The sequence below is a fragment of the Parus major genome, chromosome 1, assembly GCF_001522545.3.
Source record: "Parus major isolate Abel chromosome 1, Parus_major1.1, whole genome shotgun sequence".
Lineage (NCBI taxonomy): Eukaryota > Metazoa > Chordata > Aves > Passeriformes > Paridae > Parus > Parus major.
The window spans coordinates 30,984,769-31,128,947 of NC_031768.1; the positions used below are offsets into that span (position 1 = coordinate 30,984,769).

The window sequence follows — 144,179 nt, forward strand, 5'->3', positions numbered from 1 at the left end:
AGAGGACCTCATTAGTGCATGTAATTATCTAAAGGGGGGACGCCAAGAGGAGGGAGCCAGGCTCTTCTCAGTGGTGCCAATCACCAGGACACAGGCAAGGGGTAGAAACTGATGCCCAGGAAGTTCCACCTGAGAATGAGGAAGAACTTCTTTTTCACTGTGGGGATGACCGAGCACTGGAACAGATTGCACAGAGAGTGTGTGGAGTCTCCCTCACTGGAGATACTCAAGAACTTTCTGGACACAATCCTGTGCCATGTGCTGACTCTGCTTTGAGGCTGGACCAGTGACCCACTGTGGTCCCTTCCAACTTGACTGATTCTGTGATTGTGTGAGCACAGCAACTCCCCAGCCAGTGTATACTGTTCCTCCGACTTAAGGACATGCGTGGCTGCTCTTGTTATAAATATTGTCAACGGCTTGGCCTAAATTAAGAATTAACGAGACTAGAAGGCTCGAATCCTCTAAATATAGATTTCTGTAACTCTCCAAGTTGGCCTGTGTATTTCTGGCTCCCCAAGGAATGAATGCACGGCGTTGTGCAGGCGCCTGTTGAGGATGGCTATATTCCGCATCAGTCTCCCCGCGGCAGCAGTGGCCGGGGAAGGGGCAGGGTGAGGGCGGTGGCAGGGGCAGTAGCAGGGGCAAAGACAGCGGCAGGGGTAGCGGCAGGATCAGGTCCAGCTGCCTCGGAGCCGCCGGTGTCCGTGCCCGTGCCCGTCCCGCCGGCCTCCGGGCAGCCCAGCCCTCGAGCCGTCCCTCCTGCCGCTCGGTGGTTGGGGCGCGGGGTGAGGCCGGGCCGTGCCGTAGCAACCGGGCGGTCTCCAGGCTCACAGCGGTACCGAGGGCGGCCGGGCAGGCGGCGGTGAGGCCGCGGCTGGAGGCAGGTGAGGGCGGCCCGGCGGCCGCCGCCGTGCTGGGGGAGGCGAGGAGGCGGCGCTGGCGGCGGCCCCGGCCCTGCCAGCGGGGCAGCGGCAGCCGGGCCCCGGCGCTGGCGCAGGGCTGTGCCGCCGAGCCGTGGTCATTCACCCCGGTGGGCCCGGCTTCCCTCCCCCGCCCGTTGCCATGCGGTGTGTACAGGGACGCGGGCGGTTGCCTCAGGTGGCCGCTGCGAGGGCGCAGCGCCGGTGAGCGAGATGGCCGGGGCTCTCTCTCTGGCCCTTGTCCCGCTCTTCCCCTCTTCCTCGGGCCCCGCTGTGGTTTTGCTATGACAACTGTGCCCTCTTGAGAAGGGACCCCATCAGTGTATAAATATCTAAAGGGGGGCGGGCGGGGGGGATGTGAGCCAAGAGGAGGGGGCTAGGCTCTTCTCGGTAATACCAATCACTAGGACAGAAGGCAAGGGCAGAAACTGATGCCCGGGAAGTTCCACCTGAATATGAGGAAGAACTTCTTTACTGTGGGGGTGGCCGAGCACTGGAACAGATTGTCCAGAGAGGTTGTGGAGTATTCCTCACTGGAGATCTTCAAGAAAATCCTGGACACAATCCTGCGCTATGTGCTCTAGGGTAACACTACTTGAGTGGAGATTGGACCAGATGAGCCACTGTGGTCTTTTTTGACCTGACTCATTCTGTTATTCCATGATTCCATTTCTGCAGTGGGCAGACACCAGCTTCAGCTCTCTGCACTCCCTTTATCTGGGGTTCAGCGCTTAAGGTGGTGTGGGGTGTGGCAGCGGCCTCAGGGGAGACAAAGAGTTACATTGTCCCACCCCAAACCCCTTGTGAAGGGCGGCCCAGGTGCTCTGATTGGGTTTCAGTCCCTGGGGGTTCTCCCTTGCTGTGTTTCTGATGGTTCCTGACCCTAAACTCCACCCTCGGGGGTGGGGACCCTCGGGGGTTCTGTCCCTCAAAAACCCCTGCTGTGCCTCTGTCCGGGGCTCTCTGTTCTGGACCTGACTTTGTTCCTATGCTGAATAAATGGTTTCATGAACGAGAGCCCGTCTCGTTGGTGTTTGATGCTGGTCCCCAAAATCCGGCTGCTTCCCTGGACAAGATCCTGAAGTTGCTGGCTGCAACAGTGGGGCAGCTTCTTGGACAGTAAGGAGCCAATTTCCCAAGGCATTCCTGCCTGTCAGGAGCAGCCCAGTGGAATGGCCTCAGCAAACATTGCCACCTGCACATGTTACATGCTTGTAGCCAGTGGTGAGTTACAGCTTCAGCATTTTGTTTGTGCTTGACAGAGTGGAAATGGTAGAGGTGCCCAGATGAACTCTGGTTCACCTTTTGAAAATAACCTGTTTGGATTCAGATCTTGGGCTGAAGGTTATCCCAGCTAACATTGGTTTTGAGCTCACTATTTCTAAGACTTGAGGTAAAAACTCAGTGTTTCCATTGGAAGTTGCTTCACCTGCTTTCGAATGCTCCTTTCCATACAGAGCTTGCATTTCATGTCCAGTTGTTCAAGCAACTTGGGGTGGTGCTGGAGGCTAAGGCAAGGGAAAATCTGTTGCCATACCTCTGGGCATCTGGAAAATGAGACAACACCTGGGATTTATTCTCTGATGCATGCTGCTGCCTGAAATCTGTCTTAGCTATTGCTGTGAGAGTAGTCTCCTACTTTTTCTGTGTTCTGAGAGAAAAATGGAACAAGCCTTGTGGCTTGCTGTAGCCTTTTACTATAGGCATTGTCTGCCACAGCTCCCCTGTGGCAAGGGCTACCCTTTAATTCCCTGATGCCCAAGGCTAGTCAGGGGTTGTGCTGCACAACACCTGGGGTGCTAGGGTGCAGAACAGAGTCCTGCTTTTTTTAAGTCCTCCCTGCCCTTCACACTGTTCATCCCTTCCTTCGTGAGCAGGACAAAGACTGGAATGGTTTATATGTTTCCATATGGGTTTTAAAACCCATACAAGAGGAATAAATAGCATGTTCCATTCTGCAATGAAGAAAGAGGTAGAAAGCTAAGTCTTTGGGTTAAATATTTTATCCTGTTTTTGCTTTTACCGTGGGAAAAGCTGCTTGATGACAACAGCTAACAGCTGTCCTGCTAGTGATTCATAAATATCCCTCATTCATTCATCTTACTTATTTAAGGAAAAAACAAAGCATTGATGTCTCAAAGCAATACACTCAGCCACTGTATGGTACCTTGCTTTGTCTGGTGTTTTGTCTTCTCTTCATCTGCTGTGTCTTATTCACACTGCGGCCTTATACCACATTCACACACATAATTAATTTTCTTTGTGACTCATCTTGTAGTCTTATAGGCAAAGTTATGAATCTTTTCACAAAATTGCATCTCAGATACTCACAGGTTTAGTCATAAATCGGATTATAGCAAAGGTAAGATATACCGCAAAGCAATAATAGAATATAATACAGCTGGCAGACAGCATGCAAAAGCACCACACTCATTTTTCTAGCATACTGGCTCTTTTTAATGATAATTTAGGGTGAAGGAAGGGAAACAATATTACCGATTTCCTGATTTTCCACTTTGGAGCTTGTGGATCCCTGTCAAATCCAACTTCAGCCTTTCTTGAGTTGGGGAGTTGCTATCATTTTTACTTTTTGTTTACTGTTTGTGTAAAATCCTGATCTCATCCTTCTGCAGTTTATTATTGGCTGGGAATGTAGAGCTGGTCTGCAGTTCATATTGACCTGTGCATGACAATATTTTATTTTTTTTTAAACCATGATTCCTCAGGGTTTCAGAATAAAGGAAAGAGGAGCTGCCAGTCAAGAGATCTATCATGACTGCTAATCCATCTAAGAGAATTGCCTGGAGTGATTGTGAGTATTTCATCACTATTTTTGCATAGGTTCCATGTTTTCCTAGATAACTTCCATTTTCCTTTGGAGCACTGTTGTGTGCATGCTGGATGTGTACAATCCATTTTGAAGCTGTGCCACTCTCACCTGGGCTGTGTATTGGGTGCCGAGCTGGCCTTTATGTATTTTTGGAGAAGAAAACTGGGAATGACTGTTCAAGTGACTATAAACAATGCCTGGCTGTATTCAAAGATCGAGCAGCTGCAAACCTTCACCTGCCTCTCTCTGGAGTTAACATCTGGCACTGCTGCTTCAACTCAGAGCAAAGGAGGGCTGGTAAAATGCCAATCTCTACAGGCATGCCAGCCCAGTGTCCTGTTTGTAGGACTGATGACTGTGAAAGAACTCATGCCAGTCTACATGAGATACTGTATACTACACTGTATAGAAACCCTCTGTCACTGAAAGATGATTTCTGAAGATGTCTCATTTCCTTTTTGTAGTGTTAACTGCAGAACTGTCTAATGAACCTTTGGAATCAGGTTGGTTGTTATAATACTTAAATTTAGCAGGGAGTTCTGATCATATTCCATACTAGACTGAAGGTTATTTTGGAGGCATTTGAGACAGAAGTACCTTTCTTTGTATTTTGGGCCAGTTTGATACATGCAGTACATTTATGGGCAGTTTACAGTATATGGGAAATGGAGGACTGGAACACACCAGATGATGTTGGTACTGGGGAAAATGTACAGAAATTTCCAAAGTCCACAGAAAGTAAACTTAGATACAGCACGGGTATTTAATCAACTAGAGCCAGCTTAGCTCATGCAGAGTATTTTGGGAACGAACAGGAAATACCAAAGTCCTCCTAGAACCTCTGTGCTGAGAAACAGAGGCATTATTGTCATTGCTTCCATTTCTGCCTCAGGACTCTGGGGTCTGAGCTGTTGCTGCTGCCAAATGGAAGTAGAGCTAGCCTAGCAAAAAATACTGCCATGCTTAGGTGTGTTCCATGTCCTGTAGAACTTAAAAGGAACCTGGACCTTCATGTCCATGATTTCTTATGCATGCACATGATCCATTACAGCGCAGAGCAGAAACTGACAGAATCATCAGAATCATTTAAACTTGAGGCAAGTGATGTGACTGGAGGGAATTTCACCAACCTTGCAATAAAGTCAGATTCTTTTGGGGACAATGCTATTGCTTAGGGTAGGAGTTCAACATACAGTTTTTAGGAAATACTTGTTTATTGCATAATGCTTCTAATGAGTATGTGGTGTCAGCCTGACAATCTTTGAGTACCTATTACGTGTTCTGATTTCCAAGACTTAGGAGAGGTGTCTTAGGAGTTGGAAGAAGTGCCATTTGGCAAACTGGACTTATATTTCAGGGCTTGAATTTCAGCATAGAAGAGAAATTTTCTTTAATAAATTTAAGGTGAATGTATATGGATGAACAAAAGGATGTAACAGCACGTGGATGTGTAGGACTGAGAGCAGCTTTCCAGATTAAGGACATTATTCAGCATAAAAAAAAGAAAACAAGAGTTGAGCTATATATAGATACAGGACCATGGAATACAGGTAAAGAAAGGAGGGAATGCAGGTAAAGAAAGGAGAAATTAATTTTGTTTGGTTTTGAAATTGTTTGGTTAAATTAGAAATGTAGTGTTCCCCTCCTTTCTCTTTGCAGCAGATGCCTTTGATTCAAAGCACAGACAAGATCCTGAAGATTCCCACAAGAAGAAATCAAAAGAGGAGAAAAGGAGACAGGTGGTCAGTCAGTGGAGAACAGATGTACAGTCGCTTGTTTCATCTTCTAAATGGCTTCAACGTTATGGTCTCAAAAGAAACAAATTGTCCCTCTCCCAGATTTTGTCCCAGATTGGATTCCAGCACAGGAAAGGTATAAGACAAATCAATAATAGGATAATAAACCCCCCAACTTTGAATAGTCTAGAGAGTCACACTCATTCTGCACCCCAGTGTATACAGTGGAGATTTTCATATTGTCTCTTAGGATAATGGAAGAAATGGAAGCTGTATCCACAGTTGCTGACATTGCTAGTTCAGAGAACTGAGAAACTCCTTCTCCTTTTGATGTGAGAAGGACTTAGGGCCTGAGAATGGCTTTCCTTACTCAACTGTACTGTTTCTTTACCCTAGGCTGCAGTATAGCTGTAGCTTGGAAATAGCTGGTGCTGCTGAGACTGTTAATCTTTTTCTTGCAAATAACACATGACAAGATCTCTGTCTCCTTTCAGATGGCAAACATAATGTATGCCGTGCCATAATCTGTGATCTACTATTGATCATCAGGGTTAGTATATGTGCTTGGGAATGGGATATTATTTCTGGGTATCCAGCTTTAAGGAAAAAGTTAAATTTAATTAGAATTCAGTCTGCTTTTCATGCAAAGTCAGACTATAGAAAAATGTTCCTTTGCAGTTATCTGACAGCTGGAGGGGAAGAGTTTGCTAATAATTATTAACCACAGTCATAATGGTGCTTTGCAGAGCATGGTAATATATTCTTTTCTTTGAACAGCTTGCTGCTTGAGAAGTAGGAATTGTAATGTATTGCAATAGTTCTAGGTTGCATAATTTAAGGTTTTGGCTGGCTTATGTCTATGGGGCATTCAAAGATCACCAGTGCAATTCCTGATCTGTTGTATGCTGCAGATGAAAAAGAAGCTGTTAAGGAGGGTTAAAGTTGTTACAGTGTTAGGAGCAGAATGTGCTAGCTTGGCAGGGCAGCATGGTGTACAGATAGCTGCTTTATGACGTTAACTATTCCCACCCCTAATGTTTTCCTATCAGTGAAGATCCTGGAGAAGATTTCTAGCTACTGAAAGTGCAGAGTGTGGCCTTTTCCTTAGATGCACTCACTTCTGCACCCATTGAGTTGTGTAAGAGAAAGCATTATCTGTACCAGATTTTGTATTTGGTTTGACAGACAAATATTTGCAAGTTCTGTTGAGAGGTTGCCCAAACCTCACAATAATTAAAGTCTCATGTAGCTTTTTGACCTTTAAGTAATTAGATGTTGGTTTTTTCCTCACTTATGACTAAACTGGGAGGAAGCACCAAAAGCAGGGCTGCTCTGTGGTAGGAAATTGAACCAGAAGCCAAAAGGGACTGCAGCCCAGGCAATGCCCTCACTGAACAGAATACAGTCCTGCAGCAGGGTGAGGTAATTAACCATGCCTAGGGTCCATCCAGGGAATGCAGCCAAAGACAACAAGAGGTGCAGCCAGAGGTTGAGGGCCTCAGGGCCCCATCATAGATATAACCAGAAAATGAAACAACAACAGAATTTCTCTCAAGTTTCTTAATGTCAAGAGCTCAATACTGATGCGTGTGCCTCACACTTGGATGATATACACATCAGCCTGAAAAATACCTCTTTGAAGTAGTCCCAAAGATTAGCAACTTGATCTTTTGTAAATTTTACTGTAGATTATGTGACCACCTTGGGGAAACCTGTGGCTTCTCGATATGCAGATGGTCTGTTTCCTCAATACAAGACAGCACAAGATGGCAGCGTGTATAATGTAAGTGTGGCTGTCGTGGTAACTTCCCTATGCACTTAGAAGTCAATGCCTTCCTAGGGCATAAAATACTTATATTCTTTGTGAGAAATTTATCTTTTGATAATTTTTCTTCTGTTTTGTCAAACTGTTAGTGATAACTATCGATGGTAGAAAAACTAGGTATCTTTTTTTCCTTTTTAAGTCTTAGTCTCTTGCCTTGGTGCAGCATTGCAGTAAATCTTTTCCAGACAAGATTACAGTTTCTAAGCAACATCTACCCTGTCTTGAAAGAGGGAACCCTTAAAGAGAAGATGCTCAGAACCAGTTAAAAAAAAAATAAAATTGTAATCAATAAAACAAATGAGGACGCTGAAATAAGAAGACATAATGCGCTGTCATTGCCAATGCAAAGCAGTGCTTTGCTTAGTGCCAGCAGGTCACAAAAGGCTCAGCCTATTCTACAGAGACAGCTAGCTGGATCTCTGCCCAGGCTCATGTTCTAAGGAATGTCTTAGCAACAGCTGCTGGCAGCCCCATTGTTGAGAGGATGTATTCTGATTGAAGAGATGTGCATGTGAGTGTGGAGGGGAGAGAGTTAATTTATAAAGGATTTTACGAAAGGAAAATGGCTTGTAATTTTTTTCTGATGACTAGAGTCACATCTGATGGCAGAAAGCTTAAAAATGAGTAAAGAACCATTTCAGGAAGTCTTTCCCCCTCATTTTATTCCCATTATTCCATGTGAAATACCTACAAAATGTCTTTTAATCTTAGAACATGTTGTGAGCAGAAGGAAAGGCATTTTTGCTACTATATAAAATCTGGTCAGATCTCCTTTAGGATATTGAGTACAATATTGTATACAGTTACTACAGGCTTAGAAGAAGCCATTCAAACCAGAGCAGGTACTGAGAAGAGCTGGTAGGATGAACTGCAGTGCTGTGATCTTATTATAAGAAGGCTTGGTTGATGTTGAAATGTAAGCCTGAAAGAAGACAGAAGAAGGGTAGTATTACAGCCCTTGAATGCTCCAAAAAGGCAAATTGCAGGGATAGGGAGAAGCTGTAGTTTTCTCTGCTAAAAGGCATGCTAGTCCAAAAATAAACAGGTATGAACTGAATGAATAAAATTAGGCTGGACAGTCAGAAGTTTCCTGGCCCTCAGGGAAATGGAAATCTGCACTTGCTTACTACACGTGAGGGAGTATTCTAAGAAAACTGCTTTATTTTAAGATGGGGTTTGGTTGGTGTAGTGCAGTAAACTTCTTTGTATGAATCTGACTGTCATAGCCCAGGAAACTGGATTTCTGAGTGCTCCTTCCCAGGCCGACATTCCTTTGGCAGACTGCCTGAGACTCTGTATGTGGGAGGCACATTACAGGGCCCAAACTGATATTAAAGAACACAGAAAAATACAAATGAGAGGGAGAAGTGTGCAGACTGACACACAAGATATCTTCTCCCTGAGAAATAATCCTTAAAAACATTTTTATTTCCAAGGTTTTGTACTTAGTACTGGAAGGGAAGTTAGAAGTAGAAGGCAACCAGTAAATCAGCTTACATGGGCCAGAGATACTGGGGGAATCTGTGGTGCATTTTTAGACCCACAGGTCATGGTTAATGTGTTTTTCTTAAACTTATTCATAGGGAGGATGTGCAGGTTTTAATTTTAATACTGGATCTAGAATTTACTTTACTGGAAAGATATGGGAAGTTTAGATGTTGATTGCACTTATCTGAACTAAATTTGCTTAAGCACATACCCACAAATAGTTAATCTGTAATGCTGGGCATTGTTAGTGAAATAACAGTACAAACGAGAAACATTTTACGTTTTCCTTTCAAATGCTAAAGACAAGGTGGAGATTGAAGTGCCCTAGAACCAAACCGTATGCTGCCTTGTATTGCTGTAAAAATTTTTTTTAAAAGCCAGTCAAAGTTCTAGTCTGAGGAGGTACAAAGTTTCTGTGTCCTTGTTTGTTCACCCATCTGCTCTGCAGCCCTTTCTACAACCTAGCCTGTGTTCAGCTCATTCTAATTGCTCCAGTTTTGAGACAGACAAGTCAGACAACCCACTGGCACTGTCCCATGCTCACATAAAAAGTTTATGGAAAGCAATTAGGACAAAATGCAGTGCCTTTTCTTTATAGCTTAGATGCATTTGTCAAGTATTTGCTCTTGAAACAGTGGAGGGAAAATGGGTTGTTTTCACTGCTACCTTAGCTGGCATATCTGACACTTACAAACTAGCTATGCAGCTGTGCTAAGCTTGGGGCTGCATTTGTATTATTTGTTTTGATGTTCAATTTCCTTCTCTCTCTTATTTGAATAAAGCTGACAGCCAAAAAAGAACTAATTCTTCATTTTGTGGATTGCCTAATTGGAGCCATTGAGCTATATAAGCAGCGAATGGAATGGTTAACCAGTGAGAGCCGGCAGATATTTGGAGTGATTCAAGAACAGTGCATTGTCATTGTGTTGGATTTTGGCACTGCAGCTCCAAATGAATTTGATCTATGTCGGGATGCACTTTCTATGGTACTTGTGGAACAGGTGATACAAATTTCCAGATTCAATCTCATTCGGTAAGCAAAAAGAATCAGAATCATAAAAGGGTTTGGGTTGGAAGGCACTTGTAAAGGTGATCTGGTCCATGACTCCTGCAAATGGCCAGGGACACCTTCCAGTACACCAAGTTGCTCAAAGCCACATCCTGTCTGACCTTGAATGTTTCCAAGGATGAGGCATCTCCCACCTCTCTGGGCAACCTGCTCATTTGTTTAAGCACCCTCATTGTGAAAATGTTCTTCCTTTTGTCTAGTCTGAATATAGGTTGTTTTAGTTTAAAACCATCACCCATTGTCATATTGCTACAGGCCCTATTAAAAAGACTTTCCCCATTTTTCTTCTAAGTCCCTTTGTACTGAAAGGCCACAATTAGACCTCTCTAGGCTGGTCAAAGAAGTCCGTGTTGGCACATTGCTGGAGAATAAAAGGGCTTTGCATGTTATATGTGTTTGGATAAGGCATTTTCTGTACTGGAAATAGTTGTGAATGGTATCATGCTAATACCTGTAGATGTCCCACCAATTTTCACCTATAGTCGTGCTGAACTTGCCACTTCTGTTTAACAGAAGGCCACTGTTACCCTGATGAACAAATAAAGGGTAGCAGAACCCAAATACCAATCACGTCTTCTACAAAATCAGAAGAATTTGCAACAGCAGTAATGCCCTTCAGATGTTACAATATTAGTGAAACAGTGAGGTTCTATCTGACCACTTTTTGCACTCTAGTGCTTTTAGATATTACAGGTTTCTGCCTTGCAGTTAAATGTGCACTCCCCCAAGTGCCATAGGCACAGGCATAGCCATTTGTATTTCTATAGATTTCCATGGTCACAGAAATCAGCAGCACTAGGAAACAATAGTAGATTTCCATAACAAAAGAAGATTTCCAAGCGCCTGTTTAATTTGCATTTAGTTAGAAGAATAGAAGCAGCTATTCAAATTTTACCTATCTGCAAAATTCATACAGGCATTAGAATTTGAATGCATAAGCTTGGGTTTAGATAGATGAGTGGAAAAAACCTGTACAAATTAGGTCATATAATTTTAAAACTGGTTCCACAATGTTAACTTGCAATTACATGGTGATTCTTAATGTTGTTTTACCCAGGCATTGTCTTACAGATTCGATTCAGGTACCCTATCTTAATTTTCTAGATTGCGATACTACTGAGATTTGGAAAGGAGAGTAATAAAATCATAGAATGGTTTGGGTTGGAAGGGACATTATAGACCATCTAGTTCAAAGCCCCCTGCCATTGGTAGGAACATTTTCCTCTAGACCAGGTTGCTCAAAGCCCCATCCAGCTCGGCCTTGAACACTTCCAAGGATGGGGAATCCACAGCTTCTCAGGGCAACATGTTGCAAAAGTAGATACTTTCCAAAGAAGATATTTTCCAAAGCAGATAATTTAGAGAACTTTTTCTTTAAAAATGAACTGCAAAGCCAAATCAAAATTGAAACAATAATTATGTTCATCAATTTGTTTGTTTTTGCAGGAGGGAAACACAAGACAATATAACATATAAATTACTACTTTAAAAGAACCTTGGGAAATACATTTGTCTTTTAGATTTGCAGGAAGGTCTTCAAAATAGTTCTTGATGGAATCTCACAGATACTGGAACCATTTGGTTTTATAGTTCCTTTCTGTCTTTTTATGTACAAGTACACAGGAAAAAGTGCTCATTGGCTTTGTACTTCTTCCATTAGGACTACAGTCTTTTGTCAATTAAAATACCAAAAAGTTTAGCATCATGAATTTTATTTTTGATGGCTAGCTAAAGAACAGCTGTACTACCGAAAAACAGTGTCAGTTAAACTGCTCTGACACGAAGGTTGTAGAGCAAGTTGTGGAATGAGACCTGCGGAAGACACTTTTCTTTCTCGTGCACACATTTTAAAAACCTGATTGAGTTTTTATGATAAGGAGGGTTATGAATCAGGAACTCTTTTTAAAAATGCTTTATCTCTCCTGATTCACCTACTTTGGAAACAGTTGTCTCAAAAAAAAAAAACCTTATAAAATTGCAGTAGTTTTTCTAATGGTTTCATTCTTTTTCTACTTCCTTTATTGCAAGTCTAGATTTAGTATCTGTGGTATATTGTAATTCTTATTTAAGAATATGAAAGAACAAGAGAGCTCCACTCTCTTGTTCTGCCAGCATGATTCTCACTGCTTCTGATTTATAGTTAATCTCATTTTCAGGGCTGCTCCGGATCTTATGAAGTGGCAAGAGAAATGCACTCCTGTGTCTGAGCATACTGTAAAGTCTGCAGTTACATGGCTCTGGAAACTGGACCATATGACAGCTGTCAGCCATACCAGCTCTGCTGAAGCTCTGCTGGAAGCCATGGGTGATGAAGCGGTAAGCTCATACATCTTTTCAGAAGCCCAAGTAAATCCAAGAGTATTCAGTGCTAGGCTGGCTGCTGTGATTTGCCCTGATCAATGTTGCAAAGATAAATATTAATGACAGCATTTGGAAAGGATTTTTTCCCCCTCAACTGTAGCTGCATACTATGCTGAATTATTGTCCTTTTATGTAAATGTACTGTATTTTGAATGCAGAAACTTGTTTATTTTCTTTCCTAGATTACCCAGAATAAATAACATTCAGTCATTAAAGGAAAGAGAAAACATCTTCCCTTCCCCTTTCTTTACCATATAAGTTTTTCAGAGCTTCAAGTTTTTAGAAAATTTATAGTATTAACATTATTGAAGGCAGGGAAACCATTTTTATTTTGTTATGTATCCAGCTTGCTCATGAAAAGTTATATTTAAAATTCAAAATAGTGAGTACAGAGATTTATGGAAGTATTAGCTTATGATAGGGCTACACAAATCTTTTTTTATCAGCCAGGTGATAGCTAGACTTTATTCCAGGACAGAGACAAAGCATGTACAGTTATTCCTGCAATTAAATGATGTTCATTTCTAAAAGTACCCTATTACTTTGTTCATTAAAGTAGACTCACAAGAAATGAAGCATAGATATCATCATTTGAGCAGGCACTTAAAACTTGTGTTATTAAAGAGATATTTTATGACATTTCCTTACAATGTGTATTCTCTCTGTCCTCTAACACCTGAACTTACTGAAAATTTGGCCTACTGTCTGTGGAGTAGAGCCATTGATTTTCAGTGCTGTTAACATCCATCCCTGTTCACAGAAACAGTCCTAACTCATTTGTAAATCTCTTTCTGAGATGCTGTTTGAAGGAGAAGGTAAATTTTGCTTGAGTTACCTTCTGGTTCCCTACCTGCTGGATTTTCATCCAGATGAGCCTTGATGTTTGGAAACTAATATTAAAAAGGAACTGAGTAAGGAACAAATTATTCACCAGTGAGATTTTTTTAATTAATCCTTTTTTAAATTCTCCCTCTATAAATGTTATTAGTATTTTCAATTTGCAGTATAATACTGATTTCCTGATGAGTAACTAAAATATTGTACTTAGATTTCAGCATTGTCTGGATGAAGAAAGTATTTTTGGACCTGGTGGGTCTTTGAATAAACAGAAATTAAAATCTGTCAGGCAACTATTATTATTTTTCCAGATATTGGTGGGCCAATAGGCAGGGGAGTCAGTTGTGGCAGGTACTCAAAATAAAACAAACTTCAGTTGCTTCTAAACAGGGTAATTATCATTCGTAACTGACAGTAGTGCAACGTTCATTGTAGTGCAGAAAGGGGATACCCCATTCAGTCCTAGGCAAAACTTACCTACTTACTGAGCAGTCATTAATAACTCATTCCTAAGAACTGGCTTTGTCCACAGAACTTGCTCCAAAACAGTTCTTTTTTCCTGCCCTTGACATGGCTCTTCTTGTCATTCCTTCAGCTGGTCCTTTTTTCCCATATGTGGTGATTCCTCAGACTTCCTTTCCTTATGACCTATAAATCCCAAGCTCAAGTTCAGTCTGCTGTAATGTTGCAGTCCTTTGAGCTCTGCCTACCACAAATGCATCCACAGTGTCTAGCCTTCAGTTCTGTGCAGGTGCCACTCCATGAAGTGTGGATCACTCATCCAAAACACCTTCCCACCATGATCAAGACTGTGAAGAACTGTTCATGTTGTTGTTCTTTCTGTTCTTATATGAAGTTTGTTTGCTTGTTTAAATGTATAAATTACAATTTTTAAAATATGAAGGACTCACTAGAATGGTTTTAACCTTTCCCCATTAGCCTGTGAAGAATATTTCCTTTGTGGTATGTCATTACTAGGTTTGTAGTTAAGTAGAGTGAATTATCTGTGGTTCATAATTTTTTAAAATTTTCTTGTGAGGGGTTTGTTCTGTATCAGCTGTGCCCAATAAATGTCAGTATTTTAAAAGTTGCAGAGGCAGGCAGTAAATCCCTTGAAGAAAGTGTGAAAAATTCTATTCTTGCTGAATTTCAAGTTTATGAATTAATGGCAGTCTTAGAGGGAAGGGGGAGAAGATGTGGATCTGAAGGAACACAGGGAAAATGGTTGTGCAATATGCATGAATTCCTCTGGGCCAGGAGACTCTTCAACAAAAGCAGTAGGAACGTTGTGTTGTCCAAGGACTGGGTCTCACCTGGGAGATCTGTCTGCAGGCTCAGATAGCTTTTTTAGCTGGAGGAGGCAAACAGGGAACTTTGTAAAATTGAACTAAAACACAGATAAGTTCAAGAGCTCATTCTTTTGGTTTCTGTGTACCTTTTCCTAAAGCTAGTATTTTGTTAATCTTGCACTTTAATAAAACACATTCATTTTTCTCTTTACCTTTAGTATTTGTTTAGAATTAACAGTGATGCTAGGGTACCTGGTCCTGGTTCTGCTTTCTCCCAAATAAGTGGAGTCTGTAACTATGGTCCCTGCCTTCCACATAGAGCATCTTGCTCTTCTGCAAGATCCAAGAGAAGTTCAAGATGGCAAGGTGCTGCTTCGTTAGCTTGCCTGATCCAGCCCGAAATTGGGTTGCTGCTTGGGAGAGACATCTCCCTGTGTTGAGAAAGGTGCCAAAAGATACATGAGGGAGGAAGCTTGAAATGCAGAAATTATTCAGGGAGCTGGAATACAAATCAGTACCCAAGATAGTAGTGGAAATGTATGAGCACACTTGTAGATGATGCTGAATTTGCTTTACTACTGCATGAAATTATGTGAGTGCAGAAACATTTTCTCAGTGCCATCCCAGACTCAAATAATTGTCTTTTGTGGTGCACATCTTGGGATTCCTAGTCATATTCAAAGAATCACAGAATGGTTTGGTTTGGAAAGGACCTTAAAGACCGTTTAATTCCAACATTCCTGCCATGGGCATGGGCACCTTTCACTAGACCAGGTAGCTCAAAGCCCCATTTAACTCGGCCTTGAACACTTGTGATGGAGCGTTCCTAACTTTTCTGGACAATTGTTCCTGGTGCCTCACACCCTCATAGCAAAGAATTTCTTCCTTACATCTATTCTAAATCTACCTGCCTTCAGTTTAAGGCCATTCTCCCTTGTCATTGTGAAAAGTCCCTCTCAGGTTTTCATGCAGGCCCCTTTAGGTCCTGGAAGGTGCTATAAGGTCACCCCAGAGCCTTCTCTTCTCTGCATAATTTCCAGGATGATTTGCTCCATACTGGGCACAGAGGTGAGTTTATTCAAATTTATTTTTTCAGTTAAACAATGACATATCAGGTATTGTTATGTACCAGGATATAGGATTGATATACTGCACATATTGTGTTGAAAGTCATCATGGGATAGTTGTTTATTACATTTGTTTTTAATGATAGTGAAAATTCAAGAAACATACTTACCATGAGGATCGTTACATGGATAAGTGCAGATAACATAAAATCCTTCATAATGTAATATTTAAGCAATAACTAAAGAACATTTTTTCAACTTCTCTCTCTTCCTGTAATAACATTTTCAGGATATAAATGTGTGTGGTTATAGTAAACCTGCCAAGCTCCCTCTGCCTTGGGAACTATAAAAAACACAAATCATCTGCAAATACCAGCAATAGCATTCAAAAAGAAATCACAGAATCACAGAATATGCTTGGTTGGAAAGGACCCAAAGGATCATTGAACCCAACTCTTGGCCCTGCACAGGACCATCCCAAGGCATCCCACCGTGTGCCTGAAAGTGTTGTCCAAATGCTTCCTGAACTCCATCAGTCTTGGTGCTATCACCACTTCCCTGGGGAGCTGTTCCAGTGCCCAACCACATTCTGTGTAAAACATTTTTCTAATATCCAGCCTAAACCATCCCTCACACAGCTTCATGACACTCCCACACTGGTCAGCACAGAGATCAGTGCCTACTCCTCCTCTTCCCCTCATGAGGAAGTTGAATACTGCCATGCAGTCTCCCCTTAGTTTCCTCTTCTCCAGGCTGAATAGACCAAGTGACCTCAGACACTCCTCATACAGCTTCCCCTCAAGGTCCATCTTTATTGCTGTCTCTTGGATGCTCTCCAGTAATTTAGTGTCTTTTTTATATTGCAGTGACCAAAACTGCACACACTATTCAAGGTGAGGTTGCACTAGTGCAGAGAGAATGGGAAAATCACCTCCCTTGACTGCCATCTTTCCTAACCTCAGAGTACATGCTGTTAATAAAACTATGTCTTGTATAAAAATTCCTACTTTTCAGCTCTGGCAAGGCACCAACATAGCATGTCTCTTGATAAAAGTGGCATATGGCACAGAGCCTTTTTCTGACTAATGATGCAGTTGTCCTTCCTTACAGCTCTCTTTGGCTTCAGTTAACTTCTGTGGAAAGAGGCTTGCATTGGGCAGAATCACACCCAGGAACTGTGGGATAAGTTCTTGCCTCACTTGAGGAAATTCTGTGTATCCTTCCTTTGAATTACTAGCATAAATGAGAGGAAGAACCAAAGGTCTGAAAATCTTACAGCCCAAGTAATGCATCAGTGTTACCAAATTTTCCTACCAACACTGAGCATAGGACAGTGCTTGACTAAGTATCAGACATTTATGTAAAACAATGTCTTCCAATTACCTTTTTTTTGTTTCTTTTCTATTTTATGACAGGTTGAAGCTATTTATTACTTTGTTGTGGGTGATGTTCCAGCGGACACAAAGCAGTTACTCCTTGAGAAGGTTTCAGATGGCTCCTGTCCAGTCAACATGGTGTCTTTCAATGCTAGGGAAGATGCAACTATTATTTTTCTGAAGGAGTTGAGCCACTTGGCCTCTGGAAGGTATGAAAAAGAAGGACAGTAAAGATTTCAGTACTTAGGAAATTCTTTGCTGATAGGAATGGTATTGGGACATACCTGAATTTTCCATGAGGAAAATAAGACAAAGCAGTTCAGTAAGTGATCTGGGGATGGGGAAATAGTCTAAAGAGATATGACTAGAATGCAGGCCCTACTTAAACAGTCCAGCCTTTTTCTGCATATATTCTCACTGGCCTGCAGAAAGGCTATTCCCTTTTTATGTCCAAAATCATCTGCCATCTACCTTTCTCTTGAAGTCTGGAAAACTGTTGGGAGGAAATGGTCACAACATAAACTGAAATAAGTTTTGATTATGTTGCTTTGTACATTAGTAGTACCCACAAGCACCAGAAAAAGATCTAGAGTTTTGTTGGGTCAAGTGCCACAGAGACATGTACTGAAAGGGAAATGCTAATCCTAATGAGCAGCTCATGGAATAACAGAAAATTGATAGGATGTTATTCTTCAGGCCTGGCTGTGTGGAAAAGCAGTTCTGTAACATGCTCTCTAGCATCCTTTTGGTATGGTTGGTGGAAATTAATATATTCAACATGCCTTCTTAAATGCTTTATCCTGGGAATCAGCCATGTGGTGAGAATCAGCCTTCAGTAGAAATGGATAAGACGACTTAAATCTTGATTCTGTTATTGAAATAAAGAAAATAAATGAACAAATACAAAACACATACGATCAAACTCATGCTCCACAGCAGGAAGGTAGTAGGAGTTAGTAGGTGTTTTCTGCTTAACAGAAGTCACCATACATTTACAGACTTGTGAAATGGCTGCTAGCTTTTTCTGTTTCACTGTTGTTTGTGCAAGAGTGGGAAGCTCTCCAACAGTAGAAATCTCCCAAATGACAGCAGAGCAATTGGTAAGATGGCAGCTGCTTAGCTCTTTTATAGCCATCTGTGTTTAGAAATAGCTTTTAGGAGATGGGAGAGTCTGCCAAAAACAAGACTGTGGGAAAGTGTCATGTTTGCTCTGGTCTGATGTGCGTTTAAAATGATTGTGGTCATTTAGAAGCATGGTACCTCTGTGGTACCAGGTACATTGTCAATAACTATCCCTCATTTTATTTTGGCAGTTTTTATACCTTCTTTATCAAAGGAAAGTGAATGTATCTTGTATAGTAGAGACAGAGGCAAAAAAGGTTGTGGCAGGGGGCTGAGAGGAATTGTTTTGTTTGATTCTCACTGTCACCTTTTTGCATGAGTCTAGCTTTTGTGCAGAGACTTACAGGGCCAGTTAATAACTTGCTGGTGGATATCTGCCCAGTAACTGCATATAAGTTTAAGTCAGCTTTCTCACAGGAATGGCCAAGTTTGTGGGCTTTTCATGCACTGAGCCTCTTTCTAGTGTAGTTCTGTTACAGAAATCCATCTTTTTCCTGCTCTGAGATCTTCTCTGTTTTGGAAATGAGGATAAATGAAGGCTGGTTGTCATCCTGATTTGTATGTCCATAATGAAATAAATGTTCCTGTTAGGCTTTCAACTAGGAGGATAATCTGATAAAAGGTGTTAGTGTCATCTCAGACATCTCAAATTACATGCCTGCTCAGCCTCTTAAAAGCGTTAATTAAAAATAGATTTCCAGGAAATTGAAGAGTAAGGTGCCTTGCAGTAAGTAATATCAAAAAGAAAGAAAATTGTACATGAGAAGACTTCAGAAAGTACATAAATGTATGTATAAAGTTAATTAATAACCTTACTGTAGTTGAAGCTTTAGATATAATTCTGTAGTTGTATGTGTGAAAAACATCCCTTTAAAATAAGAGAAGTATTTATGTATTTTGTATACTGGTGGAAACTCATTTTGTCTTACAGATTCCATGCTTTTGCTGAGAAGAATGACTGTAGAGATGCTAATGGATCTGCACTAAAATATGAAGAGGATGGAAAAAGATTAATTGCCCTGAACTCTGGAAAAGTGAAAGGGCGTATGCCACTAGGTAGACAATATAAACCCGAAGATTATACTGATACAGCAAGATGTCAGAACAGAAATGTAGTTTAGGAACTTGATGAGTGTAAAATCAAAAGAAGCTTATAGGTGTGGGTGGGGTGAGGACAGGACTGGTCTGGAAATGGAAATTCTCTGGGTGGGAAGGAGAGGGCAAGGAAAAGAGAAAAATGAAGAGAGTAGAGGATCTGCATGTGGGAATGAAAGAAAAGTGAAAAAGAAGAAGAAGAAGATAATTTATTTAGGAACGTGAAGAATAGTAGTTGTGTGCTTATGCCAGTGACCTTGTGGAAATGTATGGAGAAATGGTAAAAAGGAAGAGGAGGAATAGTGTGGCAGACCATATGATAAAACAGCCAACATAAATATAGGTCAAGTTCATAGGTAATATAAGGGGATTAAATCAACATGAGGTTTACTTGCTTGTCCCAAGAATTTGTCACAAAGACAGGCAAAAAGCACAGTAAAGTGACAGTAGAGAAGGCAGTGCAAAGTGGTGGTGGGAGGATTGATAGAAAAAATACCAGGAGGAAATAACCAAAATAAACAGTTTCACTGGTGGGTGGAGCTGGGCAGAAAGCTCACTGTGTTTCGTATTAGTCACAGCGCTACTTCCTCTGGGTATGTGTTCAGTGGGATTGGACTGTGCTTTCAGCCAGGGTGAGAGGAGAGGGGCTTGTGATGTGGAACAAGGCTTTGTCAAGCCTCGTTCCACATCAAATTTTTGTGTCAAATTTTGATATCTTTCTCAGCAGGAGAGTAAAAAAAAATAAAATAATTATTTTAGACATCAGGAATCATAAGATATTTTTAGTCTCGTGGCTCAACACACCTACCTACACACTCTCCCTTTGTGCTGGGGGCATTAGTGTTGCCCCAAAGGTAGAACAGTGTTATCAGCTTCTCACTGTTAGGGAATGTATGGCATAAGGTTGTTTTGGTGTCTCATGTAAGGCTGTTTGTCAGTCTTGGACTGACTGGCCCATATTTGGGTTGTAATGAAGTTTCTTGCATACTAACCTATCCTTCACTAGGGCCTTGATTATAACAGCACAAGAGAAAGAACCATTGTGAGGGCCCAGAAATAAAGGAGTGAGGTATCACCTGCTTTTTTGAGTTGTCAAAGGACACTCAAGCTGCACCCATACAGAGTTTAGAAACCAGTAGAGTCTGCTTCAAAACACTATCGTTTCATACTAATGCAGAGCAGTATAATGATTGCCTTCAGTCTGCTGCGAGTGCTTTCTTGCTGTACCACATTTGGGGGTGTGCATGGGGGGAGCTGCCTCCCTCTTCCCCTGGGGCAGTCAGCCTGTTTCAATAGATGAGCCTATATGACTGAAATTACTTCCTCACCACTGTTTCTAAAGCTGAAAGCTGAATAGCTTTAATCGCTCAAAAGGGCAGTAATCCCCTTGAAGTGCATTGTCTGTTGCTATTATGGAGTAGAATTTACACATTAAAAAGGAACACAATTAGCTTTCTGCATTTACTGGGTATTACAAGCACAGTCGTGAAATCACTGACAGCCAATTGGAGTGTTTCAGTCATATGCAGAATCTTAAGTCTTTTCAGAAAAGAAAACACACTGAAGATATTATTCTGGTCTGTGTCTGATTTCTCTTGTTTCAGGGACTCCTTCAAGGGTGTAGTAATAAGGCAATAAAAATAAAAGTGTTGATTACTCACTAATGGGCTCTGAAACTGGTTCTTGGAATTGTGGCATAAATTACACAAGAAAATAGAGAATGAACCAGAGATTTAATCTTCCAAATACGATGTTTCTAAAAACTAAAGGGAGGAACAGGAATATTTTGGTTATGTCCTTTTTGCACCACAAATGCAACAGCTAGGAGCTGAAACTCATAACCATGTTACATGGACTGGAAAAGCTGTTTTAACAACATCTGATAGTTTCTGGGAATCCACTGAATATCAGCATTTTGCAAATACCGGATATATTTTATGTTAATTCCTTTTCATCTGCTTAACCAAAAAAAGTCAGAAGTGAACTATTTAAAATTTTAGATAAGAGCTCAATTCTCCCCTATTTTACATCTTGAGCAGACATTTAGAAAGCAAGTGTTGGAAATGGACAATTTTGAATTTTTTACACTCATTTTGAGTGTGTGCTCAAGATCAAAATGGGTGTACCTCATTAACAAATTAGGGTCCTTATGCTGGCAGCCTCAGATTTACTTATGTCAGAGAAATGCTTTTGCATGAAGCTTAGTTTTACCAATGTGATAATATCTCCTCATCCAGAACTAATTTTCCTGTTATCACTTCTGCCTACATTCTTTGTGCAGTTTATTCATCTGCAAAAAGCTGTAGAATTAAGCAATCTTGTTACGTAGTTAAAATTATAAGTGAAAAGGAGGTGACATTTAGGTTGGAACTTGAAGACATAGAGGGCAAGGAATGACAGAAGCTGTGGAGGGATATCTTTCTGAAGAAGGTCACATTTGTGTCATCTGCTTGGAGTAACAGGTTGATAAGTGCCACATAGGGCTTGAAAAGTGATGGTGCTCTGAACTAGATCCTGAAATTAATACAGGGTCCTTGGTGGCTTACATAGAAGCAATATATTTCTGTGTACTGGTTTCTGTGTGGTGGAATAGATGAGCTGGCATGTGTAGAGAAAATGCAAATGGACTGAAACCAGGATTTTACTGATGTGATAAATCCAAACAGGGACGTGTCTGACCTCCTTGTGAGCAGTATAAGGCTCTGTTCTTAGGTGTGCTTGATTTTTCACATGTAGGGAAATTTGATAGGGAATATTTCAGGTTGTTGTGTAAAAAAAGTGCAGTGTAAGAGTGTTATTCTCCTGTATGACATAGAAGTCAATGAACTCTTCACTGTTTATGTACACTGACATGGGAAAGATTGAATCCTCCTTTGGAGAGCCAGGATAATGACTGAGGAGTACCTGCTTTGCCTAGAAGCTGTAGCAAAGATCATTGCCTCTGCTGTTTTTTTGCGTGTGCTTCTGTCTAGTCTCAGCAGCCTAACCTTGGCCTGGCAAATCTCTTTGCTAATGTGTAGAGTGTGATGCAGATAGCTGTTCTGTGATACCACATGGGATACAAAGTTCATTTGCTTTGTCCATTTGCCCAGTGGAAAAGGGGCAGGATTGGGCTGCAGTGAGTTTCAGTGCTGTTTGACCTGGCAGGTATGCAGGTAAAAGCTGTGGACTACCCTCTTATGCTTCTTTGTGCCTTCATTCATCCCCCTCTAAGTGGAGATTTTAAAAATCACAGCTTAAGAGTATATTGCTGTGTTCTGCTGCCACATGGAGGCTGAGAAAGGGACTGGCAGTGAAGAAAATCGATTTTCCCATCCTCCCTTGCCAGAAAATTCATTTTCAAATCGATTGTATTTCATTATATTTTAATTTGCTTGTTTCTACGGTTTACATCAGATAATCAGACAAGTAAGAAATGCTTCTGTTTTCCGTCATTTGCTTTTGTATTGGTATTTGCTTTCTGTTTCAAAGATATTGTAGATATTTTGGATATTTTGTAGGCTTTTTTTTATACAGGATTTTTTCATTAGCAATATGGAAATCGAATAGGTTACAGAGACTTGTCAAACTGGATGAGTTTGTTTGTAGGGAGGTACATGTGGAAAAACTGCTTCTCTTGAGATTATCTGCCAGTTAAATAACTGGGAAATGGAAATGAGGGCAGTTATGAGTTTCCGTGTACATGTGCAAGTGTGGTTGAGTTTTTGCTTAGGTCTACCTTCTTCTCCGTTTGCGGGTGTCAGCAAAATGCTTCTGCCCCCCTGCCTCAGGCTCTCCCTGCAACCTTCCTCGTCCTCTTCCTCTCTTCTAGGGCCTCCCTTTTACAGAACAGAAACGCCTTTACCTGCAGGCAGGGCACTCCCGGCACATTTTGCAGGGTGAGGTGCTCTGCAGGGTCAGGATGGTGATGGGGAGAGCAAGGGAAGCTGACTGTGCTTGACACAGGCTGGACACGTGCAGCAGGGTTTTTAGACTGGTCCCCTCGTGTGTGACTGGTGGCCACTCTTCTGCCATTGCAGTGGGGTGGGTTTTGAATCGGAACCAGGGGTTCCCCAGGGATCTGGTTGTTGCACTGACACCCAGAGTGGCTGGGAAGGTGCTTCATGGTGGTGGGGAACCAGGACAGCTCTTTTTCTCCCTGGATAAAGTAATTTTTTAAGACAAGATTATTCCTGGCACATGGGTGCCTGAATGTATACAAGAGATAGTGGCTTGGAGTGGTTGTAAACTGCACCCATCAAAGGGGTGACTTTCTCTGGTTGGTGGTCCCCAAAAAATGGCACATCTGAGGTGTGAACAGAGGGAATTTAAACAAAGTGAGGTTCATGCTTTCTTGGTCATTTACCAGAGATATGCTTTGAGGGATGGGCCACAGCTGAGACCCACATCCAGAAGATACTATGCCTTGCATGTGTATGTAGGTTTTGATTTTAGGGGTTCAATTTTGAAAGACACAGGGGTTTTTTGCCACTCCTTCTTAGCTGTGGAGGAAAAGAGGCCAAGGTAGAGGCGCAGATGAGCTTCCTGTATAGAGAGAGAAAGCTGCTGTGGATGTCACTGCTTCCAAGCTTCTCTCCCAGTTGAATACAGGAAAATGTTGGAAAAAAGGTTTTAAGCAACTGTAATTTCACAATGTGCAGTTCTTGGTGCCTGCATTTGTCCTGGGTACCAAGTGACATCAAGCACGCTTGCTTTGAAAGGGCATGCAGTTTTACTTTGCAGTGCTACAAGCATAAATGAAGAAAAAATACCTTCTCATGTGGTACCAATTCAATCCATCTATCTTAACAATAACAGTAACAATAATCCCGTAAAGCTGATGAGTCCATAGCATCAATTTAAAGGGAAATGAAGCAACACAATGATATAATGGTTATTGTTTTAGAGGTAGCTGAAGTGTGCATATTTCTTTCAAAATTTTCAAACATTACATTAAAAATATTAATAAAATTAAATTTGGATGACAGTAATTGACAGCTTGTGGAAGATATCCAGATTTAGTTGGAGACAGCACCATTGGAATTGCATTCTTAACAGCCTTAAACTTAGAACCACATTCATGTGTGGTGTGAAGGCATGTGTTTGCATTTGTGGGGTGAGATTGCTTATAAAATAAAAGTTGAATTCTTTCCAAAGTATTTGGAGAATACTTTTCTTAAGTTTAACAGGTTTTTCTCTCCCTTTTGTGTTTCATGTTGTGGAATGATCTGCCTTACTGATGCTTTTTGTGATTTAGGAAATGTTGATCTTTGTCCTAATGGATGCAATGGATGTTTTGAAATGCAGGAAGATCCCAGGAGATGGCAGTGTACAATAACACAATTCAAAATATTTCTTGGAAACTGAAAGCATTTCATAATTAAATTTGAGTTCTTCTTCTTATTATTATTTGTAGTAGTAGTAGTAGTAGTATTTCCAGAAAGTTTATCAAATAACAAAATAATAAGGTTTGTTTGCTTACTGGTAGCCTACTTTAGTAGACAAGGTTGCGTATCTTATCTTTTAAACGGTGAACCATCACTGTGTAGTAGCTGAACCAGTGGATGATAAGATACAGTTTGCCTCGTTCAACATTTTTATATGCAAGTCATTAATAGGTTGTGATCTGCAATAGTTTGTAACCTGTATTTTTGCTTAGGATAGCTGATGATTTAGTTTTATATTTTTACTGTAACACTGTGCACAGTTTCTCTTCATTGTCCTATACTGTAATTAAAACTCTGAGAGTGACCTAATTTAACATATTTTTAATACTGATCCTACTGCTTAGGTATACAAAGTATCTCAATTTTAGTAGTTTCTTTTATGAAATAAATAAATATTTTTATTATTTTCATCAAGAAAAATATACCTGTTGAAATCAGGAAAACCTCATTTCAATTCCAGCTTTGGATTTTTCCATTTTTTTTTTTGAAAATATAGCCTAGTAGTAAAATTTTTTGTGGCATTTATTTATAACTGTTGAGAATTGTTGGGATAAAAATAAATTTATCTTTAGCAAGTTTTATCAGATAGTCATCAGGGAAAGAAGATTTAAATAAAATTAATTATGTACTTTAGGAAATGGAAAGAGTTAAAAATGTCTTCTCTTTAAAATGTCAAAACTGGATTTAGTATTTGAAGCCAAGTTTTGCAATGAAGTCCAGGGGACAGCAAGTGAATTTCATTGTGGAGTTTCCTTATTGTTTTCCAAGAGTGTTAAAATGTATTTGCTTCCTCTGTGGGAACAATTTGTGGCCAACTTTGGAGGTTAGTTCTAACATACTAAACACCTCTTATATCCTGGAGCCAGATTTGAGCCCTTTTTTGAATTCTGTCAGCACTTGTCATTGCAATAGGACCTCAAGAAAACAAAGTTATTTAGCAAGATCTGGGTATACCAATGACTTTGTTTTGATTGAAGAGTTACAAAAAAAAAAAAAAAAGTGGCAATCATATAAAAACATGAAGTTCTATTTATTATTTCTCTTGCAGTAGCTGGTGTCTGTGAAGATGTCTTTTTGATCTGGAAGGAGCTGGAGGAAGCCAGGAGTACAGTGAGACAAGTTCAGAAAATGTTATCACAATCTGACCAGTCCACTTCTCTAGACGGTATAATTTCTGTTTCTTTCAAGACAGCTACCAGTATATTAATGATCAGCATCTTTTTGAGAACAGTTTTGATTGCACATTTATTTGGGGATGATTTTCTCAAAAATGTCTGTATACAGGGTATAGCAGCTATATGTGTATATAGCACCTGTAATTGTTATGTAAACTTAGGATTGCTTAAAACTTCCCAATACAAATCTCTGTTTACTATGGCTTAAACTTGCTAAACTTTAACAGCACAGGCTGAAGCACACCATTTTTAGTTTACCGCTTACTAGCTTTAGAAGTTACCTGGATTTTAAGGTATGGAAAATGTTTGGGTGATCTCTTCCTGTCTTCCTGAACCAGTAAATCTTCTGTTATCTGTATTATCTGTATTCTATACTGGCGTCCAGAGTTGTGCAATGCCTTACCTTAAGACAGTTCTTACAATATAGCACTGTAGTTTGCCTTTTACTTTAAACAGCCATCTCTAAAAAGATTATTGTTAACCAGTGGTTTTGATTGTATTTTCAATTATATCTTCCGTAGATTCATTTTCTCAAATGATTCTCCTTGAAGTTAGACATCTTATTCAGGAATACTTTCTGGCATTTTGTAATTCAACTACTAAGAAAATTCCTTTTTTATGTTGATCTTCGCACTATTTATTGTCTTTGCTCCCTGTCTTCTGGTGGGTTCTTTGCCATTTACAAAGGAATTTGTTGCAGTGAATGGTCTGATAAGAAAAAGCCCTACAGCTGAAGTATAGACTGTTAAAAATCACTCAGGAATATCTGTTCACTCCAATGCTGTCAGAGCATGCAGAACAAGTTTGAAAATTTTGATTCCAGTGACAGAGTCTGTTTTCGCAAATAGCTTATCCAAAATGAACTGTGCTATACAGGAAATTTTGTTTATTTTCTTTAGTAGCAAACCAAGGTGATCATCCATTACCAAGACGTAGAATTGATAAATATTTGACTGCTGAGAAGTGGTTGCAGAAGTATGGCTTGAAAGCTCAGAATCTCACACTGTATGATGCACTTGCTGATTGTGTTTTTCGCCACATAGATGGGCTTATTGACATAAAAGCTAAACCAGAGGATGAATATTCACAAACTGATGCTGTGAGTATTGTTAATTTTTCCTCACATCCTGTGAGTTGTTTGTTTTTCCTCTTAAAGCTTGAAAGCTTGGTTGATGGATAAATTGATGATACAGTATATGGCATTGTTGTTTTGTAGTTTTTGTTAAAATCAGATTATTAATTATTGAGACATAGAATAAGAATGTTTCAAAGAGCTTTTTGAGAATGACTGCTTTAAGGACTCCTTGCTAGTTCACATAAAATCTAAAAGGAAGAATCAGGACTGGCTTAAGCAATGCCTTGGTTTTCTTTGTATTTCTGTGGTGTGGGGTGAAGATTTTTTGTTATCTTTAGGGGATGTGTTAGTCTCAGCTGCTACAGTGTCCTTAAGAAAATTTGGATTAATTTGTCTTCTATTTCTTTTTCTCAAGCTTTACCATTTCACTGTTTGGTAAACTTCTGGTTTTTTCTAGTTGCAAGAAAAAAGCCAATTTTCATTGAACCTTTCTAGGAGCAAATTCTGTGACCACCATATCCCACATTTATTTCTACTCCTGTCATGTGCAACAAGCATGTACCTTTGAAGTTTGTTCCCCAAATATTAAAGGCACTGCAAGATAATGTTTTCCACATGAAATGTGTTTTTCTTTGTTGTAGGAGACAAAGAGGAAGGTGATTCATGCAAGATACTGTGACAAGTTTGTACATACCCTCTGGAAAGATGGGTCTGTAGTTCATGTATATGTTACTACAGAAAAGTATAAGCAGTATGAAGAGAAAATGAGGAAAGCTCTCAGACAAGTGGAAGGAAGGTTTGTGTTCTTTCACATTAAATTAGTTTGATCACTTTACATGAGCATTGAAAAGTTTGACATTTACTGTCATAATAAATTGAAGTGGTTGGTAAACTGACAGCAGCAGTACTAAGCCAGAAGTCTATTTTAAATCAGAAGTTGTATGTTGGATTTCTTAGTAGTCATAGAAGAAAACTCATGAAGATTTCAGACTTTTGTTCTTCTGAAACACAGGTGTGAAAGTCAGTCTGCACATTTTTGAATTACTGCTAAAAGTGCCAAAAAGTATTGGGACTATAAGGTGGCAGACAACTTCAAGACTCATCAATAAAACTTAGTAAACATTCATCCTTTGTACCTAGGATCCCCTTGTGATGCCAAGAAGCACAGCTTGGCTTGTGCCTGTGCTGATCATGGTTATCTGCCCTTTTTGCAATTTTGTGTTGAAGTCAAGTTTGAACAGTCTAGATCAGAGTCAGGGCATGAGCTATTAAGTAATGCACATGATCAGAAGTTCATTGCTGAAACTAGCTGCCTAATTTACATTTCTGCAGCCATGTGGACACTTAGGTTTTGTATGACATCTACAAAATAAGAGGCAGTCTAAGGAAAACCTATTGTAGAACAAAAATAAATGTTGCCCTCTGGTTTGTGTTTAAGGATAACAGGAGTCCTCACTGAAAAAAAAAACAGGATGTGAACTTTCATTTTTTTGATGAATTTTTCATTTTATTGCTCCTTCCCTACCAAAAATATAACAGCCTGATTGTATTTAGCAAGGTCAAGCAGTGTTTTGTTATTCCTTCTAGTTTATCTTCATCTTACTGTGTTTAGGATAAAATTTACATACTGTCAAAGGAAAATTTCAGATAAGCAGTTTTGGTGAGTATGTATTTTTAAAATCCAAGTCAAGATAAGAACTTGCTGTTTTGAATGTTTAATCTGAATGTTAAAAAGTCTTGGTAGATCTCATCAAACACTTTGGGTGAAATAACTAATGACAAAATAGCTATCAGTAGCTACTGTGGCAGTATCTCTACGTTTCCATGATAATTTTTTTTCTGAAACCTTTTGTGGAGATGAATATTTTTCCCAGGGCCCTGATGTTCCGTGTGTTAAATGTCTCTGTTTCAGTGTAGATGAGTATTTTATGACTCTCAAGGGAAATCAGATTTGGACTTGCTGCAGCCATTACCGAGGAAATTTTCTTGTGCAGAGCAGTATGTATGAATGTATTTAGCTGGCAGGCACACTCCAGTCCTATTTAAAATGTAAATCTGACTCTCTATTTAAGGCTCAAAGTCCTCAAACCATTGAAGCATCTGTGTATATTAAGGCTCTTTGGAGTGCTTAAGTTCCTTGGAGAAGAGGTTCTCAAGTGGTTTCCTGAAAAGGGAGGCATAGTAGTATAGGCTTAAATGATTTGCTGAGATGAGTCTGGAAAACAGATACAGGGACCATAGGTATGTTTGCTTCCATGTTGTATTTCCCAGCCCAAACTACCTGATAACTGACTTTATAAAGGTGCTGCATTGTTTCATTTTTTTTTTTTTTTGTCTGTCTCCAGATTTCTATTGAAATAAAAAACTAAAACTATCTTGTGATGTTATATAAGGATGGGGACTGATTCATCAAGGGCTTCTGACAGTGACTGCTAACAGGTGCTTAGGGAAAGAGAATTAGAAGTGCAGCAGTGACAAAAAGATCCTACCTTTCACACTCTGATGCAGAGGTCCAAAGATATTACAGAACAGGTTTTGATATTTTTTTTCATCCCCCAGGATTAAGTGGCTTCAACAAGGAAGCAGAGGGCTTTTTGGAAATGTGTTTGAAGATGACATCTACATTCTTATTGATACATCCCAGTCTATGAACAATAAGCTGCCACTAGTGAAGGAAAAAATATTTCAGCTAATGCAGGTATGATTAAAGGAATGACTCTGAAGGTTGAGGAGCATTTTAAGGTAAACTGATCATTTCTGGATGGTTGTTCCTCTACTTTTTGTTTCTTTTAAAGTTTTTTTAAAACAGAAGCTTTATAAAAATATTTAGATTTTTCTTCGTGTGCTAATTTTTTAGTTAAGAATTTATATTTTCCCCATTATACAGCTATTTGAAAAGAGCTAGAGGAAATATTAGAAATTTATAAGGCTTAAGTAGCTCTTTCCCTCAAGCCACCATCCTTGTAAAAAAAAAAAAAAAAGCAAACAAAAACCCCAAAAAAGGCAACAAAAAAACCCCAAACCAAAAACAAGCTATGCAATGAAACACTTTTTGGCATTTTCATTTTTACTTTTAAGCAGTGTCATCCAATTCCATTGGCTTGTTGTGATTTGTAATGTGTGTTCTAGATTCACTTCCATACTTCTACAATATAGGATGTAGAATGTTTTGAACTTCCTTGCATCTTACAGTGACTGAGAACTTTGCAAAGGGACTGGCAAAGTGCAGGAATACTTCAAAAGCTGTTAGTACTTGGAGAGACCTAAGAAAGGATTTGTCTTGCTTAGTTTTACAAGTCTACAATGATGTCACCTAAGCTTACATTAATATTTCAGAGACATGATTAGTCTTAAATTTCTTTAGTCCTAAGAGAAGTAACTGAGATGAAAATTCAGTCTGGAATTGATAGCAATCATTGGTCAGACTAAATAAATGAAAACTATGACAGAGACTTTTTCAGCTAAGTGCTCGAGTCATAGGACAGTATCTTGTGGTCCTCTAAGCAGATCAGCACCAGAAATATATTAGATACTGTGCCAGAAGGTTTCACAGGAAGCTGCACAAAAATTGTGATGAAAGGGATGCAAAGACTTCAGACTCAGGCTCTACTCGCTTGCACGAATCTTCCCTGACTTGTAACTTCTGTCTGAAAGCAGCTTCAGCAAATTCTTGATTTTGTCCTGCTGTCCTAGTTCCCCTTGGCAGTGGTCTTTATATGATTCTTGTTCTCCTCCTTTAAATGATATCCTACTTTCTTCCTGATTTCAATTTCTTCTGGTAAGCAGTGATAATCTCTTTCTTATACCACTGATCATATCCAGTTTCATCTCTCTTTCATGCCCTCCTACACATTCGCTGTTTAAATTGTTTGAGAAACAGGAATATATGGGGACTTACTTTGGGAATTTCAAGCAATCTTAGTAGTTGCAAGCAATAATTTTCCCTGGTTTTGTATGTCTGTGCACCATAACTTTTATTATATTTGTTATAATAGTTTATTGTACTCATATAATAAACTATATAATAATTAAAATGATTGCTATTACTCAGTATTTCAGGATACAAGTATTCTTTCTTTTAATAGTAGGTAAAATTCAGATTCTGTCTCTTGCAGGAACAGCTGAGACACAAGAAGAGATTTAACTTTGTGAAATTTAGTGCTCAAGCAGTGGCATGGCAAGAGAAACTTGTTGAAGTTAATGAAGAAAATTTGCAAGATGCTTGGCTTTGGATAAAAGGGCTTGAGGTAATATGATAGCTAATTACTGCAAAGAGTGTTTGTTCAAAGTTGTGTATGTTTCTCCACTTTCTGTATGGCTGTGGTGATTTTGCATAGACTTAAGATGCAAGTATTTGACTTGAGTAAACTGACAATATAGATAATGGATAAAATAAAGTAGATCTGAATACAATGTGTTTATCAGGTATAATAATCCTTTACCAATGGACGTGTTTATACAATCATATTAATTCAACTTGCAGCCTGCTATGTTACTAGCTGCAATGTGAGCATTGGCCAATTTGAATTCCGTAGGAATCATCTCATTGCTCAGACGCTGTGTTTAAATTTGTCATTCTTGCTGCAGGGCTGCTGCATTGATGAGAGGTGCTGCTGGCTAACTTACAGTTCAGAGGTGGTACAGGAGGCCAAAGCCAGCAAACTGGAGAAGCATTTCTAGTCCCTTTTGATGGGTAGAGAGCTAACTTTAGGTGCCATAGAAACAGGAGAAAAAAACATACTCAGACCAAACATTTATCTCCCCAGTATTCTCTCTCTGACAGTGGCCAAAATCTGAGTTTTTCCCTGAAACAAAGCAGAACTGCTTGTAGTCAGTCACAGTCATCCACCAGATTGCAAATATCAGCAGCTTTAGGACCATATAGTGTGTAAAATGTGGACAGCAATGTTACGAATACAGGACTAAAAATCAGTCATGCAAAGGTATAGATACATCCCGCATTATGTTTTGTAGCACAAAACCCCATGTTCATGAAATAAAACTCTTCAACATTATGACAGATCTTCCTCAGAATTAATATGAAATTCCTGGGGATGAGGGAGTTGGGTAAGCTACATAATACCTCTGAGACTACAAAGCAAGATCAATACCTTGGTATTCTCATAAAACACTAACAGACCAACACACAGAGAAAAGGAAGTACTAGTATGGCCTCCCTTGAGCATCTGAACATTTGTAATTGAGCCTATTTAGCCTTATTTTGCTGCCCTACTTGAGGCTTGAAAACTTGGCTCTGTTTAATTCACATATGTTGTACAGCATCATGCAAGTTCAATAATACTTTGAACTACCACATTTTGATACCATCCTGTATATGCATTAGTGAATGTCCTTTTTTGTCATTATTCATGAAAGTCTGAATTTTTGATTATAATTTTCATTCTTAGTTCAGATCTAGATATCTGAAATAGAATAGGAAATGGCACAAGAACAGTCTACTTTATTTCAGGGATGACATCTACTGCTGACCTTTTAGCCACTTTTAAGCATTGCAGGCATATGTCTGAGATCAAAAAGCTGGCTTTACAGTGAAGCTGAAATTAACAGAGGGTTGTTCTGGAATATTATTCAGAGTAGATCCTTTGATCCCATTTCATGCTCTTTTGTCCCAAGACTAAGAATAAAGAAGCTGAGCTATAAACAGTAGCTAACTGCTCCTTAAAAATCCTTTAGATGTGATAACATTTAAAATTTTGGTGGGTCTACTGTCATATAGTTGAAATATGTTAATTTTGTTTAAACACTGATAATATTAGTGTTTATTTGTAACAGTAGCAATTGAGAAATCTAAAATGAACAGCTTTTACCATAAGGTAAAGGGTTATTTTCTGGACATCATCAGCATCCACCCTGTGTTCCCATGATGTGAAAAGAAGTGAAAGAAGCTGTTTTGTTTTAAATCATTTTGGCCAATTTGCACATGATAATGAGTGATGTGTCTAAAACTTTGTAATTACTAAAACATCAGGAGTATTAGATAAGTTTAACAGCTTAGGCTGGTTATTTCTTATAAGTAGGTACTGGTAGGGATTGCTTGTGAGTTAGAAGATAAGGTAATTAGGTAGATGAGCTATCACATTGCCTGTCCCATACACGCTTATATATCCATACAGAGTAACTCTCAGAATGTACCTTCTATTCAATTTCACCTGATTTCCTTTGCCCTTTTTAATAGAATAGATTTCTGGTGGGAAGGACTGGTTGAAATTTTAACATAGCTCATAGGACTGAAGAAATAATGCTATGTCTTAGCATATTTTTACATGTATGGTTCAATGTTAGATAGTTACATTTATCTTTTGTAATGCATTATCTATATGGATCCTGAATCTCTTCTTACATGGCTACAATACTCACTGCCCTCCAGAGCAGTACTCAGGTGTTATATAAGCATAAAACAGACTCTTTTTAGAGGTTTTGCTTTGCTTCCATTAAACGACTAAGACTTGAAATGAAATAGTTTTTAATACTGGTAAATCTTACATGTACCTTTAGTTTGGAAGCTTTGTGCACAGTGTCTGAAAGGTGGACAGTTAAGAAGATATAAAGAAGATATAAAATGCAGGGCTTAGGTTCCTAAGCCATGAGATGCATTACATTGAATTTAGTGTAAAAAGAAGAAAGACCACTAAGTGTGTGAATGATATAGCAAAAGTGCTAGTATTACTCCAGTGGAAATTTTTAGTGAGCACAGCATTAGTTTGCTGGGCATGCTTTGTTGCTATAGCTAACTCTTCTGTGCTAAAATATAAATACTTACATTAATGTGTGATGGGGGTAGATGTGAGACGGTCTGGAAAAATATGTTTGGAAAACCAAGAAATCCTTTACCAGTTTTAGAGAAATAAAATCGTGCAATTGCTCTTTTGAGCAACTTTTGAACTGTTTGGTTAAGTAAAATATGTGTTTCAAGGGAGTGTGATGCGATGAGTTGGGAAGCAGGATCATCAGTGGTAAAAATGAAGAGAATGCCTCTTTTATCTTACATCATCCTATCTGTTTAAAGTCTTTTAGTGATTGCTTTTGCTTGTACAGCTCAGATTGCTGCTGCCAGCATTTTGCTTCTGTGTGTTTGCATAAGCACTGAATACCAATCTGGTACCAATTTATGTTACTTTGATGCTTGCTTAGCTTTTGTTAGCTACATGACATTAATGTTTTCACCATTGTATTAGTCATTTTGGTTCTGTATTATCCCTTAAATTAGTACACCGTCATTATGAATTTAAGAACAGAGGCAAAGAACTGTTAGTATTTATAGCTGCTTCTTTGTCTTTTTATCTTTGGTTTCTTAGGTTGGAAGTTCCACAAATACTCTCAAAGCTCTCCAGATTGCTCTTGCTGATACTAACACTCAGGCCATTTATCTCTTGACTGATGGGAGACCTGACCAGGTATTTCAAAATGAGAAAACAGAAGATGCAGAAAAGTGGTGTTTGCAGTTGGAACTATGAGATGAATGTCATGTCTGCAGTGCTGGGTCTCGTGGAGTCTCTTGGATGTTGTCATTGTTTTACAGTTTTTCTAGCTAAAAGCATAAATTAATATTTTACCAAAGAATTATTTGGCTTCATGCTTACTTATTAGATTCTTATTTTTAATGTTTTTATTAAGTTCAAAATTAGTGAAGAAATATTTTTTTTACCTTGTTAATAATGTCTTCTATACTTTTTTAACACTTAAAGAAAGAAAATGGCCAATATTGCTTTTAACTATTAAAGTTCAACCAACACAACAATTATGTTGCAAACATTGCATAATATATCAATATTTTTGAGTATTTAGAACAACTGAAATGTTATCAGAATTTAGAGAACTGAATCAATAATTATTTTCTACCAGATACTTCAGTATTTTTGGAGATGATAGATCTACTTTTTCACCTAATTTTTATTTCTTTATGGGAGGAGGAAACTAACTTCCCTATTTTCTCAGCCTCTATTTTTTTACTGGTATTGAATCAACTTTTCTTTGAACTTTCTTAAATTTTCAAAAGTTTCTTTGAAACTTTTTGGTTTCTTAAAAAGACCCACACTCGTATACTTCCAAAATATTTATATATATATACAGTCATACTAAACATTAATGTAGTAGTTTAATTTCCTAAATTTTAGTAATTTCTTTTAAAACTTCAGAAACAGAGTACTGATTATATTACAATTTACATCATTTTCCTTAATGCATTTATCAGTCTTTCAAAATCAGTTTTAAATTAGATAATTTAGTTAATTTCTGATTAAAATAGCAATCTGTATAAAGTGGATATTTTTAACTGCACTATATCCATCTTTGAGCAACAGAAGAACTGATTAAATTCTTACAAAGTCTCTGTTTTGATAAGTATGTTTCAAGATGCCACATTTTTAACATAAGGGTTTTTTGATTTTCAGCCCCCCCAGATAATTTTGGCTGAAGTCGAGCTTCACTGTAAAATTCCCATCCATACTGTATCCTTCAACTGTGATGATATAGAAGCCAATAAATTTTTGTATGAACTATCTACTAAAACAGAGGGACGGTTTCATTATTACAACATTTATTTGAGTGATCCTGATACTACAGAGTTTATTGTTGTGAGTATCTGTACATAAATATATTTGCTTGTTAATGCTACTTTGAAGAGCCACCTGACTTGCATTAATGTGATTTCATATTACAGTAGATTACTAAAAAAGAGAGGCCCAATCCTAGTCAGATTTGACATGATAGGAAAGCAATAATATGATTATTTTGCTTGTGAAATTTTTCTAGACCGCAACAAAAAAGGCTAAATGTAATGCAAAGTACATTTATAGTGCTACTGTTGCAAATTCATTCTCCCTCTCCTGATGCTCCAGCCTTGAAAACTAAAACCTAAAAGTACGTGTAGACCAAATCAGCTCTGGAAGAAACATGTGATTTCTGCTGTTTCAGAAATAAGTTACTGTTTCAAATGAAAATATGGTTTCTATCCTCTTAATAAATAAGAGAATGCAGTGCTGAATTGGAATAATAATGATTCAATGGATTTTGTTATAAGTTTGTTCTTCAGTAGCTGCTTGTGAGAGATCTATGAGGAGGAAGATGACTAGAATAGCAGTCATCTATCAACTGTGATGAAGCAGCTCAACAATCCCCAATAGGAAATTTCTGAATAAACTAACAGAAACACCCATTTGAAATGTATTCTTGCGTTTAATTAAAATTAACACTCAGTGAATCAATTGTATAGATTTCAGAAATGGTGGTAGTTGAACCATGAGAACAAGCAGTAACAAGACAGTACTGGGAAATTTGAACTTCACAGACCAATTAGAAAAATGCCAGTGTACTGGGTAATTTCAATGATTCTGCTGTTGTGGACTGTGTGACACTGCTCATGTTGGAAAAATGAGGGCCAGAGTCTGTCTTGTACATCTCCAGACTTGGAGAGGGGAGCCTGTGGCCCTGTGGGAGCTGTAAAAGGATCATCATTGGAATTGGCTTTGTTTCCTCCTCTAGCCTAAGTGATTCCTAGTCAATTCCAATGTTCACTTGAAGAGTATGCTTTTTAATTCCCTGGGCCTGGGACAGTATGTGATACAGCTGAGATTTGTAGGCTACCCCTTGAAATGTACGTAACTTGTATTTTATTTATTTGCATACTTATTTTCTTGCTTGCTTGAAATGAGTGGAGCTAGTGACCTCATTACCTTATGCAGAAATACAGCTGCTCATATCTCAAGGGGTAACTGGCTAATTAGGGAATGCTTGCCATTTTCCTAGAAAGGAGGAATAATTTGAAAGGCTATAATGCCAAGCACAAGAGCCTACCTGAAAAAGTATACAAAATTTGGAAGCTGTCCTGAATCATTATTCAGAAATATTATCAGAACTTGCATCATTTCACTTCAGAAATGAAACACATTTTGGAGTAATTGTACTAAATAGTTTGATTTTCCTTTTGTTAGAATAAAGACATACAGCTTTTGAAAAGAGAAATTGCTCAAGGAGAGAAGGATCTAGAGAAAGTGAAGACCTTTCATGAGAAAAGTCTGATGATGAATTCTTGTAATGAAGAAAATTATCCAGAGAACAAGTATGTCCTCATTCTGTTATTATATTGTTAATAGGTGGGAACTATTTCTTACATTTCTTCTTTTTAAAGAAATGGTTGCTTTCATACTCTCTCATTGTTTTTTTAACAGCCAAGGTAATGGAAAAGAGAAATCTGGAAAAATTTACTAATACTGTGATGCCTGAAACAAAATTCTCAAATATACCAATGGTCTCAACATATTATGAATAATTAAAGGAAAGAGGGGAAATTATTTTTTTGTCTCCAAGACATGGAAAAATTGATCCCTCTGACCTAGAGAATTCATGAAAAATCATTGTCACATAAGTAGAGCTGGCTTCATACCTCATGACTAAATGGCTGCCCATTGCGATATGCTGATTGAAACATAAATTATGTACAGATATACTTGTGTATTTATTGGTGCAGTGATAGTAAAAGCCATAAAAAAATGCATTAAAATAAATCAGATTTTTAAGACAGAAATCTACTTAAAACCGTAAAGGAATGAAAATAAATTAAAAATTATTAAAAGTGGACAGAGATGTGTTTCATCTGTGGAAAGGCAGGTAGATGTCCAGTATGAAAATATTTTCAAGTCTTTATTTCAGAATTTGCATATTTTATTTTTTATTAATGCTGGGACATAGAATATATATATGTGCACATGTATGTATGTGGCAGATATTTTCATTGATGATGATAGTTACTTAGCTCTGGGATTCAAAGTAGCTATTACAGAGCATTCTGTTTTTATTAAAAATATATGAGGTCATTACCTTAAAAGTAATGAACATCTTTTAAATAAACTAAAAAATTGCATTTAAATAATTAAAAAACCTAAGAATATTTTATCTTACTTTGAACTCTCCTTTGAAATGCCTATTAGTATAACAGAAAAATATTTTGCACTGTTCGAAGCATTTGAAATCGGTGTTTAAATTGCCAGAAAACTTCAGTTTATTGGTTTTTAAACTGGTGTTATATTTTTGCAGTAATTTCTCTTTGTCACTTAGAAGCAGTAATCACAAGCATATACACAGTGTCCCTGTATCTAAACACATTCTTCTCTTAGGAGTAGGCCATGCTGTGCTTCAGAAGAACCATCAGTGCCACCACATGAGCAAACCAGGCAAAGCACTGCTGCCAATCCAGCCCGAAGAAAGAAAGCATTATACGCAGGTAAGACTCAAATGAGCTGTAATTGTCAGCAGAATTCATTTAGTAACTTGAAGAGATTCTGATGCAAATAGCAAAAATCATCCCTTGTTTTGGGAACAAATTAAGTGTTTGCTGACTTAAGTAATGACAATTTTGAAAATCTGAACTTCCCTTCATGTCTACTTTTCAGCCATCCTACTCATTTGGCCGAAACAGACAAATGTCTGCTCATTTGTGCTTTGTTGCAGGCCCTTGCATGAAAAAGTAGCTATTTTAGCAGAACATTTTGAAAGCTCTGTAAACAGTTTTTTAACAGTAGATATTAAACCCTAATCTCTTTTTATTCTAAGTAAGTACATAATTTGCAAGAATGAAGAGGTGCTCTATATTGTACCAATTACAGCATTACTTACAATAGTATTTCCCCTTACTACACCCAAAATACTACATTTCTCCTGGAAGTGTTCTTTATATGCAGTCTGATACTAAATTTACCCAGCTGAAGTAAAATAAAGCCTCATCTTTGGGGAAAATACATAGTACAACTTAGTGTTGAAGTAGTTTTCTGTTTGAGGTATTGTGCAGGGAGTCCCTTAAAAACTGAATGCCACAGAGGAACTCGGAAATCCGAGTTCAAAAATCCGAGCTCAAATACATACCTAAAGGTATGTATTTGAGCTGTAAGTTAGCTCTTCCTTTCTTTCCCTTTCAGCAACTACAGATCAAACAAAGACAAGTCTGCTGCAAATCCTGAACTGTGGTGTGAAATCCAGGGAAGAAAGCCCAGAGGAAGGAGTGTCTCCAGAGGAAAAGAGTTGTTCTGTCAAGAAGGGTGTGAAATGTACAACTATTTTCAAAGGCAAGTTGACAGAACATGAACCTCTGACTGGGGCAGATAATAACATTTCTCATGTTACATTTGTAACTAATGGTACCTCTTTTAAGCAAAACTCTGCAGATCTGTAGTACAAAGTACTGAAACTCAACAGAGATGCAGAGTTGGACATGAAGTTGGATGTTGCAACAGTGTCCTTACAGCTGTGGCCAGACTCCTGCCAGTTCCCAAACTAGCTGTTTACAACTGGGTTTTCACTGGGGCTCACAAATGTGTCCAGATATTATTAATTTCTTTCAGTAATTAGTCCAAGTCTGAACTTTATAATAAATCCTCTAAGTCATTCTAAAACCTTACCTGTGACACTTGAAGATTTGTGACTTTTTTACATTTCAGCACCTTATGTTTATTTTTTTTATATATCTTTTATAGAGATTTTTATAGTGGTGTACCTTAAATTAGCTGCTACTGGCCATCTCATTAGTGGTACTACTTGGTATCATATTTTGACTTGGGAAATAAGCTAATTAATCTTTGGTCTTCATCAAAAATAAATAAACTGAAACAAATTTTCCTATTTTATAAATTTCCTCACAGGCTGATTAGTGCTCACTAGGTATTTGGTAACACTGTTAGTATTGATCAAGTGTCACAAAGGTGAGGAAAACTAATTCTCACTGATTAATTTAGCAACTGAAATGTTGTACAGTCACTGTGCAAAAATGGTGCTAATATATGGCAATTAATTTATGCATACTTCTGTGCGCACAAAACCTCTAACAACAAAATGCAAATGTTTTCTCTTAGATCTGAAAATGCAGAATGTGAAAAGAGCATCTAAAAGGTATGTGTATGTATATATAAATGCATAACAGAAAGTATAGTTTACATATTTTCTTCAGTCATTTCAGACCTTTCAAATGTATTTCTACCTTGTGCTACATATCACAGTCTCTCTTTTCTAGCTCTCTAGGTATCTCTTCAGCTCTTTGGTTAAAGACCCATGGCTTGGCTGCTAGGCGACTCACCATCATGGATGCCTTAGCTCCTGCAACTGTCCCTCAGAGTACAAAATACATCCCAGTTCTGGACAAGCATGTAGGTTCTAAAGTATTTGATAAGGTAAAACTCCTATGCTGTTTGAAAGCTAGAACAAAACTTGATAGTGTTTTCAAAAGGATTTTAAAAACTAATTTCTATAAATGTCACAATAACATTTTCTGGTACTGTAGATTGTTGATGTGCACTAAATTATCATGCATATCTGAATGTTCATTCATGCATCAGTAAGAAGATAAAACTGATAGTTAATAGTATGTCTTGCATTCTTTACTCTGAAGTTCTTTCACAGTTGCCACCTGGTGTCAGTGTGCAGCCATTGGGTGTTTGGCAATTTCTTGAGCACCGCAGCCTCCATTGATACTTACTAATTCACTGGAGGATGTATTTAATTTCATAAAATCATCTGGAAAAAGATGCTGGTGCACATTTTGTGGATTTGTGCATTCTTAACTTTTACATGTGACTGCTAACTAAGATCTTTTGAAAATGATTGTCATTCAGTAATTAAAATTAAATTTTGCAAGGTGCAAGTAAGACAGTTGTAAGATTATGTAAAATTTATGGGGAGTTTTGTATCATAAAGTTCAAATTGCCATTCCACTTATAGGAAATCCATTTCATGGCAAGTTGCTCTAATTTTTCTTGTGTGATGCATCCTACAAAAGTCCGATGAATATGCTGCTGCTCATTTCAATTAATAAAACTGTTTATTTAAACAATACTCAAAGAAAAAGCTAAACAACTCTTTTTTAATAATATAGAAAGAACAAGGGATTTGTAATAGAATGTGGTATAAGCTAAGTAAAAGATTTATAGCAAATGTACACAATTTTACATTCTAAAATATTCATGCTTGTTTTTTAAATTTAAGAATGGGAATTTTTCCTAAAGCATGTAGACTGTAGAAGAAAAACTAGTTCCTCTCTTTGGTAAAACCAAGATCTGTAAGGATTTTTTTTTTAAGTATGATTTTTTAAAAATGTAATTAAAAGATGTCTTTTTATATGAGAATATTTTAAAAGGTACATTTTAACATTTCAGATGTAAAATAGCCATTTTTCAAAAAAATTCAGACATCCAATAGCTACAAAACTCTGCAAAACAATCTACTGTAAATGTCAAACAAAAGATATTGTGAATTTCACAAAACTCTTATATCTCATTTGTGAGCAGTCACTCCTTTTTCCATCTTCTTCTGAATATATATGAGGTCCTCTTTCTTCCATGTTTCTCAGTGAACAGCCCTCTGAGTCCTTTACAGAAAACCTTTGCAAAAAACAAAGCAGTCTGTAAAACAGACTGTCTGTCTTTGAAAACAGTCTAAACTATGATTCAGCAAGTAATGAGTACAAGTAGTTTTTAACAGCAATTCACAGGAACTCCTGGTAGTCTAGTTCAGGCAGGACTGAATTAAGTTCAGTGTTATTTGAATGAACAGGTGCTGTAAGAATCAAAGAGTGATCCATGGGCTTTCTTTAGACTCAGGGATGTAAAGGCAAAATAAGAATTTTTGTAATTTCTTCATACCTATTAGTCTTCATTAGTTGTAATCAGACACTGAGTTTCTCAGGCAGTAGAGAATTATTGTTCTATATGTAGGGGAATGGATTTTTCTGTATCTGAAGCTGAGTATAGAACACAAAAAGACGGTTGAGGCTTGCACACAAGGTGAAAGCAGAATTTCTGAGCGACAAAACCACTTCACCTCAAGCTTCATGCCTTCAGATTGAGTAAATAGGGTGAGACTAGATAGTGAGTTTGAGTAGACTTTAAGGATCTAGATTGTTCCAGCACTTCATAAGATTTCATTGAAGATAATAAATGTACAAATCATTTTTCACTGTTCCTTCTGAGATCTTAGTTTTCCTGGCGTGGAATGCAGACATCCTTGTTTGCTTTTCAGGGGATAGTATAATTTTTATTTTTGGCCTTTGCCAGCAGTGATGATGGAATAAATATGAACGGAGATGCAGCAAGAAGAAGGTTTCCATGACAACTGTTCATTAACAAAAGGCTGACCTGTTGTTTTCAGTTCTATGTGATCTGTCAGTTTCACCTGAGTTATTTCAAAGACGTTAATTTAATAAACTACCCATCCAGGTTCATATTCAGAAAAGAAATAATGGCTTGGGAGCTTGTCTTGATTATGCTATGGTAATTCTGGGAGAAACCTTCCCTGTAGAATCATGTAAATATATGTTACAGTTTGGGGCATCTAAGTACAGGTTTGCAAGTCATGGAGTTTTGACTCAGTGCTTTGCTCAAAGGAATCAGATTCAGTGAACAAAACCATCTTTCTTTGGTCTAAAATAAGAAAAAATTTACCAGGTTATTGTGCTTTGGTTTTGTCTTTAAGTTTTTGAAATTTGGGGTTTGAAATAAAAGTTTTGAAACAATTTAATTATTTTAGTGTGAAAGTCAAAGTATTTAATTTAGAAAATTAAAAGACATTTTGGCAGTAAAAGAATTTATCTGTGATTTCTGTCAGCTGAATCTGTCATATTTCACTTGACTTCGTGAGCAGTTTTCATTGTTCTCAAAGTATGCATACTATTTCAAGTTTAGTATTTGCTGAGAATACATTCCATTCTGCTTTTTGTCTTCAAAAGTATAATAATGTGTTTATGTTTGTCTACCCCTTCTATTCTATACAAAGTATTTTATAAACTGTATTAAATATTCATGTTGCAAATTATGCTGTTTGTACTTGAAATTACTCTTAGGATTTGTAAGGCAGTGTAGCTGTGAGTTCCTGCATGGTGAAGCCCTGCTGAACTTCTGTTATCTTGGTTTGAATAACACCATAGACAATAATCATGGCATTACAGAACTTGAGGAGGGGTCATCACTTCCCTGCCTGTCAGCTTTCAAACTTCACCTGGAAATGACAAGTAGCCAGATATCACTTCTTAGAATTATGGGCAGAGATTAACCTCATCTGTCTCCAGCAAGATACTTTCACTGACATGTTCCCATTGTCTTTAGCTTTTAAGTGATTTTAAGATTAATTTCATATCAAGAGTTTTGATGTGGTCTGGCACTGATGTGACACATATTTATTAATCAGAGAGATGATGTCCTTGGAAAGAGAGGGTGATACAAAGTCACACCACTACTCCTAAAAAAAATGTTGCAATTTGCTATCCAGCTATGCTGAGTTGATTCAAACACAAATAAAGCATCACTGAAAATTTTCTCAATTAAATAATACTCTTTATTGCTCTTTTTTCTGATTGTTTGTCTAATTCCCCCAACAGGGGTTTTAGTTTAATGTAAACTGAAACTCATCCATGTTTTTCTCATTTATATCCTGATCTCAGACAGACACTTGGAGAAGATTTCCACTCAATCATATGAGCTGAAGACAGTTTTGGGGATAGTAACATTCTCTTTCTTCTCCAGTTCTTATTTGGATTTTTTTTGTTTTGTTTGTTTGTTTACATTCAGCATCAGGACATTGATAAGTGAAACAGCTTTTCTTCTATGAACTGCTGGTAATTTAAGAGGCTAAAAGATGGTGGGACTTTGGACTGAGAGTTTGGAAGGCATCTTTCCTCATCTTTTGCCATCCATTTCTGCCCTTCTCTCTGCCTTTTGAAGATCTACTCGCAGTTGTATTTGTTTTTATTTTGCAATGAAAAAAAAAAAGTTGTCTTTTGTAGGTATTGTATTGGGAGATTTGAAAAATATTGAAGCTCCTGATTCTATGAACCTGATTAAGTTCCTAAGAAATCAAGACAAGTTTTGGGGACCAATGTCCGCCTTGCTAGCTCTTTGGTGATCAGTGTGATGGTGAGAACTATCTCTCTACAGCTTTACTGCTCTAATTCCTTACAAAATAAAGTCATCCAGAGTAAGAGCATTAAATACATTTAAATATCTGCTCTCACACCTGTATGCTAGAATTAGATACGAGAAAGTATGAGAGTGTTTTAAGGCAATAAAACCTGGAATATGGTCATGCACTAGACACGTTTCCTTCTAACTTACATTATTAGAGTGAGTTGTTTGACAGTACTGATTCAGTTAGGATTACATAGTAGTTAGAAATCTTAATTTGTAACTTCAGCATAATGTTGTATAATTGTAGAAGAGCTGGCTGGAAACTGTCTTAATTCTGACCTTTGTGGTGCTTAGATTTTTCTTTCTTCAGCTTCCAGTGTTCCTTCTGGCTGTTCTGAGCCTTGGCATTCAGTCATTCAAAAATTTGTGACATAAATGATATTCGTGTCTTTTATTGTATAATAGATGTTACCATTGGCCCATGTTAGCAGTGACAAGAAGGGGATTGCACTAATTAATCCTTGGGCAATGAATCTTGATGCCTATAAAGAGAAGCTGGAACAAGCAATTAAATCCTATGAGAGGCAAGTCTACTCACCAGAAATTTATCATGGTTGCAATCATATTTTGGTTTTTTTTGTCAGGTCCTTGGTATTTCCTCACACTTACTTTGCTCAATACTGATAATTTTTCATGTTGATACACTTTAATCCACCATCAACATATAGGAGAAATTTTATTTTCTTAAAAAACAAAGAAAAAAAGCTGGATGTAAAAACAGACAATAGGCAAGGAGATAAATAACATGTTGCTCATATTATGTTTGTTCAGTGAAAAAAGCAAAGTTCTTTTACTTTTTGGGAGCAAACCTAAAACCCTGATGAAAATTCATCCCTCAGGAAGAATTGTCCATAATCATACAATGCTAGCCAGAATTTTAACTTAAAATTAAGCTCCAATATCCATAGACTGACACTTAAATTAAGGATCTGCTTTTTGCTGCCAGCTCTTTATCACCCAACTATGCATGCAAGAATATAACTGAGGCACCAATAAGAAACTGAAAATTTAAATTTGCTGGTTTGTTGTTTTTTTTTGAGAGGCATATGTGTTGTACTTTTTAATTAAACATTAGTAAAAGCACATCAGAAGAGGAAAAAATCATTAGATCTCTAAGATACTTCTTTTCATGATCCAACTTTGTGCAATTTTTTGAAAAAATGCAATTACTTGACTATGGTGTAATTTAGTAATAATATGAGAGCTTTGACAGATATATTTTAATGAATATTTTTATATTTATATAAATGTATTCTAATAACATTTACAAATGTAATTATTTTATATGACCAAAATCCCCTTGATGACAAGTGCTTAGTCCTTGTTTTTTGATTAATTCCACAGGGGTCTTTAAGGTTTGAGATTATTTTCCTTAGTAGCTATATGATTATACCAGTTCTTTCTAAAGCATGTTATAGCTTTCTTTTTCAATCCTATTGTCCTATATAGATATTTTGTGATAAAATTAAGAATTCTGATTTGAAAATGCTGCTTGCTATGTCTAGTGTTAATGGAGTTCAGTGAATAAAAGTCTCATTTTTTTTTGTTCTGTCACTGAGACAACGCTTGTTATCAGGCTGATGAAAAATTCATAGAAATTGATTTGTCACTCATTTTAATAGAAAGTTCAGGTGATGTATTTGTGATGGTGAATTCTGAAAAAAATTCAAGTTTTTCAGTGCTGTGCCGTGCCACTGAATATTTTACATTTACTGACTTTGATTTTAAGGGAAAATAAATTTTCTGGTTTAGCTCTGATAGCATTTCCACAATCTCCCTAAAACTTTGGTGATCAGGATTACCATTTACTTCTATTTACCAGCAGAGATCAATGAATCAGTGTATTTACATTAATAGGATTGAGTTCCTACTTCCATAAAAAAGAGGTATAAAAGACAAATCTGCCTGGAGAGCCTTATAATAGACAGTGTAAGAGAGATCTCTTTGCTTTTCCTCTACATGTGAAACACCAAGCCAGTCAAATAGTTTTTGCTCTAGATGTCACAGCCCTTTTCTAGTAACTAAATTTCCAAAAGTTTCAGTTCTGCTTTGTAAGTAGTGTAAATTTATTCTGACATATGTAGATGAAACAATACTTCAGGGCATCCAGATTTCAAGCACAGAAGCAAAGTATTCTCTCCATATGCAGATTGAGTTTAGCATCAGATTTAGAGGGAGAAAAGAGATGATGGCAGAATTTTTGTGGTCTGACAAAAAGAATATACAGTATAAAAGGAGAAAAACATTGAAAGCTTCATAATATGTATGATTTTGTATAGCCAGAAGCTTTTATAACCAACTTAGTCATGAGTGTGCAGATTTAGGATGAAATAGGTATTGGAGCATATATGTATATTGGGAATGAACTATGTAGTTTGTATTCTAAAAATGCTGGGATTTAGTTTCTGGTAGACAAAATTAATCATCAAGGATTTAGTATTCAGAATCTGTTGTTAATGTGCTTTTTTTGTACATGCACCAGTAAATCTGGCAAGTCTGCTTATAGTCAATCAGGTTACAATCTGAATTTTTCCTAGCAATGAATTTGTTCTCATATCCAAAGGAAAATTGTAATCTGTAATTCTAGAATTACAGTAATTAGGATCATCAGTAAAGGTTTATTTCTGTAGCTGAAATGAAGTAATTGAGTGATGGCTTGTATGGGATGCTAACAGAGAAAACCATAAGCTAGATGATCTTATAAGAGTTTAAAATTTATGTCTTAAAAAGCAAAAGCAGAAATTTTAGTTGTGCTTTTAAAAGATCTCAGAACTGCATTGCTTTGGGATAATCACTTCTGTTTTCCTGTCAGTGATTTTTCTTCATAGCCAGAGTTTAATTAATTAGAAACCTGAATTGCACAGCAGAGGGATAATCTTAGCAGAAAAAAATAGAAATTAGCATTACTATATTCAAACTACATTTTCTGAAAAGGTTTAATTGGAGGAACTGTGCAGCTTAACAGGCATTTAATCAGTTTTGTTATTTGATTTAACTTGCTGGTGCTGAAGACAACCATCCATAGAAAATTCTGGCAGGAAGCAGAAGTGATTGCCATTAAACCTTCTATGACCCTGAAAGAGTCATGCTGTTATTTGATGGAAGATACTGTTTTCCCATCTTCTTTTGCAGTTGATAATTTCATAGCTGAACGATAAGGATACAGTTTGATGATGCAGTGTGCTTGGAATACAAATCAGTATAGATATCTTAAGAAACTGTGTTTATTTGCTAGTTTTGAGATGATCAGCTGCACAAGGAACTGCATTCCCTCAAAAACTGCTTTGCTTTCTTTAATAGGCGCCTGAACCTAGTTATTTGGAGAGCGCTATCTCAGGAGGAAAGAGACAAGTAAGCTATCACTTTTAAAAAGCTAACACTTTTCTAATGTACCTGTGAAGGGCTGGTTGTAAATATTTGGTAGTCTTTTATCACTACTTCTATAACCAACTGGTTTAATTTTCAAACATTTCATAAATATACCTTGCTTTCAAAAATGTATATATGATATGGAGTAATATCAAATTCTGGACCTCCTTTTTGTGGTGCATATAATTTTCAAAGGAAAGGACTTGTATTCCATTTGAATATTGCTTCTCTATCCTTAATCAGCGTCAAGTGCAGGGCCTTGGGAGGGCAGCATGTCATTGCTTTTGACATCGAAGTAAATCTCTCATCCTGTAAAGAGTTCTCTAGTGGCTGATCTGTTAAGGTGTAGTAAGCACCTTAAAAGCATGTGTTGGAACTGTATATCACTCTGGAAGTTTGTACTGTGTTAACTAGCCTATATTTGTATATTGATTTAGAAAATTAATTGCTGTATAAACATCAGTGAAGTTAACATCTGTTTGTGCCAGAGAATAAAGCAAGGAACAATTAATGAAAACTTAATGGGCCTGAAATAGTTCACAGAAAATGGGGGATGAAAACTAGAATGCTTTTATGAATACATAAGCTAATGAGAAAAAACTCTACAGTTCTGTCATTAATAAGGAGAACTAAAACCTCATTCTGGTGCAGAGAGGAAATGAAGACTCTTAAACAAAACAGCATGTAATAAAAAAAAAGGAAATAGGTGTCTTTTGATAGACAGTGAGTTGTGGAATATAGAAATTTGACAGGTTGTCATCCAAAATGTTTAATTATTGATAACATATGGCCAGTTATGCATGTAATGAAAAAGATGTCATAGCAGTTACACAGTCTATTGCTTGAGGAGCATATTAATCATTAATATTGGTGCCTAGATATTAAAATATTTGATAGATTTTTCAGAAATTATGGCTCAACGACTTGAATTTCTCTGTAGCTGTCTTTCCATAAGATATAGTTATACCAAACGTGATTGTTCGACCGAACACAGCAGTATCTGGATGTAATGCAAGAACTTGTAGCATACAGAAGTTAAACTGGGCAAATCTGATTCTTTATTCTACCTCCACAATTTATGACTCTATCTGTAAAGCACCGATGTAACTAAATTTTTTTTCCTACTTGTGGTTATTTCTTTAAATATATATATATTTTTAAGATTCAAAGAGGATGGGCCAATACAGTATAAACAGCATAAAGAAGCTTTGCTGGAGGCTTTAGAGAATTTGGGATGGCCAGTTTCCTATGAAGATGTAAAATTGTTAGAAGATGAGATATTGACAGCATTAACATATATACAACAAGCCTCTGATCTTCAGGAAGCTGTCAAAAAGGAAACTGAGAAAAGCTCAGAATCACGCATAAGCAACAATAAAAAGGTAATACATGGGAAGGGATTTTTTTCCCCCTAGATAATCCTCTTCACTGTGTACCTCTGGAATATTTTTTTTCCGTGAACATAGATGATAAAGTAGACATGTAGCATCATGCTAAATAAAATGGGTGGAGGAAAGAAGGAAGTTAAAAACAGAGCAAGCTTTCAAATACTTTTTTAAAATATTGGGGAAGTAGAAATTCTGAAGCTTCAGAGAGAGCCACAGAAATTGAGCCTCTTAGAAATAAATCACAACCAAGGATCTTTATCTCCACTGCAATGATAGCAGGAAAGAGAAAGAACAGATATATTAAAGACATATTTAGATACAAAATTTGTGGTTGGGTTTAAATCTGATAAACAGGACTAAAAAGATCTTGTAATATTGGAGTAATTCACTGTAATCTTCCATGGTACATTTCTTGTAAAAGAAAATATAGAGAGAAGAGGAGGGATTCAACTTCATTTTTGTACACTAAAATTTAAATGTCCCTAAAATGTGGGTAGACATGAACTGGTGGGCAATATCACAGCATTCTGAACTGAGTCAGTGGTATCTGCAGCTCATTCTGAAGTGGACACGTATTTTTGGCTAGGCAGAGAGGCTTTTTTCTCTCTCCATTTCTTTAATATATTAGTCTAGCATTAATACATTAGTCTCAATACTCTGAAAGTACGACTGAAGTTAGTGTTTCTGTATATATGTGTGTGTGTGTTTTCTGTAGGTTTGAGTTTTTCAATTCCTTTAAGACTGCACATTTGAAAACATTTTAATGTCTTCAAAATACAGATGATCTTGATTCCTTTCACATAGTTTGAAAATACTACATTGCTGTTACAGCTATTTTGATTACTGATTTACCTATGCCATATAATGAATGTCCCAATACAAGAGCAGAAGAAACATGTTTATGTTTCATTTGTTGAGTTTAATTTTACTGTTGCCTTGAAACAACCAGTGTGTGCTCTCAGACATGATGTGATTAACATTGTGCAATCACTTATCCTGAGTCAACCTGCTTTAGGAGTCTAATCAGAGTAGCATCTTCAGTAATTGCTAATCTGCAACTGAAAGGCTTCAAGAGTGAGAGGCAGAAATGCAGATGTAATTAGAATTCTGTTTATGTGGTAGAAAAACAGTGGGAAAAAATGAAGAAAAATGAGGAGCCTTTTAAAAGTGTTGTTGAAGGTTTTGCCAACTGTGATGTCTGCCCACAAAATGGGTATAGAGGAATAAGCTGCCAACTGAAATACATACAGGAAGGAAATAGCGCTGATATGGCACTGACTGAAAATTGTCATTGTGACATCATAGAAAAATCACAATTATCCCGAAACTCTACTCAAAAAAGCAGGCTTTTAAGTTTCCTGATGATTTTTTCACTAAATTAAAAAAAAAAAAACCCAAAAACAACGCTTAGTTTTTTAGGTCTTTCTCTTTAGGCTCTTTCATAAAAATGGGCTACGTCCACACAGAACGGGCTTGTTCCCATTGGCACCCAGAGAAGTGGTGGTTGCTTGACTCTAGAGGTGTCAGGATTATAAAAACCCAAAGTTTGAACCAAGGTACATGGAGATCTTGGGTATTCTTTGTGTCTGTTCTCACTTATAGTAGGAAAGTGCAAAGACTGTTCTTTTTGAAAGGGAATTAAAAATGTTGCAGCTATTGGAAGGAGTAAACAAAGTCTCCTTCACCGATTGTGGTTTAATGCATTGTCTTCAACAGAAGCAGAGTGAAACATGGTAAAAATCCCTGAGAATCAGATGGGGCTCTTTTGTAATAAAAATACTGAATGCCAGAAATGGCCACTCTAACAGTGTCTTGGTCAATCTTGCTGAACACCTAAAAGCTGTGTGAGAAAAAAGAAAGATGGATTTGAATTTAGACAGTGTTTCTGAGCCACCTGGATTCTGCACGACTCAGAATGCTCATTGTGGATGCTTGTGTTGTCTTTAGTATTTGGATTAATGTGGAGTGCTGGAAGTTGCCCAAGTTATTAGTCAAGCATTACAAATCAGTTGATAATAAATATTCAGTAGCAGCTGTCCTTTTGGAGCCTGAGGAATTAAGTAAATGCATTACCCAAATACTTTTTTTTTGTTTGTAGAACTGTAGGTCTGCTCTCAAATCAGCCTTTGTTGAGTTATACTTTAAGCAGTCAGTTAAGCAGTGTGGAGGGCCTTTGGTTTAGTCTGAGTTTGAAAATCCAAACTGTTGATATAATTAATATTCTGTTGGAATAAAGAATAAGCTAGAAAAATCCCATGTATCTCCAGTTTAAAATATCTCCTTGCCTTTTTTGTGTGTTTTGCTTATTTTTAGGACTCTTTTTCTAGGGTCATTTGTGATTTTTGAGAGGGAGTTTGAAAAAAAGAGATTGTGATAATTTTTGTGAAACTGAGAACAAACAATTTAGCCAAGTTTATTAATATATTTTCCATCATTATTCACTATTAGGGGAAATCAAGTATCAAATCAAATAAGTTTTTTAGGGAAAAAAATGTCATCAGAAAAAGAAGCAAGCCATACACATCCTAACAAGCAGGGGTTTTATTAAGAGTCTGTGAGTTATGGTAGTTTTTCAGAACAATGGTAGATCTGTGGAAAAGTTTGAGATTTCAAGTGGCATATTTTTATGATTCTGAAAAACCATATATGAGATGGATGCCTGCAAATTGTTCATGAGGTAGACTAGTAAATATTTTAAAAATTAATGGTCAAACTGATTTATTTAATTGTGAAAATAAATTCCACAATTTTCATTTAGTGGTGAAACTGATTTATTCTAAGAATGTTTTGCATTTGCTTGTAATTTATATTTAGGAACACTATTGTGAAAAGAATGGCAAAAATAATTTGTGTATGAAAAACCCAAAGTAGTGGGGCAGAATAATGCACAGTGGCAGGTCTGGAAGATGTGGTGTAATATTTTGCTAAACTGGAATGTTTTAAAATGGTTGAAAGTGTCAATTCAATTTTGAATTTATAGTTTGGAAATAAACTTTTTTTCCCAGACACTTGAAGATTTGTTTGAACATTTTTTGATTTCTTTTTTTTTTTTAATGATTCATCCCATACAATGAGGTACCTCTAATGCAAATCAGATTACTTTGAAAATTCTCCATCTAGACAAAAGAAATGTGTAGAGGAAATTTTCTTATTGTGAAAAAAGAAGTGATTTTTCTTTACTTCATACTTTAATATGAGTTGTGCAACTTCGTAAATTTTTTTGTAGGAAAATGGTAGCCAGATCTAATAATTCATCAAGGTAAATTTCTGCATGAACACATGAAAATATAGGTATTGTTATGAACTTACACAACAGAATTTTATAGAAAATTCTTACATGAGTACTTCCTGTACTTAAAACAATTCTGAAGGTTTAAAGTATTTCCAGTTTACTGTGGATTCTGTATGGATCTCATAGCATTACATTGCCTCAATTTTTAAATAATTTCAAATAACAGATTAAGGCTGACTGCATTAGCTGTTGTAGACAAATAACTGTGTCAAATTACAGGGACTTGAAGAAGAAAGTGAGAAGCTGAAATCTAAGACAAGTAAAAAATGTCAGATATTTGTGACTCACAAAAACCAAAAAGTAATTGCAAGATCAGATGTCACAGGATTTTATTATCCAGGTATATATTTTTGTCCACATTTTCAATATTATGTAGGTTTTCTTTAATACTGATAAAATATAAGTTATGGTCATAATTTACTTCTTTCTTAATGGCATTTAATATTACATGTGTATATTCATGGAAAATTAATATCTATTTTGTATGTGCATATATATACATTTGTAAGAAGACATTAATTTTGTGCAGTTGGAGAGCAATATGTTTGTCTATGAAAAGTATGGAAGGAAATAGTAAGCCAAGCTTTTGAATGTGTCCAAAAAGATCACTAAATGCTACTGACTTTTTGTTGAATTTTAAGCTAGAATGATTAGTAGGTAAAACTGATTTCTGTTATTTCTTAAGGAAAATATTCCCTGTGTATATGTGTCTATCTTTGTGTTACCTTTAGTTGTTTGGTTTGGATTTTTTTCAATTACATATTTTTATCTGTGGTAGTAGTTTTATTATATTAACCGTCAGTTTTATTATGTTACCCTGATCAGCTTACAAATTTCAAACCTGTGCTTGAAAAAGACTTCATTTTCTTTTTATAGCATTATTAAGAATGGTTAGTAAGGCAGGATTTTTTAGGTACAAATATCTCCATTGCCCTAGCACAGCTTATGGTAGCTAAATGAAAATGAAGAATTTATGGTGCAGACATGTTTGACCTCAGATGTGTGACAGCCTATAGGATTTTTTTACAAAATAAATTTCACAAGGGGTGAAAGAAAAATAATTTGAATATTTTATTCTGTTGTTTTTCAGGTACTGTGATAAAGAATATCAGTTCTACCTGTGCACTTGTTGTCTTCAGCAATGGGGAGAGCTGTGATGTCCCTGTCAAGTTCATTATACCTGTGGGAGGTGCTATGCCATGCCCACATCTGCAGGTGAAAAACTGTAATTTTTCATGATTGCAAATATGAATTTTATATTTTGTTTATTTGCTCAGACATAGAATAAATTACAGATTTTAAAAAAATATTTTAAATACATTTATTTATTTTAAAGAAGTTCTTCATTATAGTAATATTGTGCTATTTCAGCATGAAGTGTTTCATTTGTTTGAAGCTTGTTTTCATTGTAATTCTATTCCTTTGTCTATTAAAATTGTGTTCTAAATTAATCTATATTGTTTTCTTTATAAAACATTAATATTTCCTTAGCCATAGAAGAAAGGTGAGCTATTTTTTAGTAGAGTTATTGTTTCCTAGCACATAGATTATAAATGTAAGAGAGCCTTTTATACTTGGTGTGATTTACAGCATGTTTTAACCATTTGGTTTCCACAAAATGTTTTAAATCCAGCAAATAACCATATACTGAGGCAAATAACAATAATAAAAAGATATAATCCCCGTTCCATTTCTGTTTTTCTTTAAAATTAATCAGCTAACTATCTGTAATCACAGCTCGGTTTTTTTGGTGATTATTTTACACACCAGAAAGGTGATGGTTGCATAGAGAATACAGTATGGATCCATCTGTTTTGAATAGAAGAAACATGTTTATAATTGCATTGCTACATATAAAACTAAAGACATGCTTTTTTTTCAGTTTGAGTTTAAGGCAAATTCTGATATGGTAGCTCCTAATAATTCTGTAAATTCTGTATCCAACTCTAGAGACCTTCAAAATTTGATATAAAATTGTGACTTCTGCATTAATTTTAAAAACGGTTTTGGATAAATCAGTTACATCTGGAATTATCAAAAATTCCTGAGGTTAGTTTAAAAGGTTGCTGAAAGCCTTTAAGTTTGCACAGAATCCAAGGGAATGAAGTTTGTAAGAGTTTCCTCATTCAGTTCAGCTTGCTAGCTATGCCCAGGTACATTTAATAGAGCTTGGACCTTTATTTTTGTGTTTTCTCCCCAATTCAGTGGAAATTGCATGATCAGAACACACAAGGACCAAGTTCTTCTTTTCTTTCAATGGTCCATATTAAATCATGGGAACATGATAGAATGATGATTCATGTAAAAATACCTTAGTAGTTACACTTTATATCTTGTAAATCTCACAAATCACATGGTTCTTGCATTGGTGCTTTCCTGTTGTGCAGGTTGGAGACTATGTGTTTGCCAGAACTGGAACACAGGCAGAAAATGAATATTATGTACCTGCCATTGTCATAGCAACACCAGATAGGATGAAACCAGGTGACAAACTCTACACAATACTGATGTTCAACAACAGGAAGGTAAGTAAACCTAGAAGTTGATACCAGTCTGGTGATTTTACCATTATTCTGATTTTGAAGAGGCAGATAGAATTTACCAGGCTAATGAGCTCCCTGTCCCAATCTGAGTCTCCAGATAACCAGAGTAAATCAGATTTCAGAGTGCAATGAACAGCTCATGTAATAAACCTGAGCAAAGAAATTCTGTAGGATAATTTATTCTTAAATCATACTCTGTTCTTTCTTCTTGAATACATTTGGTGGCTTTCACAAGTTCCATGCTTCTAAAATAAGAAACATAGGAAGTTTTAACACTTTAAGTATAGTCTGAAGTTAATTCCATTATGTTTGTTTGGTTTGTTTTTTGTTTGTAAGCCATTGTGATAATTTTACTGCATTTTTCATAGTGTGCATTAAAGAAAATTTACTTTGTACTTGACACTTTTATATTAATTATCTTCATTAGAGGCTGATTACAGTTACACTTAAACAGTTGAGTTTTTATGAATATGTATCTTCATTGCTTTTGGGATTTCAGTTTAAATTGATTGTGTTATTGCATGTTGATTGTGTTATTGCAGGAACACTGTATAAGAAGCCAGCTCATTAAAATCAGCCAAACCAAGTATGCCTATTCATGTCAGTACATAAGAGCAGTACAGACAGTGGATTATGAGATGTGAGTATGTTTGAACCTAAAAATACAAAATTTTTAAAATTTGAATCCTAAATATTGCACTTGGAGTTCAGCTATGCTCTCAGGTTTCCATACATAGTACTCTAACTGCAGCTATTGTGAACCGGCTTACTCTACATATGCAACTAAATTAATGTGAGAATTTATTGCCCTATTTTCATTCTGGAAGCATTGGTGGGATGTGATGGTTTGAAGCTTAGTCCCAGGAAGTTTTTAAGGGGATTGCTGAAAGGGGAGATGGAGTTTCTGTTTGTTGTAGACCTTATTTTCCTTTTAAGATACTTACTGTTTTGTAAAGCTGCACATTAAATTGCAAATTTTTTCTAAGATACTTGCTCATCTTCTGGGCTTAAATCTGGAGAATGATGGAGAGAGAGTGTGTAAGATGAGTATGAGCCCCCACTTAAGTTCTGCAGAATTAATGTGCATCAAGATATGAAGTGTGCACTGAAAATGCAGTAGTTCCAAGTATTTATGGACTGCATTTTCATCTTGTATTAAATTCTAGTTTAATCCAGTTGAAATTGTGACACCCTTCAGACCACTATCAAGCTCAGACAACCTTAGGATGGACAATAAGATCAAAATAATCATCTAGGGATATTTCTCCAGAATACATTCCCAACCTACAATAATTTTGGATTTAAAAATTCTGTGAAGCAGAATTGGAGTCCCTGTATTGAACAGCCTTGATAAAATTTTCTTCCATGAATTTATGCAGTTACTTTTTTTGAAACCATGTAAAACTTCTTCCCAGGGAGAGTTGCACAGTTTCACATTTTGTGTGAGAAAACATAATTTTGTTTTGAATCTTCCATTTGCTTTGACATCCACAGAAGTAAGGATTTCCTGTTCTGTGTAGTATGAGCACTGCTGCAAAAGAATAGTACAATCTCCATCATGGGAAGTCTATTTCCAAGTGGAAACATGAACAGGACAAATTACAGAATCACAGAACTAGCTTGGTTGGAAAAGACTTTTGAGATCATCAAGTCCAACCTATCACCCAACACCGCCTTGTCAACCAAACCATGGCACTGAGTTCCACCTCCAGTCTTTTCTTAAATGCTTCCAGCAATGGTGACTCCACCACCTCCCTGGACAGCCCATTCTAATGCCCAATCCCTCTTTCTGTGAAGAACTTCTTCCTAATGTCCTACCTAAACCTTTTCCCGCTGCAGCTTGAGGCTGTGTGCTCTTGTCTTGTTGCTGGTTACCTCTGAGAAGAGACCAATCCCCACCTGGCTACACTTTCCTTTCTGGCAGCTGTAGAGAAAAAATAATTCCACCATTAAGAGCAATTTTAGATCACAGAATCATGGGATGGGTCAAATTGGAAGGAGCCACAGTGGTCATCTGGTCTGACCTCCCTGCTCAAGCAGGGTCATCCCAGAGCACATGGCACAGGATTGTATCCAAATGGTTGGGTATCTCCAGTGAGGAGACTGCACACTCTGGGAAACCTGCTCCAGTGCTTGGTCACTCACAGATGTTCTTAAATTTCATTGAAATGTTCTAATATGATTATCAACATTAAAGATTTTATCTAAAAATTATGGGTGAGGGCACCAGTTGTGGGCTGATCTGTGGACTTACTGAGAATGATGGAGTCAAAAGCAACTGAGATTCAAGTCCTGTGATTCCCACATATTTTGTTGTAGTGATCCCAGTACAGTTTGAAACTCAGCCTTATGCCAGCTTGCAGCCACAGCACACAAACAAATGAATACCCTCTCTTTACTGAGCAGAATTCTCAATCTGGTAATACATCCATGCTTTTTCCCAGGCCACATCACTGATATGACAGTAGCCTCTTCTCACCAAAAAGCAATACCATGGTGTCCTTAATACATACAACCAGCTGAAAAGAGGCAGGTATATTACTGGTCTCACTTCCAGCAAAATCAGCAGAAGTCTTTCCCTTCCACTGAGTTGGATTGTATTCTAAATGAGGTGCCATATTAAGAAAAGATGTGATTAATTGCATAAGCAGTAAGAATAGTGTCCATTCTACATGCTTTGTTTCATGAGTGAGTGCTTTTGTACAAATATTAATTCTCCAAAGAGAAATTATTAGCAAGCTGACTAGCCATTTTTATATACAAATGAGGAGAAAATTGAGTTATGCACTGGCAAACAGAGGAATTCTTTGGAGAATTAACTGAAATGAATGCACTAAATGGAGTTTCCATTAGAACCCCTACTTTTATGAGGGCATGGAAATGTGCTTTCCAATGAAACTTGTTATTTTTTATATTTCTAAAATAATTCCCTACCACTTGTGTCCTACTTAGAGGGGGACACTGCAGCATATTGCTCATGGGTATTCACAAATCTAATGAGAAAGTGCTGACATTGTCAATATGAACAATGCAAAAGCATAATTTAATTGGAAAATAATCAAAAAGTCTGAATGCAAAATGATATAAGAACCTCAAAAAGAGACAAACCCTTTGTGCTAAGTGCTGGAATAGTAAGGGAAAAAAAATTAAAAAGCATGTCACAGATTCCTGTGTTAACAGGAAGTCCTCAGTGCCCATAGATGTATTACAATGGCTTGGCTAACTCCAGCTCTGAGTTCTTTGGGATTGTCTTTAAATGTTTTTGTAGTGTGTGTTAGGGGTTATGCTTAATTGACTATTGCTTATGATTTTAGTATGAAACATTAGCATCTGTTTGGGGCATTTTCCTGCCATCACAGTGGAAAGAAATAATTATGGCAGAACAAGCACTCTGCAAATGTAGCTAACAAATTCCATATGCAAAGTAAAAACACTGTGTGATCTGGACCCACACAGAAAAAGGATCCTTTTTGCCCACATCCTTCCTGGAGTCATAAGAGGCGGATAAGATTAAGGGCCAGAGCCCTGTTTTAGTTGATCCTTCACTTATTCTATAAGTGAAAGGGAAACTGAATTGTAGGACATTTATAGCTCTGTCAAATGGTCAAGAGTTCGGTAAGTCCTTCTCTTGTCAGTACTGTGAGATGTGGAAGAAGGTGAAATCTGTCTTGTAAAAGAGGCTTCATGAGATATGTGCTTGTATCTTTGTGGATTTCCTTTTCTGTTTTTCCAGCATGGATGGTGACACTACAAAGCCCTGCCCTTGCCCACCTGTGGAAGTTGAAGGAGGAGAAAAAGCAAAGAAAAGTATTTTGAAAGAAAAGAGAGGAAAAAAGAAAAATAAGAGGACAACAGTAGACAAAAGGCCTCCCAGGGAGACAATGTCAGACTTTGATAATCTTTTGACTCCAGAAGTGAAGTTAAACAGAGAGGAAGAAATTCATTGTCTAGCAACAAGGAAGAAGTTAGAGGTAAAGATGTAGCTCTGGAAAGGTATAAGTATTAGGAATTAAGCATTTGTGACGGGCCTTTAGCTATTTCCCACACAAAGAACAGGTTTCTGCATTTCTGAGTGTTAGCCAAGTTAGCTTTCCCATGTCCTGTATGATGAAATTCTTTCACCTCCTTTAGAAACTGTTCTTGACACTTTCCCAGCATGTGTTTTCACAGTAACAGCAAAAAATGAATAAAGCGTGTTCCAGCATATGCCACCTTAATTTCCCTAACGGCTGTGGTAGCAGTGAGGATGCAGTAACACCAAATATAATACCTGCTTGTAAGCAGAGTATATATTCCAGTCCCTCTACTGTTTTTCCTTTGTTAGATTAAAGTTATGTCTGTATTGCAGGTATTAAATTATTGCACCTGTAGCTCAGTGCTTAAGAGGTTAAATTGCTTCTGGTGTATGAGGTGGCTCAGTTAAAGCTGACAGCAGTACCTATACTCCCTGTCACTCTGGAGCAGAGACTGGACTAGTGTGGGCCTGCCATTACATGTCAGTCAGCTCTTCATTTTCAAGGTCCTACTGTGAGTGGAAAGATAACAGGGATTTTAGCCACACTTGCTAGGTGTACCTCCTTGTACCATTTAAAATATGTTTTCAACATCCTCATTATTTATTTGCTTCCAGAAGTGATGTGTTATAAATTCACTCAATCATCATGTTTTCAATCAATTTGATTTGGCTCATCTGAATGTTCCTTCAGTGTTCTCAGTCATCCTTTAAAGATGGACTGCGAATTCCATTTACATTGCTTATAGTGGGTATTATAGAGCCCATTATATAATGGGCATTTTAAGAGTGGCCTGATCAGAATTATAAGAGAGCAGAGGTGTTGGGCTTGTCCAGTAAGAAACCATGATTTCCAAAGGTGAGGCTACATCACTGGAAATGCTCAGTTATCCCAGATGCCTTCCTCTTGGACATTTTGAGATGCAGATGCTGAGGAAATGTGAAATAATCCTAATGTGATCAGCAGGTCCTGTAAATTATTCCCTGCAGCTTGGAGGAAAGATTACACGAGAGCAGTGGTTATCTATGCATTTTAATCCTGCCTAGACTTAGCAAATAATCTCACAGTGTTCTAATAATGTTTCAATGTTGTAAGCAGGTCAAACATGCTGAAGAAAGTACCTTGTCTTCTTCTTGTGACACTATAAATGTTGAATATGGGCTTTTTTCCCCTAAAATTTATTTAAATTTATATTTCCTTCTGTGTTTTGTCAGAAAGGGAAAAGTCAGAGCTGATAAAGATGTTAAGTAACACTATTTGGTCATCCTCACATGGTTTCATTAGATACCTCTTTATCCAACCTCTCTAAGTGACTGTGTATTTATCCTCTTTGGGTTTAGATAGTTGTCCCATTTTCATACCATGCAAATGTTTCACAGCACTCTGTGTATATCATTTTCTAAGTTATATCAAATGTGCTACCTGCCCTCTGATATACACATCTCTTTGAACTGTGTTAATGCTGGATTTCATTTTAAAGATGAAGAGAATAAAGAAAACAAATTTGCCTGGCATTTTGTTTTTTCCTTCTGCTCAACTTCCAGTCAAGTATGAACTATTAGTTTACACATACTTCTTGGCAGTTCAATATGTGTTGAGCACCAGATCTGTGAGATTCCCCTATGCAGGTTAACACTTTTCCTTAGAAGTTGTCATATTTGATTACATTCATGTGGGTAGGTGTTAAATAACATGGATGAGAAGTTGGAAAGCCCTGCCATTCTAATGAATTATTCAGTTAGTCTCTGTGGACAGGTATTAAAAATATCAGGTATATAACAATGGACTTTCCCTTCATGGAGTTTTTGTAGCGCTGAAATAAGGCTGGATATTCAAGTCAAGAGCCTAAACTGCACAAGTGAGGTGCAACAGCCTGTTGTCCTCTTCAGACCCCTGTATCACTCTGAAGTCTCAAATATTGCCTTTCATATGCCAGACACACCAATGTTCATCAAAATGATCCTTTTCCAGGTTTTCCTAGTAGTTGCTTTCATTAGTTTGTTATTTCTGGATTGTTTGTAACAAAGGCAGATTTTTTAAAACATTCAGCATCTCAGAGAAATGTTTTGAATAGCTGTAATAATAACAAGTTTTGTAGTTAAATATCTTTTACAGGGACAAGGTTAAGCTTTTTTTTTAGATTTCTAAAAGCAGTCTGTTCAACTGGGTTTATCTGACAGATGTATATTCCTCCTACATATTCTTTTCCTTCTAATATCAAATACCTAAATAATTTGAATATCATTTCACTTCTGAAAAAGCTCAATAGTCCTGCTCTGTTTGACTGAAGTAAAGGAATTTTCTTCATATTTATATAAATGTTTTTGCTATGTATGTATGTATGTTTCTAATGCATTAAAGCATTTAATGCCAACAGTGTTTCTTGCATTTCTTTTACAAGGGTTTTTGTCACTTCTTATGTCCAGATACATATGTATATGCACACACATACACATGTACATACATACATACATACATACATACATATTATGTTTAGTAATCTGACTGGGCTAATGTTTTCTAACTATTTCATGTGTTAATCAACACTTCTGCGTATGTTTCTGCTGCCTTCATGTGTACATTCATAGGTTATATGAGGAATAAGTTCTCCTAAACTTGAATGAGCATTGCCATATTCCAAGATGGAATTCTGTGCTTCCCAAGTTAATGTGGATTCAGCTGCATGGCTCTTATATAGGTGGTTTATGAAGCCTTGTTTCCCATAAAGCCTTATATTTCCACAGAGCTGTGGGCCCTATATGAATTAAGGGAATTTGGACTGTCTGTGGCTTGGTTTATGCTCAGCTAAAATATTTCTGATTGTTAAGAATAATCAACTGCCCATTCCTGTTGGTCCCACTTGCGGAAACAGCATAAACAGAAGTGAATAAAGATTAAATAATTGTGTTAGTTGTTTAGCATATATTAGCTTAATTATTGTGTTGAAGTGAATTCTGCTTTATTGCTTCCAGAACTTCTGTATTTGAAACATTATTATTTTGATGTGTATGCTAGCCGCTCTTACTGTGTTAGTTAGCTCTGTGTGTTTATAAGAGAGCGAATGAAAGCCTGGCAAATTCCTGCTGACTGTTGGCTGATGATTCTTTGTCTTGGTAACTCAAATAATACTATTTGATGTAGCAAGGCCATTGATACTTAACTCTGTCCTTGGTTATTGCAATAATTGTTTCTATAGGTGCAATAAAAGAATGTATCTCTTTCTGAGAAGAAAAATTCTTCTGCCTGTCTTTCTAGTTTTCTCTCTGTTCTGTAATGCCTAAAATCAGTGTTCATTCCACATAACCTCCTTGTCAATTTTCTAAAATGTGTATCTAGTACAAGAAAAAAAAAAATTCTGAAAAAATTGGAGTGAAGTTCAGGTATGATACACAGTAATACACTGCATTGCCTGAAGCATTAGCAAATAATAGCTATCAGAGCCAAAATCTCCTTTTTCATTTATAATGAGATGTGACTTGAAGCAATTGGGCTGATAATTACTGTAACTGCCAATATGGGGTAGTTGGGAGACCTTTGAAAATTAACATTTTCTATCCTTTTCTGTGGCAAATGTTTGTCTGAATTGGGTTCAAGAGTGGAGCAGCTGTGGCACCTGGCATTCTAGTGGATTGGCTGGATTTCCTGCAGTAGGATTTTCCATTTTTAGCACCCACTCGTTTTCCAGTCTCATTTTCCATCTAGTCCATTCAGCATTTGGAGAAGGCTATCATAATAAAGCAGTGTTCCCATCTGTTGGTCATGGCTTGTTTAATGAGCAGTTGATGTCAATTCAGCTATTCCTGCATCTGTTCCTTTCTGCAGCTGTGTGTGGCTAAAGGCTCCCCAACATCGGCCAGATTTAGCTTTTTTTTTGTCTCTAGATACCATGTTACAGCTTGGCCAGAAATGTTCTGTCTTCTCTCAGGGTTGTCTGCTCATGGAAAGTGTACTAAACTCTCCTTTTCTTTCCCCATAAAAAATGAAATATGGAGACAGGCAAGGGGAAAAAAAAGTATAATTCCACTGGTTTAGGAGGCGTGTTTGGGGGTATCTCAGGGCAGAGATGGAGGACAGGACAGTCCAGATCCTAAGAGCAAGACCAGAATGGGTTCTTTCAGCATCTTAGGAAGCAACATAGCCTGTGCACTGGCTGAAGACAATTAACAGGTTGTGAACTGTGTGTGATGGGGAACATTCATTTCACAGTGCAGCTTTCACTTTACTCATGGAAGCAGTATGGCCACAATACCTTTCAGCATTTTAGTCTGGAAATGCTTTTGTACTGTAGACAGGACACAGACAAGAAACTTCCTGACCCTTACAAATGTGAACTCTAGATTTCTGTCTCTTAGAGTGCTGAAGAAGAATAAGAATGTTCCTTTTGTGTATATAAGTGTTGATGGTGCACATTTTTATTTTCAAAGGCACACTTACGGTTTTTAAACTGCAGCTTCAGACTTTCAGTGGAAGCTACTGATGACAAGGACTCCTAAAACTAATCATACTCAAATCTCATGCTCTATTATGTAATCAATCTGCTGTTGCTTCCCCAACCTGTACATCATATACTCATCCTTCTTTATTCTTCTGATTCCTTCCACAGTTTTGTTTTCTACTACACAAGTGTTTTTTATATGATCATTGAAAACCAAAGTTTGAAGCAAAATACAGTATATGCTTTTGTTTACTTTCTTCCTATTTTATTCTGTTTAGTTTTTCCTCCAGCTTCTAGTCTTATGTCATTCATTGATTGTCATCATTTTGTACCAGGAGGGTGCCTAGTTGTTGGTGGTCTCATTTGATATGACTAAAAAGTGATTTTTCAGTGATCCTTCAAAGAAGGGTCAGACAAAGGTCCATGTATCCTATCCCCTATACCCAGAAGTTCCTGGAATATGATTCTTGAGAAAGAGTAAGATCAAAATTGGTCTGTGAATACTACAGCTACAAGCTACAGACTTAGAAAATGAGGTTATTTTAAAATACCTGAAAAACAGACTGGTTTGAACTTGTGAGGAAGAAAGCAAAAAATCTTTATGCAGAACTACTGCTCTGTTAACATACTCATTGAGTTATTTATTGACAAATTTCAGGGGGTATTTGAACTGTGACATCCAAGTTCATGGTCGGTCAGTGTGTTCTCTTGCTAAAGTGTCCTGGCTCTCTCCTAGCATCTTCCCTCTGCATTTCATGATCCTGATGTTCATCAAGGTGCCAAACTCTGCAGTTGTCGAGAGCTTCACCTTCCAGCCCACTGAAGTCTCCCTGACGCATGCACAGTTCAGCTGTAGGAAATTCTCCAGAGCCTGGTAAAAGCAGCATCCCCAGGGTTGTTGGAGTCAGCATGGAGCATGGGGGATTGGCACGACAGCCTCAGCACCACTGCACAGAGCAAAGGAATCTGCAGGAAGGGTGCAGCATGAAAGTGTGTGGGAGGAATGGATGAAGCTGTATATAAGAAAGATTTTAACACCTGCAATGGTGAAATTTTAGTTCTTGAATCAAAAATAAGCTTATGAATGAATATTAAATTATGAGTTTTCAGGCTTACTTTAGAGGGATAAAAGAGAAACAGCAGCAGAGGGTCAGCTGTGCTATTGAAGACTATCAATATCAGAAGAGAAGTGAATGGACATAAAAAAATTCTCAAGCTTGATTGCAATTTCCGGGTAGATGTGTGTATTTATTCTTATGACTGAAGTAAAGTGGTGTTGAAAGGATACATTTAACCAAATAGAAGTAGGTGGAAAATTAAAATATACACATGTGTACATTATAACCCAGTGGTACATTTATATTGGGTGAATTCCAGCTTTTGTGGTAGCCAATTTGATCACAGATCACAGATCTTTTAGTGTTCCAGAGGCATGACACATTTATAACTGGGTCTGACTACTAAGATATAAAGCAGACTACTCTGCTTTGATGTAGCAAGAATATCTTAGGTCTTGTCTTCTCCTTTACTACCTCCTCTACTCTTTAATTCTTCTATTTTAAATGCCTTTATCAGATGAAGAATATTCTTCAATTAATATTGTATTCCACATTATGTTCTGTGCGAATTAGCAAATACTAAATATTGCTGCATGATTAAACAAAGAATAATAGAGACAAAAATGAGAATATCCTTGTGCCAGCATTTAAGAGACACTATATTAAAAAACAATCTATAGTCAATGGAGGCAGAGTCTTTGAGGATATATTTACATATCTCTTGAGTGCTTCCTTTGGGCATCTTTCAATTGCCTGCTCTAGGTAGCTAGTTCAGGTGTATACTTTGCCAGGAAAATCCTACACAAGTGGCTGTGCAGGTATTTCCCAGGAGAACACTGGTTTCACTAGAGATCAGTTTTGGCAAAATCTTAAGGGTCTGATACCTGTTTTTGTCTCAGTGTGGAGAAAAAAAAAAAAAAAAAGAAGAAGAAAAAGAAAAAGACATTTTTATTTAATAAAGGAGAAGTATAGAGTTTGTGCAGCCAAAATGACCATGAAGCCAGGATAGTTCAGTGGGGATATGAGAGTATGGAAATTTTTGCCTGGCCTGATTTAGGGAAGACTCAAACCGAGGAGAAACTAAAATGGTCTGTCCTGGAAGTTGCAATCTGCATAGCTCGTATTACCTTCTGTTCTTTCCTTCATCGTGTCCCGGAGTTTTCTCTTGGAGAATGGAGCTGGCACACACATGGAGTCCCTGGTTGCAGGAAGTCACTGAGGGTCTTTTCTATACAGTGAAAAGATATTACTATACCACAGCACTCATGAAATTTTAGGACAGGGCGTCTGGAAAGAAACACTTTACTGTGGATATGAGCATTTCATTTGGTGAAGGAAATGGCCCTACCAATGGATGGAAAAGCCCCATACCTGAGGGTAGAGAAGATATCTAAATGAAAAGTTTAGGTCTCTGTTTTATCCCCAAGAATGGCTTTCAGTCACACAGACTTTGGAATCTGCCTGCTCACATTTTTTGAGGAAGATTTGTCTCAATAAAACTAACCTAGCATTGACATAATCATCTCACCTATGTCTCTTGTGATTACTGTGAGCTTGAGGCTGAGCAGGTGCAATTCCAATGACATGAAGAAAATGGAGTGTGGGCCAATTTTGTATGTAGATACTGTTAAGTATGTGCAGATGGATTATGTGCCGTCCCACAGCAACAAAAACTTGGATCCTGTTTCCAAAAAATGGCTGAAGAAACTTACCTTAATATTACACTGGGTGCACTACAAACTTGTGAGAAATACAAACAGGAATGTTAACCAAGCACAGGATCAAAACTTCCAGCACAGGTAGTCTGAATGGATAATTCTTCTGCATAAAGGGTGGCCATCAATCACTGTTGTTATTTAAACTAGTTAAGTTTAAAAACTGATATATTATAGAAATGATTACGGACAATGATGGATGAGTTTCCTTTTCATTTGTAATTAAGGATCCATTGTACTGTTCCATTCTGGATGTGCAGTCTGACCTCAAGAAGCACCCATCATGGGATAACATTCATTAATTTTCCCTACCGTTGCCACAGGACTTTTTCCTGCCTAAGTTTGGTTAAATGTTTTGTTGCATTACTCTGCAGTAAGCTTGGGAATTGTTAAGATCATTTATTCTTCTCATTCAAACATTCCTGTTGCTTCACTTGCACAAAGTGAGCTCTGTCCTGAGTTCCACACCCTGGTGCAGATGTATGGGAGGTTATGTTTTTATATGCTTGTGTCTTTTCCTCCATCTCTTTTAAAAAGACAAGTAGTAGTATGATGGTCTGCTAACAAGATGAATTTTCCATTTGGATTTACCAAATAGCTGAGCCTGACCAGGAAGACGTAATTTCAGATTCTGTCAAGAGAGCATAATCAGACCATCAAAAATCCAGGTTGCTGCTTCATCACACCACCTCACACAAATTTGGCAGAGTTGGGGTTTGGGTTGCCAAGATTATGCTCAGACAACTTCTTTCTGATTCTTTTCCAGCTATTAAAATGGCACTTCTACTTGCCAAAGAAACATAACCTACATAGCAAAACCAACTAAACAAAAGCCCTCAAACAAACAAATAGAAAATAATATTCACCTGCATACATATTCATCATACTGGATCAACCCTTGGACACAGGGGTTGGGATTCAGCCCCTGGCATTCAGCTCTGCAGGAAAGGTATAGAGAGAGAACACCTGTTAGCTGTCCTGTTGGTACCAGCTGTTAGAACAGCAGGAAGCAGAAATGTGTTTGAACCTGAATTCCTGTAGAAAGTCATCAGTAACCTCCTACTCAGTTGAGAAAATGGGAAATCGGATCAATGTCCTATCTTCTGAGAAAAAGGAAGCTTCATGGAAGTTTGTGTAACAAACTTTGACTCAATCTGCACAGGTATGCAATGGACCATTTCTTCCAGGGCTGTTTCTTTGCTTGCCTAGGTCTTGGCTGCTTCATAAATACAGCAACACTGTGAGAGAGCACACAGCTCCTCTTAATCACACATCCCATAGCTCTGAGTGCTCCAGGGTCAACTGTTACCCTCTCCTATTGATAAAATGAGAGTGTTGGCATCAAAGCTTAGGTTTTCCTCCAGCTGGGAGGTCCTTCTCCTGGGAGGGGGGAGCGCTCAGCAGAAAAGGATGCAGGTTTATGCTGAGTGCCCTTGAAAACCAAGCAGTTAGTGATCCAAGTCCTCCCCACAGTGGCTCTGGAGCCAGGCTAACAGCATTAAGCAAGTGCTGTCCCTGCCCAAGCTATGAGACAAGGTTTGCTGATGCAGCCTTGCTGCTTCTGCACAGACACACCTCAGCCCAGCTCAGTGGTGCCCAGGTTCCAATTTGACAGTAAACATGCTGAGGGCAAATCTGTGTGAGGGATGATTTTAACACATTGTAAGCTCAGTCTTCTAATTACGGGGCTGTAAGAAAGGGTCAGAAGCAAACAAATACAAACACATCAGTGGCCTAAACTGAACACCAGCTCTTTTTTCACAGTTCTTCCACTCCAAAAGCTGTTAAGGTTGGGGTCTCAGTACTGGCAGTGTCATCCCTTCCTGTGAAAGTTGTCCCATGTCTCAGTCCTTAGCAGGTTTAGAAGAGGTAATTGTCCACCTTGAGTGCCATTCCCTGCTCCAGACTGTTTCTCTCTCAGGTAACTCAGAGCTGAGCATTACAGCACCTAAGCAGCTGTCTCTGCCTCTTTTCCACTTGATCTTTAGTTGTTCGTGGGTTTTGAGGAGAGGATGCTGGGAATCTGTGACACAGGCTTTGACATGTAATGACAAGTACATGCATGCATTGATCTTGAGCTCAGATTTGTGACTGTAAGCTGAGTTTTTACTACATCATCAGACAGTGATGAGGAGAATGGAGATCCCTGCACACCTCACCTTTGATTTATGTTGTAGGTATGCAGATGTTTTTAGCCAACACCTCTGTCAGTCCCCTGAGCCAGAAGCACGGGACAGTGGCTGTTGCAGCGCTGATGCTGCATTGATCAGCCCAGACAAGAAGCAGCCTGCACTGGTTTAAGATCCACTCTACAATACTGATGCTACACAGTCACTTGTAGGCTCAGAGTTAATGCAGAGCTTGGTTGCTTGTGCTTTGAAAACAGAATCTGGGACAGCAGTAAGTAATAAATATTTGGGGATGATGACTTTTCAAGCCCAACATTCTCCTCAGATAGATCACTGACATGACACCTTCCTTGGAGTGTCCTGTTAGCCCCTGCCCGAAGGCACAGCCGGTGCAGTGCGCGGTGCCGCTGCCGCTCCTGCGCTCCGGGTGCTGCTGGGGCTGCTGCAGGCTCTGGCTCTTCAGGCCTTGGAGCACTGCTCTCCCTGCTGCCTGGGGTGTGTGGGACTGGGCTGGGAACATCACAGGGGGTCCTGGGGGGACATGGTCTCCTTACATGCCAGAAATTCAGAGAATCACCATCTCCCCGTGCTCTTTCTAGTACAACATGCCATGAATCTACTCACTTTTCACAGATGAAATGAAAACCAAAATCTTTAACCAAGAAATGTGTAAGGGGAGTAAATTCAGGCAACGCAGTGAATATGATGGCAAATATAGCAGAACTGTTTTTTGTTTTCCTTCTACTATTCTTCATGTTTTCAAACTCTGCCTGCCTGCAGAGCCTGGTTTTGTTCTGAAAGTCTTTTCACGCATACCACATTCGTTTACCACCCACAGATGCTGCCTGTTTATTCTCTTCTGTTGTTTCCATTGATTTAACATGAAAGTCACCTTGAACTGAAAGAGGTTTGCCCTTGTTAGGTGTGCAAAGTATTAAAAAATGTAAATACAAGCATACAAAATACAAGGACTAAGCAAGTCTTTGTAGGGATTACTGTTACAAGAAGTCATGGATACTGAATCTGAATTGTCCATAAAAAGGCAAGATGCTCTTGGATTTAATAGTTCATAGAATGGTGGCAGACTGCACACCAAGGCAGGATGGCTATATGTGTTATACCTTTCATTATTTATCTTGGTCCTTTTCTTCCTGAACAGAAGCATATTTTGGTATTTACTGACCATTTTTTTTACTTACATCTTAATGGGTGACATGGAGTAATTCTCCTGTGGATAAATTATAAAAGGTATAGCACCAGAGAATATTTATTTGACAAGAAAATTCATACCAGGATTTACCATCAATCTTTATTTATGCAGCTGCTTTACAGATGAAGGAAACTCAGACCCTTCCTTGACAAACAAGAGGCAGCACTTCAGCCTAACAGCTTTGTATTGAGTGCCTAAATATCTTTTTCACATGAATTTAAAAATATGTTTCCAGACAATTACATTGTGAGTACGCCTCCAGGGCTACTAGCTGAGTGTTGGCCTGTTTGTCCCCTTAATTAAATATATGGCTAAATGCATTCAGCCATGTTAGCTCTGACTGGGATGAGCAATGCTGTGCTTGCTGATCCTTTCAGTTCTGCCAGCCCTTATGGTCAGAGAGCAGCTACATTCTGTCACTGTGTGTTTTCAGCCCGAGCACAAAAGCTACACAAACGTCCTTCGTTTCCTAAAGAACAAAAATTAATTTTCTTTGCCTCTTCTTTTTCATATTCTTACTATGGAATCTTTAGCTTAATTCTGGCTGTAAGGGCAGCAGGAAGTTGCAGGTTTAACTCCACAGAGAAATGGGTTACACTGGAAAGCTTCAGGGGATGTGCTTCTTAATTGGCACAAAACAGCGAAGCCCCAACATTTTCCATGGTTTGTGGGAATTTTGAGCATCCTTTCTCTCAAAAATGTGTGACATTTTGTGCAGGGTGTCTGATCCACCAAGGGGAACTTTCCTAGTGACAAGTCAGCTGACTAACAGCCTGTGGTCCTCTTCCTCCCTTTTCCAAGCCTACCAACTTTGTGTTGCTTTAAAAGATCAGTAGAATCAAATGACCAGTCTGACCAGTTTTGACCATTACCCATACAACTGGGCTACAAAAACCTTGAAGTTCACAGCATGCCAAAGCACTGAACACAAAATTCCTGACTTCCCACCAGCAACCAGAACTATTGTTCATGTATAAATGTGACCTTGTGTGTATGTGGTTTGCAGGTGCTTTGCAGTAGCAAACACTTTTTAACTTCAAAGAAGTCAGGGTGAAGCTGAGAGGACAAGGCCACTCCTGCACAGACACCAGCAAAGACAGATCTCAGCATATTTATGCAGTGGCTCTGGAAAAGTAGGTAATAATAAAGAAAGTTTTATTATATGTTTTATCTACATGCACATCTATTGCTGTGTGGCTTTTTTTTTTTTTTTTTCCTTGAATTAAACTCTGAACACTTCTACAAGGGCTTTGGACTTCTTACAAGCTGTGTAATGCTGAGCTCAGTGGCACTGCCCTTTTGATCCTCCCAGCAGTGGCCCCAGATAAGTGAGAGGGCTTGTTGCTGCAGGAACTCTGGACTCGAGTGTACCTGACTTCAGTTAATTCGCCATAATACCTACCTGGAACTTACAACTATACCATACTTATAGAATGTGTCTCATTTGTGATGTTCATGGGGTTTTATGAACTAAAATGTACACTGAAATGTACAAAAATAAAGGTAGCCAAGTTTGTGGTAAGACCCAAGTTTGACAATTCTCATCTGAGAGTTGAAATCTAAATGCAAGTTCCTGCTTTGTGCCCAGGACACAGATTTAGCATCTAAGTGAATGGAAAGTGAGGAAAGTCCCATGATTCAGGATTTTAGATGTGATGCTCATAAATGCTGTAGCCACAAATATATTTCCTGAGGAACTCTAAGTAAATTAAGGAATTTAAAAAATATCTCTTTATATATTCTTTCTCTTCAGACCCACAGAATTGAAACAAACAGGATGAAGTCCAGCTGCCTAAACATCAGTCCAGAGCTATCTGAGATGTCTAAAGGTGTCCAAGACATCTGTTTCAGGCTGGCATATATGACATAAGACTTATTAAAGACTCATTTTGTCTGGCTGCTAGATGCTGGGGGAAATAATCCACAGCATCTAAAATAGCACTGAGCCCTGTCAGTAAAGTCATTTCCTCTGGTGAGTACTGCAGGAGAGGCTTAGGTTTGTCCATTTATATCCATTACCATTTATATCTGCCTAATTATGGGAAGAGTGGAATAAATTGTTTTGACATTAGGAAACTGCAAGAAACAAAAGCAAATCTAGTGATACTGAGGCACGCTATTAAAAAAAAATTAAAAAAAGAATTGAAAACATTTTCCAAGCTTCTATCCAGGAAGTCATCAAAAGAAGAATTATCCAATCTGCAAGAGACATTGAAAAATCATTCAAGTCTACTAATTAGTCATGAACGACATAAAAACAAGAGGGCAGTCTCTTCTGCCAGGTAACAAATGACAGACTGAGAGGAAATGGCCTCAGACTTTTCCAGGAGAGGTTCAGATATTAGACACTAGATATTAGTTTAGATATTAGGAAAAACTTGTTTACTGAAAGGATTGTCAAGCTGAAACAAGCTTCCCAGGTAATGCTGAAGTCACCATCCCTGGAGGTATTTAAAAGATGTGTAGATGGGACACTTGGGGACATGGTTTAGTGGTACCAGGTTAATAGCTGGATTTAATAATCTTAGATGTCTTTTCCAACCTAAATAAATCCAAAATTCTATGATTTTTAGAGGTTTGGTTTTTTTTTTTTCAATTTGTTTTTTTTTCCTTCACTTTGCTCTTGAGGTGAGGTCATGGACAGGTTTCCTAGTGCCATTTACACCAGGACACAAGATACTTCCAGAACCTGATTTTTTCTTGTTGTGAATTGTAGTAAACAGGACATATTCCACAGAGTTAACTCAAGTTTTCCTTTAAGCTAACACCCTCTACTGTTCACTCCTGCATATTATCCATAAATAAAACATAGCCACGATTAAAGTGACTACTGACTTTGGTGTGGTAGAGCAATTTCTAAACTATTGTCCTAATTTTAGTTTTGTTATTCTTTGAAATGAGTGCAGCAGTGACTTAGTCACCCAACCTCCCTACATCTTCCAGAAAAAAAACACACTGCAATGTCCCTTTTCAATAGTTTTGACATAGTATACGTCTTTATGATTTATTTTTGAAAATAACTCTGATTCCTGCAGTGACAAGAACAGCCTGATCACAATTTGATGTTGTTGAATGCTGGGGCTTTACTTTAGCAACCAGAAGTTTCTGAAGTTGACTTGTCTCATTTTTTATGCTGTATTTTTGACATAGTTATGAAAGTTGGATGGTGTTTCCTTGTGAATGATGATTGTTCATATTTCAAGGTTTTGATTTTGGAGAAGATGGTCCTCTTCTGTATTTAGAGTCCGCGTGAATGAGTTATCTGACTCAGAATTGCCATGCAAACCAGACATCTGACTTGCTTACCTCTGAATTACAGCCACATGCCATTCACCAGATGTTTCTATACTGATCAGGCCATGCTTTGAGGATAAGAGCAACCTAAATGAAATAGCCCTAGAATTAAATATTATTTGTCACTCAAAGAAGGGTGCTAACACCAAAAGGACTCAGCTCTTCTCTAGAAAAGACAACTGTAAGGCAATGGAAGGGGCAGAAGAAACTGCAGACTCTCCTTCCCAGTCTCTCAGTGGCACAAGTGTCTGAAGCTCAGTTTTAATCTCCTTATTTCTGTATAAAACACCTAGCACATCATGCTTTCTAGCAATCCCCACCTCCCTTGGCAAGAGAAGGGTTTAAGGATAAACTTTAGGAATGCTGCTTGCTAAGCTCATCAACCTCGTCCTTCAGGGCTATTCTCTATATGTGAGGCAATAAATGGGAAGCTAATCTTAAAGAATATGTTCTGTGAAATCATCCCTTCTAACCATTACCAGCATCAGATCAGCCACTATTTGTTGTTCTGTGCATGGGAAGGTGCAAGCACTGTTAAATCTTATTAGCCACTCGGGATTTTAGCAGTGTTAATCTCATAAATTCCTCTGTTTTACTGCCAGCCTCTGAAGTTTTTTCCCAAAAAAAAACCTCTCTGGGTTTTTCTCTAGCCCTGAGGAAAACCACTCAGAGTTTTCCCTGAGTTTCCTCTGTGCTGAAAAGAAGGCATCATTCTGGGAAATCCCTTTTCCCAATGGCAGCTGTGCTGCCATTTCTCATTTGACTTTCAAGTGACATCAGAAGATTAGTTGCAAGCTCTTTGCAGACTGCTAATCCAGAGTGCTGCATTACAGTGCCTTGATGTCCCTCTGAATATGACATTAGGTTGACAAGAAACAGAATAGTGTTCATAGGTGCTACAGAGATATTGGCAAAGACATCTTGATACTCCTGCCTTGAGCCCCATAAAAATAGTTGTAACACCCCCAAGGCAATTCCACAGGTCTACTTGGGGAAAGAGGCACAACTTGAGGCTGTTGAGGCTGTTTTGTCATGTCCTGTCACTGGTTGCCTGGGAGAAGAGGCCAACCCCCACCTGGTTGCACCCTCCTTTCAAGTGGCTGTAGACACCAATAAGGTACCCCCCTGAGCCTCCTCTTCTCCAGGCTAAACAACCCCAGCTCCCTCAGCTCCTCCTCAAAAGTCCTCCTCATTCCTCATGCACTGGCAGCATCAACTTTGAAACAGGCTTTGCTGGTAGTTACTGCTATGGAAGGTCTTTGACTACTGTAACAGTACTTTAAAGTGTGTTACTAGTTTGCTGAAATAAAACTCCTGTTGGTGTGGAACTAGGACAAGCTGGCTTGAAACCAGAATGATTTCACTCTCTGGGGGAATATTTGCATTCTGGTCAGCTCTGTTGGGCTATGCCAGGCCACGGTAAGTTACCATGCTGTAGCCATGTGTGTGTGTGTAAGCCAAAAGGAGATAGGACATGGATAGCCTGGCACTCACACTACAAAAGAAGGCATCTCCCCCAAAGAGAGACAAAAGAGTCATCCAGCAGGAACCTGTCTCTTAGACAGATTGGATTACAGTGAGGGTCAGTAACATGCTCAGTTCAGGTACATCAGCAAAGGAGCACATCAGTCACTGGCCCCAGCTCTCAGACAGCTTGTTTAAGCAAAGCCTGCATACAGAATGCTCCCACTGGCAAATATTTCCTGAATCTTTGCCTTTGTTGTGTGTGGTTGTTTCTAATTCATAAGACAACAGTTCCTACCTGTCCCAGCCAGTGATATTTGTTCTTTAAAAGCATTTCTTATTTCAGCATTTTGCCTCTGCGTTATCTAACTTGCGTGAGCTGGACTGCTCCTGCCCTGCTTTAATCTCTGGTCCACAGAAAGCCCTAGAGAGACATTTAACAGTGCCAGATAAATGAAGATTCAGCAGAACTCAGTACTCTACTGAATTATTGAACTTTCTGTCACATTTTCAAATGCTTGCTTTTTATGACTACTGTAACATGAGTATTAGTGAGACATATCTTACACCTCAAGCCTTGTATACAGCAGATGGAAATAAAGGGTGTTGCCTAAAAACCTCCAAGGCAAATCATAGAATCTAGAATGGCTTGGGTTGAAAGGGTCCTTACAGATCATCTAGTTCCAGCCCCTAAAATGAAGTGGATAGGATCTCTCTTCTCCTCTTTCCTCAGTTGTTGAGGTAAGTCACTGCTATCTGCTAAGAGGCATTTGACTACTCAGACTGCTGTTGAAGTGAGGGTCAGAACAATGAGGGTCAGAACAAGGACACTTGGAGCTGTTAGCTCCCAGTAGGCTCCTATACACATTTTTTAGTTCTTTGATTTCTTTAGTTCTAAATTTTAAACTTGGCACAGTGCTTAGAGACAGCAGTTTGAGATCTACCACTCATCATTTATCTCCTGCATCTCAGAACAATCCATCACAGAGCCTGTGCAGGCTGTTGTTAGATCCAAGTAATGATATTTCTGAGTTCATAAAAGAGACGTCTTTAATCTGTGATTACCAACATTTGGCTGCAGACTGTCAGCTGGGTTTTCTCAGACTCATTAGCGAGGCCCAGCAATGGCACTGGCTGCAATCATATAGCACAATGGGAAAGGCTTTTAAGGCCTAATTTATATTTCACGTAAGTGTCTTTCTTTCCTGAGCTTGCTGCTAATGGACCACCATTATGTGACTGGAAATGTCAATTTATTTTGTTTGGAGGAGCTGGGCTGTCTCCCTGTCAGTGCCTCAGGCCTGACTAGCATTTTGCTGAAATTCCCTTAGAGACAGCAGGATAGTTTTATTTTCACTAAGGGATAGGACTGTCCTGAGAGCCATCATAACAAAGTGCTCTTGTGTATACTTATTGTCTGAAGCTTGCCACCCGGGGAACATTAACAAGGCTGCATTTGCAAACGTGTTTGTTTAAACAGAGGAGCGTGAAAATTCACAGGAGAATTCCACAGCTCCCTGATCGTCTGTAGAGCTTGTGCACGGCTCACGGAGCCTGTGGCTCCAGGCAGTTTGACTCACACGAGATGCTAAGGGAACTCAGAGCTAGGAACTCATTTCCACACCTCTCCCAGGCCAGGAGCCAGTGTCCCTGCACTCCCCATCCCTCAGGGCTCTCCTCTGGCAGAGAACGGGTCCGGGGCGCCTGTGAAACGCTGTGGGACAGAGCTGCTGCAGCTGAGCGAGCGCTCGCTGGGACAGCAGGCTTCGGGAAGGCTCCTCACCTGCCCATGCCCTGCTCTGGTGCAAATGCCTCCATGTGCTGTGGCAGGAACACCAAACTATGTTACAAGGTTAGCAGTCATTCTTGGATACTTCAGCCTGTAATGGCTAGCACTGGGATTCTGCTTGACAAAATGACTAGCTTTAGGTGGATGCTAAGGCTTTTGTGTATGTAAGAAGGACCCAACCCTGTTACACCAAAACCTGTGATGCTTTTCACAGATGCTTTCAAACCTGGGATGCTTTTCATTGATTTCAAAGGGACACAGCAGCTACTTTGCGTTCAGCATTTATTTTTATTCAAGCCAGGTAAAAGCTCATTAATTCTGGTTAAAAAAGACTACCGGACTCCTATCTTTCTCCTTTACTATACCTCACCCCAGTGGTGCAGAATAAGGTAAAATAAATAGAGCTTGTTCACTTAAAATTAGGACAACATGGAGATTACAGTGTAGAACACTAAACAGGTATCTGTGACCTTTTGCATTTATTTATCAGGACATCCTTGGCTCTAGAGGGGCTAGGTTAGGAAAGCAGCTTGGTTATGTTCAGTTTTCTACAGTAGTCAGTTCCTCACAGGATCAAGCTGTTCATAAACTATGAAAATACCTGTGATGTGGATTTCACATGCCTCACTCGGATGTTTTTATTGTTTGTTTCTATTTATTCTGTCTTTTGAATATTTTTGTCTTGCATTTGCACATGTTAGGTTCACAGTTTTGTTCAGTGGAGCTCCAATTCTGCAGGTCCTCTCCAAATCATAACTCACATTGTTCAAATGAGAATGGCTTCCTAAGGCAGATCTAATCAGTGTTTCTCTTGGGAACAAAACCAAATGAGCTTTTCTAAGGTTGGCAATTCAGTCCAATTATTTCGCAGATCTTTGTTCATTTAATTCCTCTGAAGTGGAACAATCAGAAGAAACAAGGCAGAGCTGTTTCAATGCAAACAGGAAATTATAATTTCTCAGTTTGAAGAAAATGAGATTTTGCAACACACTCCTTTATTTATTTATTTATTAAGCCTTATTCTTTTGTCATGCATCCCAGCAGTGCTTTATTGCAGAGCACAGCAGTCTTGAGAGAACTATCAGAATAATGTCAGTGCTGCTCAAAATGGAGCTGTGTAGACAAAGCCACAGGTAAATAAACTCAATTCCATTGAGTTGGGACCTGGGACCTATATCAGTCTAGAGCAACTGAGAACTTGCAGTTAGTTTACTGCAGTGAAAGGATGCTTTTTTCACTCCTTGGATAACATCATTATATAGAATCATAAAATACCCTGAGCTGGAAAGGACCCACCAGGATCACTGAAGTACAACTGTCCTGGAACTTCAGATTTTCCTTTTCTTATTAATTTTCATTTCCAGTCACAAATTATCATGGAAGCTTTGCTTAATTGCAGATATTATGGCACAAAATTAACCTTTAGTTTGCATATTAAACTGAAAAATACTTTGTTGAAATTAGACATGGTAAGTCATGGCTGTGTTTTAAAGAGGTGTCTAAGACAACTTTAGGCCACTGAGATAAATCATCAGTAGTGCCCTGATGAACATTGTAATTTTGATGGATGATATCTTGCAGCTGTCAGCAGGTTGGACCTACTTGTTGATGTTTCTCAGGGGACTGGCTTAATGATTGTAGAAATGAAGTAAGAACTAAACTTGGAAAGAAAATTTCATTGAAATTATGAAAATGTTGGAAAGAAGCACTATTTGCTCCCTGAATAAGCATGTTTTAATTTATACCTAACAATTCTGAAAATGGAAAAGGAAAACAGATTTTTTTTCCTGTCATCTTCAATTACTAGGCAACTGTTTTTGAGGTACTGTGAAAATGTATTACAACTTTAACATAGTTTTTTCTCCAGAATTTCTTGCAGCAGTACCACTGAAAGCAATGACAGACTGTGATGCCATTCTGGATGTGGACATTCATTTTTGCTGATTCAGCCTGATCCGCTCACTATCCAGATCTGGGACCTTCTGGAAGCCTCCAAGGCTTTTTCCTCTGTTCCATTAACAGGCTTCCTTCACGTAAGCAACCAGAACACAAGGGCAAGATGTACAACCAGACCTCATCTGAGGGGGAAGCCAGGACCTGCAAGGGGCTCATATCTACATGTGACACCTGGGAAGTGCAACCAGTGCTTGAGCCTTTGGAGGGACAACAGCAGCCTGGCATTTGGTGCACACCTGGCTGATTAGCTGCGGTCCCGGTGCTTCCAGAATGCCTGGACTACTCCTGAGGGGTCAGCCCAGCAGGAAAGGACATGAGAAAGGATGCTCTTCAAATGCTTTCTGCCTTCTGCTTTTCTGCCTAGAGTTATGATCCTCAAAAACCCTGTTACTCTGAAGACTGGTGGGACAGCTGTAGGAGACAGACACCTCAAGTTTCTGATGGGGTTTTAAGAGTATTGGCCACGGTACTCTTCTCTCTTCAGTCCTTTTTGTGTGATGTGGTTCATCTTTCTTATGTAAAATCACCCGAGCACTTAGAATGCATTTCTCATGTCCTGCGGTGTTCAATCTAGCTCAATTGACATGCAGCAAAGTGCAGCAGCCTTTCAGTTAGGAATGACATGGCTTCTGCTGACATTTCCCAGCTGAAGAATCATTTTATGAATCATACACACTCTTTGTTTCCAGCTCTTCTGAACCCTGTGAAAAGCAGCATCAGAGCAGGACAGGTGGAGTTAGGCAGACTGTGAAAGCCGTGAGGGAGCTTCAGCACAGGAAAATGAGGGTCAGCACCCTCAAGGAGGTCAGAAAGCCAGGGCCAGCACGCTAAGAAGAAACCTATTCATCGGTACCGCGAGGAGAAACGCCTCTCACGATGGAGAGGGTGTCGGCCCCAGAGGCAGTGCTGGGAGGGCTGTGGGGCACCATCCCCCGGGGGTCCCCATCGGGCAGGACGCGCATGGATGGCGGAGCCAGAGGCCCGGGAAATCCATTCCCCGACGGCTGCTGAGAGGGACGCGCTTCGAGCTGGCAGCGGCACGTCCCCACCCGCCTTCCTGAGCATCCCCGCTGCCTCCGGCCCCTCCGCCGGCGCAGATGAGGGAGCTGCGGGCGGTGTGTGCGAGGGGAGGGCGGAGAGGAGCCGGCTCTCCCTGCCGGCCCCGAGCTCTCCTCCCGAGCGCGGCCGGGACCGCCGCCGGGCCTCCCCGCTCGGCACGGGCTCTCCCGGCCGACGCGCAGCAGGAGGCGGCAGCCGGACCCTGCCGGGCCCAGGGCCGCTGGGGCCGCGGATCCTGCCCCGGCGAGCAGGGCTGAGCGCCCGCCCGGGGACAGCGGCTGCGGCGGGCAGCGGGGCGTGTGGCCGCCCGCACGGCCCCACCGCTTCTGGCATCGCCGCCCTGCGATCCTCGCTCCGCCGGCGGCCCCGGGCCGGCCCGGCCCTGCCCTTCCCTGCCCGCGGCGGGCTCCCAACTTTCCTCGGCGTGGCACGAAATGTGCCGGGGCGCCGCCGAGCCCCTTTGACGTCTTGATCCTCTCCGAGAACTTAACAGGATCGCAAAGCCCTTCGAGCGGCTTTTCCCGGTGAGCCGGGCTTAGGCGCTCGGGCTGCGGCCGTAATCCGCCCGCGCCGCGCGGAGGGGCGGCTCGGCGGGCCCTGCCCTGCCCCGCCGCCCCCGCCGGGCCGGCCGGGCTGCGCTGCCGCGGCTCCCGGCGCGGCCGGAGCGCGTCCGGGCCGGCCAAGGGCAGCGCTGCCCGCGGGGAGAGCGCCCCGGGGCCCCGCGTCCGGGCAGGCGGACTGACAGGCGGACTGACAGACGGACTGACAGACGGACGGAGCGCCAGAGTTCGGATGCTGCGGAGGAGAGCGTGGGCAGGTGAGTGTGAAGCAGGAGGCGGTAAGCCTCCCTTTATGTCGTGCCCGTGAGAGTGGCATCATGTCCTGCAATAGACTTCAAGCCTTAGCTCAAAAGCTTGAAATGGAAACGTAAACTTGATTAATTTTAAGGAAAAGTGTTGATTTTGTTAATTGATGCACTGATTGATGCTTTGATTAATTGAAGTGCTCTGTACTTACAATTAAGTTGGATTCAGGGCACAAATCTGAAGAGGAGTGGGGCTGAGAGGACTTAGTCCACTCGTGTTGACTGATGCTTAATTTGACTAGCTTGGTCCATATCTCTTAACTTCTCCGCTGTCTGGTGTCTGTGGTGTAAGCATAAGGCTGTCAAACACTATATAAAAAAATGCTAGCAAACACTACAAGCAGTGAAAGGGAATAGTTTTCCAGTGATTCCTGGTGCTTCCAGTAAATTGACCTTGGTTCTAGAAATATGACATCTTTTGCAAAAGTCCTGTACTGTAATCCAGGCCATGGTCTACCTAAGAATGTAGAAGATACAGTAATAACTATAATCAACATCTTTCTCTAATGCAAAGTGCCCTCATTTACCAACAGGAAAAATCTAAAGAAGATAAGGAAAAGTGATGTGAACATTACTTTAGAGCTTTGAGGAAATGTTAAATGTAAATGTTGGTACCTGTTGATCTACTTGTTAAAACTATATTTTGTTTTCCAGATTCATAGTTGCTGCATTCAAAGCAAATAGTTAAAGGACTGTTGCATTTAAAATCTGTAATTTTCATTTTTACAACTGAGTAAAGCTACATCTGTAGTTTCAGATATTACAGATTTTGAAATAGCATAACTGTGTGCCTTCAGTCAGCACAGTTTTTGGTTTTTTCCCTCTGGTATTTTTCATATTGTTTTCTTTGAGTATGCATGCTAAAACCATCTGATTAGAAATATACATGTTGCAAATGAAAATGGGACTGTCAGGATGTTGAATCAGCAAGGGTAATCATGGTAAACAAGTAGTGAATGACTTGAGGGAAGAACTCATCACAGCTTTAAAAAATTACACATCATTCTTTCATATCAGAATGTCTCAGCTTTGCATTCTGTGTATCCCAGCCTTTGTCATCCAATTTGCACCCAAGCTCAGTCATTTCGGTTCAGCACGTTGTCCTGCAGCCTTCTCCAATGTTGCCATCTCTTTTCATTAGCATCTCTTAAATCCTCTCCGGTAGGATGCCTCGTTACGGCTTGTGAAACGTGACGCGCCTTGCCTCTCGTGTTTCCCTTGGCTCCGATGGTTTACAAAAAGTGGGCAGGGAGTGAGTTTAAATGTGTAACATCCACAGGTGCGCAGGTGGACACGTGCAAACACACATATTTATTTTACAGGCAGTGTAAACCTGCTGTGTTCATGCTGTGTTCATGGCCCTGCTATGTTCTCATGTAAGAGTTTCCTGGACAACTGTGCTGACAGGAGACATTGGCAGAACCCCTGAATTTTAGACAGTGGCTACAGAAGCCTTGCATTTGATGTATAGAAACATGGATACCTGCACCAAGTTAACCCATCCAGGCAACAGAAACAACATGATGTGACTTGCTTGTTCAGTCAGCTCTAATTTTTAATTTACTGTCTTTTAATTTATGGTATTAAATTCAATATCCACAGCTAGTTTCTACTGAAAAGTTTCCAATCTAATAAAGAATTCATCTGCAGAAGATGATCTGCAGAAAACTTCAGTAGATCTTAGAAAATTGAACTATATTGCTAATAGTTCATAGTTGCAGAAGGGAAACTCGGTCCAAATAATTCAATTTATTTAAATGATTATTTTGGTACTACAAGGTGCTAGAGATTGAGCCATCAAATAGATGAAAGGTAATCATGTGCATTTCATTCTGAAACTATAAATTATACATACATGAATAATGCAGTGCTTTGTGAAGTGCATGCACATCTAAAGTACCTGTGAAAGGTAGAGCATTTGACATCCTTGGTTGGTACTGAGGCTACTAGGCTATGCATATAAATTATGTGCATTCTCAGGAGATGTCAGTGCTCACAGACTGTAAAAAATGCAATATAATGTAGCAGAGAGTAATAAATTTTGAAGAGTCCTTTTGAAAGAGGTCCTAGAATTTAAGAATAGTTGATTTTAACTGTAATGAATTCATGAGGGTAAGTTGGTACTGGCTCATTGTTCCTTGAACTCCTTGAGCTTGATCTAATAGCCTTCATACAAAGCTGATTTCCATATGGGTGTGCCAGAGTCCAGTCTGCAGGTGAATTTACAAACCTCCAAATAATTGAAGAAAAGGTTGTGCCTTGTCTTCAAATCACCTTGTTATTCAAAAGTTCCAGTTTCCAGTCTTTGATGTGCATTTGTTGCCATTACTGGTTGGGTCCTTGGAGCTGTGGTCTCCTGTCACACGGTGCACACACAAGATACATAATGCACAGCTGAGCTATAACTATTATCAAGTGATATAACAAGGATCATGTAGGTGGAGGTCAGATCCCAGAATAAATCCCAAAGACTTATCAGGGTTGAATCTGAGAGGCTGTGTGAGGATTTGGAACATGTCTTAACTAAAATGATGTAAGTGATCCTATGCAGCTTATCACTGCTTCAATAGCAATAAATAAAATGCTGAAAGCTTCAAGAGCAACAGTATTTTAACAACTACACAGACACATAGCATGCATTATAAAATCATATGTAAAGTCATCTTTTATTTTGTGATGGTGATGCATATTTCACCTTGAAAATCTCTTTTTTGAATTCCACCATATTTTCTTCCTGTGGTCCTTCTAACAATTAAGCTTTAAGAATACTAAGTGGTGGTATAAGTAGCTTGATTTATCATTATTACTTGATAAACAACTACATTTACTTTCTATCAGGTGTGTTAATTCTTGGCCAGTTAACAATTTTGAATTAAGTTAGGTTGGGTTGACATATTCTGCCCCAAAAGGGAGCTGCTAGAGTAGCCCAAATGTGAACTCTCAGTGCTTTTGAGAGGGAGACTACAGTAATTCAAAGATCCTTCACAGATCTTTGACAGGCTGCCGAGCTCATTTTGATGGCTTAGCAGAGAGCCATCAACTTCCTAAATTTTTTATAACTTGTAATATTAAAGTGTGTGCCTATGGGTTGTATTTTTTTCCTGCTGAGAAGCTGCAAAATTGTCAGAAACCCAGGCCGCAAAGCTGCTCAGAGGTCTTGACTGTGTGCAGATAGTAGTGGGTGCTGAAAACAGATACTCCTGGTGCCATAGGTGTTCTCAGAGCACTGAAAACCCATGAGAAAGTTATTTATATCCCATAATCTGCTGGTAACGGGCTCTGGAAAAAGCAGGAAAACAGGTTTTGTCTTGCTTAATTTGAAGCAGACTTGACAAGTTTCTCATTTTTGAGGTGCATCTGCTCAGTGTAATTTGCTGCAGACAGGTGAATTGACTTGAGAAAGAGGGGAGTTATGGCTGTGAATTGGGTGCTACTCCTTTTGGCCTGGAGATAGAAGCCCAGTTACTCTCAGTATCCTAGTTTAGTTTCAGTCATTTCACATATGTAGCTTCCTTCTTAGTGCCTTATTCCTGCTTTCCTGCATTTCTACTTCAGGAAATCCAGTGGATGGCAGAGCTCCTACAATTTAGATACTACAGCCTTCGTAGCTCTAGTTCTGGGCCTTTAATGGTGTAGTTCTAAAGTGATAAATAGAACCTGATTTCCAAAATTAGGAAATACTTACGTGAATCCGAAATTTTCATATGCTACTTGAACTCATATTTGTCAAACAACTATCTGTCTTGTTAAAAATACTTCTTTTATACCAGACAGTGCCTTTAAAATAGTTTGACAGAATATCTCAGTTGCTATTGAATCCAAAAGGAAGATGAAAAAGTGCCTGACCATTTGTAGTTCAAGTTGGGAGTGCTATCACTAATGTATGTAATTTGTCGCATTTTTAGTAGGATAATAGATATGTCTCATTTAGCTGTAGTTTCAGTCTCAGTGGTTTAGGCACTGAAAAGCAATATTCTTGAGTGTGGAATTATTAATCTCTTTTAGGTAAGTAATTTGTAAGCAAGAAAGAAAAGACTAGGTGAGAAAGCATGTTAAAATTCTGCTTAACACATTGTTAAAGATGCCAATCTTTCAAGAGCTAGGAGGGATTCAAGTGTTATTTTGCTGGGTGACTAGATTGAGGCTCAGAGGACTATGTGCCTGTCTGTCCATCTTTTTCTCCTGTTAAATCACTTTTGAGCTAAATACCTGTTCTAAGTGCCTAATGTGACAAGGCACCAGACTTGTCAGCCTTTAGGTAATCAAGTTTTACCCTCAGTGTAATTTATTAGCTTTAAATATTCAGAGCAGGGAGTGTAGTTGCCAGGTAGGAGATATTATTTATAAAGGCAGGTACCAGTGTGGGGTGGGTGCAGCGCCCGGGGGCTGGCAGGGGCTGTGGGGCCCGATGTGAGCAGCAGTCAGGGCTGCCTGTGCTGGACACAGATGGCTCCAGCCAGCTCCAGGTGATCCCCTGTGGCCAAGATGGTGATGCTTTAGGGGAAAAGCACTTAGGGAAAAGTAGGATGCCACCAAGGCAGTGTGTGGGGACTGAGAGGAAAAAAAAGGTGAAAACCATCTCTGCAGAAAGCAAGGTCAGAGAAGAAGGAGCAGAGATGGTGTTGTGGGCACTGGAAGAGGATTCCCTTGCAACCCTTTGAGAGGACCAGGATGGAGCAGACATCCTCTATGGAGGACCCTTGAGTGGAGCCAGACATTTCCTGAACAGACTGCAGCCAGTGAAGAGGAGTCTGTGCAGGAACAGGTGCTCCTGACAAGAGCTGTGGTCCACGGAGGAGGCACACTGGAGCAGATTTATCCTGCAGGACTGCAACCTATGGAGTGGATCCACACTGGAGCAGTTTGTGGAGAACTGCAGCCTGCAGTAAGGACCCACACTGGATCAGGGGCACAGTGTGAGGAGGAAGGAGTGGCAAGGAAGAAACATTATGGACTGACTGCAGCCTCCCATTTCCCAGCCCCTGTGCTGCTGGGTAGGGCAGAGGAGCTGGAGGAGTTGGGAATGTAGGGGTAAAGTTGAATCTGGGGAAAAGTGAGAGGTAGAGTGTTTTGCCTTTGTTTCTCACCATCCAGCTCTATTTTAATTTGAACTAAACTGAGTTTTCCCCGGTTTGAGCCCATTTTGCCTGTGATGACAATTGATTTTCCAGTGTCCTTTTTCTTCCTGATGTTTCTCTTGACCCATGATAAGTTTTCTCATCTTTCTCCCACTGGGCTGCTGAGGAGGAGAAGTGTAGTTGCAGCTGGGTGGGCATCTGGCAGCCAGCCAAGGCCAACTCACCACTCAACCATGTAACAATCATGGTTTTAAATATGAAGCTGAGCTCTACTCACTTCTTAAAACTGCCTTGTGAGAAACAGTGTTTAGTGGCAGTTTTAGGATTGCAGGTCCCACATGGTTGGAGCTGTCTCTCTGTGGCCCTGCAGAAGGTGTTTGCAGAGCCTCATGACTCTTCAGGACTTTGCTGCTGGCTGACTCCTGTTAAACTGCTCCTTAGTTGGTTACTTGGCATATGTTGGATTCTATGTTGAAATGCCAATCTCCTCCCTTGACTATTAAAAACATTTATCACTAGGGTTCTTAGAGGCCTGGAAGGAACAAATATTTCTTCTTCATCAGATAGCTGGTAATTTTTCAGAACTTAATAGGCTTTATACAGTGGCAAAACATGTTGCTTCAGGAGGTCTCAGCACCTGCACTGTACCCAAATTACCTCACTGGTTATTTCTATCAGTCCTGTGTTCAGTCTCTCTCTGCCACAGCTGGGCACATGTACCACACTTTCATCCACTCTTCCTACTTCCTTCCAAAAATACATTTTATTGCTCAATTACAGTAGACTTGTATTTCTGTGACTTTCTTCCTCTCCTTTCCTCCAATATAGTGCAGAATAAGAGTTCAGACCGCACTGTATATCGAACGTGAATTTTGCAGCTGAAATGATTGTAAGGGATCTGAAATGAGCTGAAATTTTACTTACATGTTTTTATTTTGTAACTTTTTCGTCTTCACCTTTCCAGGATGAGCAGGCCCCCTTTTCTTCCTCTCCCTTTTCCAAGTCTTTAAACATTCTTGCCATGCTGTTATTCTGCTCTACCTTTCTGTTTAAGAGAAGGACTTAAGGTGTTCCAGATAAATCTGCACTGTTGTTTCATGGAGCAGTTTTAGTGTTTTTTGTGTCATTAATATGTTCCATGTATACATTGTCAGTTGTTGTGTCAGCAAACCTGCCCAGCAGTGAGCACGCTGTTTCACTGAGCTGTAATACCTGTGTCATAAATTCATAAGTTGTTTTGGGTTGGAAGGGACCATAAGGACCATGTAGTTCCAACTCCCACTAGACCAGACTGCTCAAAGCCCCATCCAACCTGGCCTTGAACACTTGTAGGGATGTGGCATCCGCAGCTTCTCTGGGCAATATGGTCCAGTGTTTCAACACCATCATAGTGAAGAATTTCTTCCTAATATTTGAAATATCTGAAACTACCTTTTCAGGTGTCCTTTCTGAGAGCATATTGTTCACTTGGAACCATGTAGGGCAGTAATTTGCATGCTTTTCACCTGTATTCATGGGTTTCCATTTGCCTGTGTTGCACATCACTTATCATCAGATTGAGAAATTGCTGTAGTTGATGTTGGCCACCCTGAGGTTCCCTGCACTCCTTTAGTTTCTCTTGCCTATACCATTTTTTGTATCTTACTGTACCATCTTAGTGTATCACCACTCCTTCTTTCCATCAGCATCATTAACAACAGGTTTTCCTATGGAGTCCTGAGGAATACTGTTATTAAACTTCTGCAGTGCTGAAGGTGACTAATTAGTCCTGTCCTTGCTTTCTGTCTTCTCGTTTTTTTTTAGTCCAAAATAGTGTTTGGCTTCATATCCTATTACTTGTTTTTTCTTTTTTAGTGGCTTAGTTTTTGAAAGTCTAGATAAGGTTTTTTGTATGGAGCACTCCACTGGCACACTCAAGCCTTACAGGAGTTTTGGAATATCTAATTCCAGTATCTATTAAAAGTGTTTAATTCCGGATTAGTAATATCCAATTACAGCCATTTCCATTTAAAAAGATACTGTACTTGATATTTTTTAACCAGACTTTCGGGAACTGATGCACAAATGCATCTGGAAATCCATGTGCAACACCTACAGTGTTTAAACATAGAGAGGCACTGTTCACTAATCTCCAGTTTCAGAAGCAATGTGTCTTCTCAGTGAGGGAATCCATGGTGTTGGTAGCAAATTATCTATGTCATCCCAAGATTTCAGAAGGGGTTTATTATCTCATGCTTTCATTGTTTTAACAGCTTTATTTTTTTTTAACAGAGTTGCTTACTTTGTTGGAGATTATAAACCAGGGTACCCTTCTTTTTAAGAACTACTATAGGTAGACATCAATCTGATTGTGAGTCACCAGAACTGATAAGTGTAACTTTTAAGTGTCAAAACTAGTCCAGAACTTAACTCAGTACTAAATTTGCTCTGAAATTACATCTTTAGAAAAAATGTTAATGCTTTGTTACTTATGCATAATCCTTCCATCTGTCAAGCTTTTAAAACTCTGAGTTATGTTTTTAACATAAATTATCTGCACTTTAGAAGTTAATTCTTCTGAGTAAGCATTCCAATCTGAGAGTGGGTTGAAAGAATTCAGTTTTTTTTTTTATCAGTATGTAATAAAAATGCCCATTTTTTTTCCCCAGTAAAACTTCAGGTAATCAGCATGAACAAGGCTCAGTTTAAGGTGAGACACAGATATTATCTGATTTACACTGAGGCAAAATTAATAATGGGGAATACTAATAAAAATTTTGAATATTAAGTGATGCCCAAAGTTGTTTATAGGGTAATTTCATTATTTCTTCATTAAAAAAAAAAAAACAAACCAACAAACCACTTTAAAATATATTAAATAATTTTGAAAGTTGTATACCTTTTTTTAATTGTCTGGGAATTGAGTGGAGGGTAAGTCAGGTGTTTTTTTTTTAAGAAAGTGGGTGCATAATATTCTGATAATGGATAGTGGGCTTTGTTTCAGGAATAATTCAGATCACAGAGTTAGTTTCTGAAAGATCTATGTTTCATTTGGTGTTGAAGGTGGATCTTGTGTGGTCAGTGAGACACAGGATGACAGATGAAAAATGGACACTACCTAGTGTGAGGGAGTTGGTTGATCCTGTGAGAATTTAATTCTAGTCATATTTCAAACAAAAATAATTCCCGAATGGTGTTTCAAAACCTTTTTTTTTCTTTTTAAAAAAATCAAAGCTTTCCCTGAAAGTCTTTCAGTTTTTCATTTGCAAGACACTTGTCTTGAGTCTTGAAACTCATTTTATAAGTGGTAGATGTGTTATGAATTTGGAAAGACATTGAAGGTTAAATATGGAAAGGAATTCAGATAAATCTTTTAAAACTTGTAGGAGATGAACTGCTAAATATCTTAACAGACCATTTTGAAGCATAGTAATAAAACCCTCTAGTGTGTGTTTAATGCAGAGTTTTAATAATATAGACTTATAGCATGGGTTATAATATAGAGTTACAGCATTAAGATAAGGGGTAAATGTCATTAATTATCTGCTTGGTTAATACAGATTTTTAGAATAAAGAGCTTAATCATAAAATAGATAAAATTAGCACTGGGGAATCAATGTAAAGTGGAATGGATTGTCCTAGCACATGTATTACCTGGCTTTTTTTGGTTGACTTTGTCACTAACCTTCTTTTAATGAGATTTTAAATGCTATTTCACTATGGATAATAGGTATGACAGTGTATGTAGTCCATAAAGCCTGGAGATGAAAAAAATATTGTGTCATGTAACCCTTTTTCTTTGGTCATGATGAGTCTTTACTAACACTTTTTTTCTGTCTGCTGCAAATAAATCATGAAACACATGTCATATGTGTGTGTAAATATCACTGACTGTTCTTCAGATGATTGAAATTGCTTTTTGCTGTTCCACTGTTTTCATAAAGAGCTCTTTATAAGTACTGAGCACATTTCTTTTGTAGTCTTCATATTTTTTTTCCTATTTCAATTGTCATTTAGATGCTGATATGTAAAGCAAAATGGCAAAAATCAACACCCAGCACTCCTACCCTGGTATGCACAGCCTGGCTGTCAGAACTGCCGATGAAGATATCGGAAGGATTGAAAATGGCTATATCAGGTAATATTTTCCTTTCATCACAGTCAAGAGGACAGATTGCTGCATGAATTATGGAACTCCTGTAGCTCTGGGAATGGGAGCTAGAATTGTGGGAATATTGTGTCGTGATATTGTTGGCCCAGTGCACTCACCAAACTTGACAACATCTATGCAAAGTACAGAAGAGACAGACACAGGGAAGTTATCATGGCTTGCAGTTTTAGAACCAGGAGCTGTATTGCCTCAGGAAAAAAGCCCATTTTCACATCAGTGGGAATTGCAGTAACTCATTTAAGAGAAACCTCTTTCTCAAGTCACCACACAGATAGCAGGGTCTGTGCATCCAAGAGAGTGTGTAGGATTTTGGTGAAAAAAAAAGATACTTCCAGCACCATGCAGTCAAGCCTTGGGAAGGTTGTTTTTTTTTTTCAAAAGCAAATTACCTAATCCTGTGATAGGGAAAATTTCTAGTGTATAAAGAATATCAGCATTTTTGTACTGGGCTTTCAGAGTGTGTTCTCACTGTGCAGAGGAAATGTAATAGTTTCTTTACATTCACCTTTCTTTAGTTTTGATGGTTTTAAAGTGGCAGTTTGAAACGTGCCAGTGAGCTTGCACTTACCCGTTTCACAGTACCAGTCGTTCCTCTAGACTGGGCAAGGCCTGCTGGGCCTGCAGAAAGATGCTTGATGGTCTGTAGCATCTGTAAAGGATGGAAAAAGTTTTTTGCTTTTGGCTTGTTATGGCAAACCACCTCCTCTATGTGGACCTTGTCAGGCCATCTCTTGCTGTTCAAATGCACACCCAGACTGGAGCACCCAGATGGGCTGATAGGACTCCCTGCATTACGGTGATTTTTGGATGGCAGGTCCCTAGCAGCTGCTAAGGATGCTCTGTTTGATTTGGTCCTTTTTCTCTTCTTGCCTTGCTTATATGATACCTTCTGTCACATAAATGTACTTCCAGTAGTGAAAACGGATCTGATTTGTTCTGCTCAGTAAGGCCTGCTTGTTGTAGTTACACTACCCCATGGTCTGCTTAGGGAGATTTAAAAGAGCCCTATCCCCTTCTCTCCATTATCAGTGATGTGTTAGAAAAAGTGAAAACACAGATTGAAATGAGCTTCTTCCTTCCCTTTTTTTTTTTAACATCCTATTTGTAGCGGATATCAGTGATTGGCAGCTCACAGAATAGAATTACTGGCAGGGATGTGAGAGCGGGGTTATAAAGGTTTAAATGTAGAATTAAATCCCTGCGGTCATCTGCAGTTTCAGAGACAATGACTTTGACAGATAGAGGGACTGAAATATGAATTGCACTTTATCATCATGGTGATGGTCTTGAAGAGGCATTTTTTAAAGGAAAGTTTCATAATATCAGCATTAATTGCAGGACTTCATAGATAGGTAAGAAGATACAGTCTTGCTCTGTAAAAGAGATCTCATATTTAAGATTTTTGGATTGTTGAAATGATTGCTGCTAAGTATATTCAATATCTTTATAATAGCATTCAAAAATATTGTTAATTTTTGTTTAAATTCATATTTCTTTAGAATATGTCTGTACCAAAAGATAGAAACCATCCAGAATTTTAGCTCTTCTCTCTCTTGTATCAAAATATGTATAGATATTGGGAAAAAAACCACATTTTTTAGAGTAACAGAATCTCTTCTTTGCCTTTACCTTCCTCCAGCTCCTGTTTGCTATAGTTCAACAAAGCAATTAAAAACATTACTTAGTTCTTATTAAAGTCAGTGGGTGTTAAATTTCTGCTTAATGCTAAGGATGTGCTTAAGCACTTTTCTCCTGTGAAATGAGGTGTTACCAAGAAAAAGCATTCATTGCAACAGTTAACAGAAAGCTTCTACTGATCTTTAAAATGCTGTGCTCATTTATGCTGCAGTGATTCATGTGCCCATATTCTTACTCTGTAGTGTGTTATTAAAAAAAATTAAGAAAAAAACCCCCAAAAATAACAAATTAATCTCCATTTTTAAAACCCAGCCTCTGTATAGAAACAGCTCAAGTAGGAGGGGCAGCACATTAACTTATAGGCACAGGTTGGCTACCTGAAGTTGAAAGCAGGATTCAGCTGTGCCCTATAGACATCTGGATTTCAGTGTCTTTTTGTGAGTAGGTGCCTGCACTACAACAAGTGCCTGCGTTCCTGCTGTCCTGAGTGAAGATGTAGTCAGTGCTGATGGTCAGCAGCATCTAGGGAACTACTCAGCTTACCCTCAAATTCAGTAACTCTTCTGTCTCCTTTGGCTCTCTTGATCATGAGAAGTATTTAGTTGCTTAAAATAGGTATCTAATGCTATTTGAGATACTACAGAGTATTTGAAGTGTTTAGCTGGCACTAGTGGATGTGAGGAGAGACCTGTGTGCTCTGGAGAAGTCAAATAAAGTATTCTGAGGTGTTCCAAATTGTACCAGACTCCTCTTCTGAAGCAGCTGAATCAAACCTTGAGATGGCCCTTGGCTATAATGGGAACTAGGCACTGCCATTAACAATATTAGAATTTATTGCTAAGATCACACAAAGGTGTATTACTCAGTAAACAGGAATAAAACTACTTAAAACCAGCCATAGTAGTGCAGTCTAAAACACTAACTAGTCCAGTATCCTTTCACCAGCAGGTCTGTAGGCAATTTCCCCAGGAAATAATAAAAAAGGTGGACAAACTCTACTATTTTCCCAGCATTCAGCTCAAGAGTTCTTGGGCTGAATGTGATGAATGTCTGTTCCATAGGTTTGTTCATTGTCCCTTAGAAGGATGTAAGCTTTAGCAACCACAGTATTCTCAGCACTGGCAACATAAACAAGGTTATTTAATACTAAATGGTGTTCTGCTATTGGAAGAGAAGTAGAAAACAGTTAAAAAGTTGAGAATCCTGGGACTGTCAGGATCTATTTTAGCATTATTCTTTGGGTTGAAATAATAATGTTTTAATTCTCTGTTTGTTAGTTTCTCAGCTGTGAGTGCACATAAAATTGAGCTGCTAATTATCCTCTTGTGGGCATTCAGAATGCTGCTGTCAGCTCTTATGAAGATACTGCAAGTATTTTTTCAGTCAGTGTTTTCCTGGCAGTATAGATTAACAGACCCATGTGAGAGTTCTTGTTTGCATTACAAAGTGGGGGAAAAGCAATCCTTAATGGATGTAGCAAAGTCTTGTAAAAGTGAATACTAAAGACTGAAAAGCACAGAGGAAAACAAGGAGTACTAAAAAAAAAATAAATCTGGAGTGAACCCTCATAAAGTCCAGGTTACAGTGAAGTCAATCTCAAAACTCCATTACTGGAAGACATGGGGGTAAAATTTAATCTGTATTTCTCAAATGCTAATTTTTTAAGTGACAATAAGTAGTCTTTAGCTTCTGAGCTTGCTGGAATGTATGGCAGAAACTCCACTGACTTTAGTTAATATTGGAAGGCTCCAGAAGAATAGGAGCACAAGCTTAGCAATATGGTTTTCCAATATATGCTGTATTACTAAGGAGAGATCAATTTTCTGGACTGTTTCCTGATGCACTGGTAGGGACAACCAGATGGGGGAAAGTCTGGTGAAGGCTGCATGGAATTCCTTAAAAAAACAAACCTGTTTTTGCAGAAGCCATTCACTACGTGAGGATGCATCCTCAGAACTGCAGGGAGTCATTTCTGTGGAGGAAGGACATGTACCTGAATCCCAGGCAAGCTCCTTCACTGGCAGGGGAGCACTGGCAAGGTAACATACTAATATAATTTCCAGTATTAAGTTCAATTTTCTGAAAGAGACTGGTCATAATTTGGAGGCAAAGAAAGAAGAGCCATCACTTTCCAAAGAAAATGGAGGGAGTCCAGCTGAAGAATGTCTATAAGAAGTAACAGAAGTTGCATTGACCTTGATTCATCACTTACTTATTGCTAGTAAAAGTCTCAGCATCTGGGAGAGGCTGAATAAGCCCAAACAGATTTGTCAAATATAAAAAAAAATAGATTATTTTTACGTAACTGTACCTGAAAATACATTGAATGCTGGGGAAATGCATGAAGTGAGGCCAGACTGTAAAATAAATGGGTCAGTGTTTGGTTCTGGCTGATAGCTGATGCAGTGTTTGTTTCCTATCAAATGAAACATAATGATTGTTTCCTTTTGGTAGATGGCTCTGGAAAGGGAGGAGACAGGGGGTGTTTGTGTTTTGAGTGCAAGAATTTCTCTCAGTTTCTAGAATCCAGTGATGTTTATAACAGATTTGGAACCCCAGTCAGCAAAATTGAAGCTGACCATTGTCTTAAGTTGTTTATATTACTGGAACTTGAATATAAACCTGAAGTGGAGCTTCAAAACCTTGTGTCTGCTTTGTGTCTGAGACTGCAGGGCTCTGCCTTCAGATACCATTGTTACACGCAATACAGACCACACTCACTTTGAGCAAAGGAAAAAAATTGTAAAACTATGGTCATTTAAACAGCATTGTTCACACTTCATCAGCTTGGATAGTGGAGAATAAACTTGTATTTCCTTGCTTGGTTTTCAGATAATGATACCACCATGTGTAGATGACAAAGTCTGCAAAAAATGGAGTTTAGATGAAAAAAGATTATTGGTGTGTGTTTTGTGTAAACATAATGTACATGAATATATAAATTCATACTGACAGCTTAGTTTTTAATATTTGTTTATAGTTTCCTTTACCCGTTTTTAGGATAGACTGAATTACATGTGTGTGTTGCTACAGTTATGTGTGCTCTGAATATAAACAGAAGTTTGTGATGTAAACACAAATGCCTAGTAATTTAAATATTACAGTAACATAACCTGAATCTTGAAGGGAAAGTCTCAAGGATCTAAGGCAACTGAATCTGATGGCCTTCACTGAGTATCTCACTTTGAGATGCAAAGGCCCCCACTCAGCAAGAACATTCTGTTGCTCCTGCAATGATGATACAGTAGAATAGGACATCAGTATGTGTGAGGTATTTCCCTGATCCACTGCAGAAGGTAATATATGAAATTGTGGCAAGTGGCTGGTTTCACACAGTTATTCCATCAAGTTTAATTTCATGACAGGTGGAGGTGTGGAGAAAAAATGAGGGAGAAACCCTCCTGGGCTGGCGTTTGCGGGGTTGTTTTATGCCACCTCATGTTTCTGTCTGGTTCAGTCAATTTTGTGTGTGTGTTCCATGCAGGCTGTCACGATTTGTCTTATCTGTAAGGTCATGGGCCACAAGGCACTCGCACCATGAAGACCAAAGGCCTGATTCTTTCTTGGAACGTATCAGAGGGCCAGAGCTTGTAGAGGTGTCCACCAGGCAAAGCAACATCCGCTCCTTCCTGGGTGCCCGTGAGCGGCCCGGGGGAGCAAACAGGTAAGAAGACGTGTTTATACTTGAAGATGACTGGGTTTATCATGTTTTCTTGGTAATTAGGATGTAAGTTGTATTTTAAGTAGACAGTAAGGAGCTTAGCAAGGGAGATGAACAGAGTATTTAATGCTGCCTAGGAATCTTCACATAACTTAAGTATTGCACTTTCAACAGACTTTACTCCTCAAATACGCTGTGACCAAGATCTTGAAGTAAAGCATTTTGATCATCCTGCTTCAGGCAGAATGATTTCTCAGAACTGGATTTTTATTATATGCAACTTGATGTTGCTAAATTGCTCTCTGCTGAGGAGAATGCAATTTCTTTTTCAAGAATCTAGGATGTTTCTACTTTCGGCTTTTTGGGATCTTAATGTGCGTTATCTGTAATTGTTAGGAACTCTAAAGAAGCAGTTGTGCAAAATGTGTCATGGCTTTGTTATATCTACTCAGAAGTCCATCTGATAACATTACTGAAAGTTTCTGATGCAGAAATGACAAAATCATTTGGATGCTGACTTCACTTATTAGCACATATGCAGTCTTTGGTCTGGAAGGCAGGTTCAGTCTTAATTTTTTTTCCAATAAAATGAAAGAGAAACCTTTATGTGTTTATAGTTCTTTGAATTGATGAATTATTGCTTTATAAATGCATGGTGTTTTAAATTTAACTCCAGCTGGAATGGGAAAATGAAGTCCCAAGAAAAAGCTGACTTTCTGTTTGGCATTAGGCTTTGAAACACAGACTCCTGAATTTTTTTCTTTTTTGATAATTTAAGATTGGTAGGTAAGCAAGTAATTTCAAAAATCTCAGCAAGCAATTCAGATTGAAGCAAAAACCTTGGAAGTTCTGTGCATTATACAGGTTACTTTGATTTGTTGTAGTCCACAGCACTTATTATCTTCACTTGATAATCTGCTTCTTCAAAATTCATCTCAAGAGCACATTTTATTGAATTTGCCAGACTGTTGTCTGATTTCTCAGATGTCTGGATCAGTAGCAACTGCAGATAGGAAGTAATTATAGATGACAACATTGATCATGTGCCAGCAAACCTCTGTATAAGGCTATTTGAAGTGAATTTGAGAGCACCTATCCTTGCCTTCTCAGTCTTATGCTATTGCTGGTTGACAGTAACTCTCAGTTGTATCGTGAAGGCTTAATTCTGCAGCAGTCGTAGGTATGCTCATTACTTATCCACAAGGCTTGACACTGCATCTGTGAAGAGGACTTGAAAGGATTGAAGAAAGCTTAAAATAGTAGCCCAATGAGTACAGGGCTAAAAATAGTGACATGCATCTTGCCATGCACTAATACGCCTAAGAGCAGGCTTCAGACATCAGATGTGGTCACAAATGTGTATGCCAGGCACATGACAGAAAGGAACTGGTGCCTTGAAGCAGTTATGCAAAGCGGCTTATCACAACAGTCAAAACTGACCTTGCTAATCTTATCAGTGCATATGTGAGAAGCTCGTGAGTCAGTCTGTCATGTCTGTAAACACGTGCGTGAAATACCAGCAGCCTTTACACTCTTTAATGTGTTTTATTTAACTTGCTTGCAGTCACTGGCCCTTAGCCAGGTTCAATGTCAACTTTAGCAACAACACCAATGAAGAGTAAGTACTGTTAACTTCCAAAGACCTTTCAACTACCAGCACCTTCTCTTCTTCCCTATCTAGCCTGTAGTAACATTTGTAGTATAAACTCCTTAGTTCTTCCTAAGCCTTTCCTAAGAGAATAGTTTTGTTATAGAGAAAGGTTTAGTTTTCTTAGTATGAAAAGCATCCTTTGTGCTCCCTATGAACTTTTTTGTCTGAAGTTACCCCGTCCTCTCAAGGAGCGAATTTGACTAAGCATTTAGTCCCTACCTTCTGTAGTTCAGCTGGCTGGTTTTACTGCATTACCAATTGATGCATTCAGTTTTAAAATTAGATTCATGTATTAATTTTCTAATAGTGGTTTTCCTCTTTTAACACACTGGTCCCTTTTTGCAAATTAAGTGACCCAAAAATTTCAGGCTGTCAAATGAGAAGTGGATACTGATGAGGGCACCAAACTCCATTTATATGTCCATCTTTTAAAAGTGTGTCTTCCAGTTCAGCAGGTACAGTTGTTTTAGAGAGTGACAGGAACCATAAGGCTAGTATTGCCACAGAATGTCTGACAGAAGCTGTTCTTTTGAGTCTATTTCATATAATTGAAAAGCTATTTCACAGTGTTACACCAAAGAGAAATTAATTAAAATGTGAAGAGCTCTTCTAATTTAAAATCACCCAACATCAATGTTTGTTGCTTGTCTTAGACCACACTAATCTGAAAGCATATCTGCTCTTTAGTATTCAGCAGCAGATCTGTTCTCATGCATAATGTTTTTTATTGCTTTCCAGAAAAAAAAAAAAAGAAAAAAAAAAAGAAGTAATTGGTACATCTTCTGATTGTGTCAGAAATACTTCTAGAAAACTCTTGGGGATTTATCATCCAAATAATTCTATCATAGGCAAGTTTAAATAATACATTTTAAATGATGCTGCAAGACCTTTGTGTACATAGCTGAACAAGAGATCTTTCTGCTCCTAAAGCAACTTTTTGGTTTTCATAACTTATTCAAAAGGAAAATCTGTGTGCAGTGAACATTGACAGAAATATGCAGACTTTTATTTAGACTGATATAAAAGAAGTGCTAAAAGCTTGGAGCCAATCCTGCTAGATTGAGCCCAAAGAACTGGTTAGGAAGAAATACGTCTGCCTTACTCTGTTTCTGACAATGACTCATGTACCTTGGGCAAAACTTTCATCCTTTCAGTGTGTCATTATTTTTAAATGAAGACAAGACCTGTCTGTCTACCTGCCCAATAGTTTGAAACATACTTGATTTGCAAAGTACTTGACAGGTGAGAAATGCAAATATTTGAGTCATTCAAAGACTATGACAGTGTTTTTATAAGGGCTGATGAAGTAGATTTCTAAGTCTAAAGCTGCACACAGCTTAGAAGCAGCATGGATGCTGCTGTGTTGGGGTCAAAGAGGACAGACACAAACTGTTTTATTAGTTTCTGGATTCCTGTTCACTCAGTGTAAAGAAAAAGAAATGTGGATGTCTCATTATGTTAAAGACCTAAGTGTGCCATGACTTGGGGAACTGTACATGATGCTTTCAAGTCTTTGATTATGGCCAGCCTTTTCCTCTGAGTGACTTCCATTGCTAGACTGCAAGTGAACGGGAGTATGATAACTTGGGAGTTTCCACAATAGAAAGATGAACAGAGGCAGCATAAATGGAAGAAACTCACTTGGTAAAGGTACCTGTAGTTGACAGATGAGTTTGTAGGACATCTCAAGCCAGAGAAAAAGAAGTATCGGCATTAGATGGTATGTGAAATGAAGCTGTTTCACTTTTTCTAAAAAACCCCACATAGGAGGGAGTTGAAATTGTCAGAATATTCCCTCCAAAGTTTACCACTACTGAGACTTTTTGACTGATTCTCGATCTCAGCCTACTTTTCCCTGTATAACAAGATCCACAAATGTACAGTGGCCCTTCCCTTTGAAAATTCTGCTTAGTTGTAACTCTTCCTTTCTGGTAAGAATGGCAGACATTTGAAGTATTGAAGAAGCTACATTAATGCTAAAACAGCAACTGTGCCCTTAGCATTTGCCTTTAGATCAGACACTATGCATGGTAATCTGCAGTGAAATCCTGACATGTTTTTTAAACAGGGGGGCAGATTGCAAAATGAAGTGGTAAAAGTTCTGGACAGTCAGTCCAGAGAAATAAATTCTTGAGAAGCAGTTCCCACTACTGTGTAGGAATCAGCCTTAGTACATGAAAACTCCTTCTTTGATTTGAGATGCAAGTGAAAATAGAAGATCAGTCAAGCCAAAGGTTCTTTTCTCCTCCAGTTCTGCTCCCTCGTACTGTGTAATTTTGAAGGTTTCAGTGGTGTTGGTCAACTTGGTAGGTATTTCACTGGATGGTGAAATTTCACTGGCAGAGTGTGGGATCTCAACGTTTTTTAGCAAACAAGTCTTGGCTTTTCCAAAGTACACTGTGGTGATGCATCACTGTGGAAATGTCTAAGAAGGGGAATCACAATCAGCTCATTGCTGATTGGTGAAAGCTGCTACTGTCTTAAAATTGGTGGCTGTCATCTCCTTTGGAGCGCTTCTTTCTCCCTGTAGCAAGCACATTCCTAGCTGTGACTCCCATTCACAGCACAGACCTTTCTGGCCTGAGCAATATGAGCAAGTGTGCATGGAAAGCACAAGTCCCGTAAGCAGCATTATTACATATTCTGTCCTTGCTGTGGGATGTTTCATCATTAAACTAATTTGTCCTTTCTTGACACCAGTGAAAAGGGACACTCAGACCCAGTCTTGGCAGTTCAGAGGAGAAAACAAAGCTCTCATGGGAGCAGCAATCCATGGCTTTCATTCAAACCAGACATTATGTGTGGGGAGTTGTTATCCACATACACTGTAGCGTGAGGAACACTCTTAGGCTTTTATGTCTAACACTTTATTCTTAAAGGACTAGACATTTCAAGTAAAAATAAGATCTCAGATGATGGATATTCTTCTTGTGCAACTGAGCACCATTCTTCACATCACATTACATGATTCTTGACCAAGGCATGTAGCAAGTCTGGCTTTACGAGTACGTATAGTCAGTCTTGAGACTTAATGTTAACTTCCTGTAGGTCTGAAAAATATTTGCAGGCTTGTCTGCATAAGTTAACATATTTCTGGACTCTTCTTTTCAGACAAACCTAAGAATGGGGTAATTCAGATCCAGAGGCAATTGATGAATTAAAATTTTGCTGGTTTTAAGGAACCATGAGAGGAGATTTATCCTCATTTTTTATAATTACTATGAAAGCCTCAGACATTCATGTTGAGGTTTTGGCTGTACAAGGAACGTTGACAGTTTGTTAAGCCATTTCACATTCTGTCATCATTTGATAGGTTTCTTTTAAATGTCTGAGCTCTTAAGAGTCAATCAAACTGAAAGCATTTATTTAAAATCAGCCTGGTATACTGATGTCTGTAAAGGTCAAGAAGGTGTGGGTGACTAATGCAGAGAATCAGCCAGCTGGTTGCCTGATGTGATAGTGGTGGTGTCAGGATGAGAGGTCTCAGCCTGTAAACTCCTTTTTCCTGTTGGATCCCTGTCCTACTCTGGCCGGAGTCTAGTCTTGTTTCCCAAGCCTCCACCCTCTCCCTGAACTGCTCAGTATTGGTAACACTGCTAAGCCTTGCATTATGTTGTACAGCAAAAAGGAAGAAAAGAAAGAGGTTAAAGAGGAGAAAAAAGAGGAAAAGAAAGAGGAAAAGAAAGAGGAAAAGAAAGATGACAAAAAAGATGACAAAAAAGATGATAAAAAAAAAGAAGAGTAAGTATAAAGAATGAATGTGTGATTGTAACACGTCTCCTACATTACAAAACATGGTATAACATTTAATTGTAACACATAATTGTTCTGTAGACTGCAGACTCTTAGGCTGTCAAATTTTTTTGTCAAAACCTTCCTTTTGGGAAGGTTTCATCTGCTCAGCAAAGTTGTTGTATCTTGAAGACCTGTGTTTAGATCTTTCAGAAACAGCTTCCTATGTCAGTAAAAGGGAGTTGAGCTACCTCTGGTCACTTTGAGTTGAAGATTGCTTTTTAATTATGACAACACTTCAGGACAGCAGCCTGCTTTGCAGAGCTGCACAGACTTTTCATTGTTCTAGAATTTCCATACTGATTCAGAGCAGATAAACCAAAAGTCTGGTTCATCTTACCATGTAGAAATATCTTACATGTAGAAAATTAAAGGTTTGCTAGTAAGTTTAGTTATTTCACTGACCGGTATATTTAATTACTTAGTACGGTGCAGTTCATTGCTAGTGATCACTAAAATTTGCTTCTGTTGGTTAGAGGATGGTGTATATCTGTAACAAAATGAGGTGATTTGAATGCTTTTGGCAGAAATGGATCCCGTTCTTGCTTTTTTCCCATAAAACTGACCCAAATACAGGACAATTTAGTATTATCAGTGATAAAAAGTAACAGTGATGGCAGATTAAAAGAGAATGCATTTGAGTGGCCTTCACAGTTAAGGAGTATGTTAGAGTATATTTATATTTATACATACATATAAACACTGTAGGTTTATATGTATGTATATGGTGGCACCTGCTATATAGACGTGAGGGCATTCCAAATGGAATCTGGTTGATCTCAGGATCTTTATTAATCAAACATTTTAATTGTTTTTTTCCAATTAGAAAGCCTTTGTTCAAAGCACTTTCTTTTGGCTTTAATTACTATGTAGTGAAAGCCTGAGCTTTGCAGTAGCCAAGAGTGTTTTAAAACATTTTGTCAAAGAAAATTAATGTTTTAATGTCTACAAGGTAGTAAGTATACTCTGACATATACTGAACATATGTCATGGTCACCAGTTTTGAGGTGGTGACCAGTTTTCTAGAAGAAATGGTTTAAAACCAGTTGTGAAGATGGTAAATACTTTTTAGATTAAAGCTGCTTCCTTTACTCACATTGCCTGGACATTCAGCTGACAGCAATGTTAATTCCAGAAAAAGACACAGATTTGAAATAAGTTATAATTGCATTTTAATATATTAGCATTCTTGGAGATTAGGAAAAGTCCCACAAATATATATTCAAGCATTGCCTGATCACATATTCTGCACACTATTGCACAGTCCACAGATCACACTTCTACTGTTGAAGTAATTTTGCAGCTGGGGATCTCAAATCCACTAATGTATATTTCCTCTGATTGCATGCCTAATTGCTCTCTATTCCGTATCAATCTTTCTTATGCTGAAGGTGGGCACTTCTGGGCATACCCTGTGCCATGAGCCGTGCTGTTCTTTAAATCTTTACCTTCCAGGCCTGTATGCTTCCTTTAGCATTGCTTCCTTGTTGTGAGGCCTAAGGAGCCAGGGCTGTGAATGGGTGAAATTTGCCTTTACATATGAAGACATGTTTCAGCTCTAGTCACACACCCTGTATGTGCATATGCACACAGAGATTCTTACTTGTACAGACATGTATTTGAATATGTATGTGTTTTACTTGTTCAAATGCATGTTTATACAGCCATTTCCATAATAGATTTGCTAAAAACCAATAATTAGCCTGCAAAGGAAGGTTCCTTCTCTAGCAATGAAATGTAACCTTCTAACCAGAGTGATAATAAAAAACATTTAACAATTAAGTGTTTTTTCAGTGTGAGGCTTAATACAGAAGAATATCTCCCAGGCTATGGGTTTCAGTCTGGGGGATATGAATGTCTGTGTATTTCTTTCCACTCTTATTTACTTTCTCTAAAATAAACAAATAAATAAATAGAGCTTGTCAGATGGGATGCCTGGTATCTCATCTGTACTGCCTGCATGGATACTTCCTCTTCTTGGGCAGCTGTGAGTTCATGGTGAAATGAACAGCCTCAAGAAGAGGGAAATCCAGCAGGTTGCTTGCTCACATTTCTAATGTAAATATGCATGTTTTACTTTCCAGGCAGAAAAAGGAGGTCTTTGTGATAGATCCTTCAAGCAATCTGTACTACAACTGGCTGACCGTAATTGCAGCACCCGTGTTCTATAACTGGTGTATGCTAGTGTGCAGGTATGGATTTAAGTTAATAACAATTTTACATTTCAAGCCTTATGTTTCCTATGCAAATCACTCTCTAATCTCCCTGCGGTATCCTTTGGGTGATTGACCTAGAAGGTTTACCCATCTGCCCTTAGGGATGTGTGATATGCATACCAGTGGGAATAGATTGCCAGTGCTTTGCTTTGTTGTTTTTTTTTTTCCTTTTTGTCTAAAAGCAGGTGGGTGTAACTTGCAGTGTGTCCTCATGAGCACTGGTGTGGCCTTTGTGTGCCACCTGCTGGCTGGCGGCTGAGCTGTGTCCTGGCCGCTGCATCCCTAAGCACTGCCCGGGATGAGGGCTTCCCTCCACTCAGGAGAGGACAGAAAGGAGGGATGTGGGCAGTGGTGGGGCCTCTTAAATTCATATAATGCATCTTTTGGATGCTCGAAGGGCAGTAAGATTTAAATCAAGTATTTCTTTTCCATGGTAGAATGTAGAAATCAGTTTCAGTCAAAGTGATGGAGTGCTGTAGAAATGGTTTCCTTACACTGTGTAAGATGGTAGGGAGAGATGAGAATGGCTTGCCACTGAGAAACAAATCTTTTATTTGGGAATTATCGTCATGGAGATGTGTATCCCGTGAAATCTGATGCACTTTTAACTGTAGGGATATGTGTAGTCCTCCATAAGTGCACTTGTGTGGCATTTATGTGTTTGAGTTTTATTCCTGTGCAGAGCACCTTTGAATTCTGAAATATCCTGGTTTCTGTTTGAACATAGCTCTAGCATGCAGGTGTCTGGACATGGAGATATGCTGCCTGTAATATTTCTGTTCCAGAAATGTGTGCTAACGTGCTGCTAGGGCACGTAATGCAAGCACTCTGCTTATGCAGTTGGTCTAATTTATTTTTTTAAAATCTTTCTTGCTTTAGAGCCTGCTTTGATGAGCTACAGATGGACCATGTTAAAATGTGGCTGTTCTTGGATTATCTCTCTGATATTATCTATATTATTGACATGTTTGTCAGGTTCAGAACAGGTGAGTCTTCCTGGGATTTTACAGTGTTTTCAAATACGGCAAAGGATGGGAACAAAAATTCTCCTGTGGGGTCTGACCACTGTCAGAATATGCTGTCAGAATGCAATAATGGAGGCTTTTGGCAGATGAAGTATCTGGTCAGTTTGGATTTTTTAAGGCCATACATTTCAACACTTGCTCTTCACTTGTCTCTAAATTCAGTTCTGTCAGTCATAGGCATGCCAGATGCTGAGTGCATAGCCACTGTTACAGGCTGTGTGGTGAAGGAACAATAGGGCACTTGGAGCAGGAAACCAACTGCACTCCACAAGTGCTGTTTTCTTAACCAAGCTGTGCAGCATCCTGGTCAGAAGTGCTTACTGAATTGGTCAAGTGCAAGACCTGGCACCTGTCTCAGCCTTCAGTCTGTGGTCCTATGCCTGGAACAGGCAGTGTGGCCCCTCTGCCACTGTCTCTGCTTCCTGCAGCCTCTATGAGGTCCTGGCTGGGTTTCCCACTGCCTGGTGATGGGATAGGGTTAACCCAGGAACCTCTGCTCAGGTCCTGCCTTCCTGGAGGAAGCGTCAACCCAGAGGATCATGAGGGCTGTGCCGTGCTATGCATTAAGTGGTTCCTTTCAGCTTCTTGTGTGTTTCTGTAATCCAGGCAGGCTGAGATTCCAGCCTTGAAGTAGTATCTGTTTTAAACTGAACAAGGTCATAATACAGGCCTAAGCTATGATGTACAGTGGTCCACATGACCAAGTTACTGATAGTCCTTGGTGCACTTTGGTGCTTGCACTTCGGTCCATGCTAGCGAGCACCTGAGCACCTAGCTGGGGACAGCTAGGAGGACAGCAGAGGTTGGGTGTTCTTCGTGGTGGTGTTTTTGGAGGGGCCTGGAAGAACTTACATATGAATAGAAGCTGTCATGGTAGCTGGTCCTGGGCCAGAAAACATCTCCTGTTGCATTCTCTTCACTGGTACAGACACAGCTTCAAAATGTCCCTTGAAAGGGTCCAAATCAACACTGATCATTTAAAAAAATGAGAGTAATTTTAAATCTTTCATTTTAACATCTTATCCATTTTTATCTATTTATTTATTTAAAGTCATGCTGACAGCTTGATGTTAATTATGGCCTGTGACCAAGCTGTAAACATAAGTACAAGAAGGGCTAAAAATGCTATCATGTGGGAAGCACACTACCCTTGGCAAGCCAAATTCTTAAACTTAGCACTTGTTCAACAGGAAAGTCAGTTTCAGGTACCAGCCTAAATCACAGGAGTGCTGTATTTGGGGCAGGATGAGGGGGGAGGTGTTCATCTTCTTTGTGTAGTTAAAATGTCAGCTGTGCCAACTAGATTTACCTACTGCAGTTACATCTGTTAATGTAATGGGAAAGAACAGAGTATAAATTAGGCATGTCCAGGCAAAGCAAGTTATAAATTTCCATGGGCTATCCTGATAATGATTATATGGCTGTTAAAGCCCAACTGGAATTTGAATTTTCAGGCCTGGCTTGCAACTGCAGAATTGCTGGACCCATATCCAGAATGCTTCAGTGCAGCTGTCTGCTGTAATTGCAGGCACTCCAAGAAAGAAGTCACTTCTTTTAGGTGGCAGAATCTTTGTCAACTTTCTTAACAGTCCCTCCTGGCTCTGCCTTTGCCTCTTGCCTTTTCCTGTGAGTCTGCAAGGTCCACCTGCCATGGAGACAGAGGTCCTGGAAGCCTTTGGGGAAGAGACTTTCTGCTGTCTGAGGGCAGGGTCTGCCTTTGAACTGAGATCTAGGTAGTCCCACAACTACTCTGGTCATCAGGTTCTCCATGGTGTATTTCTGTCTAGCTGTAGGGCCAGTTGGACTGCATTTCACCTATTTGGTGACTGCGCATTGTGAAATAGAAAAGATTTATGTCTCAGCAGCTGGTTGTGTTTAGTATACCTGGTGTTCTAATGCTTTCAAAAGATTTTACTGTAAGACTTTAGTTCCATAAGAGAGCATAAAGCTGAGAGATTTTTATCTCCTTACAAGAGGAAGGTGTTTTCAAAGTTACTTTTTGTAACTGTGTATCAGAAATTCATCAATCTGGCCAGCTTTTCTGTTTAGTTGTGTAACTAAAGGGTATATTTGACCAGGTTTTTCAGCAGTTTTCTGGGAGGCAACACATGCATGGCACAGGAACTACTTCCATTTGTAGTCACTGTCAGTTTGCAGATCCAGATACACACAAATAGATGAGGCATTTGCAGATGCACCACACATTCCAGAAATAACTGTGCTGTGTAGGGCACAAAGAAATGCCTCTTGGTGTTCCTCAGCAGATGCTTCTCTGAGAAAGCTATAGATGGCTTGTAGATTTCTACAGGATTAGTAAAATGTGATAGTCTTGGATACACCGGGAATATTTTGTTTTTTTTCTCAGTGGACTTTTTCTCCTGAGTGGCCCAGTGGGCTGACAGTTGGATATCTCCATTGCAATTGCAGCAAGTATTTTGCAGTGCATAGGCTGTTCCCTGTGGAACACTTGTAATGCCCTCAGAGGGATGAAACAGTACTGTGGTTGTAGTGTCTGCAGTAAAGGTCTCTCACTGCAGTTTACATCTACTTGTAAGTTTTTAAATCTAATACTTTTCAAAGTCTTTGGAATGAAGAAATATTGATGTGTGAAAGTCTGCTTAGTAGCTCTCTCACTAGAAACACAAAGTGCAAACCAAGGAAAATCATGTCTGTTTTAATGTTGGACACAAGAGGAAAAATATGACTTATGGAGGAGGGTAACTGCATTTCTTGATCTCAAGGATATCTGTATTGTTTGGGAAAAATTTCCAACAATCCATTATACCTACTTATTTTTGGTATTTATTTTTAAAAATTCCACTCTGATTTTATACACAATTGCTTAACACTTTCTTAACTTCAGTTATGACTCATGCCAATGATTCATGAAGTTAGATGCTTGAATCTCCCTCTTTTTTTTGCAAAGATACTTAAAAGAAAAAGATACAGCTGTTGCAGAATAGAGTGGAAAACCTGAGGGAGCACTGTAGTGATAATAGAGTCATTGTTCTTAGTCATTATATATTCAGCTTTGAAACTTGATTGAAATATTTAAATATGCAATTAAATGACCTCAATGTCTGTAGGCATAACAGTACAAATTTTAACATTCTTAGGCCTCAAATGTAAGTCACTCACTACTGTTGACAGTATTTTTATTCTAACAAGTAAAATCTTTTTATTCTCTGAAGGCTTCCTTGAACAAGGATTGCTGGTTCAGGATGAGAAGAAATTACGAGAACATTATACCAAAACTATGCAGTTCAAACTGGACGTGCTGTCTCTTGTGCCAACGGACCTGGCATATTTCAAGCTTGGTTTGAACTACCCCGAGCTCCGATTTAACCGCTTGCTGAGGATCGCTCGGCTCTTTGAGTTTTTTGACCGTACTGAGACCAGGACAAATTATCCAAACATGTTCCGTATTGGCAATCTTGTGTTATATATTCTTATCATCATCCACTGGAACGCATGCATATACTTTGCGATATCGAAGGTGATCGGGTTTGGAACTGACTCCTGGGTGTATCCCAACGTGTCTGTTCCGGAGTACGCGCGCCTGTCCAGGAAGTACATTTACAGTCTATACTGGTCGACGCTCACGCTGACTACCATCGGAGAAACACCGCCCCCGGTGAAAGATGAGGAGTATCTCTTTGTGGTCATCGACTTCCTGGTGGGCGTGCTCATCTTCGCTACCATTGTCGGTAACGTTGGCTCCATGATTTCCAACATGAATGCTTCAAGGGCAGAGTTCCAGGCCAAAGTGGATTCCATTAAACAGTACATGCAATTCCGAAAAGTGACGAAGGATTTGGAAGCCAGGGTTATTAAGTGGTTTGATTACCTCTGGACCAACAAGAAAACAGTGGATGAGAAGGAAGTTCTCAAAAATCTGCCTGACAAGTTGAAGGCTGAAATTGCCATCAATGTCCATTTGGACACACTGAGGAAAGTGCGTATATTCCAGGATTGTGAAGCTGGACTTCTCATTGAGCTGGTGCTGAAACTGAAACCTACGGTCTTCAGTCCTGGTGACTACATTTGCAAAAAGGGAGACATAGGAAGAGAAATGTACATTATTAAAGAGGGAAAACTTGCTGTGGTGGCGGATGATGGCATAACCCAATTTGTAGTCCTAAGTGATGGCAGCTACTTTGGTGAAATCAGCATCCTAAACATCAAAGGTAGCAAATCTGGCAACAGGAGGACAGCCAACATTAGGAGTATTGGTTATTCTGATTTGTTCTGCTTGTCTAAGGATGATTTAATGGAAGCCCTCACAGAATATCCAGAAGCCAAAAAGGCTCTGGAAGAAAAAGGACGTCAAATTCTGATGAAAGACAATTTAATAGATGAGGAGGCAGCAAAAGCAGGAGCTGACCCAAAAGACTTGGAAGAAAAAATAGGGCGACTTGAAGTAGCTCTAGATACACTGCAGACTAGGTTTGCAAGGCTCTTGGCAGAATACAGCGCATCTCAACAAAAGGTGAAACAGAGACTTGCCAGGGTAGAAACCCGAGTGAAAAAATATGGTAGTGGCAGCTTATCAGTTGCAGAAGCAGAGGCTGAGAAACCTGAGGAGGAGAAGAAGCAGTAATGGAGTATTTTTATTTCCATATTTATTGGAGAAAGTTGAAGCACTGAAAGCCATAAATGTATGTAAATATGTGTGTGCATACATAGATATAATTATTTTTATATGAATTCAAGAGAATGGTTTTTAGTATTTTTAACTGAAGCAGTATTTTCTTGTAAATAGAACACTGTCACCTTCTTCTTGGGGGGAGATTTGGTCCAGCACTTGGTACTTTTTTGTACTGAGAGTGGGCTTCTTACAAGTCATGCTAAGAATGTCTGTTGTGTTTGGTACCTGTAGGTCTTGACACATTGTCTCTACCCACACATCGTGTGTTAAGAAGGCATTGTATTTGAAGTAGAAGAGATTAATTTTTTTTCTTTTTAAGAGCTTAAAAAATGTTTATAGGGTACCCTGTTCTAACTGGCTACATTAGTAGCGGATTAAATGCATGGATGGATATCTGGGTTTCTCAAAATCTTTGTTCTTTCACAGTCTGTACAAACAGTTGGATGACAGCTAAGCAGTGTCAGGTACCTGGCCATTGCAGTGCACCCTGCATGTGTCTGAAATAGCCATGCATTCAGGAGCTTTAGTCTGATTCTCTCTAATGAGCTGAGCTCTGCACAAAGGACCACGTTGACAGGGTAGCAGTGCTCATTCATGTCCCTTCTGGCAGGGTCTGTCACAGCCTTTGCTGCTCTGCAACTGCTTCACCAGGGGAGAGAGCAGGGGAATCCTCCCTTTTGTGTTTTTTTAGCCCAGTTCCATCCACACTGATAAAAACTTCATTTGGAAAGGAGTACCCTAAAGCTCAGTGGTGGAAGGGTAATACGGCTTCATCAAACCTGGGAAGAGAAAAGAGTCCTCTGGTATGTGCAGCTCCCGTATGTAGGGTACTGAGTGAACTCCCTGGCAAAGTGGGCAGTCCCAAGGGAGGCTACTGAGGAATCCCATGGGCTGGCAGGGCAGGCTGTCCCTGCCTGCAAGGCAGCTTGCTCCCACAACAGGGTTTCTGCAAGGCAGGAAGAACAAGCCCTGTGTTGCAAAGTCATTCCAGTCACTAAGGCCTATGTTTTCTTCCTTTTTATTTCTAAGGATGTCTACTCCATCTCCCTTTGCTATTTACTGCCATCTTTTCTCCAAAGTAGTTGTCAAATGACCTTGTTTCCATTAGGGAGAATGCAGAAGATACTAGCTTTCACTTATTGCTGTACAGTATTTTGCTGTTATGCAACTTTCCCTATGTTACTTTCATCCTCCCGTATCTCAGTGGCTTTTGAAAAGTATGGAGTAGCAGAGGCTGTTCAGCATGTATGGCATGGGATCCTCCAGTGGCATTAGGTATTACTGTGGTGGGCAGTGCTCTGACTTTAGTTGTCCTCAGCCCTGACTTACAACAGCATCTGGAATCAATGGCCTGGAAATGGTTGGGGAAAAAAAAAAAATCACCCACTGAGAAGAGGGTGATTTAACTGGGTGGTACTGGAATGAAAAGAGACAGTTTTGCTAAACTGAATACAACTGCTCAGAGTAAGCCCTTGTCTCCAGGCAAGCAGCTGTTCCCTTCTATTGACACTTCTGAGCCTTGTGACGGAGACAGATCTGAGTAAGGAATAGGGCTTTGCCAGCAATACTGGCAAAGGGACATCTGGGTAGTAATGGCCACATATAGCCCTCATCTAAACTCCTTTTATCATTAGCCTAGACACCAACTACACTTACGGATCTTCCCTAGACTGGGTTTAACCTTTTTTTTTTTTTTTTTTTTTTTTCAAAATATCCACTGATTGTAACAAGTGTAACAAGTGGTTTGGAAAGTAGTCAAGATCTGTTTGTGACCAGTGGCATCCAGGAAGTATCAGTCCATCAGCTGAATCTTGTCCTTATTTTCTTAAAGGGCTTGAGAGAAAGGGGGGAGCTCTGAGAAGCTGGTTTTGGCAGGGGTATAGTGCACTTGGTCCCACCCAGAGGCAGGCAGGGCTGAGGTGGAGCTGGGCTCACTGCAGGGTACCCCTGTGAGCACAGATGGTGCTGTTACAGACTGCTCAACTTGCAACTTTCACCTGGTGACAGGTACAATAGTACCTGTGTACGATTACACAGTCGCCTTGGCTGACATTCACTGCTGTGTGACTCAAACCCACTGTATCTTGTAGGGGTTTTGTGCATATTGACATGTTCTCCATCAATCATCATTCTCTGTAAATACCTATCTACCCACCCAACATAGCACAGCTGTTGCAGCCACTAGGTATATATGAGAAAAACTGTTTAAAGTACTCTTTATACCAAATTTATACCTCTTTAAAAACCCTAAGAAACACAGGACTGCTTTTTTACCTGATGGATCAGAACAGCCTAATCTATCAGTTAAATACATGTTTTCTCTACCCTCTCTGTGCCTCTTGATCTGGTTTTCATATGCCAGAAAAAGAGCATTTTGATGCTATTGGCTTCAGTCACATTGAAACATACAGCTTCTGGCATGATGAAATCACATCCTTTAAAGTCTTTCATCTCTGTAAGATTTTTTTCCTCTTTAATGTGGCTACAGCATGTACATTAAAATATTTTGAGTAATGTTCAACCAACTGTGTGTTTTCTCTTATCCATATCCCTCTAGATTTTAGTGTTTTGTGACAGGCTTTGATCAGATCAACATTATTTTGTCCAGAAAATCGTTAGCTGGAACAGAGATCTAAAGTGACATAAAACCAAGTGGGAATGGTGGTCTTCCCTCACTACAGGGCAGCTGGCACACAGCTTTGGTCCTGGGCCCAGTTTTGACACCATCCCTGCGTTTGCAGAAGCCACACAGACACAAGAGCCTGACCATTACCCCCCTGCCCAAGGGGTGGCAGGTCCCATGGGGCACAGAGCCTGCTAGGCTTTTCATGCTGCTGCCATCTGTCTCCTGTCTTCCCAGCTCTAGGCAGGGTGGCACAGCAGGGACAGTGGCTTGTCTAGCAGAAATAAGTGTGTGCAGCTTTCTGCTACTTGCACACAGGTCACCTGCCAAAAATTGCCTGGCACAGACTGGGCTAAGCTTGTCCTTCAACCCTGCCCCAACAGAAAGCAAGGCACAGGGCAGTGCTTACAGAGCATTTGAACATAGGCCCAGAACCTAGAATTAGGTTTAATGGCCACAGCATTCACTTCATGTGAGCCTAAGCAGGTAGCCATGGCCTGGCACTGCTGCTCCAAACTATCTGTGCTGAGACACCAGATGGGCAAAGTCTGAGAGGTTTGAACATCTGCTCCATGTACAAAAGGAAAAGAGAGGTGGTGGAGTGACACACCATGCTCCAGCTGCTGCTCAGTGAGCTTTTCCAGAGAAAGGGTCTCAAGTCATGGACCCTGCACCCTGACAGCAAATGACTTCAACCTTGCTCCTCTCTGAAGTGCTCTCAGTGCTCTCCCCATTCTTTTAACCTCATCCCCTACTATTACTTTACTTTACAGTTTTTAGAGCAGAAAACTGCTCTGCCCAAATTCAATGAACTGGACTTGAGAAGCAGCAGTGACAGCAAAACAGCTCATGTATGTGTACAGCTGAGGGCTTTTCTTGACAGCACAGCTCTTTCTTCAGAAGCAGCCCAGGGAAGGTACAATCGTGCTTTTAAAACTCTTTTCTCCAAGGCTTTGGCTTTAGAACTTCATTCCTGCCAAGTATTTATTAATGTACAGTAGGAGGGCTCTACTTCATCTTAAAAACCAAGCTGCTCATTGTCCTTAACCCCACAAAAGCATTAGTGCTTTCTCTGAGCTGGTCCATGTGTTACTGGCTTTGGAAAAGCAAAGTTCCAAAACTCGTGTCTGAATCACTGCTGACACCAAGGATGAGGCATTCACAGGCCAAACCTAGGCCAGGCTGTCCAGTGAGGTGACACAGGCAGACTAAAGGAGAAGTACTCTTCAAGCTGACAGCATTTGCACTTGGCTTCAAGGTCCCCAAGCTCTTCTGTTAATGTTTCCAACCTGGAACAAACAGAAAGAATCAACCCTTGTCTACATAATTCAGCAATCGCAAAAACCCCTCATGTATCCCTGAGAGAAAAACAAATTATGCACTAAATGGATCTGGCAACTGTACAGGCAGTTAAAGTGCAAGATTTTTCAGTTGTGGCAGCTTTCCTGAGGGAAGCCATCAATCTGGGACTCCCTTCTCCTCCCCAGCCCCGTTTATAGCCCAAAGCATGAGAAGGGTGCCTGAGGGGGGAAACCACACAAGCTCTGAGGAACAAGCTCTAGGGCTGAAGATGGTCAGGCCTTTTGTTTCTAAAATTCAGATTTTGCAATAATTTCCAGCTCACAAGGGCTGAGGCTTGCTGCTGCCAACTGCCCTTGCAGCTTCACTGCGGCAAATGCAGTTCTGCTGTTTTGTGTTTGCAATCCTCCCCCTTACACACCCTAGGAGCAAAGGGAGGAGGAAAGGCTTGTACTCGTTAAGCAGTTATTTAAGGATGAACACAAACATTAGCTTTGCTCCAGAAGAAGCAGCAGTTCTCACAGATTTCCTTCATCAGAAGCTGGGAGATCACCTGGGCTCCTGCAAGCTGACTGCAGGTTACAGTGCAAATAGCTTCCATGGGCTGTCTTCCCAGAAGCTGAGGACACTATCCAGCTCTAAGAGAGACCTGTCTTATTTGTACAGGTAAATCAGGGGAAAAGTACTAAAACCAGAAGTGTGGAAACATGGAAGGAATTTACTAATGGATGCTAATCCTTTATTTCTTTCCTTAGCATTTGTGGCACCTGGTAGCAACCTTTGTGTAAGAGGGCAACTGAAGAACATAGAAAATCAGGAAAGCACAGCTGTTTTCTAGAGTGATGGGCAGCTTGATGAATAGCTCTTAATTTCTTAGCTTTTTGTATCTTTTAATATGTCATTTCTTTAGCTTTCTGACAAGGAAAAAACCCCACACCATTCTGTTCTTCTTGCCAATGGTTATATCCCCTCATTTCCTGGAATGGGAACCACCCCAAAGCAGTCACACCCGAGCAGCCCCTTCAGGTGAGGAGCATGGCAAGAACCCATGGGCACTACTTGCCTTTCCAGAGAAGGAGACAGAGAAACACAAACCCATTTTTTTTGTGTAGCCTGCCTCCAGGGCTGATGAATCAAATCAACCATGCTGTAAAAGATCTACTTTTTTTAGGAGAACCAATTGCCAGTTCCTCAGCAAAGTACAAATACTTGCAAAACAGTGCAGATAATCAATCCAACTTCCTGCAGTGTGATTACCACTGTTTTCAAATTACTTGTAGATTTAGGCTGTCTAAAGCAAGGCTGCTTGTCCACAGGTCCAATGCATGGCAAAGAAAGCCTCTCTTTACAGCAGTAGCTTTGGGTACTATTAGTGAAGGAAATGATCCAGAGGTGGGAATTTTAAGTTCTGACTACTGAAAACCCAATGCCTCATCTCCTCAGCTTCCTCTGACCACACTTGTATCAAGGTTAGGAAAATAGCTTATGTCTAGCAGCACAGAGATGCAGAGCTTTTCTAGCAAAGCACCTCATGCCTTTCCAAACACACTGGTTGCCTCCACAGCTCATTTATCCTGTCAGCCACAGGCAGGCTTCTCCGTGCACAGTTCCCTGACAGCACAGGGAAGGCTCATGGCTCAAGGCAGAGGAGCTGCCCTGAACAGAAACACTTTGAATTCAGGGCTTCAAGGCTGACAGTTTCAATGCTTATAACCTGACTGCACCAGCTGTGAGCACTGGCATCCCAAGAAGGATGAGTGTGGTGAGGAAAAAGAGGATCAAGAAAAGAGCGATGCAGCACCTCTGGGCAGCTGGTAGCAAGTTCAAAACTGCAGCCAAGAGCAGGGGTGACAGAGCAGGTGATGGGAAAGGGAGACACCCCAAACTGCTCAGCTTCCAGCCACTGGGGAAGGGAGGCTGGTACAGAAGGGATGCTGCAATCTGGAGCCAGAGAAAGAAGACAGAGGAGCCCCTGGAGAGTCTTCTAAACTGATTTATGCTTTGGTGGCCAGGAGCCCAAGTCAGACCAATGGGTGACAGGAATGACTCCAGAATAGCATGTTCCCCCTCCCCAGCCACTGCCAGTGCTGAGGGCAAACCTGTTGTGCAGCACAGCAGAGCTGCCTACTCCATATGGAGGTTTAGTCCTACACAGATTCACTCTCACTTGGGCAGGACAAAGGGAAAATTTCACAGCAAACTCAGGAGGTGCTGAGACCAACTGATGCTGCCATCAGCCACTAGGAGACCTCAGAAACTGCAATCATCCTCAGATTGCAGTTCCTCTTGGAAGCCAAAATTCCCAGAGGAAAACTAAAAAACAGCAGAACATGGCTGCTGGAGGCTCCCACCCTTGCAGATGCTGGGAAGAAACTGCTGGAAGAGCCTGTTTTTTACCATCCACAACACTGCAGCAGTGGGGCCTGGAGGCAGCAGGCAAATCATTGCCACCAGCTGTCCCCAGTGCCACTGCTGGGCTGCAGCAGGACATGGTGTCCAAAAGCACTGGCTCCAGCCCAGCCCTTGTTCTGCAGAAGCCAAGAGCACAAAAGAAAGGACTAATCCATCCTCTGAAGGTGGCAACAGAGAGTGGGGGTGGTCCCAGAAAGAGAGTCCCAAACCCAGGAAACCTTTCCGAAGGGTTAAACATTTGAGAACTCATCTCCTACAAAATCAAAGCTAGCAAGAAAACTGTTTTGGATGGCAAAACAGCTTGTCCGAACTGCTGCAGGTCTGGAGCAGAATTGCTTCTGAAAGGCCTGAGGCTGTTGTTTGGAGCGACTCCTGGCACAGGAACAATGTTCTCACCCAGGCTGGCTGCTGGCCACTACAGCTAGGGCAGAGAGCAGAGGCTGGTGGCTCCAGCCCCACACAAAATGAGCCAGACAGGAATTTAGTAGAGAGGATATCCTCTGGGGGAATTTTAGTTCGGAATGAGACCCTCCCCAGAGAGATTCAAGGTGTAAAAAAAACCCCAAAAAACAGTGCAAGAGCAACCCTTATCAGATGCCCTCATAGAGGTAAATTAAAAATCAGTGTGCATGGCACAAAGGAGAGATTTTTCTTTTGAAAAAGCCCTTTCATATAAGAAAACATTCTTGTGCCGAATTTCCCATTTTTATTAAGATCAGTTATATTAGGAAACAAAACCCCTTCAATTGTCATATATTGGCTTACCTGATCTTCACCCCTTGCTGCTCAAACACAGATTGCTTGCAAAGGGAAATACTAAATCAAAGGTAGCAACACATGATGTATGGCAGCTCAAAACCTGGAACAAGGAAGTTCAACTAGTTGCCATTTCATAGCCAGTTACTCCCTCTGCTGTCCTATTCAGCTCTGGAAGCAGAAGAATGCATCGGGAAGACAGTTTTAAGGCATTTTCTCTCTACATGACCCCAGTGCCACAGGAGATACACCAGAGCCTTTGGTGATATTAAGAAAGGCTTCATGTCAGCTTTGCATGTAGCAGTTGAGCCACAGATCTCTGCAGTGTTTATCCTCACTTGACATTGGTCAGTCCAAGCTGTGAACCAAGGCTGTAGGAAGGAGCAGCAGGATCCCTGGACATGCAGTTGTTTGTAGTTGAGCTGTGCTGTTTGTCCTTCAAAGGGCAGAAGTGTAATTCCAGCAATTGATGTCTGATTTTCAGAGTCAGCTCTGGTCTCAAGTTTTAAGTCTCAAAACTATGCACAAACCTACCCAGCAAAATAATGTAGGAGTTCCTAATGAAATCTTATTGTCCTAAAATAGAGTAAGGATTCCCACCCTCCATTTACATCTCCAATGTCTTTGTCTCTCAGACATTTCCCCACACAGAAATCCCAACATATGATCTATATTGAGCAAGACATCCATAAAAACAAGCATACTAGGCAAACTTCAGCTATTTGTCAGAATCACTCTCTTCATGTATCCTACAAATACTGCAGAACAGAACAAAACCAAACATATGTCTGCAATTAAAACCACCTTCCCACACACTTTTTAATTGAGTTAATGAAGAAGAAAAATAAAAATCAACAGCTGAAAGACATCTTCAAATGGAGCACTACAGAAAAATACAATGACATTTCATTAGTTTTCCAAATGAATTCATCTGGGTAAGAAATGACCTGCCTAAAGAGTCACATCAGTATCAACTCCTAGCTCCAAAGCAGCGTCCCTTCCATGATTCAGTATAAATCTGACGTTTTAAAAATTAATTAAGTCCCCAATGGTCTTATGAACTTTATGACAATTTAATTAAACTTTCAACTATGAACAAGAACTGTAAGTAACTTATCACAAACCCTTGTGACTTAGACTAAGCATAATAAACTCAGCTCTTGTTAGGAAAGACTTGATTTTGAATAGCTTAACTTGGAAGAAATTCCTGCTCCTTCATTCTTGCATACTGAAATGATGGAGTTTTTCTGCATAATAAATAAGGCACAGCTCAAACATTCCATCCAATTCGTAACCATCATAAAAACTCTTGAGGCAACCAGGAAATTTTTAATCCTCTTGTGAGATTGAAAATTTACCTGGAGATAAATGGATACAACAGTGTGACAGAAACACCTTAAAGCTGATGATGTGGGGGTTGTTCTCTTCTGGAACATGAGCAGCATAGAAACCTGTGTCCGATTCCCTGCTTCACAGAGCAGAAACCCAGGTAGGCACCTGGGCAGCTCACACCGCAGCCCCCTGAAGGCTAAGCCCACCAGGTCCATCACACCTGTGTGCTGCCAGATGTGACAGGAAGCTCCTGCTTCAGCAGTGAAGCCACTGTTGGATGAAAGGCATGGACTGACTACTGTACACGGAGTTCCTTGGAGCCCTGGGCCCATTTCAGCATCAGCTTCCCTCAGAATGCAGGATTGGACAGGTCCCCTTGGCTGCCACCATTCTGTCTTAGGCTGCTGCCTGCCAAATGGAAGACAAGCCCAGTGAGAAGTTCACAAAACACCTTAGTTAACTGAACTATGCTAACTCCTGACAGCTGTTCCTGAAATCTTTTTAGCAAGAAGCAAAACCTTCGATCTTTTATGAAGATGCTCTGTTTACGCAGCGTTATGTGCTTAGGTATAAGACTTTACAATTTATTTATCTTAAACCTTATCAACTGGTGCTGCTGAACAACTAGTGCACTTACACCAGCACTAAAGAGATAAGGTTTCACTACAGTGGTGTTCAGCAGGAGGCAGTATAATTTACACGAGAAATCAGTCAAATATTAAGTACTTGTATCTTACCTGAAAATGATTCCTTGAAAAACAACTTATGCTTTTGAAGGCCAATGCAATTATGTATTATTTTAATCTTAATGCTGAAGGAAAACAGAAAGAGCATGTTTACAATATTAACAGTTAAGAGAACTTTGTATTGCTATCCAGTTATGCTGTCTACACAGCTTTTAGACCTGTATAAAAAAAACTTAACATGAATCACATTCACCTGTCGGTTGGGTGTAATCACAAACCACTAAAGCTAAATCAGTTTAAGAGGAGTTACAAGGATAGAGCTTAACAGCACTAGACTGTGAACACAGTACATACTACACAGCAGTATCATGATGTGCTCACGCTTCTGGTGAAGCACCTCAAGGCACTCGGCAAATGTTCTTACCATCTGCAGGAAGAGTTGCTCCAAACTTGAAGGGCTCAGCAGGCACTGTTGTCAGCCACTCTACACTGAGAGGTAGAGTATCTTGAGTTTTCCTCCTCTGGGACATACAACAAGGGGGCAGGCAGGTTCTAAGGGCCAGCTCTGAGATCAAAGGCCAGGAGACAGGCAGCACCTCTCCCTCCCCAATAAGTTTCAGTCCTGTGTGTCCAGGCCATCTGGCATTGGCTTGAATTTGAGAAGAGAACATCGCTGGACCCCACATCACTACAGTTCACTTGTGGAGAGCTTTCCGTACCTGCAACCCTCAAATTATGCAGTACTACAACAACTTCTAATCAAACCATTTAATATCTAATTTATCAAAGTAAGAAAGTAACTTGTTTTCTTTTTCACTGAACCATGGTGAAAAAAGGTCATTGTTTTATTCAGCATCATAGTTACATAACAGTTGTCTGTTTCTATTACTAGAAAGAATTTATTAAAATAGTCCTGAAAGACATCTTTTCTTTTTCCAATGATTTCAAAACTAAGCCTTTTAATGCCAATTCCACAGTCACGGGTTTGATCGGTAGTAGCCATTTATAGCAATTGTCAAGGCACAAGCTCAGCTCTGCACACCCGCTGCAGCTTGTATTGGAAAAGATATGCCAGTTACATCTGCACTTACAAATGCATAATCCCTTCATCGTATATTGCAACAGGAGAAATTAACATTAAACACAGACTAAGAAAGGTAAAGGATTTATTTCTGATATGATTTGTAAAGTTAAATTAAAAACCTACTGAATACTTTATGTAGTAGATGAACATAACCTTAGTACTTACTTTCTAACAGTTTATTTAATGGTTGGAAGTGTACAACATGAAGTAGGCCTCACGTTTAATATTGTTCAATTTTGCTTATTGTTAGATGAGATTAAAATACAGTAGCCATCCCTTTAGACTATGGTGCAACACTGATCATGTGCCTTGATAGGTAGGAAAAATGATTCATTAAATAAATGATGATGACATAACATGTAGGGAAGACTTTGGATTGTCTATTTTAAATGTCAACATAATAGGCAATTAAGTATAGAACTTCATTTTAAGTGCACTTCCACATGCTTTGTTTATAATATAGCAAAAACTTCCTATCTTTTTTCCAGACACTTCACTCCCTACTCTAAAGCTGTTCAGTTGAAAATGCACTTTCCCCAGTAAACTTCTTTTTTTAAAAAAAGTAACTAAAATTTCTACCCTTTCATATGCTAAGAAATGTTTCCTAATTAAAAACACAGTTTATTACAAGACATGTGAAGACAACATATAGTGAAATGAATTTTAATTGTTGTGCTGTGACTAAAGTAAAGTTCTCAAGGCTGCAATTTAACATTCCAAGTTCTCCCTTCCATCTTTATTGATTCTTAAGATTTTGAACAGAAACTCTTTGGGGGCTAGAACAGCAGTAATTGCATCACACTGTTTTTCAAGACTTCAAGTTTCAAAAGCAAACTCCTCAAAAAGTACAGTTCTTGATTTGATTAGATACAGGGACAAAAATATAGCACATACTTGAAGGTTACATGGTCTACAAATGATGGCAATATTTTCCTTGGGAGAGTACAGTTTGTTTTCTTGTAAATACTCAAAAAGGCTCAACTTCAAGCAGTAATAAACACAAGCAAAAGTGATTTAACCCTTAAAATAAATATTCAGGAAAACCTCTCTGTACATACAAGTGAAAGAATATGTAACACTTTCACGCTAAAAGAAAAAATAAAGATTTTGTTCATATAAGCAGCTGAAATCTGCTGTTCCAGCCCAATGTCCCCAGTAAAGAAGGGAGGCACAAACACAGGTGACTACTGTAGCTCACTATCTTATGGCCTTTTTGGACAGGGACATCATCACCATCATTTTTTCATCCCTTTTGTTATACTTATTACAGCATGCCAAATCCTTTGGCATATGTGATGGCCTTCAATAATCTTTCTTTAAGCTTTTCTTTGCTTGAGTACTCCGGAAGCAAAAGTACATTAAAGCATGTGTGAGATGTAGGTAACCTGTGGGACAAAAAAATACAAGAATTCAGATCTTGGAACATGGAAAATAAATAATCTCTATTTTACAAGTTCAAAAATAATGAATTTGAAGAAAATAAAATTTTCTTATAGATTCAAATTTCAGCTTTAACTAGGTTTTACTAGGTCAGTAATTTAAAAGCACAGAATTCCCCTCCATTTATAAAAAACAAGCAAAATGTAGAATTTATTTTTTTTACCTCTCTGTATCTGGGCCATTTTTGGCTATGATCATCTTTAACTTTCCAAGTCCTCCCACAGGGGCTCTGTCTGTGCCTGTTGTAAACTGTAAGAATAGTCTTTTCTGTTCATCTGTAAATGAATGGACTATTTCCCAGAATTCCCTAACAAAGAAGAAATAAAAGAGTAAATAAACTGTAAAACTTTCTTTGGTATAATTTCAAAAGTAATTGAGCTTTGAAGGTGTAATAATTTTAATCAGTCTTAACATCAAGTTTACAAGTTGCATTCATAAACCAAAACTCTCAGAATGTATTTACCAATAAATGAAATTCAGAAATAGAGATCAGAAAATATTACTAAACACTGCAGTTTAACAGTCTTGAAACATTAATTTGGCTGTGTTCTGCAGACATCTTATTATTCATGTTTCCTAAGGAATTATACTGATTCAACAATGCATATATCCTCTCCTTTTTGCTACTGACAATACTTGAGAAAATTGAAATTACACATATGGCATTTGCATCTCCAGTACTACAAAAATACTAAATAATACAATATTAAATTCATTATGAAGAAAAAAGCAGATTAAGCTTTTTATCTTTACAAAATCAGAAAAGATTACCTAATAATAAGAGAGTCTCTTGTATAGCCACCATCATACTCTGTAGTTTCTTCTAGTGCTTGAAAATCTAAATTCTGTAAGAAGATGATATATTTAAAGATGACCACTATTTATATACTCAGGATGAAAAAAAACCTCCACTCCCTAGTGTATATTCAAAATTCTTACCCTACTTCCACAAATAAGTAATTCAATTTCCTCTGGTCTAAATAAATATTTCAAAGGAGATTCATTGGTCACCATGTGGAATCCTCTCCGAAAGGCCTTGAACTGCTTTTCTACTGACTTATTGAGTATATAGTCAGCATACAGATTGACAAATTCCTGCAAGGAAATAAATGCCAAAAACCTTAGTGCTTCAACACATGCCACTTCAAGTACCTCCCAAAAATACAAGACACCAGAACACATATAATTCTGTAATTCTACGCAAATTATCTGAGCTCAACTTTTTTTCAGCAACACAAAAGAAAAAGTCTCAAATACTGTTCAGACAGGTCAAACATCCCACCCAGAAGCTCTGTACCCACGTATCAATGCCTTCTTTAAGAGAAGTCTTCTCTTCACAACCACACTGTGCCATGGCAATTTTAAAAGCCTTTAAAACTTAAAATTTTTAAGTGAGACCAAACCTTTGTAGGGTTCTACATAATTCTACATACAGTTTATCAAAGAACTACAGATTGTGTTTAAAAAGCTGAGTGTACCTTTCTGTTTTCATTCGTAATAGGAATTTTATCACCGTTTTCCTTTAAATCATGCATCATTGGATTGCCAAAGAGATCCGTGTGAGATATTTGAAACGTTATCATCATATCATCTTCCACACTTCCTTCATACTCTAGTAAGTCTCTCAAACTCTGATACAGAACCTAAAAGAATAAGACAAACATGTCTGTCAAAATAAACTTTGATAGATTCCACTAAGTAACTCAAGAAGACATGAGACCACCAGCCTCAAAAAAGGGATGTTATATTCTATGACACAAGTCACCTAAAAATCTCTCATAGCAGTCCAAAATACTGTTAAAGCTCAGTATCTGTAAAGAGAAACAATAGAAGATGCTAAGATAAAAAGAAACCTTGCAATCAGCTTAAAAGAACCTTTTAGTACTCATCAATCTTCAAAAATGAAATGGTCAAACCTGCAGTTTAAGAGCCTTAAATAACCTCTTCTTTTAAGTCTTTTGAACCTTTACTTAAGGCATCAAGAATATGTTACACTACTAAGAGAAACGTTTATGAGTTAAAAATCAAAGAAACTCCTGTATTTCGTATCAGATAAAATTCAGACAGTAGGCTTTTATCTTCTTATTTAAAACTCAAACCAACTAGGAAGCAATCCTGAAGCAACACAGATGGGGCAGTCTTTAATGTAAGAAGACATTTATGAACCAAAAATAAAAATTCACAAGTTAGGCCACAATATACCAAGTGGAATCTGAAACTACCTGTAAGAGTTTGCTCTATTCAAAGGAGCAACAAGTCTTCCTCGCTTAGGAAGAGCCCAAGATTCTCTTGGAAACCAAAGACTATGCAGCAAAGGAATAATTATTTGGCTGCAATAGAGGTGTAGGGACTTAAGAATACAAAGTGAAGGTGAAAGCAACAACTGTGTGCAACTGTATTTTTATAGTGCAGTAATAAAAATAATTTTCCCCACAATGTTTTAATTGAAACATGGAAGTTTACATGTAAGCCTCAACCTCTCACTATCTATGTGGTTTTGATTCTTCCACAGGACCTTTAAAAAAGGACCTTACACTGAAAATCACTGGACTTAGAACCACTGGTGGTGAGGGCTGGCGAACATCCTGCTCTCTATGCTCTACAGCATTAGAAAAAACATTGGGAGGCTTCTGTGAACTTCATTTAATGTTTGAGAACCTCTGAAGTGTTTAAGTCCTATGAGAACACAAGGAGTTAAAAAGGATTATTTTAAAATAAATCAGCATAGGTGTTAAAGCAGAAACATAAGAGCAGGGAAGAAAAATGCCCTGACTGCCCTGTTCCATAGAAATACATCCACTTTTTTTGATCACAAGAAGTTTTGAGTATATAATAAAAGTTAGAGGAAACTCAGGGCACTATTTCTTGACATCATTATACACAGAAAAAGGTTGAATCTGGCATACTGTTGTATGCAGCCATCCAAAGCAGACCAGATAATGTATTTTTTGATTACACATGCCCCATTTTCAAAAATGAAAGCCAAATTCGTTTTGGACAGTATAATTTTCCTAATTTTTTTTTTTTTTAAAGATGAAGATTTTGTATAACTGCTTATAAAAGGCAACTGTCCCATGGTTTGAAACAAAATTAAGCTTACTAACAACTCCTACCAGCAACATGGGGGGATGCCACTGGTGATCTCTGACTGCAGGAGGAGCAGGGCCAAGACATCCTGCACACACACTTGTGTGCTCTGTCTAATAAAGCACATGTATAGCTCACTACTTGTGTACAGCCACTGGCTGGGAATGTGTGTGGGAAGATGGACACTGATCACGGCTCTGATAGAGATTCTGATAGGCATATCCATTAACTGTAGGGATATTCATAAGCTGCCTCATCTGTCTCTTGCTTTAGACAAAAACCAGTAAGAACATCACACCTTTGCATGTTACTCTTACCTACACTTACTTTTGGTAGAAATTTAATTCTACAATAGCTATAAACAGCCAAATTTTAGAAGTATCTTTGGGAAGAGATGTGCTTGTTTATGCTTAATAACATTTACGAGTTTATGTAGTAAAAAAATAGAGCTTTATTGATACTGAGCCCTATTCATTGATGTTACAGTTTTGCCTCCTCCAAATATAGCAAGAAGTTTTATTGCTTATGAATTTATTTTAACATATACAGACTCAATGCAAATCACTGGTTATTTCACTTTTACTTGTGACAGTGATCTTGTGTTTAGATTAAATTATTGCATCGAAAATGTACTATAAAACTCAAAGAACATAACGAACTTACAGGATGAGAGTCTGCCAGATCACGGAAAGTTCCTTTTTTGCCCATTAGCTTCCTGTAGACAACCATGGGGAAATGTACATCCAGTATACAGTTGTTGTAAATAGCCAGTCCCAGAACTATGCCAATCAGGGTAAACTGACCCTCAGTTTCAAAAGAGGACGGATTAAACCAAAACAGTTTTGTAGACTCATCATATGTGAACATCCCTGTTAAAAAAAAAAAAAAAGAAAGTTGAACAATTATGGTTACAGTTAAATAAAAATGGCACATAAAACATACCATTGTATACCTATTTGCACTAGCCTTTAAGACATGTTTAACTTAACATTATAATGAATTGAATGGCAAAGAGAAACTATTTACCTAAGGGTGACTGGAGCTGCTCAAAACACTGTTACTCACATTACCACTAAAAGTGTGCAAGACAACTGTGATACAATATCCTGCAACACTCAAGCTGCATATAACAAACTTTGATCCTCTTCACTACAGAGGAACCAGCAGCACACTGAAAACAGCGACTGTGACTTTGATAAATACAGTAGTACTAGAAAAGAACCGTCAAAAATGTGGATGAAACAATCCTGAACTACTACAAAGTGACAGCCTTTCCTCAAAGGCCAGTTCCAGCAAAGGAACAGGACTTAGATGCAGTCCTACTACTTAATTAGAAGGTATGATGATGGAGCAGGGATTGGCCATCACACATGATTTTATTTAGATTAGTTTGCTTGTTCCAAGGACCATTGTTACTCAGCTATTATACATGTTTTAACTCAATGAGGGGAAAATGGACCACGGCCTTACAATAAGGGGGTTGCAATTTTAACACCTTGTCACTGTCTAAAGGGAATGGTTTAGTTTCTCTCGTTCAGTTCACTATATCAGGTGACCAATTTCCTGCCCAGCTCATGAGCTGAGCACTGAAGACTTCAACAAATAGCTGAACTGGTACAGCTGCAGGGAGAAAATGTGAAGACAAGAGACAGGCACAGTTCCTTACCCTTTTGGCTGTAGTAAGATACAAGATAGGTCTTGTTTATGCAACTGGAGTGTACAGGCTATATATTATTTAAATGAAGTCCACAATAAAATCCACTGCTTACCTGTCTAGGTACTGAAGCAAGAATATTGCAAACTCCGAAGATTTAAGGTGAGAGAGAGACCACCCTGGACAGGTACAGCCCAAATCACCTGTTGCTTGTACAGCTGTCAGAATTTTCCAGCAGTCCCTAAGAAAACCTTCTCCTTATTCTCAACACACCCTAAGTCAGATCCATGTGGTGAAGCATATCAACTACATTTTCCACAATGTGCAATTTTATCTTGTCAGCTCTTAAAAGATATGCTTGTTTTCAACCTATGCAGATGTATAAACTGATTACAAAGCCACATGAACACAAGATTACTTTAAAGACTGAAAATATCATCTTCAGTCATGACATAAAGACTCTTTCCTCATTCCATGTAAGGCAATAAACTGCAAGCTCATTCAAAGACTGGCTATTCCCCAGAATGGATCATGTATCTCAGTAAGTGACTATAAGGGCTGGGTCAGCCATTAGGAGAGCACACAAATAACAGACTGACCCATCAGATAAGGCAACTGGAAATCAGAAATTGATGAGCAAATCAGGAATATATAGGCCAAACATTATATAGAATCCTGTATGCCATTTTCTGAACTGAGGTAACTTCTGGATTACTGATACATAAAGCAATGTCTTGAACTTTTTGGAATAAGATGGAAAAGTTGAACTGTCAAAACAAACAACTCCAGCAAATGTCTAATAATGAAGGATCAACAGTTTACTTAGATCCACATCTGGAAACAATTTAAGGTGAAATACAGTATTTTACTCCTTTACCAAAATTAAGATTACAGCACATTAAAATCATAATAAAACATCAGAAGAAACAGGAATCTGCAAGAAGGGGAAAACAACTGACCTTGAAGCTACATGAAGTTATCACTTCTTCTTCCCCTTTACCATGGAATACCTTTACCAGTTTTTTGTGAGTTACTGCCTCCTCTGAGTAAAATTTTACGGTAGTTTAATATGGAAATAATCAAAAAGTCAAAGAAATTATAGTAACAATATACATCTCTGTCATGGAGTTACTTTACCTTTAAGAAAAGCTGAAGTTTCTGGGAACTGCCTAGAGTCTTTTCTCCTGACCAATTATCGGTCATTGCTGAGAATCGACAGCAGTTTAGGCCATTGAAAAGTGGGATCAACTTGTGAACCCTACCTTAAAGTGTAAAACCAGAGCTCTCTTGGTTCTCTGTTTCCTGGCTGTGAAGAGTGGCGGAGCTCCGGGCCTCCCGTTCCCAGCCCAGGCCATGCGGCTGGGCGGGGACAGGGCTCCGGGAGACGCGGGCCCTGCGGGGGGTTTTCCCCGGGCTTGGGCCGGGCCGGGCCGAGCCGATCTCTGGCTCGGCTGCAGGGTTTTTGCTGTAACTAAATTCACTAGAAACTGCTGAGTGAAGAACGAGAGAGAGAGACTCTGGACCTGCAGCGGGCTGGGGCGGCGACTACACTCTCCAGAGCAGCCATGAGGAACTCTCCATCGCAGACGGCTCCAGTTCCTGCACCGGCCAAGGCCACACAGAACTACCTACAACAGCCTGGGCAAGATTTTAACTCTTTCATTACCCAGATGAGACTTGCGGATTAATCTTTTATCCAGAGAGGAAAAAAAGAGAGTGATCAACATGAAGAGACTTTATAAACTACCAGTGACAGGAAAGAAAAGAAACTTCAAGAAAGGTAGAGAATTAAGAAGATGCTTTAATTTAGCTGAAATGTCTTTCTGTTGAAACTATAGAGATGGACAATGAAGTCCTGAAAAGAACTCCTTTAATTCATAATAAAGTATGTAGGGAGGAATAAAGTGTTCAAAGTGTAAACTTGAGTAATTATGGTATAGTGAAGTGCTGGGAGATTTGAAGCCTTGAGAGGCAATGAGAAAACTGTTGTCTAGTGAAGCTCACAGAAACAGATGAAGAAGACTTTTTTTGCCTTTGAATACTCATCCTTAAAAATGCTATCCCTCGAATCATGACCCATACACATCTCAGAGTGATGTGAAAATGGGAGGGGTGGGCTCTGATAACAGCAGCTCTGGGCAGCTGATATCAGGGCAATGGAAAACTATAACAAAAGTAGTTTTCTTGTGAGAAACTCCATAAATTAACAGGAAGAAACTTCTGTTTCTCTACAAAGACTGGTGAAAAGACTGTAGCAAGAATTGTGACTGTTTTAACCACCAAAGTTCCAAAGTTTTTGTCTCTGTTGTCATGTGAACAAAGGAATAGTGGGTAGATAGGGGATGAAAAGGTTTTTCTGGAAGTTTATTCTGGTGTTCTTATTCTTGTTGTTTGTCAATAAACTTTATTCCTTTTAAGTTTTATGCCTGTTTTGCCCTTATTCTAATCCATATCTCACAGCAAGAAATAAGTAATTTTCTTAGTTATTGGTTTTAAACCACGACAATCTCTCCAAATATACCTATTAGAGGACAGACATTTAAAATTCAATTTAAAGGATCCGCTTTGTTTTCTCAGGTAAAGAAAGCATTTATAAATCAACAAAAGTCACACCTAGTATATCTGGTGCATACATGAACTGCTATAATGTATATATGCACAAGAACTGTATATATGCATATACATATATATGTACACACACACTGAATGCAAGCTACATTTTCTGCTTTTACACATTTATGCCAAAAGCCAATAAAAAGCTCTTTTCCTGCCCCAGAGTTACTTCGAGTACAAAATGTGTACATACTTTTTTACACTTTTAAAACAGAAGTAAAACTTAAAACATGTATGCACATCTAATCTATTACCTATCTTTAAATGCAGGGCGTATATACACAGTGCTTGGATGTTAGCTTAAGCATACTTTAGCATTACTAAATAACGAATATTTCAATACACCTACACAACTTCTGTTTAGATAAACTCAAGTTGAAAATGTATTTATTTTACGTTGAAAAAAAATTTCATCAATCAAAGTACTAAGAGTTCTTTATTTTGCCATACTTCAAAGTAAGCTAATTCAGATTCCAAATCTCTCCAATTAATAGCATTTTTCAGAGTGAGTAAGACTTAGCTATGGTTCTGTACCACTTGTCATAAGAACTGGCTTGCCTCTGGTGAAGGGCAAGTGCCAAGGTTAAGATTTTTGTTACTGATTCTGGGTACTTGATACTGATACCTTCTCTCTAATCCAGTCAAAACAGATTTCTGTGTATTTTCAGTAATTTTCCAAAACCAAGAGCAACAGCTTTCTCTTTTAAAATAGTCCAGTGAAAACCAAATTTACAGCCATGAGCTATTAGGCTTCTTTAATGGAAGCCATTACAGGAACTACAATGTTACATCGTATTTCATGTAAAATTATAGGAACCTGGCAGGTATACTTTCTATTCTAATAAGAATTATTCTTATGTTTTCATTAACATTTTCATCTTGCCAGAGCAGCAGAAAAGCTGCACACTGAAAGAAGCATGTCCTTGCTTAAATCATTGGTGCAGGAAGCAAGGGAAAAAAATATGATGGAAGCATGACTGCTAAAACACAAACATAAAATTTTGACTCTAATATATCAAATTACTCTTGGTTCTTTAACTACATTCAAATTTGACATTGCTGTCACACTTTGGATATGTAGAACTGTGACTATCGGATTTATTAAGCTGGAGGAAGTGGAGGAAATAACTCAAAAACTCACCATAGTCCTAACTCTTGCTTTATTGCAGAAGCTCTTCCTCTTTGGTTTGATTACTAATTCTAGAAGCTAATCACAAAGCAAAGTGAGGAGAAAGGTGAGAGAACAAAGGAACCCTGCAAAGAAACCCTGTACTACTGATTTCAATCCAAACAAGTAATGATGGTTCTCATTAACTACACAGTTACTCCTTCCATCTTTCCTCCTTTAGGAGAATGACTGCTGACAACATAGTGATCTTCAATGTGCATCAAATACTCTCCTGACCATCAACAAATCTGGAGAGCTTCAGATAGAAGCAGCAGTGGATATAGAAAGCATAAACATAGAACAATCCAGTTTAGAAGATCATCCAGGCCAACCTTTTGTGAGAAAAATCTGTAAAATCAGTAAATTGTTAGAAAGCATACCGATATCTGGATTGAAGATTTCTTCCACAACCAGCTGAAAAAATTCTTTGGAAACACCTCCTTCATCTACCCCTTGCTCTCCTTCAAATTCAACATACAATTGCTTCTTCAAGTCTGCAGGATTTTCCATGGCAATCATCTCTAGCTATTGAGTGAAGAGATAGAAATATTTCATTAGTAAATCTGTTTACTAGAATAGTTTAGTATCAAATAATGAAAACAAAAGCACCCTCCAAAATTAAGAAGAAAGTACGCACAAATCACAACAGTAAAATAAGAGAAATCAATAGTAATGCCAGACCACTCTAAGCATATTTTATAATCTGGGGATTAACAGCAAGAAACTTACCACAGAACTGATCTGTCAGCCCATTAAAGCTCAGTGCCTGTTAACATTCTCTATTTCTTTTCTTTTAAGCACTTATTTAAAACAAGTTATCATTGTGTTGTGCACAATTCACAGAAAAAGGAAGAGTACAAGATGTATTACTGGGATAATTAAATTCATCTGACAATGAAGATTCTGCAATATGATCTACATGTCTGACAATAAATGGCTTTGTGAAGGGATTACACAGATATGTTTTCAGAGTGGAAGACAAAACAAGCCTTTGATGAGGTAGATGCATCTCTCAAACCAAGAGCTGGGGAAAAAAACCCTAAAAACAAAAAATACGCTAATATTACAGTCAAATCAACCCACTCTTGTTGACCCTAATGAGAAAGTCTCAAAACTCTCTTGCTCTTATTTCTTCAGTTTAAACAGATCTACTGCACTGCTGCCATGAAAGTAAAAATCCAATTAAAGCCAAATAGAAAGTCTGATATTTTACAAGAAAGGGTTTCAAGTCTATATAAAGGCCATTAGAGGCCACAGAATCACAAAGCAGTTTGGGTTGGAAGGGACCTGGAATCATAATCTAGTTTCAACCCTTTTGCCATGGGCTGAGGCATATTCCAGTAATACAGCTCACTCAAAGACCCATCCAGCATGGCCTTAAACTGTGCTTAAAGTTCCAGGGACGGGACATTCCCAGCTTTCCTGGGCAACCTGCTGCAGTGCCTCACCACCTTCACAGTAAAGAATTTCTTCTGAACAGCTAATATAAACCTCTTCTCTGTAGTTTGATGTCATTTGCTCTTGTCCCATCATAATAACCTTGAAAAAACTTCCTCTCTAGCTCTCATCAGCCCCCCTTTAGGTGCTGGTAATTTCTCTAAGGTCTCCCAGGAACCTTCTCTGGCTGAGCAACTCCAACTCTCCCAGCCTGTCTTTATTAGAGAGGTGCTCCAGCCCTCTGATCATTTTTGCATCCCGCCTCTGGACTCAACCCAACAAGTTCACATCCTTCTTATGCTGTGGACCCAGAACTTGATGCAGCACTCCGGAGGGGAGTCTCACAAGAGTAGAAGGGGACAGTCACCTCCCTTGACCTGCTGGCCATGCTGCTTTTGATGCAACCCAGGGTATGACTGGGTTTCTTGGCTATGAATGCACTTTGCCAGGTCCTTCACTTACTTACACCAAAAACATATCCTCTCAGTAAATCAAAAGTTAAGCAAGAATATTTTGAAGCTGATAAGAAATGTACTATTTAAAAGCATAAACAGACTGGTTACACTTATGCAGCACAATTAGACTTAATATACCTATGTGGCATAGAAAACTCAGCAGCAGTAAATTAAGGCACAGATGGACCTGTATACTCCTCTACCAAGACCATATTACTTGTAAGATTTGCCTCTGATTTGGGCTACTGCAAATTGTATGTACCAGCAGGTGTCCTTAACATGCTAAACCTTACTTTTTATTTCATCATCCTACCTTATCCACATATGCCAACACTCTTTACAGACCAGAATTTTACTACAGCAGCGTAAAGTAAAATAGGAACAGAACAGAGAAGGTAAAGACAGCAGTAATGACACCATCGACTCATAAAATTACACCAGCAAGAAACATTTTCTCCTGCCAAGTCAGCTAGACACGATCCAAGAAGCACAGCAGGGCAGGATGGGTGACAGTTGGGGGCGGGTTATCATAACGGGTTTGAAGACATTTAAGCACTCCATGCAAAAGAAGCATGTGGAGAAAAAATTGCACTACCTGGTATTGGAAAATAAACTTGTCAAGAGAGAGAGTGTAACTTCAAAGCATATAAATCTCAGTTAAAAAAAAAATGAAGGCAAGCCATGAAGATCCCAAATAATGACAGCAAGTGAGTTTAGTCTGTATTTCTATCAAAACTACAACATTTTCTGAAAAACTTAGTTATATACTACCTAAGCCATTTGTGTAAAAAACTCTTTCTAGGACAAGAATGAAGCTTAAGCCATGTTCCAAGTACAACTTGCAACTTCTGAAAAACAGAGAACTAGCATTTACTTTAAAACTGTAAATACATGTTAAACATTCAAGCTGGACAGACAGAAATTCTCCAACTTGGATCCCGTCCACTTACAACCAACAGCAATAAACTGTGGTTTTTTTCTCCCCAGTCATGAGTTTGTTGGCTTTGTAGTCTTTACCATCAGTAAATTACTATATTGAATGATTTATGAATTTTCATGAGTTCTGAGAAAGCATAGTTGTATTTATATTTCTTTTCGAACAGCAGTGACACACTATGTCATAGTGTGGAGACTCTCTTGTGTCATGGAAATGCACTAAGTGCTCATATTTATACATATAGAGCAGTTAAAGAAATTTCAAACATGATTTTTTGGCTGACAAAAACAACCTAAAAAAAAGAGGAAGGAAGCAGTCTTAGTTGAGCAATGCTGGCTAGGCAGATTAGAACAGTGCACTGGATGTCTGCAAGGGAGTCAGATAAAGGATTACCCAAAAGCCAGTATTTTGAGCAAAGCCTGATGCTCCTTGAAGTAGATTCTATAAGCAGGAAAATTCTGCTAAGCTGCTCAACTCAGAGTTGTGGGTTTAGCTGCTCCTTTGAATATCTGCGTCAACACTGATGCTTCACAATAAAAACTGAATGCAGTGGGCAAAGCACTGGAAAGCAGCAAGCACAACAGTAAGGAGGTGCTGGACTTTAGCAGAACTGCAGCAGTGTTTCTGTAGCAGGGAAATATGAACTTCAGTTACTGCTGTCTCGTTCTTGGGTTTTTTGGGTCCTTTCTTTGAATAATCAGAGCTACCTCAACACTGTCAACATAGATGCTGCTAGATAAACACAATCCCACTCTGAGGTTTTAGAAGCTGTTTTCTGTCATGAGGGTTTGATATCATTGAAATAATCATTATGTTTTCCAGGGACTTCCTAAAAAGCAGGTATGTAGCATGTCTAAAGCAGCAGAAGAATGTATTAATTAAAAAGCTGAAAGCTGAGAGATGGCATCATAAGGAATATCTGTATTGTTTGCTGAAACACAACACTGTACCACAACTAAAGACATTGGGTGATTTTACTTTGTTTACAGAGTAACACTGCTTTCCTGACAGACAGAAACATTCACTGGACAACAGAAATATGACAACATTCAAAAGATTAATATAACACCAGTTTGGTGACCTGCTTAGAACAGATGGCAACTGAACTAATTTCTATTCACTTAAAAACAATCACAAACCATCTTAACTTCCAACATAATATAAAAGTTCTCTTTAAGGCAGATGCAGGAATCTTTCCACACTAGACAGCAAAAATGACAAAACACAGCTAATTTAAGCTTGAAACTACCAGTGACACACCATGACATATGTTGGTCAACATGTTTTTTTAAAAACCAGCATGGAAGGCAGTTAGTGACAAAGTAGCCTTTTCTCCAGCTGTTCTTTACAGTTCATGTATTTGGAGATTGCACACAACAACAGTCACATGCTCTGCATACAACCAAATTCTGATTTTTCACCTGAACACATAAAACTTCAATGTCTGAAACAATGTCAAATCTCCTGAAGCACTTTGCTGCTAATACAGGAGAGGATCTGCCTACTGGATTCAGGTGTCACAGGGAATTTTGGTCATCAATACACTCAGCAGAGTCATTTACAAGCAGGAGAGGGTTGCTGCCCACTAGCTGTCTACATTCCATATGAAATTTGTGAGTTTCTAACTTGCAAGCAAGTACAAGCCTGATGCTGCTGAAGGAAACCACCATGTTTTCACTTGCAGAAGCTGTGTGTCATAACTCACACCCTTTAAATGACTGCTACCTGAGAAGAATGCCACATTTAACCTGGGCCATGGGGGTGGGGAAAAAGTAAACTCAGAAGAAGGGGATGAAAGAAACAGCTCTTGGGGAATGCAAAGGCAGAAGAGAGGATTTAAGGATATATTTCCTTTCATTACTACCACACTCACACAACAGTGACTCAGCAGAACAGCTATTAAAGCTGCTAGACAGAAAAAAAACATGTTAACTGCTTTCAGGAACTGCAAACTGAGCTACCAACTCCCAGATAGATATAAGGATTCCTTAAAAAAAGTGGGGACTAAAGTGTTACAAATTCTAACATTCCACCTTTGTCCCCAGGTGATTTTTCAGACTAACATACATACAAATAAGTATACAATAAATATATATTACAAAGAAAGATGTTACATTAAATCATTTCCAATAAAAAAAGAAAAGTTTCTGAAGCAAATTTCACATGTGCAAAGAAACTGAACAAGGAATTTATAAATAAGATTCTTCCTTAGTTGCATGTGTTTTAGGGAACTAAGATTCTCTCAATAAGCAATTCTAAACAAGATAATGCCTTAAAGGTACTTGCCAGTATTTAGTGTGTTTGCAAGAAACTGCAAAGGCTGATCAATGTATTTGTTTCAAAAATATTCAACATCAATAAGGAAAATGTAAGTAACACTCTCGGCCTCATTTTAGTCAATATTCTTGAAAATGTTTTCATCTGGAAGTTATCAGAAATTCCACAGATACTCCAAAAAGTCTTCACTGACTTTTCTGTGAAGACACAGGTCTAGTAACATAAATAGTAGTTACAATTCAAAAATATCTGTAAATATTCAAACCTCTGAAGGTAAAAAAAAAAAAAAGGAAATTTGAGGGTAAATATGTTGGCACTCATAATTAATTACCTGTATAATAAGCATGTTCAGAAACATTTTGTCACTGAGCAGATCTAAGAATGTGCTTTCACTACTGAAGCTTATTCTCTTAGACAGATCTTTCTGGTATTTTTCAGTGAGACCCTTACTAAGTTCAATACTGTACATCCAAAACTGCAGGCATCCCTGATGCAAAGTCATCCAGTGCAGCTTTCGCTTATGTTTGATGCTGTCAGTACTACTACAGAGGCTCATGGTACCCATCTTAGATTCCCATCAGAGACAGAGTAAACTGTTTTAAGCATTGAGAGTGATGAGCTTTCGCCAGACCTGTTTCAGACCAATTAGGAAGTAATTGTGAAAATTACTAAAATTGCTTTTTGACCAGTTACAGATAGTGCCAGTAACAACAGCATGTGATTTTTGAACAGATCAGGCACTCTCTGTGAAACCGGCACACCTTCTTATTATCAGCATAAAGAGGAAGGTTTGCTTTTGCTCTGCTGGAACTGACATGGAAAAAAACAACCTACAACTAACTAGCTCTTATGCTGTTTTAGCTCATTCTCTACTGAAGTATTATCCCACCCTTTTTTCCAGAATTTATGTGCCCAAAGCTGATCATTCAGGGAATAAACTCCATTTCAATAACATGACAAAACATAACTGGACACAACTGTAAGTCAGATAGGTAGAGAAATTACAAAGGGTATTCTTAAAAAAACTGGTACACAGTATTTTTATATTTATTTGCCTAATGTAAAGTTGAGTTTACAGACAGAAGCCATTTCTGTACTGCAAGTTTATTTTTTCTTTTGCTACTAAAGACAAATGTTTTTCTTGACAAGTTATAGCATCAGCAATTCCCAGGAAGCAGCTAACCCAGCTGGAAATTCCTAGGCATACAGAAAAATCAAGGTAGGAGGTCATTTACGGCTCTCACAATTACCTTCACTGGCAGCTAAAGTCATCAAATTTAACTACAAGTAACAGCTGAGCTGAGAGGCAAAATCAGGTAATTTCTCTAAAATCTCTCTTAACAAGACCTGTCTGGGTCTTCAGTGACAAGTTTTAAAGCCATGGGTAAATTTAAAAATTTGCAAACCTTATGCTTTAAGAATAGAACATGGGAAAATGAGTTTTTGAAAATTACCAGCTTTAACCAAAAAGGAAGGGTCCTAAAATTAAATAACATATTAAGGTCATATATGGACCTATTTACTGTATGATAGTTTGTATCCTGTATGAGTCCCCTCAACTAAAAATGCATGAAGAAAAGGCATTAAGTTTTAATTTAAGCAGTCAGCATATTCAGAAACAGCCAGCTCTCACACTTCCCTGGTATTAGCAGGTCTGTCTTCCTTTCTCAGTTGTATCAGTATTTGTACCAAATTAAAATAATGCTTTATTTCTAGAAATTTGTAAGTCCACAAGAAGAGTACACAACTAAAATTCTAACTTCCATCTGGAAATCCCTCCCATCAGAAGACCATCCAGGACAGTGCAGAGCACAAAGAAACAGAAGTTAGTCACTCTCACCACCAAGATCTGTGCAGTGATAATGGGGAATAAGTGCTACCTGACACTTTAAAACATCTAAATCTGCAAACACTCTGAGAAGTACTTCTGCTGAACATAGAAATCTTCAGCATCATGTTTAGAATTCAAACAATAAAGCTATTTGAGATTCTTCTAGAGGAAATCTAGCATATGAACGTGCACACAAGAGTCCCTTTCAGTTACTCCAAGCCCATGCGTTTTGCACTAGTCAGAACCAACAAAGCTCCGTGTTTCTGTGGCACTTACCCGGACAAGTGCATCATCAATGATGTGATCACGTCTCACTTTCAGTCGCAAATAGGGGTTGAGCTGCTGCCCTTGAACTAAGCTGTAGAGCACAGTTATGCGTCTTTCACTGTACATCCGGATCCTATTGTCATAATACAATCCCAGGTTCTTGGTAACAGCATTCAATATGAAGGGACAGGTCATAAATGAGAATTTATTCTCTGTTTCTACTTTGAAGAAAGTATAGTCTTTGTCCATTTCTAGAACATCATTCAGTGGTTCATTAATAAATTCTTCAAAAGGGATAAGTGGTTTTCTGCAATCTATAGTTTTAACACCAAGTTCAGTTTCCAGTGGGTCCACTCGAGGACCTTTTTTATTTCTTCTTTCCTCACCCAACAGCTCTTGAAGAGTTAGTTCACTTGATTCTGGGATGGGTTCTTCATCTTCCTCTTCATTATGATCTGTATCCACATCCCCTCCTACTACATTTGCATAGTAAACCATTTTCAAGCACTTTGAAGCAGCAACAACAGCATCATCATCATTCACTAGGTTACGACTATTGAACTCATTGCTTATGACTTTGTAAGTAATAAGCTGCTGAAATGTTTCCATCATTCTCCGAATTTGATCTGCTCTGTACTTAGACCACAATCTGACCAGTTTTGCTTGAGCTGCAAGGGGTAGTTTGCTCATGGCTTTGCAAAACAACGGTAGAGCCATTTCCAGATATTCTGGGCTATGAAGATTGCCATTCTCCATAACAATAATAAACAAATTCAGATAGTTAGGATCCCGAGAGTATACATTATGGTAAGTCAAGTCACATTCCACATTAGGTGACAAGTACACAAGTGCATTTAAAAAGGCAGTTTCTATTTTTTCATTAGAAAGTAACCTATCATAGACCCGTCTGACTGCTTCAATATCTACAGACACTTCATCTGGGCCTAGTTTTTGGAGATTATTATCTCCCTGTGTGTTATCACCTATTCTTGATGACGAAGATGATGATGCACCAGAATCCTCTTCCATAGCAGCAGCCGAACAGGCAGCTTTTTCCTTTTCATCTTCATCTTTGTCTTCATCCTTTCCTTGAAGAGACTTGAGCTCCTCCTTGGTGTGCTGCTTGGTTTTTCGGAAACTCTGTACCAGTGCTTCAGCACTAGAAAACACTCTCCCAATCACCCGGATTAAAGGGGAATAATCCTCTTTTTCTCGACATAGCTCAAGAATTTCATATATCTTGTCTTCTGTTAGAAAAGTCACATCTATAAAAATATAAAGATATTAGTTTTACAAAGATAAAATAAAAAATATAAAATACTTCTGGTTTGCCCTACCCAAGAAATCTCTATATTTTATCATCACTAAAACTGCAAAAAACAGTGTCAGTGCTGAATAAATTCAAGACAGATACTTTATCATTTCATTAGCATGAAAAATCATGATTTCACTCACTGACTTTGTAAAATATTTTATTCATGGATGTCAATCAGAGAATGTGCACAATGGTGAAACTATTTTGCATCCAATTAATTACATCTGACAGTCAACACTACAGTATTGTCGAAACAAGTGCAATCAGAGGTTTAAACTTTAAAAGACTTAATGAATAAGGCTGTGACAATAGTCTTCTGGTAAATCTGTACAGTTAATGTGTAAGTCATTAAACTAAACAAACTAGACTGTATCAGCTTCTTTTTTCAAACCAGACCTTGAAGAAAAGACTCAATCACTTGTTTTGTTGTATGTTAATGGGAATGTAAGACTTCTTATTTATCTTTTTAATGCTTTCTGCAACTGTCTTTAGACTAAATTGATGCCTGAGAACCCTCCCAAAAACCTTAATATATGCTCTGAAATTTATGCTGTCTTCTAAATTACACATATAGCATGGCATGTAGATTATCTCTCTGTACATTAGGCCTCACTAAGATAAGCAACTTGGGTATACTTATCAACATGCTATTCAGATGAACAAGATGGTTTACACACATCTGCTCCAAATACCTGTCTGTTCTCCCTCTCCCCAAACTCCTGATACAAAATAAGTCATTTGAAGGGTCCATTTGTTATTTGAAATCTTCCTTTCTCTTTAGAAAACAGAAAGAAAACATTATTTATAGCTTTCTATGTTACATTTCAAACAAAACCCACAGATGCTTTCACATCAGGTGATGATTTACAGTAGGATTACCACATGATCAGACCCTGAAAAGATATTCTAGTTTAAGCAGATTCTTCTGAACTGACACATAATTTAGAACTAAAACAGAATCTATTTAATAGCATCTCTAGAGATCTAGAAACCATTTCAGAACTGTATTCACCAACCATGCTAGAACCACCTACCTCTGCAGAAAGAAATGTATTATTTTAACAAAGATGTTCAAAAAAGATGTACATTAAAATATTTTGGAATGTGATTACCTGTACTGACACTCATTTCAAGAAGTAATTAAATTAAAAATACAAACTAGATGATGCAAAGACAGATATCCTACTGACTTTCACAGAATCCCAAGCTATTCTTAGAGCACATATAACACAAGAAAGGTGAAGCTTATGTCTAGGCTTAGATTGACTTCCAATCTGAAGGCACTGACAAAGCTCATAACTGAAATCTGTAGTGTTAAAAAACCAGCTCTATTGAAAACATTATGAAAGGATGCGAGCTTAGTGCAACATCTATTTTTATCTGCTGCAGTGCATGCTCAGGAAGCAAAACCTGTCCTAAAAGAAGTCTTAATTTTCTTGTGTTAAAAGAAATTTATCTGCTAATACAGATGATGTTCCATTACATGGTTCCTCAAAATAAGGACCACAGTCTCAATTTCACTGAGTCTGGACCACAGACATTATTCATAGCATAAAAATTATCAACGTAAGTTGACAATTTAACCATATAACAAATTTCAGATTTCCATACTTAAAACAGGAATTCCTCATTCACTCTTTTAAAGGTTTTAGTGTTTCAAGAACTCCCAAAAAGTAATTTAAGTAATTATTTCTGAAGAATATTTCTTTCAATTTATTTAGAACTTTAAATCCCATGTCAAGTATAAAAGCAAGCTACACATCCTTTTCCTTGGCTTTGCAAAACTTTGCTGCAGGTTTCCCTGTAACCACTGTAGCAGATAGACCTTAAAAAAATCAGAGTGCTAGATTCCTTAGACATCACCCAAATCCAAAGGTAACTAAGCCTCAGATGAGTTTTAAGAATGCATTGAAGCCATCTATCTATACAGCTACAAAGAAAGGTCAATACTTGTGATGTTCCAAGAGAGGAAGTCTGAGCTACTGCTGTAGCCAACAGACTGTCTCTGGAGGTAGGTTGAGAGGACTCTTGGGTACCTGTCTTGGGGAGAGGGGATGGTTAGACAGAATAAGGAAAATTCTGTATCTGAAAAGCTCCACTGAAAGTACAAAAAAAATCAAGAGACAAATCACAAAACAGACTTACTGTGCCTCTTGCTCATCTAATGATACATTGCCTTTCCCTTCCCCCTCCTAATGTTTACATCTGTGCTTATTCAGATCATAAATAATTTGGGTGCAAATTTATCCTTGCATCAGATAAAGAAGAAACTGATGCTATTGACTGGAACATCTTGGGTTGCTTATAACACAGTACTGTGTTTTACTGCTAATTCTGTAGGGTTTTTTAAATCTTTCCTGTAAACAATTTCACCTTCTTTAGCTAAAATAAATGAATCTGGACTTGTGTTTATACCACTTTTTGCCACAATACTCGAAGGTGGTCTGCTCAACAGTTAATGGCTTTAAAAACCATTTGGCCTGGTTTCTGGACATGTTTGCATCACGGGTTTTGGTGACAACTAACATTATTCTATTAGTATGTACTTACTATTAAAAATAGTTTGAAAAGCTAAACAGAAGTTAGAAAACATGTACAGAACAGTATATTTTTTTACACTGGCTTAAAAATAACTGCTTAAATATTTTTTAGTTTAGTGAATGCATTGCCTATCACCCACAGAAACATTTCTTTCATCTGTTAAGTTTCTTAATATAGATTCTGGAATTAGTTAAAGTATAACTTTTATAATTTATTAACTGCAGAATAATTACAAAACTAGCAAAACTAAAACAGTCATACAACAGCACTTAAAGCTTTTCCATATTTGCAAAAATCATTATTCTTGTAAGACAACAAATGCATGTCGATTTTAACGAAGATGTGATCAAGATCCAGATTCTTCCATTTTTCTGAATCCGTAATAAAATACTCAATTGCCCAATACTGTATTTTACTAAAGTCAGTAGAACACCATCAGAGTGAACTCTGTTGGCTTGTACTTGTGCATATGAAATGTGTTTTATTTTAGGAAAATTGTAAACATCTTACCTTTAAAATCATCTCTTGGGCCTTGCATTTCCTTCTTGTTCATTTTTCTGTCAGTGCAGGAATTGTTATGGGCACCTTTGGAATTGTTTTCTAGGTAAGCTGAGCTCGTTCCTTTCTTGGAGGGATGAGGATCACAGAGTTTTGCATTAATCTTATAAAGCTCGAGGGCCTTAATGGCTGCTGCATTGTTATCCATACGGAGAAAAGTTGGACAGGAAGCACAAAATTCATTCGTGCAGGCTTCATTTCCACAGCCCTCAGTTAACTGGTGGTAGTAGCGCTCTATTAGATGCTTTGCAGCTGCTCGCTTCCTGTAGCAAACATTCAAACAGTAAGTACAAGGATTAGTGGAGCTTTCACATACAAAGCTCATTCAATAGCATCAGCAAGGCAGAGATTAGTCAGGAACTGAAACACAAGATTTCTGTCAGAGAGAACACATCAGAAGATTTTTTTAAATGCAGGATTCTCATCTTGGCAAATGCAAATATATTTAACACACAATTTAATTTGTGGGTTCTATGTAAGTAAATGATAAATCCTGTTTATGCAGTTTTCAGCTTTACATGGTAGTGCTACAGTGGAGACAATCTTGTACAGTTCTGAACAATCTCAACTGTTGCTAAAAAAAAGAGCAATTTGGATGCAAAACAAGGCTGCAACTGAAACAGAACTGGATGTTGTACAGGTGTTGAATATAATATATAGTACTGACACAAATATATAGTATTGCCACTGACAGATGAAAGAGGCATGAAACACAAACAATTCAGACATTTATTCAGCAATACTATCAATACTACACTATTTTACCAATTTAAACAAGATTCCAGATGACTAAATTATCATATTTAGTCTACTTAAATTTGTACCAAAAATATTCCTTGATTAATTTAACAGATGCTAAAAACACAATTACAGATAAGATCAAGGCTGGATGTATTTCTCCTCAGCTTAAACAAATTATATAGTTGTCTAAACAAAAGGCAAAAAAACCCCAAAAAGCGCTATCTCCAAAATCCTTGTTTCTCCTGCCATTATAGGTGGCAAGTATGTAGTCTGAAAAATCTCAGCTGTATTGCTGTACAAGTCTAGTGCTCAGTACTGTATATGTGCACAAAAGAAAATGTAACTGCCTTATTAATAAGGTCACAGACTTCTACAGAACCATGCAAATAGTAAAGAAATCACTGGAAAGTTGCAGGTAACCAGGACAGAAGCAGCTGCATGCAGCACCAAGAGCACCATGTTTGACCACATTTCAGAAAGAAACCCCCAAACCTTGACTTCATTTAAGATAATAAGTTATAAATGAAAACTACCAACTATGAAAGATTTCAAACATTCAGACTCGGTTTAACATACAGGCCTTTTACAGTACATTAGTGAAACAGTACTATGAAGATTAGAGCATCAGAAATTGCGATATTAACTTAAAACTGCCTTTCCTGATGCTGATGCATGCACAGATTCTGCAGAACAAGTACTTCAGAAATGAAGTGCTAGGCCCACTGGTACTACTCAGCACTTGCTGCACGCTGTTAATAATGGCTGGTTAAACGGCAGTTTCAGTGCAGCCACTTTAAATGAGAAAATGTTCTGAGAGTGACTACTGAGGTGTATGTTACTCAGCAATAAGACCTCTGCTTCCTTCTTTTCACCCTTCAAGATCTCATGATCCCAGAGAAGAAGACAGATCTTACAAGGAAAACAATTTGATGTCTACCTGAGCTTTCACATGCCCCAGCATGTTCCAATGAAAAGAAAACAAACAGAAAAACAACTGAGGGGAAAGGTTTCCCTGGCACTTTGAGATGGATGTGGCAAGAAAAAGCAGCATGAGTAATACCATTAAAACCATTACTGTGTAACAGGGAATAGCTATACTCTAATCTAAGGAAAGAGTTCTGGTCTCTCACATTTTTATATGTAGACTTAGGAAAATCTGCCTCTCTCCATGTACATCTAAAAATAAGCAGTTTTTTTTAATCTTGTCTTTCATACTTCAGCCATTAATATAGTGGCTTTAATAAAAACCACTCACCCTGCTCCCAAAGCAGCAGCATTTTAATACAACTTGGACCAGTAAATTATTTCAGAGACAACTATTTCTGAATGCAAAATTTTATGCTTTAATTATTCCTGACTTTCAATCATTCTAGACCTCCAGATTTAGAGTATGAAATATTGTAATTTGTAAGCAGGTTAAGTATTTAATATGAAAAAGCTGAATTTTTATACCTGAGCTGTAGCCACCAATACGCATACATCCCTAGCTCACACATCTAGTTTGAATAAAGTTATATCAATGTATAAACACTGATACATTAATAACACATTTTATTATTTTAAACAACACTCCACTTTAATCAGGTCATGTCTGAGATGCCAGCAGATAAAGCTAAACTTAAACTTGTCTCTAACAGTTAACTTCTGAAGGACGCAGTATTTCTTTCGCTTTTAGTTTTTAGCTACCAATTACTTCTCAAACTTTGTCATGACTACAATAAGGCTGCTTGTACAAACACTTTTATTTTGACTTGTGGTTGGAGACTCATTGACTCAAGTTCTCCAAAACTCTATTAGAGACAGAAGGTCTGACTAACTGTATTTTAGATTTTTTTTTTTTTTCAAATCAAGTATGGAAGCAAACAATATTAGAATATTAGAATACAGCAGTATTATAATTTCACAGAATATCCTTAGTTGGAAGTGACCCATAAGGATCATCAAAGTTCAACTTCTGGCCCTGCACAGAACCATCATCACAAACCACACCATGTGACTAACAAACGCTTCTTGAACTCAAGCCTGGTGCTGTGACCACTTCCCTGGGGAGCCTGTTCCAGTGCCCAACCACCCTCTGGATGAAGAACTTTTTTGTAATATCCAACCGAATTCTTCCCTGACAGTTTCATGCCATGCTTTCAGGTCCTGTCACCACACAGAAGAGATCAGTGTCTGCCCCTCTGCCTCCCCTCATCCGGAAGCTGTAGACCTTGGTGAGGTCTCCCCTCAGTGTCCCTCTCCAGGCTGAACAGACAAGTGGCCTCAGCCACTTTTCTTACAGCTTTCCCCTCAAGGCCTTTCACCATCTCTGTAGCCCTCCTTCAGATGCTCTCTAATAGCTTCGTATCTTTCTCATATTGCAGCATGCAAAACTGCATGCACAATATTCCAGGCGAGGCTGCCCCAGTGCAGAGCAGAGGACAATCCCCTCCCTGGCAGGGCTGGTGATGCTGTGCCTGATGCCCCCAGGACAGGGTTGGCCCTCCTGGCTGCCAGGGCACTGCTGACTCATGTTCATCATGCCACTGACCAGGACCCCCAGGGGCCTTTCTGTGATGCAGGGCCCAGGAGCACTTGTACTTCTTGGACTTCATGTGGCTGGTGGTTGCTCGACCTCTGATTTCACCAGGTCTCGCTGCAGGACCTGGCTGCCTTCCAGAGAGTCAACAGCACCATCTAATTTAGTATCACTAGCAAATCTTTGTATAGCTTTGAGACCTGCATCCAAGTAATTTATGAAGACATTGAGAAGGGACAAGGATGGAGCCCTATGGAACTCCTCTAGTGATAGGTCACCTGTCTGATGTTGCCCCATGCAACCCTGTGTGCCTGAGCTGTGAGCCAGTTGCTCATCCCTCACATGATGTATCTATCCAGCTGTGTTCTGGACATTTTATCCAGAAGAATACTGTGAGAGACAGTACTGAAAGCTTTATGGAAATCCAAAAAGATGACATCAACCCATCATTTCCCTTGATCAAGTAGATAAGTTACTTTGTCATAAAAAGAAATTAGATTTGACATGAACCCATGCTGGCTGTGACTGTCTGCAGTGTCCTTCACATATTTTTCAATATCTTCCAGAATAATCTTGTCCATAATTTCACCAGGCATTGATGTGAGACTGACAGTCCTGTAGTTTTCAGGGTCATTCTTCCCGCCCTTCTTGAATATTGGCCCAACATCAGCCAATGTCCAGTTGACTGAGACCTCTCCAGATTCCAAAGATCATTGAGAGAGGCCTTGCAGTGACATCAGCCATCTCTTTGAGTATTCTTGTCTGAGTTTGTAAGGCCCCATAAACATACAGGGATCCAACTGGATCTTCCCCCCCTATCCCTGGCAGCTACTCTACAGGCTTTTCACATTACCTCACACAAATGATTTAAGTAAATAAATAAAATAAATTTAAGTGAGGAAGGATACAGACCTCAGAACAAAGAAGAGAATTTACCAAGCCTTCCACATGAGCTGCCCTTACTGAGGTTCATCGATAAAAGGACTTAAAAAAAATGCAATTCTGAGTAAGTCAGTGTGTGATTTTACAAAACAGACATTCCATATCACATTCCCACTGGTGTACTTCAGGTATTATTATCACTGTTCATTGCCAAAAAGCCCACATTTCCTATTTCTACATTACTCAGCAAAATAACTTGTAGTATACTCTCTGTATTGCCCAAAAGTGAAAACTTGATCTCTTTCTACACTCCCCTACTCATTTAGTATGCTGAAAACTAAAGTTCTTGGCCTGAGGCATTAAAACTGGTTCATCAAGCGAAGTAACATAAAACCACTACCCTCTATTCTTAGCTCACACTACACCCCTGAAGACCGCAGTTCTCTTTAAGTTCCTATAAAGGGATCTGGTGAAGAACAACTGGTCCCTTAGAAAACTCAACATCTAGTTCACGGTACATTAGTGCACATAGTTACTGCTGCAGCTGAAGCTGTAGTGACTGACTTGCATAGACCTTTCCAAATACTCATTGTTATTGCATGTCCAAATATGAAACTGCACTGGTGTCACTGCGGTTGTAAACATTTCACAGACATTCACAGGCATATCCTTATGACTGAAGGATAACTTCCCACTCAGTGGGCCTTGTATAACCTCCTCAAGCATATACACTGCTTCAGTGAGGAGGAGAGGCACCTAAAATAGACACCAAACTTCCTTCCCTAAAGTCCAATAATTTCACAAGCATACTTTTCTGTTTCAAATGAAATTAGCATTCACTGACTTAGTTTGTAGTAGTTACAGAAAAAAGAATTGCCTTTAGGCTTTCCATATGTTCTTTAGCTAATAAAAAGCCAGATAATAAGTACTTTGCATTTGTAATTTAAATGGTGCCAAAATTGTGGAACATCACAAGAAACATGTACCACCAAGCCAAAGGTGAACTGGGCTGCATTTTCTGTAGTAATTTTTGAATGTCTAAAACCTGTAAAAAACAAGGACTGAGTGTGCTGGTTCAAAAGTTCCTATGAAGCAGAATGTAATTTACATTTCTCAAACACCTTAAATACAGAGAAATACCATGTAAAGGAATCTCTTGCCACACAGAAAATCAGA

The 144,179-nt window shown here is 38.8% G+C and overlaps 3 protein-coding genes across 11 annotated transcripts in view; 2 read left to right on the plus strand and 1 right to left on the minus strand.

Annotated features, from left to right (window-relative positions):
- The first annotated feature begins 3,647 nt into the window (after positions 1 to 3,647).
- Positions 3,648 to 60,631, plus strand: VWA3B (von Willebrand factor A domain containing 3B). Its single transcript, XM_033513584.1, is given in 28 exon segments — positions 3,648 to 3,735; positions 5,413 to 5,625; positions 7,178 to 7,272; positions 9,585 to 9,835; positions 12,028 to 12,187; positions 16,841 to 17,010; positions 18,855 to 18,979; positions 25,493 to 25,609; positions 26,519 to 26,718; positions 27,336 to 27,490; positions 29,254 to 29,392; positions 30,810 to 30,941; positions 34,011 to 34,109; positions 35,106 to 35,288; positions 36,645 to 36,772; positions 37,827 to 37,933; positions 38,625 to 38,824; positions 39,569 to 39,591; positions 39,713 to 39,869; positions 44,058 to 44,176; positions 46,953 to 47,003; positions 48,184 to 48,403; positions 51,921 to 52,041; positions 52,792 to 52,916; positions 54,089 to 54,226; positions 54,787 to 54,884; positions 57,978 to 58,147; positions 58,150 to 60,631. Coding segments are annotated over 28 exon segments (3,837 nt in total). The 5' UTR covers positions 3,648 to 3,695; the 3' UTR covers positions 58,251 to 60,631.
- Positions 60,632 to 79,058: 18,427 nt separating this feature from the next.
- CNGA3 (cyclic nucleotide gated channel subunit alpha 3) lies at positions 79,059 to 109,611 on the plus strand. Of its 2 annotated transcripts, XM_019006823.1 has the most exons (9): positions 79,059 to 79,183; positions 88,306 to 88,426; positions 92,020 to 92,136; positions 93,582 to 93,761; positions 95,323 to 95,376; positions 99,031 to 99,150; positions 101,286 to 101,393; positions 102,297 to 102,403; positions 105,634 to 109,611. In XM_019006823.1, exons 2-9 carry the CDS (start codon positions 88,326 to 88,328, stop codon positions 107,040 to 107,042), a joined length of 2,196 nt encoding a protein of 731 aa, XP_018862368.1. In that variant the 5' UTR covers positions 79,059 to 79,183; positions 88,306 to 88,325; the 3' UTR covers positions 107,043 to 109,611. The 2 variants fall into 2 exon arrangements, with proteins under 2 accessions (XP_018862368.1, XP_015485886.1); XM_015630400.3 differs by lacking the exons at positions 95,323 to 95,376; positions 99,031 to 99,150 and having other exon boundaries at positions 79,060 to 79,183.
- A 5,358-nt stretch (positions 109,612 to 114,969) lies between these two features.
- UBE3A (ubiquitin protein ligase E3A) overlaps positions 114,970 to 144,179 on the minus strand; it is a 55,745-nt gene continuing 26,535 nt past the window's right edge. For 7 of the 8 annotated variants that reach the window (XM_015630380.3, XM_015630363.3, XM_015630340.3 and 4 more), the window contains 9 exons: positions 138,815 to 139,125; positions 134,458 to 135,713; positions 127,625 to 127,769; positions 122,473 to 122,678; positions 120,201 to 120,365; positions 119,662 to 119,817; positions 119,494 to 119,567; positions 118,886 to 119,029; positions 114,970 to 118,667 (listed from right to left, as the gene is read on the minus strand). In XM_015630380.3, the coding sequence (XP_015485866.1) occupies positions 118,547 to 118,667; positions 118,886 to 119,029; positions 119,494 to 119,567; positions 119,662 to 119,817; positions 120,201 to 120,365; positions 122,473 to 122,678; positions 127,625 to 127,769; positions 134,458 to 135,713; positions 138,815 to 139,125 (2,578 nt within the window). In that variant the 3' untranslated portion in view covers positions 114,970 to 118,546. The remainder of the gene's footprint in view (positions 118,668 to 118,885; positions 119,030 to 119,493; positions 119,568 to 119,661; positions 119,818 to 120,200; positions 120,366 to 122,472; positions 122,679 to 127,624; positions 127,770 to 134,457; positions 135,714 to 138,814; positions 139,126 to 144,179) is intronic. The other variant, XR_004496918.1, reaches the window with a different exon arrangement.

Coding starts and splice junctions, on each gene's coding strand:
- CNGA3 (XM_019006823.1), top strand. CDS start 88,326: ATGGCAAAAATCAACACCCAGCACTCCTACCCTGGTATGCACAGCCTG. Junction 88,427..92,019: donor ATTGAAAATGGCTATATCAG/GTAATATTTTCC, acceptor CTGTTTTTGCAG/AAGCCATTCACTACGTGAGG. Junction 101,394..102,296: donor TGGTGTATGCTAGTGTGCAG/GTATGGATTTAA, acceptor TTCTTGCTTTAG/AGCCTGCTTTGATGAGCTAC.